Source organism: Strongylocentrotus purpuratus, unplaced genomic scaffold (assembly GCF_000002235.5).
Source record: "Strongylocentrotus purpuratus isolate Spur 01 unplaced genomic scaffold, Spur_5.0 spur5_contig_844, whole genome shotgun sequence".
NCBI classification, from domain to species: Eukaryota; Metazoa; Echinodermata; class Echinoidea; order Camarodonta; family Strongylocentrotidae; genus Strongylocentrotus; species Strongylocentrotus purpuratus.
The window spans coordinates 1,606,707-1,750,885 of NW_022145551.1; the positions used below are offsets into that span (position 1 = coordinate 1,606,707).

General features: G+C 37.7%; 3 protein-coding genes across 3 annotated transcripts; 1 reads left to right on the forward strand and 2 right to left on the reverse strand.

Annotated features, from left to right (window-relative positions):
• Positions 1 to 35,824: 35,824 nt before the first annotated feature.
• Positions 35,825 to 61,423, reverse strand: LOC763402. The gene is made up of 8 exons (XM_030990439.1): positions 61,274 to 61,423; positions 41,073 to 41,916; positions 39,812 to 40,051; positions 38,506 to 39,201; positions 37,648 to 37,884; positions 37,190 to 37,323; positions 36,385 to 36,622; positions 35,825 to 35,832 (listed from the first exon to the last, which is right to left on the reverse strand). The coding sequence occupies exons 2-8, from the start codon at positions 41,836 to 41,838 to the stop codon at positions 35,825 to 35,827; spliced, it is 2,319 nt and encodes a 772-aa protein (XP_030846299.1). The 5' UTR covers positions 41,839 to 41,916; positions 61,274 to 61,423.
• Positions 61,424 to 83,527: 22,104 nt separating this feature from the next.
• LOC105438341 lies at positions 83,528 to 101,475 on the forward strand. Its single transcript, XM_030990449.1, has 8 exons — positions 83,528 to 83,615; positions 93,925 to 94,800; positions 95,372 to 95,614; positions 97,236 to 97,931; positions 98,332 to 98,559; positions 99,118 to 99,251; positions 99,707 to 99,947; positions 101,115 to 101,475. Exons 2-8 carry the CDS (start codon positions 93,987 to 93,989, stop codon positions 101,201 to 101,203), a joined length of 2,445 nt encoding a protein of 814 aa, XP_030846309.1. The 5' UTR covers positions 83,528 to 83,615; positions 93,925 to 93,986; the 3' UTR covers positions 101,204 to 101,475.
• A 6,409-nt stretch (positions 101,476 to 107,884) lies between these two features.
• Positions 107,885 to 116,888, reverse strand: LOC115918784 (adhesion G-protein coupled receptor G6-like). The gene is made up of 10 exons (XM_030990460.1): positions 116,627 to 116,888; positions 115,677 to 115,789; positions 115,037 to 115,183; positions 114,530 to 114,712; positions 113,150 to 113,533; positions 112,565 to 112,705; positions 111,373 to 111,497; positions 109,545 to 109,828; positions 109,084 to 109,150; positions 107,885 to 108,395 (listed from the first exon to the last, which is right to left on the reverse strand). Exons 2-10 carry the CDS (start codon positions 115,716 to 115,718, stop codon positions 107,885 to 107,887), a joined length of 1,884 nt encoding a protein of 627 aa, XP_030846320.1. The 5' UTR covers positions 115,719 to 115,789; positions 116,627 to 116,888.
• Positions 116,889 to 144,179: the final 27,291 nt, after the last annotated feature.

Genomic DNA, 144,179 nt, shown 5'->3' on the forward strand with positions numbered 1-144,179 from the left:
TCTCTTTGTCAGTCATGTTCATAGTGAAAGTAAGTTATTTTTCATTTTGGGTTGAAATCAATTTTGAAAATGGACACAGAAATGACCATATGTGGGGCTTCTATACCACGCAGTGACGCCTCTGAATCAAGTTCAAGTTCAATTTCAGTTAATTTCACATCCAATAAAAAAACTTACATCAATATAACATTCAAATACAATCATATAGAAATACAATATATAAAATATGATAAGAACAAATACAACAACAACAGTAACATTAAAAATAATTAATGGGTGGAGTAGGGATGTGAATCAGAACCGCTCTGACATGTCTATTACCTGATCCTTGGAGTGAGGACACGGCCAAGGTATCCCCTTCGGAGGAGAGGATGAGAACACCGTTGGTAGAAAGGTCGATCGCATCCTCAGCCAGGGAATCAGCAGTATCTGGAGTGTAGGCTTGCATCTCGATCTCCAACTCGGCGATAATGCTAAAAGACGTGGCGACACAGTCCAGATTTCGAAGGTCCGATCCAAACTCCTGCTTTAGATGATTCTTCATCTATTAGAAGAAGAAATAACTCATAAATATAGCCTCGGCCTTTTGTAGGTGACCAAAATTATTTTGCTCTATATTATCATTATTTCGAACTTACCATTCCACAGTACAACGTCTGAAGCTCCTTAAAGCGACGAGAGGCCAAGTTCTTCAGATCATCAGTCTCGCCTGTCAGAGTCATCTTTACAGTTCTAGTAGAAAGCTCTGGGAATCGGAAACAAAATATAAAGTAATAATTTCACTCTCGCATCAAATCGGTCGATAATTTAATAAGAATAGTCAGGGAACTTAAATTATTATAACTATTAAACTACTACTACTACTACAACTACTACTACTACTACTACTAAAATTACGACCACTACGACCACTACTACTACTACTAATAATAATAGCTACACTTTTATCGCGCATGTATTCATCATATGGTCAGCTCAGGGCGCCTACGAAGTGTTATTATTACCCTTGCTTTAAGTGACTCTCACACTCTGCCGTGTAGGCCTACCGTGTGCCACCGTGCGCGAAAATGTCTGCGGACGGTGGAGAACGGCGAGGGCACACGGTGGTTCGTTATCAAAACGGGCAACACGTTAATAGCGTTGGCGCTTATTTACACCCGGTGGGACCCGGCGAAAGTTTTGGGCATGTTCAAAACTTTGGCCGGCTGGCACCGGCCGCAAGTAAGCGGCAAGAGGACGGTGTTGAACGGTATGAGGACGGTATGAATACGTTATGAAAACGGTCACACTGTATGAAGACATTCACAACACGCTCATAACCCGTTACAGAACGGTGTATGAAAAATGGAGAGCGGACTGACCGTTGCCGTTCAAATCGGGGTATTTATGGCAGTCGTGTCATGACGTCAGCAGTCCGGGGACTCGCTCACAGGACGCTCCGAGCGGTGAGGGGACGCTAAGTGACTGGTAGGTGGCTGCTTCCAACCCGGTGCACACGTTCGAGACCCGGTATGGGCCCGGTATGGAAACGGCCAAAATTCAATCTCAACAAAAGTCAATCTGGGCGGTGAAGACGGTAGAAGCACGTTCAACACCCGGTAAGCGCCCGGTGAGAACGGTCAGAAGATGGCAACGAAACGGTGAAAAGATTAATTTTATGAATTTTTTTTGCGGCCGGGGACAAGTTCGCTCAAAACCCAACGTTCTGGACTCTGTTGTTTTTTTAATAGCCCGGCAGGTGGACGGTAGGCCTACACGGCAGAGTGTGAGAGCTCCATTAAGCTCAGAAAGGCAACCGACCGATTTCTAGCCTGCTCGGTCGCCGCTGGAATTTAGGCTTCGCCCAACGATTTTTTGAGGAATCGAGCAGGCGGTAGAGCGCCAGCGATGCCTGGGCGGTGCCCGTCGGTCGGTCGTCGGTCGATTTCAGGTCAAAACGGAATCGGGGAGCTTCTCCGGGGGGCGTCCCGGCAGTGACCGACTGATGACACACCGATTCCCAAGCGGTCTCCCACCGGCCACCGGCTGATTTTAAATAATTGCCCGGCGTCCGGCCGGTGATCGGCGGGGCACCAAAATACGCTCCGTCCCCGGGCGGTCGTCGGCCGGCCACCAACCTAATCGAGCGTTCACCGTCGAGCGATTTAGGTCAAAAATCGAACCCGCTAGGTCAAAGGCTGCCGACCGATTTTGAACTCGCCGCCCATTGACAACTAATCTGCCAGCGGCGACCGGGCTGCGACTGCTCTGCAGTCTTTGACCTGAATTGCTCGAAGGCGAACGCTCGATTAGTATTTTTGGCGGCGAGTAAAAAAGTGAGCAGGCGCCGCCAAATTTTAACTGCGCGCTAAAACTTCAGCGGTGACCGAGCGATGCCCTAAAAATACAAACGGGGCCCGGGCGAAATTTGCTAAAAACTCGCTGCCCGGCCGTCGAGCAGGCTACTTTTTGGGGTTATGACCATAGCTTTAGCCAAGCTGCCACGAGGCGCTAACAACATTTAGGGAATAAATTCCTACCAGGTACCCATTTAAAAAACCTGGGTAGAGACGGGCACATGTAGATGATTTCTTGCCAAAGGACAAGTACATTTTTAATAGACAAGGGTGAAGAGTTGCAAAAACGTGGGTTAACGCATATTGCCTAACATGTCTAAGTAAGGATATAAGCACCGAGAAAGGGTCGAACCTGGGACCTCTCAAATGAAAATCAAGAGCCTTCAACAATGTTCAACAGTGCGATCCTACTGATTTAGGAAAAGAAAGCTCGAAGGCGGATAATAATAATAATAATAATAATAACAATGATATGATAATAATAACAATGATTATAATAATAACAATGATAACAATGATAATAAGAATCATATAATAATATTAGTTGAGCGATTGCTCGCTACACCTCGGTGGGATTAGCAAATGTGGATAAATATCTTGCTGGCTGAGATTCGAACCCTAAGCCCTTAAATAGACCATTTTACCTATTTCAGGCATATCTTCTGAACAACTGACTCTCTTGACAACTAACAAATAAAGGTTTGTCCGACGTAGCAACAATTGACGTACGCACAGTGAATTTCATTCATAGGGACGTAAAATGACTGGTAGCCAGTGCTTAGGGAAACTTTCATGTATACATTGAAATACATTAGTAAACCGGTCTACCGAGAGACACGTCAATAAACTAATATACCTCGACAACTCAACACCTCCAACATTATTTAGACTCACTCGTAAAGGCTGTCTCCATTGCCTCGCAGACCTCTTCCACGCCCATGTACCCGGTGTAACGATAAATGGTATAAACGCTGATTGGAATCTGAAGGTATTCCATCTCGAGTTCGATGACGTCGTCGATGAAATCATTGACCAACATGGAGCATCTGCCGTTGTTTGTATAAATCTCGAAACTGCTTTCGATGATATTCCTGGTAAAAGTCCGACGCTCTTCATTGTCATATCCTGTTTAGATACGAATATATACACATTCAAGATAAGAATATGCGTCAAAGAAAATGTATAACTATATTAAAATGTATGATGAAATGAGGAAGTATTAATACATAAACAAACGAACAACAAATAGTTGAGAGAAACACCCATACCGACGCCTTCTGCTTTCAATTCCTCACTACGATTCTACAAATAAATAAATGAATACAACATTTGTAAACTATAAATGATGCCCGCAGACAGACACAAGCTTAATTTGTGTTTTCTTTTCTTTTCATGCGGAATATTAAAAAAAAATCTAAACAAACGCTTTCAAAGCTTTTCCGATATTCAGGAAGCCATTTTTCCTTTCAACTCCAATGTATTCATATAAATTGAAGGCATAGTCCCAATGAATTTTCTTGACTCAAACCTAATTGGTCTCTGCAAGTCAGCAAAGACATCACATTGTAGTTTGAGCTCAATATAAGACATGCGTAGAGATACAACCAGACTGACAAGAAGAACAAGCCCCACAAATGCAACGTACATATTCGATTAGGCTTTTTACATTTTAGAATATTTCCCCCAAATGCGTCACCTGTTATGGCTAGAACTCTTTCGATTTCCTGGCAGAGCGCTTGTCTGCTTTCATACCCTGCAGCCTGGGATGCAATATGAAATGCATTTTGGTTAGCTTGGTTGAGCTGTTGCGAATCTTTACAGAGCATAACATCTATATTGGGTAGAAATACCGCCATCAGCTTAGCACCGAATTCCGATATGATATCAGGTATAGACCTGTCTAGGAACTGGGCGATGTTTGGACAGATGGTAGACGGATCATTGATGTCGATGTTGTAGAGCTCTCTGGTGATATTCGCAACGACTTCTCCGATACCAAATATACTTAGCATGGATAGATTAACCTGTGTGCGAATCCTTTCACCAGTTCCCCCGTCGCCCAAGTCGTTGACTATCTTGGTCAGGTCTTTACAGAATTCCGTTGCGCCAAATGCCTCCAAGTTGCTAGCTGCATCGCGGATCCTCCCGCAGACTGGCTTATAATCCCAGGAATCTTGAACAAAAGACTTAAACTCGGGTACCATCGATTCCAGCTCAGGTAAGACGTCTGTACATATAAAGGCCAGGGAGTCAATGAGTCGGTCTTGCTGCCAGATGCCACCAGCAGCATTCAAGAAGAACTCAACAGTCAGGGTGGTCTCAGGGATGAGCTGAATTGGAACAGGGTCTTGAAGGTCTATTTCATCTGAGATTAGAAATGAAACAAAGCCATTTTACTTATCAGCGAACGGATCATTCGACAAACTAAATGATCAACCAGAGGCAAGCAAGTTTCAATAAATCCAAACCCGCATTGCTCATAAAGTGTCAAATTATTTGTATCATCATTAGCCCTTATCCAAACACAGCGTCTGTTCTGCTTATTTTACTCAACCTTTTGAACAACTTCACCTTACGATGGCGCTCCCAAAACCACGCCAGTTGCTGACTCAGTAATAAACAAATCTTCATTTGTATTGCCATTCAACCATCCACGACGACTCTAGGTGTTTTTCTGATATATTAGAGGCTTACCCTCATGTTTCTTTTTTTGTAAAAAAAAAATATCTGATAAATATTGAGCAAAGAATATTAAAAATTGTACAGGACAATACAATGTGCGCTCTGTTTAATTAAAATATGAATACAAAATCTCGTAAGCTGCCTAAAAGAAGGGTATTACAGCTAAGTAATGTTAGTAGCATGTACGGCCTCACTGCGGGCAGCCGTCGATCTGATCGAAATTTCTTCTCTGAGTGTCGTTTTACTGAAATATACGTTTTCTTTTCTCTCGTTTCATCTTCTTCTTTTTCGTTTTATAATACTATATTTTTAATACTACTACAGTTTATTTGCTTACACGTGAAACCATTCTTTAATGTTCTACAAACGGCTCCTACTCCACCATCAATGCCGGTATAAGTAAGAACCACGTCGTCTGAAATCACAAAGCCAGGTTCTAGGTGGTGTATGTAAGGCTCCAAGACGTTGTCAATTACGTCATTAGCCCATGCAGAACATGTGTCAACCTCCTCCTTGATAACCAAGATGTTGGAGATGACGTTCTCGGAGAACGCTCTCCTTGCGGCGTTGTTATCTCCTGCAAAACGGAAAGAAAATATATTACGACCAACATTATCACAAAGACTTTCCAGAAATCAAGGTAAGGATAAGTTAAATACTCAATTATTTGCCTTAAAGAATCAAGTTCGGATTACGCAATATTTATATAATTGTAATGTTTGCACATTGTAAATGATGATTGACATGGCTATTGGAAAGTGTCCTTTGGTACGGAAGTCTTTGTGATCATGTTCAGATTGGATCACTGGAATAGGAAGTCTATGCACTGTACAATGTAAAAAAAGTTGGGCAGATGATACTAGGTAAATCGAAGTTGGGCAACATTATTATCCAACAATAGGGTTATGATCTTTTATTAGGAGTGTCGTGCTCGATTGGATATGTCACAGGACTATGGATTACGAACGGAGGTCCGCGGTTCGAGTCTCGCCGCGGCACTAATCTCCTTTTGCATACAATATTTTATCCAACTTATTTGCCCAACTAGTGTGGAAATTATGCTACACATTATGGTGAAATTGGGTGAATTTCTGATTGGATAAATTTTTGTTGGCTAAAAGTTGGGTATTTTCTTTTTATCCAACGCTGGGTAAATCATGCAAAATCTTTAATTTACCCAACAGTTGGTCGGACACATAATCGCCCTAATGTTGGGTAAAAATTGGGCAATCTTTTGCCCAATATTCATGGAAGCTATTAGACATCGAGGATGGCCAACGGAAATTATCTCTTGAATGGCGAACGATTCCTGGTACTGAGAACATTTTAAAAGAGACCCAGCGTTTGCTTGTTTTGTACACTTGGCTTCCATGACGGCATTATATATATATATATATATATATATATATAGCTAAACCATCAATATTATACTTTCCCTTCTGTGAAGGACTACCGTCGATTTAGATCGATATTAAAACTTCAAATTCCGGAAAAGGCGACATGTGTAAGTCACAGCGGGAAATAATTGGCAAGCACCGCATGTAATTTCAAGACTAGATAAACGTCTACGTAGGCCTTAATATTAAAAACGGTTTCTGTATGTTCTTTAGTCGTTCATCACCCAACGATTATACAGTCCCAGATCAATTTTAACTGACATATCGTTTGTATGGAGCCAGGAGGGCCATAACCCATATTCTTAGACGAAGTTTTAAAGTTAACATTGTTGATGAAAACACTGCGTAATTTGTATATGAAATGTTAATTAGTGTACTAACCCTCTAACATGCAACAAATCCTGAAGACAAAAAAATCCCTAAATTAAATTAATTATAATAATATAGTTGGAAGAATTTAGGAATCAAGCAATTCGGTTTTCCCCTATTTGTATCATTAATAATGGTCCGTTTCCTCTCAAACTTTCAAATTGTTATCTTTTATTGTACATCTAGCATTGAAGTCTCTACCATATAGAACCATTTCTCTCATCTGAAAACTATAACCAAGTCTCTTGAATATCCTTCTGGCTCTAAAGTGACAATTCTCAGTAGCCAAAACGGATAACTGAATAGACATCAGTAAGGAATGTGTGCCGTCCTTTAGGACGTTACTAGGCAAGACGAAACAACAAAAGAAGATGCCTATTTTTAAGCAGTACATTAAGTAAAAATCATTATTTTACCTTGCACCAATAGTGCTTGCTCAATATGTTGACAAAGATCCTTTATGTTGTCATATCCGACCAACTGAGATCCGATACGAGCGATTGAGTGGATAATTTTCCAGTGGGCCGACCAAGAATCAAGGAAGTTTTCACAGATTGGAGCAGCATGGGGTAGAAGGGCACTCACCAGTTCAGTGAAGAACTGAGAGATGACATGTTTAACAGATGGCTCCAGGATATTCTCCTTGACGTTGGTGCAGATGGTTTTGATTGTATTTGAATTATCGATGATCATATTGATGTCGATTTCATAGAGGTCTCTGGTGATGTTGGTCAGGATTGTAAACAGGGTATCATCCATATTTTTCGCTAGTCTACTAAATCTTCCGACAAAACGCATGATTGTGATCACATTTATTATGTCATTACAGAATCCCGTTGCGTTAAAGGCATCCTGATCTTCAGAAGCTTCGATGACTCCATCACAGATGGAACCCCAATTCATAATTTCCTGGTCCACTTCTGGTACCGCCGAACCGACTACCGGTAGGACACCTCTGCAGGCATAGGCCAACGCATCGATGACACGATCCTGCTGCCAGATACCACCAGCAGCGTTGATCAGGAATTTGATGGTCAAACCAGGAATTATCTCTCCCGGGTTCTGGAATGGCTCCTGATAGTCCGAGGGAGCCTGGCCTGAAGCCATGGCAACCAGTATTGAGATTGCGAGAAAAGCAAACGACCTCATTGTTGGATCGTTTAACAGCTGGCCTAATATAAGGTCGATCGCACCAGTCGAAAACGAGAAAGTTCAACGTCTCAAGTCCTGTAAGTACATAAATATCAAGAGACGAATTAAGAGAAAATAAATTATGCTCCAAGTTACCTCAGCAGATTAATACTACAACCCTTCACAAAACAAACAGGTCCGTGTTATATTAGGATAACAGTGAGCGTACGTATATATACATTTTTCAAAAACAAATCATGTATAACAAATGTTAAACTTTGGACGTCAGAGGGACTTCCTTTGAATGCAAAATTACAAAAGTCAGTGACAAATCTGCTGATAACCAATCAGAAGCGAGGATTTCAGTAGCTGATAACAAATTACCATCGATTTACCATCGATGACAAGTTTTGTAAAACGCCCCCTCCCCCTGAAAAACAAAAGGTATCCCGAAAGATACACAAAAATGACAAAACATGGTTGACAAGATTTGGACACAACATGTACAAAAACAAAAGAGTCGAAAGTGTACACATAAGCATATAAACGTCCCCTTTCCTCACATGCACACATGTAGTTTGAAAGGAGGGAGAAGGAACAGGGAGAAAGATAGAGAGGGGGAGAATACAAGAGTAGAGAAGATGATAAAATAGAAGAGAAGGGTAGGGAAGGAAATAAAAGAGAAGAGATGAGAAGATAAGTGAAGGAGAAGAAGAGAAGAGAATATAATAGAATAGAAGAGAAGGGAAGAGAAGAAAAGGAAAGATAAGAGAAGGAAGAGAAGAAAAGAAAAGAGGAGAGAAGGGTTTAAAAGAGAAGAGAAGATAAAACAACAGTCAAAATCAAAAAAAGGCAATGCAAAAAAGAAAGAGATGGGTACTTTTAATTTTCTGAAATCCTGTAATGGCCAATGTCTGCATTTTTTAGTTTACAGTGGTCAGTACATTTTTGTACTTGTTCTCCTTATTAACTAGATCCTGACAATGATTTGCTTAAATAACGTAATAACGAGTAAATTGTATGTGTTACACAAATAGATGTCATGATCCTCGAGATATCCATGCCACACGAAATTACTCGGTCTGTGGGAGATGGTGATTTCTTTTTGTTATATACAAAAACAGGTCTATAATGTCCATGTTCTCTATCGCATGCGCTCTTTATCCATGTGCGAGAGATCTAATAATAACCACTTTTAAATGTGTAGACCAGCCTAATATCAAATTCATTTGAACAGCTTCATGAACAATAAAGTATACTAGCTCAGTCATTTTGTTTTAATCCCTGCAGAATTGTTCATGTGAAAGCCAACTGTCCTCTGTGTATTTTGTACGGATTTGTTTCTTTTTGTTTGTTTCTTTTTTTCTTCAAATTTCTTCATCAAACCTTGATGAGGTGGTATAAATCCAAGTCCAAATAACCTATTGCAAAAAGTCCAGAAACGATAAAATTATCAATAAAACAACCTAATGCCCCCCCCCCCAAAAAAAAAAAAACAAAACAAAACAAAAATGACATTAAATTCGTCACGGAGACGATTTAGGTGATCTACATCGAGGCATAACGCGTGTAAACATTCATTAGGTTATTTGGTCTTAAACAAAAGTCCCCCGTCTACTCATCTAACACGCATATGTCCACGCTCATTTTGCTACAAATTTGCTACACTACGCTGCCGGTAATAACACAGAGTCAATGAGAAATTCGGACTTTGAAGAAAAAAATCCCAACCTCTATTGATATAACACATACAAAGACAGGCAGAAACCATAATGGCAGATTTTGCAGTGTTCACCTTAAATCAGAATCTTAAATCAGAATTTTGACCACGATCCCGTCTTCTGTAGAGTCTAATCTCAGTTACAACATAATGATATATGGAAGACTTCAGAGTAGGAAAAAGACGATCATATTCAAAACAGCAACGGCAATTATAACCTAATCGAACCAAATTAAATTGTTTTCCTTAAAGTGACACTATGTTGACGTCAACACATTCTCACAGCAGACGTGATACATGAAATTGCATCTCCAAGTCATATACTATCATAACAATGAATACAAGCTGGGGTTAATGAACCATTCTATAGAGTTATAGCAAGTTCAAAATAGGTTCTTTTAGACCATTGTTGGCAATTTTTGAAGATGCGCGCGAGAGTCAATTTCGAGGTTGGACGAACACACGGTTTATGAGCTAGATTTATGTCGAAAATGGCTAAAAGTGATTTCAATTTGCTAAGAACAGTATCAGCAAGACATGGCAAGTGAACAACTTGAATTAATGCATTCAGTACGGACTGCACAAATTGCTTACCTGTTCAAGAAGTAGTAGTATTAGTCGTAGCAGTAGAATGGTTTATAAAAACAACTGCAAAATGTTAGCCCGAGAGCTAAGTTACATTACAAGTTTTACAAGCTCAGATTTAAAAAAAAATCAACGAAACTAATGTATAGACAAGTACAAATGTTGCACAATAAAAAAGATTACAACTTATTACATATTCAATACTTGCAAAAGATTTGAATTTACAAATAGTATAAATTCGTCAATGCTATTATTTGTTTAATTATTATTGAGTGAGCAATATTCATATTTCAAATAGAAATTGAAGACGATTAATTAAGTTTATGACATGTAAAAACTGAAGATTTGTTTGATGGAAACTGTTTAAACCTTTGAAAAGAATAATTCATTTTTACTACAATACCATGTCTTGGGAGATAACATTAAGCAACAAGTTCCTCCAACAAACTCCATTCGATACTCCACTCCCACCAAGACAAGCATCCAAACCACAAGAAAACTGGAGTCTACAAAATACCATGCGAATGTGGAAAAGTCTACATTGGTGAAACTGGGAGAAATCTGGAAACAAGACTCAAGGAGCACAGAACCAGCTTCAGACTCAGCGATTGGGATAAGGCCGCCACCGTCAAACACGCCCCGCAACACGAACACACCATCGAATGGGATAAAAGTCATCTCATCTCCATAATGAAGCACTGGCATACACGCCGAATCCGTGCAGCCATCGAAATTCACCGCCACAACACCGTGCCCCAAGACTCAGGATTATACATCAACGACATCTGGAAACCTCTCATCAACAAGTACCTGGTCACTCCTTCTCCACCACCGCCTCCAGCACCACCCTCACCACCCCGACATACACCCGTACATCAACCACCGCCACCCGCCAAACCCTCAAAGCAGCCGCCAGCCTCACAGCTACAATGCACAGCAGACGACAGCAGACTACAATGCCGCCTACGTCGGGGACACACACATATCGTCTCGCCGCCAGCACACCCCACTCATCGATTCGAAACTCTACTAAGTCCGCAACCCGGAGACTCCAGCCCAGACGGACGAACCAGACGACCATCCATGTCCACTCCCCGATGACTCAAGCCCACACGGTCACCTATTTTTCCCTGACGTCCGCACCCCGGTGACTTAAGCTCACGCACGCCAGCTATTTCCCACTCCTGAAGACGGATAGTCAACCTGTTCGAAACGTCGAGCCACTCATCCTCTCCAAGCGCTATTAGAACTATATGCTAAGAAAGATAACAAACAGTCCTTTTCAAGACTACACCCCCCCCCCCCAAGAAAGATTACTGAGTCAGAGACCTTTTCAGGACTCCTCAACCCCCCCTCTCTCTCTCTCTCTCTCACACACATGGTGCACCCGCAAGCCTACTGTATAAAATTAAGCATGCTTGTTTGATTTCCGACGATAATGTACTGAAAATTATATGCCTTTCTACAATGCAACTCGATAATTTAATGCAATACAGTAACGCACAATATGTGAGGGTTTGCCATGAGAACAAAATTAATCAATACTGACAGAAAGAGAAAGTATCAAGGAGAGAACAATTTAAAGAGAGAAAGGAAGTATTATGGAGATATAAATATATATACGGTATATATATATATATATATAGAGAGAGAGAGAGAGAGAGAGAGGGTGTGAAATTAGAAAAAAAAAGAAGAAGGAAGAAATGCAGAAGGGGAGAGAGAGAGAGAGAAAAAAAAAGAGAGGGGTGGCATAAGAAGAATGGAACAGATGGAACTGGGAAAACGTCGATAAGAAGAATGATGATGGAGTAAGACGACGAAGGAAAAGCATTTGGATGTAGTAACAAAGATGGTCATTTATATTAAGGAATTGTGAGAGTAAAATGTTTTGAACGTGTAGTAAATTGGTTCAAAAATTGGTCAAACTTATCTGCTCGCTTTTCAAAAATTGAAAGAATGTAAAAAATTAGGAGTTTAAAGACAAATGAAGGCATCTAGATCTAGATGAGCTTCGGGATGTATTGCAATGTAATCTGAGCCATTTGAGGTCTAAAAATGTTGTTAGTATTCAAAAGGTATAATGAAACAAGATAATTCGTGGAAAAAAAGCCCTAGCTTGAAATTCACAAACTGTTTTAGGTTTTCGTTTGTTTTTCAGTATACCACACGGTTTCGATCATATCCTACTGATAATATATTGCAACAGGGGCGGATCCGGGTGGGAGATGGCGGAGAGGGGAGGGGGTGTAGCATAGGGCCACATGAGCGTCCCCCTCTAACTTACGGCCTTTTGTCCCCTTTTACATGTTGTTTAATAAGGTCAAGTATCGATCGTGACTATGCAATTAAAAAAAGACGCTAAAGATTATTAATTATTGTAATGGTAAGTTCGTTTCAGTAGAATCTAAATTTTAGCTGCAGATACTGTCAAAACTAAAATCAATGTATAAAGGTCGAAAAGAGGAAAATAGGCAAACAAAATAAATGCTTGATATATCATGTATATTATGATGCTTTGCATGTGATTAACCTTAGATTACAATGCAATAATCACGTAATGTGAAACTATAATTGAAGGCAATTAAAATGTTGCCAATATTCCATGCTAACTATTCCGATTTTTCCTTGAGGTTCCGTACCCATCAATGGCATTACATTACAAAATAACATCAGAAGTGAATCTTTTCCCCTTCAGAAGATGGCAATACACCTATCATGCATCGTCGTGGAAAATTGGGCTCAAAAATGTATTCCACATGCCCAACAATACCTGAATTTTGAAATTGTTCTCTAACGACATGACATCATGAATCATCACCATGATCATCATCAACAACATCAACAACAAATCTTCAGCGAAAATACCTCATTAAGGTTCATTAAATGCAAAGCCTAATATCCTACCGGTGATTTCTGGGGGAATCGCTTCGAAAAAGATGATGTTCCATAGGTTACCAGAGCCGAAATGCATTATTCTTGCCAAGATACAGACTTAAGAACCTTAAGACATGGTAAAGTCTAACTTCTCATCATTCTCACAATACTAATAACATTTCGTCAAATTGTTTATGATATTAACTAAGAATTAGGGTTTGGGCAATACATACATGGAATGTATGTTATTCTATTCCGATGAGTGTATAAAGTGGATATTGCTTGGATCAACACAATTTAGAGGTAAATAGTAAAAATTGATATATTATACTCACTGTTTGTCTAGATCCTGCTAAATGCGAAATGGATCGTGGAATGAGGTTTCGAGTTATATCCTCATAAATATTTATCAAATTTTATCCGAGCTACAAAGATTCACACATAATCGTACACAGTTCAAACAAAAGTAACTAGCAACTGGCGTTTACAATGTTTCTTTCGCACGATGAGAGGAGAGTTTGTCTCTGGGTCATGAATCCGGTTTGACAGATGTACAACATGCAGTGTGTCCAAGAAAATGATCTATAAATAACTCTAATGCAGACTGCCTTTGCACAAATGTGCTTCGTTCCATTAGATTTGCATGTAGAAGTGACGGATAACCTGTATGAAATGAAAGAGATGGGCTTCGTGAGTCGCTATTTCAACTTCTGGTGACGTGACGTTGATCAGGTACCTGATGCAAGTCAGTTGGATCACGTGGTCCAGAAACGAAACCAGAGGAAAATACATATAAGTAGATCTAATCAACCAATCAAAGAAAACATATCTCTTGCTCAGTGAGTCGGACCTGATAGGCATTATGACGCAAATAATGACATGTGATAAAGTGGCCTGGGCATACCACTCAACAAGTGAAGCCTTGGTCTGTTCCCAGACAGAAAAGAAACTACTTTAAATGACTACGGGGGGGGGGGGAGGACTTCAATATATATCAACTGGCACTGCATCTGAGTACTTTTCCCACAATTCAATCACTTAAATATACTGCACTAGCGAATCTAGAAAATTCAAAATCTTCTGTTGCAAATGTAAACATTTTGGGGTGGGGGCGAGGGGGGGGGGGGGGGGGTTTAAAGGTATGCCAGGCTTTTGGTTCCAAGCCACTATATGATTGTGTTTTTAATTTTTAAATTCAATTTTTTTTTTGAATTATAATTGTTATTCATGTATTTATTTATTGTTATCTAAATCTAAGGTTCGAATAACAAATCGTTTACAAATATGAATGGATTCTGTCTTTCACTGGAGACAGTGTGTAGAACATGGAACGTAATATTCATAAGAAATACAAACCTAAAGCATGATAACAGAAGACAATGCATGAGAAACAAGGGAAAAACGGAAATCGGTGTAGACTGACTGTGGCTCGGAGTCACCACCAGGGTGTAAAAGAAATATTAAACAAAATATCAAGAATATCATACAAGAATTACAAAGTCAATAGGAAATTCAAAGAAATATTTTTTTTTATTACAATCAATCAAAACAATCAGTATACAAAAAAGTATCGCTTTGCATAAAGTTACATTTTAACTACATGTACTAAATTATCAACCAGTCCATCAAAAAATAAAACATATGGTAAAAGAAAACAACCAAGTTAATTGGCATCATAAAGTCGCTTAATTTTTAAAGACTATAACCTTGAACTAAATACCGAATAAGTACATGATTAGCCTTTCTATGTTTACATCTTAGGATGTATTATAGTATACTGTTTTATTAACTTTAAAGTCATTATGTTAAACGAAAACAGATATGTTATATTGTATTGTAGCTTGATTTACATGACTTATATATTTGTAATCAGAATAGCATTCAATTGAAGTGCAATGACATTTGATAGATGTATATGTAAAGTAACATAATTGAATTCAATTCAAATACAACTTTAACACATTTCAATACTGCTGAAAAGCGATGAAGTTTAATAGATAAAATATAATGCAAAAATGAAAATAGGATATTTATAACGATTTATAATAATTTAATTTTTTATTTCTATGTTTTATAAACAAGATTTCATTCGACTGAAAAACTGAAAAAGCAGACCCACTGCACCTCGATATCACTGAAATGCAATCGGAAGTTTAAACTTACGATAGTTATTGATCATTTAAAGGTTTATAAGCAGAGCTGCATTCAACTGGATTTCACTCAATGACACTGAAATGCGACTTAATTGCATCTGAAGACCACCGAATTGCAACGAATTTGAATGAATACAAAATAATTAAATACATGAAATGATAGTGCATTTTTAAAGAAAATGGCTATCATCTCCGAATGCTGTCACGAAAAGGAATACATGAATGCTATGATATTTAAAATAACATGTTTTCATAGCATATTAGGACAATCGTCCCCTGGAAAATCACCCCCGGAAAATAATCAGCCCGTAAGCCCCCAGTCTCGCCCCCACCCCCACCTTGGTTGATAACCCCAAGTCCTAAAAATAACCCTATAAATGACAATGTTGATGTGTAGGAGCGATTATTTTAATATTTCTAAAAATTACAATAGCCATGACATAGTTATGTCATTATTACATCTTGTATAGAAAGGAGGCTCTCTATGTTAAGTCGAAGACAAAATTATCAATAATAATCATAATAATATATAGCTTTTATATAGCGCTTAAAGGGATCCGGTAACTTTGTCTCAGATTCTTAAACAAAATCTGGATTTAGCTCATGCTGCAATGATAATTAAAAACCTTTAGGTCAGTCAGGAACCCCATGAATTTTACGAGCCGATCGCCTGTCTAATTATCAAGATATTTATGATTGGAATTACAAATTTTAAAAATTGTCAAACGGTTTTCATAATACAACAGTCTATTGGGAAAAACGAGTATGGTTAAAACCGGTCACTCAAAGATTTTTTACTTTTTTGAGGCACTTCTTGATCGTTTGAAGCGCAATTTTTTTAGGGCTTCAATATTACACCATATCACAGACACTGATAACAAGTAGGGCCATGCATCTCAGATTTAACATTGTTAAACGATGCCTTTAATACAATGTCTCTAAGCGCTTTACAAATATACTATTACCCAGATCATTGGATTCAAAGCTTGCCCGCACACACTGTGTGTACAATCTCCACTCCCTGGGGAGCATTCCAGCCAGGCGTTACTTGACGCTCAAAAACTGTTTGACCAACAATGACAGTTGCATCCTACCTGGTACCCATTTTACGACATTTGAAGATTCTACAAGTAACATTGCTCGCAGCCTAAATAATTTTCTTCTCCAAATTAAAAACGTTGTATTAATATGGAACTGATTGCATGTGTAGTGTTTTTTGTTGTTCTTGTTCTAAGTTTAAATAATGTAAACGTTATGGCCCGAATTCACAAAGGAGGTTTGTCGACAAACCTTGGTTTTCGTACGTCATATGACGCGTTTTTACGCGTTTTTTTACAAACCTGGTTTGTAAAGAACAAAAGGAAGGTTTGGCGAAACAAAAGAAGGTTTGACGACAAACCTTGGTCTGAGCTCAAACCTTGCTTTGTGAATTCGGGCATTTGAGTTTACTCAGGGACCTCGGGTTTTTAAACATACGAATAGAGAGAGAGAGAGCGAGAGAGATAGAGAGAGAGAGAGAGAGAGAGAGAGAATATTGACTTTGCCTGGAAACCACACAAATCTATGTCTGATCCTAATAAGTAATGCCATGAAATACGGACTAGCACACCCCCTATCCTATCAAGTCACAGCATCGTAGGAAATCAATATATTTAATACGGCTGGGCTTGCATCTATTAAGGGTAAGAGAAGAAAGAAAAACACATTTGAAAGGAACATTCTGAAAGGAACCGTACCTTGATTGACATCATTTGAAATTATGTTCGCGCAGGTGGGTTTTATATATAAAACGTATTATGTTCTAAACACTGATTGTTACCTGAGGAGGACTAGCATTGGGGGCTCAGTAGCTTAAAAAACATGTTTGTCGAATAGATTATTTAGAGTAATATTACAATGGAAAACTATTTTAAGTGTAAGCGTGTCCAAATTTGGCTATTAATTTGGTTTCGTTTTAATACACACATTCCTCTCTATTATAATATACGAAATAACTAGGACGGACATGAAACTGAGGTGGAAAAAGGAAAGAATATTTTGGCTTCAGCTTATTCAGGACTGGTCCACTATGCTTCGCAATATTTCACATATGATGTTCAATAGATTGAAATATCCATATTGTCGGCCTCGTTCAAATGCAATTTACTCAAAATGTTCTGTTTGAACCTCTACCGCCAAATATCAAAGAAAATGGAATTTCACTGCGGCCAGAGTGACACCATTATCATCTGCAAACATTTAACGGGCTATTATGTAATGCATGGTAAATTCATTTTTTTGGGCAATAAGTTTGCGTTGACGTCATTATATTTGACTAAACTTGGCAGACAGTTGTCATGTCTATAGATACGTATGTCTCCTAATTTTCATCGCCGTAGGTATAAGGATTGCCATTTAAGAGCAAGTAGAAGTTATTCATCAATTTATTGCAGCTCTCGCACAGACGGTCAGTAAAAGGATATATTTTTTTGTTTGGTTGTGGGGAGGGGTGGGGGAGGGGGGCTGGAAAGAGCATATTAGTTCATAAGTTGACAACCGCAATTCTAAATTTTCTCGGTCTGCGATTTCACCACCCCCCCCCCCCCCACAATAATAGCTTGTAAATGTTACTAGAAAAACAACAACATTAATGAAAAAATATGGTACTTAGAAAGTGTGCACATTTCCTCTAAAATTATTATTTAGTAGCAGAAATCTGACCGTCCCAATAGCTTAATTCCTTACAGCACCCCCATGTAGGTATGTTGGTGAATAATGTATTTCATACGGCTAGTCTTATAACAAGGGTAACAGGAGAAAGAAAAACAGATTTGAAATGAACATTCTAAAAGCAATCGTACCTTGATTGACATCATTTGTAATTATGTTCGCGTTGTTAGGTTTTATTTCAAATCAAAATTATGTTAGGATCACTGATTGTAATGTGAGGGGTACTAGCATTGGGGAATCAGAAGCTCAAAAACATGTTTGTCGAATAGATTATTTAGAGTAATATTACAATGGAAAACTAGATTAATGCACAGCACACCTATGTACACTGTAGGTATGTTGGTGAATAATGTATTTTATACGGCTCGGCTTATAACAAGGGTAACAGGAGAAAGAAAAACACATTTGAAAGGAACTTTCTAAAAGGAACCGTACCTTGATTGACATCATTTGTAATTATGTTCGCGTTGTTAGGTTTTATTTCAAAACAAAATTATGTTAGGATCACTGATTGTAATCTGAGGGGTACTAGCAATGGGGGCTCAGAAGCTCAAAAACATGTTTGTCGAATAGATTATTTAGAGTAATATTACAATGGAAAACTAGATTAATGCACAGCACACCCATGTAGGTATGTAGGTGAATAATGTATTCCATACGGCTTGTCTTATAACAAGGGTAACAGAAGAAAGAAAAACACATTTGAAAGGAACTTTCTAAAAGGAACCGTACCTTGATTGAAATCATTCGTAATTATGTTCGCGTTGTTAGGTTTTATATACAGTGCGACCCAGAAAAAACGAAACCGAGAATTATCGATGTTTTATCATAATTTAATCACAATTATAATTAATAAATGACACACATTTGTAAAACTTAGATCCTCTTCTTTCATTTGATGCAACTCATATGATGCATATTTCACGCATGAGTGATTAAAAGCAATTTGAAGGAAGGAAACCAAAAAGTAATTTTGGAGGGCAGTATTTCGGCTCGGTTTCATTTTTTCTGGGTCGCACTGTATAAAATGAATTATGTTTCGATCACTGATTGTAACTCGAGGGGTACTAGCATTAGGGGCTCAGAAGCTCGAAAACATGTTTGTCGAATAGATTATTTAGAGTAATATTACAATGGAAAACTAGTTTAATGCACAGCACACCCATGTACACTGTAGGTATGTTGGTGAATAATGTATTTCATACGGCTCGTCTCATAACAAGGGTAACAGGAGAAAGAAACACACATTTGAAAGGAACCGTACCTTGATTGAAATCATTTGTGTTTATGTTCGCACTGGTAGGTTTCATATATAAAACGAATTATGTGTCGATCACTGATTGTAACCTGAGGAGGATTAGCATTGGAGGCTCAGAAGCTCAAAAAACATGTTTGTCGAATAGATTCTTAAAATTGATATTACAATGGAAAACTATTTGAAGTGAAGAATATCCAAATTTGGGTATTATTTCGTTCAGCTCTCATTCACACCATTAAGACGGACATGAAACTGAGGTGGAAAAACGAAAGAATATTTTAGATTTAAATGTTTATTCTAGTATTAAGGTCTACCATATTTGCAAGATTTCACATATAATTATGTATCATAATGTTAAGTAGGCCATAAGTGAAAACTCTTAAACGTAAGTACCGAACTACATTCTTGCATTTAAAATAAGAGAGAGAGAGAGAGAGAGAGAGAGAGATAAAGAGAGGGAAGTGGGGGGAGCAAAAGATAACACCGAGTTAGAAAAAAAAAGAATTACGAATATACAGGGAGGTGAAAGAAAGGAGGCGAAACTCTTGTAATTTATTCAAACGCATTTGTGGGTTCTAAATCGTAACCTTGGGATGTGTAACATTCCACTTGGCTTTGAAGTTCCGTGCTCCGAACCGCGCTTCCACTGCGGGGACTTTCGGAAGCCAGGCACCAGTTTTACATTTATTACAAAATATTAAATTACCGGCAAAATTCCAGTGTAAATCAACAACTTTATATGGGGATTGTATTGGGAATAGTGCATCAAACATTTTTTTTCAAATTTAGTACTCCGTTCTTCCTATAATTTGTGTGCCAGAGTTGGTAAAAGAAAAATTACATCCTGACAACAACTCAATATTTTAGGATAATGCGTTAATTTGTGCATGTTTTAATGTCCCGTTATTTAATCCACAATCTTCAATAACATTAGGTCTGCTAATGCGAGTTTTCGCGTGTTTTTTGTATTTTTGAAGTAAAAAAAAGCATGAAACTTATACACAAGCCTGTGTTCGCTTGTTCTACTCTTTACACATTCAACAATAGATGAGAAATCATTGAAAGGGGCAGCGAACAGTTGCTGTGATACCATTTTCTGATGTAGGAATTTTAAATCCTGAAATTTCATGCGCTCTTTTATCTCACCACCTGGTCAACAGTTGCAGATTAGCACCTACCTTTTCGGCGGCTTTAGTCATGGGGTCAAAGGAGAGCGGCTTGATTCCAGTCCTTCTCTATCACGTCCCTGGAATATGTAACCATTTGTTGAAAACCAAGCACGCGAATCGGTAGCCTTTACAATTATGAATAATGGTGAAAATGAAAGACTGCATTCGTTGATGTCATGTTTATTTTTAGATGCATTGTTTGTATCACGTCAAAGTCCTGTGAAGTAAACAAGGGACTATGCTGAAGATAATTAGACGTGTAAAAACTTGAGTTAGCGAAGATGAGAACTTTAAATGCCTTTTTTTCAGAGCATTTTACTGTATTTTACTTATGTTTCCCCAAAGTATTTTTTATTATTGTTAGCAATAGTGTAGGTGAACAGCAGCACGCCCATTCAAATACTTTTAAAAATCTTTTATAAGGCTTCAATCAGAAAGTGCTAATGTTTTTGTTTTTCCTCTGTAGGCCGTTGAGGTTTAGTAAAGTTTAATGAAGTTAATCCACTGGCGAATTAAAAATTGGCAATCAACAGAACTATTTGCCTGAGTGATAAATTTCAAAGAAAAAAAGAAGAAAATATTTGGCTTTTTGTGGTGGAGGAAATGGGAGAGTTGTCCGGCACTACGTCACAATGGCATTAGTGATTGATACATTGTGAGAGTACTGTGATTACAACTTTGAAAATCCATAAGTTTCGTTGAAACTTTCACAAGGAAGAAGGGGGTATTACACAATTTGTTATGACTGCATGCTTAATAGCTCATCATCATCATCATCATCATCATCATCATCATCACCATTACTCATCATCATTATTACTATCATTACCATCACCATTGTCATCAACATCATCATTGTCATCATAATTGTTATCATCATCATCATCGTGATCACCACCATAATCATTTTCATCATCACTACCATCACCACCATCATGCTGGGATTCGAACCCTCAACTCTTTGAAAGGCAAATGGATGAATCACTATAATACAACACTTCCGATTAGCTCTGAATATTTACAAGGTACTAGAACACCTACCCCCTGGGCAACCACAACCCGGATAACCACCCCTAGGATTACCACCCTCTATGACAACTACCCCCTAGGACAACCACCCTCTAGGACGTCTACACCCATAGGACATTACCTCATAATACCTGGCTTATCTTGTAAACTTCTTAAGTCATGATCACAACAGTTGTCCCATGTTTTCTGCAAGTTATTTCAGTGGTCTCTTGATGTTTCTCATGTACCCAATATTTGGAAATGTGCTATTATCATACCAATTCCAAAGGTTCCCAAACCTGCCATTGTAAATGATTTCAGACCAGTTGCTCTAACTCCTGTTATTATGAAATGTTTCGAAAAACTTGTGAAAGAGTCTCTAATTGAAGAGACAAAGGAACACCAAGACCCACTTCAGTTTGCCTATAGGAGTAAGAGATGTGTTGACGATGCACTTACCTACTTGTTACATACAATAATCAAGCATTTAGAGCAGACTTAGTCATATGTCAGAGTAATGTTTGTTGATTTCTCTTCAGCTTTCAACACCATTGTACCACAATTACTGATTGAGAAGCTACACTATGTCATGAAGGTTAACCCATATTTGTGTATGTGGATAGGTGATTTCATGACTAACAGGTTACAAAGAGTCCGTCTGGGGGAAGTAGTCTCTGACAGTAGAACACTGAATGTAGGAGCAGCACATGGGTGTGTGCTATCTCCCATTTTGTTTACTCTCTTAACAAGTGATAGTCCAGTCAGCCCATCTTGCAATATCGTGAAATATGCAGATGATACACGTATCGTAGGATTAATAAGTAACAATGAAGAAACAGCCTACAGGGAGGGTGTTCACAAGTTGATGGAGTGGTGTAAACAGACATCACTGTTTCTGAACACTAGCAAAACCAAAGAGATGATTTTTGATTTTCGTAAAACTGGAATAGGGGAACATGAGGAGATTTCCATTGGAGGAGATGCTATAGAACAAGTGTCAGAGTATAAATATCTTGGAACGATTGTGGATGACAAACTGAAATGGGACGAAAATACTAAGAAGATTCAGTCAAAAGGAAACCAGCGACTGTATTTCCTTAGAAAACTCAGATCATTTAACGTTAGGAGTCGAACACTTGCTCTCTTTTATCAAAGTGTTGTCCAGTCTGTCATATGTTTCTCTTCACTAGCTTGGTTCAGTGGTTTAACAGGGAAAAAAGGTCTAAACTGACAAGGTTTGTATCACAAGCCAGTAGACTTATTGGAATACCCATGCAAAAATTAGAAGACATTGTAAAATCAGGGTTGACCAGGCTTGATACCATAATGAAAGATGAATCACACCCACTCCATGATGAGGTGTTTGTAAACAGATCTAGTAGAATTAGACTGCCAAAAGTGAGGACTGAGAGATATAGACAGTCATTTTTTATTGCAGCATGCAAAGCTTTCAACAGTGAATTTAACAGATGAGCTGTGCTAACTGTTATTTCCAATGCATATCAGTGCTTAGGTTTTCTTTTCATAATGTGCAATTCTTGTGTTTCATATTTTCATTGTATTCACATAATAATAATAATAATAATAATAATAATAATAATAATAATATTCATAATAATAATATGTTTTATATACCTCACTTAAGAAATCCAGCCATCTGATTGGTTGAAATTGCATTCATAAACTTTAACTGTTCCCGAAAATTCCCAGTAACCATGGTTAAAACAGTTCAAAATCCCAATAACCATGGTTATTGGGAAAATAGGTCAGTCTCCATGGTTACCCCATAGGTTTACATGTTAAAAAATGGTCTGAGCGATCGAGGATACCGTACGTGTGCGAAGAATTGGTCGGTAATTTCAATACAATTGAATCTCGATCGATCTTACCGACAATTTTATCTTGCATTGTTGACATGAAGACGAAAATAAACTTCCAAAAACAAAAAAACAACATCTGCCGATAGATCTTGATCTAAGTTCGTGCCAATATGCATTGCAAAAGTAAAAGAAGGGCCCGTTTAATGGAGCAGCGGCGAAGCATCCACCACTCGAAGCCGTTTTCAATCCATTTTAATGTATATATTAGAGAAAACTACTGTATATGGTGACAGAGCGCGCTGGCCGAGCGGTTTAAGGCACTGATTTTAATATCCCCACCTTTTGTACGCAAGAGATCGAATCCCATCTTTTATCTTATTTTTTAGTCTATTTTTTTTCGGCATATAAAAGTATTAATGACTGCTTTAATATTCGAGAAATAGTTGTTTTATACGCTCTCGGGAAGGTTACAATCGGGCTATTGCCCTCGGCACGCCTCGGGTAATAGCACAATTCTAACCTTCCCTTGAGCGTATAAAACAACTATTTCTCTCAAAGCAGTCATTAATACTATATTATTGGCGCATCATACAATATGTCTCTATGCGCTTTACATAAACAAAGGAGCATAGCTAATGTATCTATATATATATATATATATATATACATGTACCTGGAACCATTTGTAAGGTCAAAATACAGGGTAACTTCTTCAGGAAATTTTTAACAGAAAGTCAACTATGTGTACACATGATGATTATTCATTGATAATGATACGATTTTTATCTATGTTTTAATTTATACACGTGTAATTTGCGTATGTACATGTACTTAATTTTAATGACGGCAGTGTAACGCATTTGCAGATTTCTCTTTCGTAGGAAATTTATCCTATGACAACTACTTTCTTGTTAAATTTTTGTCAGAGCCAAATATCTTGCCTTTTCAAAAATGAACACAAATATTTGAATTCTGCATTAAAAAAATTTGGTTTTGTTATCATATACTGAACATATAATATTTTTGAATAAAAATGAAACAAATCCGATAACAAATAACTCATCTGTCATCTGAAAATGCATTGCATTGCCCTCCACACCCCAGCTTAGTAATTTGTAATTTGCATGAATGTCTCTTTTTCTTCTCTCTTTCTTCCTTTCTCTTCTCTCTTCTTTCAAAGTCGCCGTTGCGTAATAGCTATTTTATACTCCGATAATTTATTGTCTCAATCATCTCCATCCAGGCATTTCTATGCCGGAGCACTTCTGATCATCAGAGTTTTTACAAAAACTGTCAATTTTCAAAATCTGGCCTAATGTCCTCTGAAAAGAATTGGCTATAGTCAAGGAATAAAGGTAGCGAAATTACTCTAATGAACTTTCAGAGGCATCTTATTATTAACTTGAAATGGTACGATACAACGTGCACTATCAATGAGGGAGTTAATTCATTAGAACACCAAGTTAGTCCCGAAAACATTTTCAAGATTTGGCAAAGAATTATGGTAAAGAGAGAATAAAGGTGACGACGTTTCTCCAATTACATTTTTATCGATCCCAAAACAAAGATATTTGCAAAATGGTTGCCACTGATTAAACCACTTAATGGACTAACAGCTACGTAGACAAGAAGGGCTTTTATTCATCTCTAAGCGAAATACTACCATTTTTATTGGAAAATAGTAGAAATCTTTATTGTTGGAATTATACTCCACACTAATATCTGTGTATTGCATATTCTACGTATAATAAGAAAAAAATAGCTCACTGATGTACATCTACGCTGAACATCAATGTTCTATTGTTTTTATATTTTTTTATATTTGATAAGTTTTTATTGATTCAATATTATTTTTACATTCAACGTTAACATAATACAAATACACAGACATATATCCATGTTACAACGATAAATCAAAGAAGAAATCAAACGGAACTATTAATCAGCATCAATGTTCTATAACAACAACAAACGCAACATCAAATTATCCAGAAAATACTCAGAAGCTTGCATTAATATAACCATGTAAATAATATTTTAACACAGCTTAAAATTAATGGTAATGGAACAAATGAAGAATTTGTTTTTTTAAGTTCCAGTTGAGCACTTTATGCCACTTCCTTAACAATATTCCAGTTTTTCCTTAAAAAATGTAATGATAAGAATTACTTCTATTTAGAGAGTGTAGCTTCTCTATGAATATACTCTACTGTGTTTAATACAAAACATCAGATTACTACCCCTGCACTAGCTAACCGCCATGATAAGGCGCCAACAAATTCAAGGAATTTATTTCTTCCGACTTACCATTCACTTCACCTGGATGGAGAGTGGCAAAATGCATAAGTGCCGCGGCGGGAATAAACCACGGACCATGCGATCCACAGTCCGGACAGCGATGATGTATCCGCTAGACCACGACACCATTAATAAACATGGAAAATGCGTTTTGTATGTGTTTTTATTAACTTTAAAACAAATGCAAATCATTACTTTTGTTAATGATGTGAATTTCATTTCAGCGAATTATAATTCCAGTTCATATCAAAGGTCTCTCAAATAAAATAAAAGCGGGGGGGGGGGGGGGAATGATAGGTGCCAAAATATTTTCGGCAATGGATCAAAGCAACCAAGAGGTAGAGGCGTGTGGCAGGTTGCACCCTCTCCCTTCCAAGTTATTAGCTTTTTCAAGTCACCCTCAATATAGATACCATTAGAGAATATGGGACCCATGTGAGTCCCACATGGGCTTGCTACCTGGGTTATTATCTTCTCAAGCATATAGGCAGGATTTTAATTTAGGGGGGCGGTAGTGAGCACCTCCTAGGGCGTGGGTGCAGGGAGGGAAAGTTTCTCCCTTCGATTCGATAACTATAACTTGGCTAATGCGTGTTTTCGCGTGTTTTCTGTATTTTTGCAGTTGGAAAAAGGATGAAATTACACAAGTTTGTGTTCGTTTGTTCTACTCATTACACATTTAACAATGATGAGAAATCATTGAAAGGGACAGCAAACAGTTGCTGTGATACCATTTCAGATGTAGGAATTTTAAATCCTGAAATTTCATACGCTCTTTTATCTCACCACCTGGTCAACAGTTGCAGATTAGCGCATACATTTTCGGCGGCTTGGAGCATAGGGTCAAAGGAGAGCGGCTTGATTCCAGTCCTTCTCTATCACGTCCCTGCTCCAAGCTTCTTATTTGTTTCTGTGTAAGCCCACCATTAAAAACTGGGGTACAGTATTCCATGACAGGACGAAAATAGCCCGTATATACCAGTTTCCAGCTAACGTCAGTCCATATCGTTTCAGAAGCCTACAAATAATCAACGTTCTGTTACATTTTTTGACGATTTCAGTGACATGGATATCCCATTTCAGATTGAATTGCACAATGAAACCAAGAATGTTGATAGATTGGAAGTTATGCCAGGGGTGAGTCATCAATATATAAAGTTGGCTCGGCAGGGGGATTTTTGGAGAATGTCAAACTAAGTGAAAAACACTTTGAAGGATTTAACATCATGTGATTTTGACAGGACCACTGATCCAAACTGTAGAGGACAGCTGGTTAGTCCGAGGGATCGATTACTTTACGACATTCCAACAAAGTAAGATCATCTACATATTTATAGCAATCGATCGGTTCAGACGTTTCACTTGAGGTGGTACAGTACTTAAGAAACATAAAAATGTATTAGATCGAAAAGGAAAATGACGTTACTGATTCGTTTACAGTACACTTGATTAAATTTCCAATCGTCTAAGTATACAATGTACTATTTGTCATTTCGATACTTTCTCGACACTTTCCATTCAACCATTTTATTTCGGAAAATTGTAAGTTGTTTTGATAACAATGCACAAATAGGCAAAAATATGTCACCTTTGTTGAAAACCAAACTTGCGAATCGATATTCTTTATAATTATGAATAATGGAGAGAATGAAAGATTGCATTCTATGATGTCATGTCTATTTATATTTGTCTCGTCATTTTCTAGTGAACTAAACAAAGGACTATGCTGAAGATAATTAGACCGTGTAAAATCATGTTTTGAATTTAGCTGAACAAAACTCGTCTTGAGTAAATTGCAAAGAAGAGAACTTAAAATGCCTTTTCTTCGTATTCAGAGCATTTCACTGTATTTTACTTCTGTTTTGTTTTTAAAGCCCGTCTGCTCTAGTTTGGCCAGGGAGGATTAGACCTCCCTGCAAGCCTCATCAGTATCAGTGCTGTTCTTACAGAGGGCCGTGTATTTATTATTACCCCTGAAATTGCCAGGTACTCATTTACACCTGTGCGGAGACTGGCAAACTTGAATGAATGTCTTGTCAAAGGGACGGTAGTGCCTACCTGGGATTCGTACTCCAATTCTTTGATTGAAAAGCAAGTGGATGAACCGTTATACTACGACACTTCCGATCAGCTCTGAACAGCTACAAGGCACTAGGACACCTACCCCCTGGACAACCACCTCCCGGATAATCACCCTCTAGGACAACTACCCCCTAGAACGACTACCCCCATAGGACAACTACCCTCGGTGGTTGTCCAGGAGGTAGGTGTCCAGATACGTATATACAATACCCAACAGGAAGGCAACATCCCAATGAGAACACGAATATTCATGAGTTTTTTCTTATATAATTATATTTTTACTTCTAGGCATGAATTTGAAGAATTCAGATATTACATTGAATAGTACTGAACACTTTAATGGAGAAAGATACACTCGTAAATGAATTTAATTCATTCGTTAAGGTTTGGCACAAAATCACAAATGTATAATTTTAAAGTAATCACGCCATTTGTTTGACAATGTTATATTTCTGAAGACCTTGAAATACATGTACATCAGAACACTCAATAATACGAAAGACGAAACAATCATCAGAGTTTGTACAAAAACTGTAAATTTTCCAAATTTGGCCTAATTTCCTCTGAAAATAATTGGCCATAGACAAGGCATAAAGGTAGCGAATTTTTTTTCTACATTTGGCAAAGAATTATGGTAAAGAAAGGTAATAAAGGTGACGACGTTACTCCAATTACATTCCAGAGCTACCTTCTATCGATCCCAAAACAAAGATATTTGCAAAATGGTTGCCACTAATTAGACCACTTAAAGGATCAACAGCTACGTAGAAAAGAAGGATATTAATTCATCTCTAAGCGAAATCTATACTACCATTTTCATTGACAAAAGTAGAAATTTGTATTGTTGGAATTATACTCCATACTAATATCTGTGTATTGCATATTCTACGTATAATAAGAAAACAACTTCATTGATGTACATCTACGCTGATCATCAATGTTCAATTTTTTGTATATCTTTTATATTTGATAAGTTTTTATTGATTTAATAACATTTTTACATTCAACATAAACATAATACAAATATACAGACACTTATATACATGTAACAACAATAAATCAAAGAAGAAATCATATGGATCTAGTAATCAACATCAATGTTCAATTACAACGACAAACACAACAAAAAATTATCCAGAAAGTACTTAGAAGCTAGCATTATCATAACCAAGAATATAATATTTTCACACAGCTTAAAATTAATGGTAATGGAACAAAGTTCCAGTTGAGCCCTTTAAGCCACTTCCTTAACGATATTCCAGTTTTTCCTTAAAAAATGTAATGATAAGAATTACTTCTATTTAGAGAGCGTAGCTTCTATATGAATATACTCTACTGTGCTCAATACAAAGCATCAGATTACTACCCCTGCACTAGCTAACCGCCATGATAAGGCGCCAACAAATTCAAGGAATTTATTTCTTCCTAACTAACCATTTACCTCACCTGGATGGAGAGTGGCAAAAGGCATAAATGCCGCGGCGGGAATAAACCACGGACCATGCGATCCACAGTCTGGACAGTGGTGATGTATCCGCTAGACCACGACACCATTAATAAACATGGAAAATGCGTTTGTATGTGTCTTTATTAACCCATTGCTTACAACAGCCTGGTGGTCCCTGTTTTAAGCTTATGGGTATAAGATAATTCAGTAGTCAACGGGTTAATTTTAAAACAAAAAAATGCAAATCAATAAATATGATAATCCATGTACATTTCATTTCAGCGAATTATAATTCCAGTTCATATCAAAGGCTTCCCAAAGAAAATAAAAGCATTATCTGAGTTCAAACACCAACGGAATAGAGGTGTGATCTGAGTAATATATATGTTTTACATTATGCAGAACGTACCATTATGCTCAGCCAACTACATGAAGAGCTTTAAATTAGCATTCAATGATGAAAGCCCTTGAGGGTGCAATTCTGCTTGTTATGATCCGTCCATGAATTTCTTTCTGGAGTGATGTGCTGCAGCCAAGATCAATCCGAGACAGTTATTTCTCTGGATACAGAAAAAGCACATGAAGTGATGATGATAAAAGAAGGAGGAAGAGAAGAAGATGATAAGGAATGACAATGATGACTATTCATGTATTAATAAGAACGAAAACACTTGCAACTAGGCATGCAATCGTGTCACAACGATGTGCGTGCAATGGCGGACTTGTTTCTACGGTTCAAATGAAAGAGCTTCTCTTGGACAATCCAGAGCAATTTGTAAGAAGTATGTAGCTTATGTGATGGTGGAGATAGGTAGGGCGAAAGAAAGGCCACCAAAACGGCCAGAAACGGACATAATGGCGCCTGGACGGTTACGCATGCGGGATTCCGAAAAACGAAGAATACAGTGACCTTGAAGGGATGCTAGAGGCTATTCCTACGAAGTTTGAAATAAAGGAAGGGACCTAGAAAGGGCTCGCAAGTACTGCGTGTAAAACCAATGGGATTTGGTGCATGATGAACATGTGGTGACGCGTGCTGTGGCACAAACAGCCGCCCATATTATACGAACACAATCATGCAAAGTATAAAATGGCGTCTTAATTGGCCCCCTCGATGATTTTCAAAATTCCGGCTTCGAGGTGCACTGCGTATTGCAACTCGGAATTTTTACTGCAAAATTTGAAGGAAATAATGGACGGGAAGTGTCGAAAAAGCAGTCTGAAAAATGACGTCATAGCCGATACGTGTTATGATTGAGCGGAATCTGACGGAAAGTGACCCTTTTTCAAATTCGATTTCCTCAAATTTTTTAGCGTGAATATATACCGTATTTGGTATCATTCGAAAGTGCACTTCATTGCACGTATTTAACGGGCTGTTACGTAATGCATATTAAATTCATCATTTTGGGCAATAATTTTGCGCTGACGTCATCAAATTTTACCAAACTTAGCAGAAAGTTTTCACGTGCCTGATTGGAGACATGTGTATGCCAAGTTTCATTGACGTAGGTATAAGGATTGTCATTTTAGAGCAAGTTGAAGTTATTTCGCAATTTTCTTGAAAACTGCATAATTGGAGGGCAATTTTCTCAAATTTGGTCAGTGTTAGGGTATATAATTTTTTATTTGGCTGGAAAGAGCATATCTTCAAGTATCTAAATCCTAAAAAAGGTACGGGTTTGGCCAGAAACGATGGAGATACGGCCACAGAAAGAACGCAAATCCTAAAAAATTTAGAGGGAGCTATTTATTGTTTGCATATTTATTGGGAGCGTTAAATTCTGCATGGCTTTGGGCAATTATGATATTAAATACTGCAAGAAATTGAGACGAAACGGAAATGGTATGAGGGAGTAATGGCAATTTTAGATTTTGAGGGGTCCATTTTTCGAATTTTTTAGAGACTGTTCACGGAGCCGGTTTCGGATTTGAGTTTGCAGAGCAAAGATGGCATTTTGAAGCTCAGGTTATGCGTCGCAGATGAAAGAACATATCTTGGACTATTTAGAGAAATTTGTACTCTGTATGATCTAGGATAGTGGAGATAGCCAGGAAGTAAGGAAGAAAGAAAGGCCTTAAAACGGACCAGAAACGTACAAAATGGCGCCTAAACGGTTATGAATGAGTGATTTAGAAAATCGCAGAATGTAGTGACCTTGATGAGAAGCTAGAGACTATGCCTATGAAATATGTAAGGAAACGGACACATATTGCTCCGATTGTCTCATTTTCGCTCGCGTGAACATTGCCAGCACAAACCACTGACCTCTACCTCCTACACGGATCATCGCACATTCCCATTCACTATACGTTACGTACTAAAAGGCTGTATTGTCTGACCGTTCATGAATATTCATGTTTTTGCTAAACTCGGCAAAATGTTTGCTTTTACTAAATGGAAAAATTACGGTGGGGTTGGATGAAATGGACAAAACGAAATAGGCAGAAGTGATCTATGATAATTCATGCTTTTTATATTTCGTGTGCTCGTTCTATAATCTTCAAATCGCTTGGTAAACTGAGTCCAAAGTTAGACTTGTTTCACATGTGTATAATAGGCAATGACGAGCTTGCAACCTATTTTGAAAAATTACGGTGGGTGAACTTTCAAAAGTCAATGAGACATGAAGGCTCCAATGAAAGAGCTAGTGATAACGTACGTCGGGGTGGATGTGCTTTTCGTTTAAACAAAAAATGAATTTGTAACGATTTTAAAAAAAAACGTCCATAGGCTAACATGTTAGGCTGCTGAATCTGACCATGCTCTGACGATAGGGGGCGTTGTGAAATGAGACTAAACGGAGCCATATGTGAGAAGAGGGCATAACTAGTGATTACAAGCACTACGTGCAAAACGAATGCAACTTTCTGACGAAAACAAGGAGAACACGAAGAAGAAGATTAATGGTGCATAATGTGGACGAAAACAAGGCAATGATATCGATATTCGTCAGTGCAATGACGATTGTAATATCGTGTGATGTCCTTGAAAATTGTATAATGACACGCCTATGCATTTAAAGAGAGCAGAACCCTTTTATGTTTGATGAGAAGGGGGAGGGGGGTGTCTGGATACTCTACAAACATGCCTATAGATTTAATTTAATTCAATTCAAGGTTTATTAACAAATATCTTCGCAGCCGTAAAAGGCTGAATTGCGATACAATTCACAGATAAAAATTGCAAAATTACAAAAATATACATATCAATTACAATGAACATAGTTTGACATGAATTAAAAATCAAATACAAAATATATAAACAGAAAACCTAAAAGTTCAAAAGTGAGTTTTAGAAATATTTACGGAAAATATTAATCAAAAAGCAGTCACCACCATGAATATTTGTCCGGCAATAGTCTTAAAAGATTTATGAAATATTGCTTCTAAACTTCTTCAAATTTCTGTTTTAAATCAACTGTCCGGATACACAATTTAAGCACAATTATAAAAATTCGTATGCTAATTATTATTCAAGTTCTCGATAGGGGAGGTTGTCTAAGTCTGCAGTATTAACCCTTTGCCTACTGGAACCTGGTGGTCCCTGTATTAAGACTATAGGGATTAGATAATTCAGTAGTCCACGCGTCGGGTTAACAGTATCCGGGATAGCATCACTTACTATATTGGTGCTCATCTTTGGAGAATCCCGGGTTCTTCAATCCAACTCCTCGCTCACTGCACATAATACAAAAACGAAACATTGAAGATAATAACCTCACAAACACCAGCAATATATATATATATACATAATTATGTTACAGTTCTAGGACACCTAACCCCTGGACATTCACCCCCTGGATAACCACCCTCAGTCAACTGCCCCCTAGGACAACTAGCCCCTAGGGCAACCACCCTCTAGGACGACTACCCCCTGGGACAACTACCCCCGGACAACTACTCCTAGTAAACTACCCCCTAGGACAATCAACCCCTAGGGCAACTACCCACCGGACAACTATCCCTTGGACAACTAACACCCGGACAACTACTACCAGATAGCTACCACCTACGACAAGGATCCTCCAGGAAAACTACCCCCCGGCAAACTGTTCTAGGGGGTAGTTGTCCGGGGCAAGTTGTCCGGGGTAGTTGACCAGGATGTAGTCGTTCTAGAGGGTGGTTTTCATGGGGTAGTTGTCCTAGGGGTAGTTGACTGGGGGTGGTAACCGGGGGTGGATTTCCAGGGGGTAGGTGTCCGGATACGATATATTACACAATTCACTCCTACATCCTAATCAAATGATAGTAAACGCAGTCACGTGTGATTCATTTACTGAGACAATCACATGGTTTTTCTTCATGAAAAAGCAAGCAATAGTATGCAAATAATGTTTTTGTTTACGAATTAATAGTACGAATTAACAAGTACAGGGAATCGAACCCTACACATTGTTATTGTTTGGTATCAAACCTGACCAGTACAGGGGCAACGAACTCTGTTCCATTAATATTATGCGTAGCTAGAAATTATGGAGTTTTATCGCACGTAGGGCGATATAAATAGTTTAAATTCATCAGTGACAGCACGCGTAAGAAGCGGCGTCTCTTTTGTGATGATCTTTTGCGGCATCTTGAGAGAAAACAATAACATGCCGACGCCCTTTGTGTCAGCGCGGTATCTTTCATGTGCGCGTAGCTATAAACGGAATTATAAAATGGCTCTATTATTTTAAGCATCGTGATTGGTCAATACGCGTCACATGACATTGACAATTCAGATGGTCAACTGTCAACTCGCCGCAAGCGGCTCGTTGCACAGAGCGGCACCAATCTAAAGAAACCTCGCGCGTACTGCATTCACCGCTATTGCACTCTGGGACGTGCGTTATTTGTATAATAGTGCGCGGTATGTTTCAAATCTACATATGGAATTGTATTAGCCGGGATGTATTGGGATACCCACGGTGTTAGCGTGAGAATCCTCATTCTACTTGCATATTTGGTAGAGGATGGAAGTAGACATTGATCGGTCGCAAATTAATTTAATTTAGCTGGGTTTTACTGAGCCTGAGGAGGATACTTCGTAGTGGAAATTTATTATACGTGGATTTCACATCGGATTTTAATAGAGGAAAAGTTTCAATTTCAATTCGACTTGGTTCTACAGAGTATACGGCGTAGGAATAGTTTATACTGAATTTGATATCTTCTCGGAATTTATAAAGGTTACCTCTGAGTGGAAAGTTAAGTATGACGATGGTTTATCCATATTCACTTCTTTACGTACGTATAACCAGTATGAATTAATTGATACATGTTTCTAGAGGCAGTCGAAGATAAACGATGCTAAATATCATTTTAATTATGAATGAATAAATGGCATGGCAGTGATCTGATTTATTACCGCGATTATTAAATTTAAACGGATCGTTTAACAATGTTAAATCTGAAATGCGCGGCCCTGCGTGTTGTAAGTGTCTGTGATATGGTGTTGTATTGAAGCCCCCCCCCCCCCCGCCCCTCCAAAAAAAGAACCAACAAAAAGTACAAAACAAAAAAGGGGTCCCTGACTGACCTAAAGATTTGTAATTGTCATTGCAGCATGAGCTAATTGTAATTATAGGGATCTTGGTCCCGTAACACTAACATAGCAATTGATCGTACGATTAATTTTCGCGATTAATTGCATTGATTCATATGTGCCATCAATCGCACCGAATCAATAAGCCGATCAAGTGCTAAGCTTTTTTGTTACGGGGTTTAGAACCCTGCACCTATAATACACCCTTTCACGGTTAAGGCCGCCATTTTAATTTAAAAGTAAACATTGCGCCATCACTGTTTTCAGATGCACATAAATGTGTATTATTGCGTCACTGACTGCGCCTCGCGCTTACATCAACATGGGCGCCACTTTGAATTACGAGTAAACAACTCATTTTCTCGTAATTTAAAATGGCGCCCATGTCGGCGCATGCGCACTCTTGTAACCGTGAAAGGGTGTATTACATCTAACAAGCACAGGGACTCGAACCCTTTACCTTGCAATGTATTGGTATTTAATACTCACGTATCCCTTGTGCCTTTTCCCTTGGAGTGCACGACGACGGCGATGATGATGACGGCGACCACCAAGAACACGACGGCCGCAGCCACAGCAATGCCTATGATGGACCCCTTAGCCAAGCCACCATCACCCCCTTGGGCAGCTGGCAGGGAAAGTATAGGAACAGAACAGTTCAAAAGATGCATTCAAAAGAGGTCTCTATGTGCAAAGTTATGTACATGTTTGGAGTCATGTTTGATATCTTGGAATCGGGTCTTTTATAATCGTATTATGAGTTGTATAGGTTTTGAAGCCTCGTCACATATGAAATGCCATAGTAGGAATCTTTCTATTTTGGAGTGGAATTCAACTTAAGAATTTTGTAGATCGTCTCCAAAAGAGAGTAATTCGATCATTTAATTTTTGGTGAATTCCTTCATATTAGGAGTTGACTCCTAATGGGATTATTAAGATCACACTTAGTGATGTCACGAGACCAATTCGAATGGCGGAGGAGGAGGAGGGGGAGGGGTCATAGTGGAAGGGGGTGAAATTAGCTGCAACTTTTTCATACTTTAGTCCCCCCACCCGTCTCCTCAAATTAGGTTTTAAAGATTTTCCAATTTGCCTTTAAAGGGATAAAATTGTTCCCGGCCGGCAACATTAAACAAACTAATAAAAAGCAAATAAAAAAAACAAAAAAACAACAGAAAGCATAGCAAAGCAAAAAAACGAAAACAACAAAGGTTTCACCAATTTAGCGATTCTTAAACTGGTGAATAAAATTCCCTACATTATCTATCTGAAAAGAAAGAAATAAGCAAAATATAAATAAAAACACAACAAAAAATGTGTAATGAATAGAGGGATTTATGGCTCCTACTCCGCAGCGACGCCTCTTAATAAGTCCGCTGTACCAGTTTGGCCAGGGTGTTAGGCCTCCCTGCAAGGTCACTAACAGGAGGTTATCTCATCAAATCAACTCTCAATTAATATAAGAAAAAGAAGATCATGGGGGACCAACATGCACCGATTAGGCATTGTTTGCTAAATAGAGGGCGGACGTAGCTATAAGTAATGCAGTGGGGCTTTAATCAAACCGCTCCCTGGACAGTCTATTACCTGATCCTGATCCTTGAAGTGAGGACACTGTCAAGGTATCCCCTTCGGATGAGAGGATCAGAGGCTGCACAATCCTGATAGACACACACACACACACATGCACACATTTCTATTACGTGATCCTGATCCTTGAAGTGAGGACACTGTCAAGGTATCCCCTTCGGATGAGAGGATCAGAGGCTGCACAATCCTGATAGAAACACACACACACACATGCACACATTTCTATTACCTGATCCTGATCCTTGAAGTGAGGACACTGTCAAGATATCCCCTTCGGATGAGAGGACGAGAGTGCGGCTGATTGACAGGTCTCCCGCATCCTCAGCGAGAGAATCAGCATCATCCTGAGTGTAGGCATGAATCTCAATCTCCAACTCAGCGATAATGCTGCCAGGGCTGAAAGACGTGGCTTCACAGTCCATACCTCGAAGCTCTGATCCTAACTCCCGCCTCAGATGATTCCCTATCTATTAGGAAGGAAAAAAAACAACATTTATTTGAATTTTGATTTGATTTATTGGTTTCTGCATCTTTTTTTCTTTTCTTCATCATATATACATTTTCATGAACATAATATGGTTTGACTTATACAATTTGGCCTTTTGTTATTGTGAATAATAGTAGTATCAGTAGTAGTAGTTGTAAAATAGTAGTAGAAGTAGTGGTATTAATTGTAACAGTATTAGTAGTTGTAATAGTAGTAGAAGTGATCAAGTGTGCGCTTTTAAAAATGACGCCTGGCTGGAATGCTCCCCAGGGAGTGGATAATGTGCATGCATTGTGTGCGGGTAAGCCTGAATCCGATGACCGGGGTAATAATATATATATCTGTAAAGCGCTTTGAGAGGGCCTTCGGTCTTGAAAAGCGCTATATAAGAACTAGCTATTATTATTATTATTATTAGTAGTAGTAGTAGTAGTAGTAGTAGTAGAAGTAGAGTTATAATCATTACTTGTGTTATTATCATTGTTGTCGTCGTCGTCGTTGTTGTTGTTGTTTCACTATCAATGTTTAATCATTGTTTCAAACTTACCACTCCACAGTACAACGTTTCAAGCTTCTTGTAGCGAGGAGACGCCTGGTTCTTCAGATCTTCAGTAAACACAAGAATCTCTCCGTTTAGACTCTCGCCCGTTAGAGTTATCGTTACAGTGCTAGTAGAAAGCTCTAGGAATCGGAAACAAAATATCAAGGATTAATGTCAGCTGGCTGAGATTATAACCCTCAACCCTTGAATAAACCTTTTTACTTATTTTATGCATACCTTTTGAACAAAAGACTCTATTGATAACTAAAACAAAAAGGAAGTTTTTTCTCCGCCTTAGCAATAATTGATGTATGCACAGTGAATTCAATCCATAAGGACTGACTGGTGACCTGTGTTGAGGGGAACTTTCATGTATAAATTGGAATACATTAGTAAACCGGTCTACCGAGAGACACGTCAATAAACTAATATAACTCGACATCTCAACAATAATTTAGACTCACTCGTGAAATCTGTCTCCATTGCCTCGCAGACCCCTTCCACGCCCATGTATCCGGTGTAACGATAAATGGTATAATCGCTGATTTTAATCTGAAGGTTTTCAATCTCAAAGATTGGTTCGATGATGTCATCGATGGCGTCATTGAAGTACATGGAACACCTGTCGTTGTTTGTATAAATCTCAAAACTGCTCTCGATGATATTCCTGGCAAAAGTCTGACGCTCTTCGTTATCATCTCCTGTATAGTATACGAATATAAAACAATTCAAGATAAGAATATGCGTTTAAGAACATGTATAACTATATTAAGATGTATGACGAAATGGATACAAATAGGTACAAATAGATACACATACAAACGAACAACTAACTGTTGAAAGAAACATCCATACCAATGCCTTCTATTACCCATTCCTCACTTCGACTTTATAATTAAATAAATGATTACAACATGTATATAAATGATGCCCGAATTAAAGACACCATTTTAATTTTTGTCAAAGCTTGTTCTTTAGTTAGAATATCAGAAAACTCTATTAGTTAACGCCTTCAAAGCTGTGTTGGTATTCAGGAAGCAATTGTTCTATTCAACCCCAATTTATTCGTATAAATAGAAGGCATACCCCAATGAATTTCTTGACTTAAACCTGATCGGTTTCCGCAAACCAGCAAAGACAAAACATAGTAGTTCGAGCTCAATATAAGAAATGCGTATATATAAAATCAGAATGACAACGTCCGAAGGGTTCTTTTTTATTTTTGAAATAATTTACCGCATTAGCTTATTAATGTAAGTTCGATTAAAGCTTTTTAACTTTGTTTTTCCTTCAGAATATTATTTGTCCCCTAAAGACGTCACCTGTTATGGCTAGTACTCTGTTGATTTCTTGGCAGAGAGCTTGTCTGCTCTCATATCCTACAGCCTGGAATACAATACGAGCACCGTTCTGGACAAGCTGGTACCACGCCGAAGTAGAATTTACTCCAAACGACTCAAGTGTCTGGTCCCAATCTTCACAGAGCATACCATCTATATTGGGTAGATAGACAACCATCAGCTTAGCACCGAATTCCGATATGATATCAGGTATGGACCTGTCCAGGAACTGGGCGATGTTTGGACAGATGGTCGACGGGTCATTGATGTCGATGTTGTAGAGTTCTTTGGTGATATTCGCAATGATGTCTAGGATATACATGTATGGGTCTTCCTGTCTGCGAACCCTTTCATCAGTTCCCGGGCCGTAGATCAAGTCGTTGACTATCTTGGTAAGGTCTTTACAGAATTCCGTCGCGTCAAATGCCTCCAAGTTACTAGCCGCTTCGCGGATCCTCCCGCAAACTGGCTCATAATCCCAGGAATCTTTAACATAAGACTTAAACTCGGGTACCATCGATTCCAGCTCAGGTAAGACGTCTGTACACACAAAGGCAAGGGAGTCGATGAGTCGGTCTTGTTGCCAGATGCCCCCAACAGCATTCAAGAAGAACTCAACGGTCAGGGTGGTCTCAGGGATGAGCTGGACTGGAACAGGGTCTGGGAGGTCTATTTCATCTGAGATTAGAAATGAAATAAAAGCCATTTTACTTATCGCCAAACGGAGCAATCGATATAAATGAGCAACCAGAGGCAAGTAAGTTTCAATAAATTATAATCCACATGGCTCATGAAGTGTCAGGTTATTTTGTATCATCATTAGCCCAGCGTCTGTTCTGTTTATTTTTCAAAAACCTTTGGAAAACTTCTCTTAACGATGGCGCCCCCCCCCCCCCACACCGCGCCAGTGACTGACTCGGCCATTAATAAATCTTCATTTGTATGGCAATTAAACTATCCATGATGACTCTAAACGCTTTTCTAATATACTACAGGCTAACCCTTGTGTTTTAATTTTTGAAAACATATCATCTGCTAAAAATTGAGCAAAGAATACCAAATAAAGTACAGTACAATACAATGTGTACTACAAGAAGGGTATTACAGGTACGTAATGTTAATGGCATTTACGGCTTTATTGCAGGCAGCCGACGATCTGATCGAAATTTGTTCTGTGAGCGTTGTTTTAATGAAACGAACACAAAACATGTTTTCTTTATTCTCTCTTCTTTTTGTTTTATAATAGTACAGTGTATACGTTTAATATTATCACAGTTTATGAACTTACACGTGACAGCGTTCTCCATTGCTGTACAAACAGCTGCCACTCCACCATCAATGCCGGTATAAGCAAGAATGTCATCGTTCGAAAGCACATAGGCGGGTATGTTCACACGTATAAGGGGCAGGATGACATTGTCAATGGCGTCATTAGCCGATGAAGTACATCTGTCAGCCTCCTCCACGGTATCGAAGATTTCGGAGATGATGTCCATGGAGAACGTTCTCCTTGCGGCGTTGTTATCTTCTGCAAAAAATGAAATACAAATAAAATAAATTATGAGGAACAAAATATCACAAAGACTTTCCAGAAATCAAAGTAAGGACAATTTTTGAATACCACATTTTCTGCCCCTAAAACCCCACTGTACTACTTGTAGCGCTTTTAGCGCTTAGAGACTTCGGTGGTAAGCGCTTTATAAGTAACGTTTTTATTATTATTATTGTACTGTAGCTACTTGCTCCCTCTATATAGAAAACAATGCCTAATCGTGACCATTGGTCCCCAATGATCCTCTTTTTAATTGAGAGCTGAGTTGATGAGATAGCCACCTGTCAGTGACCACCCTGAGTGATCTCAGGCGCGTACGCAGGGGGGGGGGGGTTGGGGTCTTCTTACCCCCCCCCTACCGCTTATTCAGCGGTCGGCTGAGTCGTTGCGATTTTTTGGGGAACAAAAAAAAAAAAAAAAAAGGGCCCTTTACCCCCCCCCCCCCCGCTTATTCAGCGGCTGGCTGAGTCGTTGCGAAATTTTCGGACCGATTTATAAATGTTAACCCCCCCCCCCCCCCCTTGAAAAAATCCTGCGTACGCGCCTGGGTGGTCTAATCCCTCCTAGCCAAACTAGTACAGAGAAAAACCAAGTTCGGATAACGTCCTATTGCTATCATGATAATGTTCGCATATTTTACATGATGGTGAACGTGGCTATTGGAGAGTATCTTGTCTTTTGGAAGTCTTTGGTATCACGTTGAGATTGGATCACTGAAAGATTAAGCTTATATACTGTACTTCGTGAAAACTATTACACATCGAGGACGGCCCTGTCTACAAACAGGGATCTATGTTTTTATCACCATTGACAGGACGACACCGGCCGATCAGTAAAACATTGTGACGTCGTGGAGGGCCTTACACATATTATTAGACACAGTTTTAATATCCTTCTGGCTTTGAAGTGACATTTCTCAGTAACCAAGACGGATGAATGAAAAGAAAAGAAGATGTCTATATTTTAGCAAGACATTAAGCACAAATCATTATCTTACCTTGCACCGATAGTGCTTGCTCAAGATGTTGACAAAGATCCTCTCTGTCGTCATATCCGACCACCTGAGATCCGATACGAGCACCATCTTGAATAATGCTGTATAAAGGCGACGTGGAATCGATGCCTGCACCTTCAAGGAAGCCTTGCCAGTTTGCACAGATCGGAGCTGCCCGAGGTAGATAGGCACTCATCAGTTCAGCCCCAAACTTAGAGAGGAGATCTTGAAGAGATGGCCTCAGGAAATTCTCCTTGACGTTGGTACAGATGGTGTTGATTGTAGATGGGTCATTGATGATCATGTTGATGTCAATTCCATAGAGGTCTCTGGTGATGTTGATCAGGATTCCAAGGATACCCAGGGAATCATCCATATATTCCGCTTGTCTGCGATATCTTCCGCCACTGTCCTGAGATATAAGGCTATTGACCTCAGTAATTATGTCATTACAGAATCCCGTTGCGTCAAAGGCATCCAGATCTTCAGAAGCTTCGATGACTTTATCACAGACGAAACCCCAAACCAGACTTGACTGGTCCACTTCAGGTACCGCCGAACCGACTACCGGTAGGACACCTCTGCAAGCATAGGCCATCGAATCAATGAAACGATCCTTCTGCAAGATACCACCAGCAGCGTTGATCATGAATTTAATGGTCAAACCAGGAAATATCTCTCCCGGGTTCTGAAATGGCTGGAATGGCTCCTCATACCCTGAAGCCATGGCAACAAGTATTGAGATTGCGAAAAAAGCAAACGACCTCATTGTTGGATCGTTTAACAGCTGGCCTAATATAAGGTCGATCGCACCAATCGAAAACTAGAATGTTCAACGTCTCAAGTCCTATATAGAAATGAATTGCGAGAAATCAAGTTATGTTCCGACTTACCACAGTATTAACTACTAGCCTTTACAAAACCTATAGGCCCGTATTCTATCCTAATTCGGATAAAAATGAGCCTAGGTCTATCTAAATCACATTTAACAAATTTAAACTTTAGACGTCTGAGGGACTTCCTTTTTTAAATCCGATTTTGTTTAAAGGCATACACACAGAATCGGGCTTGAAATTCAGCCAATGCCAGATCATGGTCATGTAATATAGATACAGAACAAGGGGGTGTTTCACAAACACTAAGATTGACTTTAAGTTTGACTTAACTATGGCAAGCCATTCATGCCACAGTTGGTCTCACTATTATGATAACAATAATAGATCAAGATACATTTATCTTGATCTAAGGAGACACAAACGAACGAACCATTATGATCTTTAGATATTCTGTAGATTTGTGACATTGATTTGTACGTCCTTTAAGAGACCGATTCCAGTTAATGGTGAGAGCAACAGTGGCACGAACGGCTTGCCATAGTCAAGTCCAACTTAATGTTGATTTTGGCCTTTGTGAAAGACCCCCATGATAGGCTTCGAGTGAGTGGAAGAAACGCAATGGGAAATGAAGAAAGACGGACGGAAAGGAGGATAGAACCATACGAGGGGAAAATTAAGAAAGAGAGATGATATAAGAGGAATATAAAAGAAGAGGTAAAGAGAGAGAGAGAGATATGAAGAGGGAGAGAGATCTAGAGTAAGAAGAGGGAGAGAGAGGTAGACAGAATGAAAGGGAGAGAGATAGAGATAGATAGGAGATAGGGGAGAGATGGCGGACATATATATATATATAGAGAGAGAGAGAGAGAGATAGATGCATTGGGAAAGATGAAAAATAGGATTTAAAAAAAATGAGTAAATGAGAATAATGCGGACAAAAACTGAAATAAGGACAAATAAAAAGAGGAGGAAGAATGGCTATTCAAGAAATACGCAACCATATTAAAAGCATAACCCCCTGACTTGTGCAGTCAACCCAACGGTAAATAGACCCATTACACACACTCAATGATGCTAAGAATTTCATGGACAGAAAGAGTTTCTAATAATGAGGTATTTGTCATGGCAGGAACAAGACGAAAGCTTCTGAATAATTATAAGAGGTCGACAGCTGAGCTTCTTGGGCCATGTTATACAGAAGAATGGATTGGAAAAGCTTGCACTGACTGGAAGAATAGAGGGGATGAGGAGTAGGGGTAGAAGGAGGATTCTGTGGATGAGTAGCTTAATGAGTGAGATTACTGAATGTGGAATTGATCTCGGGGAGAATGAATTACTTCATAGAATATGGGACAGAGAGATGTGGCACTCGATGGTCACCAACGCATCATGATACGGCACGTAGAGAGAGCGAGACAGAGATGCACACTCATCTCGAAGGCGATAGGTACAACCATTCGAAATGTCGATATAGAGCATGAGTGGGCATTTTTTTTTCAGGGATAACTAATAGTGTAACCGCAAACCTCATTAAAATATTAAAATTAAAGTTTACACAAATTTGAAAGACCAATACAAAGGAAATGTCCATACGTTTCTGACTCACCATCTATTGTTAATGGTCTCGCGACCTTCGACTCTGTATGCACAATGAGTGCAGGCATATTTCTGTTTTTGAACAAATAGCGTAACTTGTGGACTTTTCCTCCCTTTCTCGATACAAATTTGTGTACACCGCCTTGTTTGCAATAGAAACACATGCTCTGTCAACGACGTGGGAATATTTTTTCCCTTCTGTTTTTGTGATATTTAAGCAGATTCATACTACCTAAGTGCTTTCTATGTACATTTTATTTACGGCAGCTCTTGTGAATTTTAAACAAACATGATTCTCATTTGAATTAATATCATGTTTATATTTATTTCATCATTAAGAAATAAAGAATATATTCAATATAAATGCATAGTTTATCAAATTATTGCCAGAAAGTTATACAATTAAAACACATAAGTAGAAAAACGGTTGAAATACATCAAACAAACAAAAGCTACCCCGAACGATGATACTTTAGCTGATTATACTATTGTATTATATCATTTATATGATACAAGTACAAAACCACTCTTTAAAATAATCTAAGTCTGTCCAAATATTTTTCATTAATTTATGTTGTTTTAATTGTTGTGGATGTAGTACCTTTTGAAACCGAACATATTGCATACTGTATACAAGTTACAATTAATGACTTGACTGGATATAGTACTTTTTGGAACCGAACTGGTTTTTAAATGCCATTGTTGACTTATTGAGAGAAATTCAGATTTGTGGAAGTGTCCGTGCATGATGCTACTGGAAATGTGTACATAAATGCCATTTTTTTTTTCTTTCTAAATTGATACAAAATGGATGTAGTACCTTTTGGAACCGAGTACTTCAAATGACAAAACATGGTTGACAAGATTTAGATATAACATACCAGCAGAAAGTGTACACACATAGGGATATACGCCCCCTATCTACACATGGATAGGGGGCGTATATGCCTATGTCTCATGTGTTTACACATATAGTTCGAGTGGAGGGGGAAGAAAGATAGGGAAAGAGAGAGAGAGAGGGGAGAATAGAAGAGTAAATAAGGGAAAAAAAGAGAAGAGAAAGGAAGGGAAGGAAGAAAAAAGAAGAGAAGGGAAGGGAAGAGAAGATAAGAGAAAGGAAGAGAATAAAAGAGAATGGATGGGAAAGGGAGTGAAAAGAAGAGAAGAGAAAACAGGAAGAAAAAACTTAGTAGAAGCTCATACAAAATGTTTAAAAAATTGATATTATCAAATCAAACAAAATAATGTTGATTTGTTTTTAAATATCATGACATAGATTTACCACATATATTATGCACATTAGTCATTTGGGAACATTAATATGAAATGTCTAAAATGACAAGAGCTAATGTACATATTATGTAGATCTTAATAGTTTCCACTACTTATATTTTCCTACCTAAAAGAAAAAAGAACAATACAAACTAGTTCATTATTGTTTTAGATCCCAACGGATTTTGTCATATCTTGGCCATTTTCTAATTCATTTTACTGGCCCATGTTTTATTTGTTGTGTCCTTTGTATTAGGTGCGGGAGATCTGGGAATAACCACTTTTAAAGGTGTAGCCCAGCCTAACTTCGAATCAATTTGAAAAATGTAGAAAAAAACAAACGAAATAGTTACTGAAGTGGGAATATTTCGAGAGAAGACTCATGAAGAATAAAATATACTAACTCATTTATTTTATAGATCCCTACGGATTTTGTCATATCTTGGCCATTTTTTAGTTCAATGTTAATGGCCCATGTTTTAGTTGACTCCTCTGTATTATTATATAGCAAATTGCAATATTAATTCCTTTGGGGATTTCGTTTAGTATAGTGGTCAAATTAGAAAATAGTAATAAATATTTAATTTTTGTATTAGAAGCTCAAACAAAATGTTTTAAAAAAAATGATATTATTAAATCAAAAAAAATAATGTGGATTTGTTTTTCGTTATGACGTACGCTTTATTTGCAAAGCGGGCAAACTGGGTTGAAAATGTGGACATTAACATGTGTCCACCATGGTAGGTAACATTAAAGGTAAAGACCAGTTATGGTCATGCGATTGCATTGTGAAAGAAACGTTGTGGAATCGATCAGAAAAGGTTGATCATCTAGCATCTGCAAGGTTCTGGAATCATCAAGATGATAAGAAATTTGGCCCATTCTTCGTAAAGTTACAAGCACTATACACAGGAAGATGTATATGGGACTACCCTATATATCTCACAGACCATGAGAGAAACAAATTTTCCAAATATATGAATTAGTAGGCGGTTTCCCGGCAAATTGTTTATCATCATGTATTAGTCAAAACATATTCTTTCACATGATTGGTAATGAGAGCTTCCATTTCATTTTTTGAAATTGGGGCGTTTCCAATACTGGTCTTTACCTTTAACAACATAGTGTGGGGGCATTTGAATTATAACAATTGGGTACTTATAGATATATGCATTTCCTGTCATGGCCAATGTTCATTTGCATATTTTGCGAATTATGTTCACTATGTGGATCTGAAAATATCATTTCATTCACTGACATTAAGACATCACTTTAAAAACAAAGACCCTTTATTTTTGTCACCTTTATGCACATTCATTTGAGAACATTGATATAAAATGTCTAACATGACAATAGTTAATGAGCATAGTATGTAGATTGTTATACTTTCCACTAATATTTTTCTAACTAAAAAATAAACAATACAAACCAGTTCATTTATTTTATAGATCCCTATACAATTTGTTATTTCTTGGCCATCTTCCAATTAATTTATAATGGCTCATGTTTTATTTGTGTCCTTTATATTTTGTATAGCAAAAAACCAACAACAAACATGTCTACAATGTTCTCAGACGCATGCGCTCTATCCGTGTGCGGGAGATCTGGGAATAACCACTTTTAAAGGTGCAGCCCAGCCTAACATCGAATTAATTTCGACAAATGTAGAAAAAACTAACGGAATAGTAATTGAAGTAGGAGAATTTAGACAGAAGATTCATGAAGTATAAAATAAGTAGCTCATTTATTTTATAAATCCATACGAAATTTGTCATATCTTGGCCATCTTCTAAATCATTGTTAATGGCAAATTTGTTACTACATGTAAACTTGTTCATGCAGGTGATACTGCGGGGAAGGCGTGGCGCAGGTGAATGCGTGTGCGTGCCTTGTGGCTCTCTGGGAGCAGGCGTGCATGGGTTTGAATGCATGTTGGAAACTGGATTGCGTCCGAGGCTGCGGCCTATATATTATTGTATACATTACTGTATCATGAGTGTACATGTCTACTGCCTCGCTCGCGTGACCCCGTTCAATGACCTCGTTTAATGACCTCAATATTTTAAAGTGATTATCGTGTCATTTCTTTGGTAACCGTGCAAATTAATTTGTTTGCTGTATTTGCTATTTTTGCTATCTTTGCTTGTTTAACTTTGTATATCATCTTGCAAAGGCCTTCTTGCCCACCTATTCTTATTGTTTCGTACTTCACCATTACAACCACTCCAATCAAATATTGGTTTTATTTATGGGAACCTATAATCTACAAGCTGAGCTTTTTAATAGCTTCCTCACATGTCACCCTGTATAACCTTCTATTCAATACAATTAATTTCGACGTCTGTTCAAAGAATTAATTATATAATGTGACACTTTTAGTATATTTCATATTATGTTCTAATCTTGTCAATTATGTGAATTATTTTCTGTGAAATGTAAAACAAATGAACTTGAAACTTGAAGTATAATCATTCGAGTGATTTATTGATGAATGGTAAATAAATCAAAAAGTTCATCACCATCTACAGAATAGTATACAAATAATGAATGGTTATGAAATAGTGCAAATATTTTCATGAGTTGAAAGATTAACATTCAGGATTAACCTTAATCTTTTAACGAATGAAAATATTCGCACTATTGAACGAATGAAAAACATTCATTACTTGTTTTATACAACATCGAAGAAGATCTAATAGAACGTTAATCAACAAATTATGCTTTACTCCTTATAAATCAAAGTTGGAGTCAATTCTCGATTACATTCAGATCGCCTTCGCGTCAGATGCACGCAGGGATACGCGCACGGCAGAGAGGTACGCCGTCTGCATATAACCAAAAATGCACGCTCGTGCAATAGAACATATATTAAATATCATGTGACCAACAGTCCTCCAATCAAATAACAAGGATCCATGTAGGTGTTGTATAAAACGGCATGTGAGCTAAGTGGGTCATAGAAGTACAGTTAAAGCTCGATATGATATTGCATTTTCGGCTTTGGGTCTGTAGCAATAAGCAAGCAATTGGGCAATAGTACAGTCTTGCATAGAGACACCTTAACAAAAGTTTTACAAGTGAACCAGTACAGATACAAAAACACGTGAATACAAGGAACAGGAAACTGACACCATACACCGGAAAAGGGATTGAAAGAAGAACTTGACACAGTTAAAGAAAGAAAAAGTACAAGATGTAGGTACAGTACAAGCAGAGAAAGCACTACAGATAAGTATTCGTAGGCGGAGCGAACGAATGAGCCCATGAGCAATGGCAATAGTGGAGCATCTGAGCATGTTCCTGGCGAGATGCCCAATAAATATAATGGTTCATAATATCAAGGAGGAAATACACGCAATGTAATAAGGGAGTTTACAGATAGCACATGGTAAAAATGACCCCAAATATCCACACATCTGTGGAGAATAACTGCCAAAGTCCTAGATGTGCTTCATGAATACCTTTTGTTTGCCCTCTTGAAAAGAATACTTCCACCTGCGTATCTTAGAATGTACCGTTGGTGCATAAATGAATAATGTTACATAACTTTCATGAGCGCATATCCAGTATTCATCTCTGGTGGGTTTTACCTTTTTGGTGCAAATGACCTTTATCTGCCCATGCGCAGATTGTATCTGTAAACTCCCTTATTAGATGCGCTCATTGTAAATACCAACATGTGAACGTAAACAATCTAATATAATGGAAAGCATAATATTACTGATATTTTAAGACATAACAATATGAAAGACCATCAGTTAATTCACTGCTTTTAGTATCGATTCAAAATACATGGACAATTGAATACAGGTGGATAATACCAGTGTTACGATTTTCAAACGATGGAAATTCGGGAAGGCAATGAAAAAAACAGGGAGAATCGTACGACTTTCGTTCGTACGAACCTTTGTGACCGTAGCTTAAGCATGCAATGAATCAGAACAATGTGGTAAGAAATATTGACTAAAGAAATGGGGAATTTAGAAAAGTATAAACCATGCTACGCAAAATATGTTTCTCAGTTACTGTCCATACGATAATAAAGGGTTTAACTTTAATATTGAGAATTCAAATAAAAAAGAAAGAAAGATGAAAGCATACTGCCAAACAAGACAATTACATATTGAGAACTTTTGGGGGATTTAAAATGAAAGTGTGAATCAATGCATACAAGACAATTTCACATCGTTCGGCTTAATTGAAAATCATAATATAAATGGAAGAATGATGCAGGACAATTTCACATTGAGTAGCCTTAAACGAGATTTTACATATGAAATTATGAGAGCAGGGAAGAAAAAATATCACCTGGGTAGGCGAAGGGCGTTAGCTCGAATTTCAGGTCAAAAATGAAACATTTAGCAGAAGGTCGTTAGCACTAAGTCACCACAAACTTTTATAAAACTGACTTATTTCCGAGAAACAAATTGTGGCTGTGTTCTACTATAACAACTTTATAAGCCTTTTAAGTTTTAAACCAATTTTCAGGACGAAAAGCAGTTTAAATAAAAAACACATTTTTAAATGCGAATAATTTGCTCACGCTCTAACGCCCTTCTGCCAGCTGGCCGACGAAATGTCCAATTAAATAGTCTAAATTAAGAATTTACAAATGAAAAGGTGAAGGCATGCAACAACATTCCCATTGAGTACGTCTTACCTAAAGTCTACTGACTTTTATGCCGGATTTCTTTTGAAGTGGGTACCCCTTGTTAGAAAATAGCTGACGACTATCATTAATTGATAGGAGGTTGAAGAATGCTTCACACAATAAAGCTCCGAAAATAGCTGAAGACTATCATTAATTGATAGGAGATTGAAGAATGCTTCACACAATAAAGCTCCAAGAATGAAACAGATCTTTGCTTCATGTGTACACGAATGTTCTCAGGCGCATGCGCTATTTATCCATGTGCGGGAGATCTGGGAATACTGACTTTTAAAGGGGAGCCCACCCTAAACATCGAATTAATTTCAACAAATGTGAAAAAAGGGAATAGTAACTGCAGTAGGAGAATTTGATAGGGAGAAGATTCATGAAGAATAAAATATACTAACTCATTTATTTTATAGATCCCTACGAAATTTGTCCTACGTGGCCAGCTTCTGATTAATGGACCATGTTTTATTTGTGTCCTTTTCATTATTATAAGGCAAATTGCAAGATATTTTTTTTTTTTTTTTTTTTTTTTTTTTTTTTAGGGGGGGGGGGGTTGTTTAGTATATTGGTCAGTACATTTCTGTACTTGTTGTAATTATCAATAAGATCCTCACGATGATGTTATTTAATATTAAATAACTTTTGAATACATTGTATGTTTTACACAAATAGATGTTTTGATTCCTCGAGCTATGCCTGTCAAAGGAAGTTACTCAACTGGGTAAGGGGGCAAAACACAAACAAAAGATTCTTTAATAGCCATGTTTTTAGGCACACGCGCTCTTTATCCATGTGCAGAAGTCTGGGAATAACCACTTTTAAAGGTATAGCTCAGCCTCACGTCGAATTAATAAAATTATTTTAAAAAAACGGTTACTGAAGAATGGAAATTTAGAGAGAAGATTCATGAAGAATAAAGTATACTAGCTCACTTATTTTATAGATCCCTACAAAATTTGTCATATCTTGGCAAACTTTTAATTTATTGCTAATAGCCGATGTTTAAGTTGTGTCCTTTTCATTATTATATAGCAAATTTCTTTTTGGATTTTGTTCGGTATAGTGGTCAGTGATTTTATGTACGTGTTGTGCTTACTGTTAATTAAGATTTTCACGATGAGTTGATTTAATAACTTTTGAATACACTGTATGTTTTACACGAATGGATTTTTTGATTCCCCAAACTATGCATGTCATACGAAGCTATTTAGTGCGAGGAAGCGGGCAACGAATCAAAAACAAAAAATGTCTTTAATATAGGGAGTTGCAAGAGTAATTCCTTTTTTTTTTAAATTTTGTTTAGTATAGTGTTCTGTACATTTCTGAACTTGTTGTATTTATCAACAAGATCCTGACGATGATTTGATAACTTTTGAATAAATTGTATGTGTAACCCGAATAAATTGTATGATTCCCCGAGCTATCCATGTCATACAAAGTTACTCAGTCTGTGGGAAGCGGGCAAACAAACAAAATGTCTATAATATCCATTTTCTCAGGCGCATGAGCTCTTTATGCACGTGCGAGAGATTTAGAAATACCCACTTTTAAAGGCATCGTTTAACAATGTTAAATATGAGATACACGGCCATGTCTGTGATATGGTGTAATATTGAAGCCCTACACAAATTGCGCTTTAAAATGATCAAGAAGTGCCTCAAAAAGTAAAAAATCTTTGAGTGACCGTTTTTACCATACACATATCCCCCAATAGACTGTAGTATTATAAAACCGTTAGGAAAACGCAAAATTTGATTTCGATTTCCAATCATAAATATCTTGCTAAGTAGACAGGCGATCGGCTTGTAAAAGTCATGGGGCTCCTGAATGACCCAAATGTTTATAATTATCATTGCAGCATGAGCTAAATCCAGGATTTCGTTTCAGAATCTGAGACAAAGTCACCGGATCCCTTTAAAGAGATTGTTGAGGAAGAGTTCTGGGAAGAGGTGAAAAAAGTTGTGAGCGTTATCATTGCTATTGTGAAAGTGTGCAGGAAAATCAGATTAAAATTGTTCCCCGAAAAACATGGCTCTTGAAATGCCTTAATATTCTAAAATTGGCATGTAACATCATACAAATCGGGACGGATTTTTATGCCACATGTTCGTGTAGTCCCATAATTATCTTTCTGTGTACGTTGCTTGTTAAACTTTACCATGACTGGGCCAAATTTCTTATCATTTTGATGTTTCCAGAACCTTGCAGTACACACCAATACTTATATGCTAGATGATCAACCCCGAGGATTATCCCGAAGAAGACTGCAGTGAAATGGTTTAATTTGCAAATAGTTTTGGTCGACTGTTACTTTTAGTGGATCATTGCATACACGTACCTCGTTTACCTATTTTGTATAGCATTAGTTATAATTTATTTTGAAAATGTATACATTAGGTTTTATATATCTAAAATGTAGTATGGTACATTATATTATTGACTTAATGCATTATATGTCATGTTATTACGAGAAGAAAAAAAAAGTGTTTCTGCTTTATTTAATTTTCCTTTTGTTTTGCCATATACATGTACACTGCATCGTAAATTGATTTATATGATATATATGTTTACAAAAAGAATATTGACTTGTTTAATTACATTGTAAACTGATTTATATGATATATATGTTAAACAAAAAGAATATTGATTTGTTACATTGCATTGTAAATCGATTGATATGTTTATAAACAGAATATTGATGTACGTCATTGAAGTCTATTAGATACAATACAATACGATACACGTATTTTAAAGCTTATCAACACTAGTGTGGCTAGGAGGGATTAGACCACACAGCGAGGTCACTGACAGGTGGCTATCTCATCAACTCAGCTCTCAAATAACATAAGAAATAGAGGATCATGGGGGACCAACAGGCACCGATTGGGGAAGTTTTCTACATAGAGAGAGCAAGAAGCTACAAGTAGGACAGTGGGGCTTCAATCCTTACCTTCTATTAGGGTGGTATATCGATTCATTTGTGCATTTTGTGATAAAAGCACACAATTTTGCACACAATTAGATTAACACTTCCTTATCAACACTAGATGTCGAGTCACCTCAAATTTGGCCCGTGTGGCATGATGTGCCCAGGTTCCAAAATGGCATCTCCAAGTTACCTTCATGCATGTTATTGAAATATTTGAAACAAGGTTTTTACTATTATCCTTGGCCTCGAAATCTTAAATAAGGAGTAAGGTTCCCCATTTTTCTTAAAATAAAAGCCTATTTTATATTTCAATGTATGAGACAATTTTGTAATGGTAGGTATATATGGATATAAATATACATAACCTTACATGGGACATCTCTATATATAATGTGTGTGTGTAGAATTTACTCAATGGGATCGTGGGAATATTGCTTTATCAAAAGTATGAAGAAAAGGAATGACAATTACAAATATGAAGAGAAAACAAAGTGAGATTGTAATCTTAAAGATAAGGTTAAGGTCAAGCGATTGCATTGTGAAAGAAACGTTGTGGAATCAATCAGAAAAGGTTGATCATCTAGCATATAAGTATTTATGTGTATTGCAAGGTTCTGGAATCAATAAAATGCTAAGAAATTCGGCCCAGTCTTGGTAAAGTTACAACCACTGTACGAAAGATGTATATGGGACTAAAAGAGCACGTGGCAAAAAAATTCGTCCCGATTCGTATGATGTTACATGCCATATTTAGAATATTAAGGCATTTGAAGAGCCATGCTTTTCAGGGAAGATGTTTTATCTGATGTTCTTTCACACTTGCATAATACAATGATAACGCTCACAAATTGTTTTTCACCTATTCCCAGAACTCATCATTCTCTTTAAGTTATCTTCATCTTGCCTATGCATTTTGTGGTGAAAGCACAACACCTGTACGCTATACAAAGTAGCCACTATTATTAGTATTAGTATTATTTTAGGCTCAACGGGATTTGAATATTTAATACTTGAAATGGGATATTGAGCCATTTCAATTTTTCACGTGTAACCTAGTCAGGGTTCCCTAAAAATGCCTGCCATAATGTTCATTTCCTGTATCATTGGTCCTAGGTAATATTGTTAAATAACTATCAACGACCCCCCCCCCCCTCACACACACACACACACACACACACATATCTATACAAATCAAGTTTTCCATCGAATCACTGTTGGACACAAAACGCGCAGAGAGACAAAAAGAAAAAGAAAAAGAAACATGGAGGTACCATTTCAATTCAAGTTTGTGTAAATAGCATGCACACGGTGATCAATCACCTTTGGCATCCGTTTAAACGAAAGCAGGTTTAATGTTGTTTCAGTCAAGAAAAAGTAAACTCGTGCAAATATGGCACTTTGATCCTGGTGCTTCAAAGTGATCAAGACGTGCCTCAAAAAATGTAAAAAATCTTTGAGTGGCCGGTTCCATACTCGTTTTCCCCAATAGACTGTAGTGTTATGAAAACCGTTAGGAAAACGAAAAAGGTTTCGATTTCCAATCATAAATCTCTTGATAATCAGACAGGAGATCGGCTTGTAAAAGTCATGGGCTTCTTGACTGACCTAAAGGTTTATAATTATATTTGCAGCATGAGCTAAATCCAGGATTTTTTTTTCAGAATCTGAGACAAAGTTATTCAGTTTCCATATGCAAAAGGCCATTATATGCTGACACCAGAATGGAAATACCGTTGATGTGTGTGCAAGTTTACACACAGTAAACCCGTAGACCCATCAACATATACCCCCTCCCCCTGGTATCTTCGGGTGAGAGGAAAAAAGGGGATGATGACTTCATTAGAGTCGGGAATAGGGGGGGGGGGAAGTGAGCACTAATTTATTTTGTTTGGTCCTCGAAAATTTGAAGAATTGCACCCCCCCCCCCCCCCCACTTGAGGGCCAGGGGGGTGGGGGGCGGGGGGCATCTCCAAAAAAGGGTAAAATTAACGTTACAAAATGTAAAAATACACATTTCGTTTTCCAGGGGGGGGGGGGCCGGACCCCCGCCCCCCTGGATCCGCCACTTGTCTCGTCTAGCCTATTGTAATTCACTACTCACTCCATGGTATTTCGCTTAAAGATCTGAACTCCCTTCAACTCCTCAAAAATAAACCTCTCATCCCTGATCTCCACTGGCTTCGAGTTAAAGGTAATACAAAGTTTTTGGAAATTTTGAAAATTGGGTGGATAGTGATTCTTTACAATTTTGATATATTTGGATGCCCCTGTGGATGTATTATAAGCACTAGAAAATTTAGCCTCCAAAACACTTCTGCTTTCGAGAAAAATTGAATATAAAAATTTACCGGTGCTCCCGGTAAATTTTGATAAATTTCAAATAGCTCCTACGGCCGTACAATAGTAGCTGCGACCATGAAAATCTCAGAATTTGTAGTTGTGCTATATAATTTTCAAACGGTAATAGCTAATCGGTCGATTTTAGTCAAGAAAAATTGTTGTATAGCTTAATTAATTTCTTAACCTTGAGAGGGAGCTATACAACAAAAGGAGTTTATTATGTATAATTATATAACTTAAGACTCGATTCCAACCGCGACAACGATCACTGAATATTGTAGGATCGCATATGCTCCCAATATGTTCATTTGAACCGAATTCATGACCCCATACCAAAACTTTGTATTACCTTTAATATTCGTATCATATATAAGGCCCAAACTCCCATTTACAATAGTCTCAATAATCAGGCCCCAGCATACCTAGATGATCTACTCCATTCAAACACATCAATTTGAAATACACTATGAGCAAGTAGTAAAACACTTACCGTCCCTCGAACCAGTAAACAAATATATGAGTGATAGGGCGTTTCAGTTATTGCCCCTAAAGCATTGAGCTCATTACCCACTGTACTAAATAATTGCCATACGGCTCTCACAGCTGTGTCTGAAAACACATCTTGACTATTTGTTTGTAATATTCCTCTCTGTTTGTAATAATGTAAGCTTCATATCAAGTTTCATATATTAAGCTTAATATTAAGCTTCTTATTAAGATGTACTCTTTCTTTCTGTATTTGTATTTCTTGTGTATGTACTCTGTATCTAATGAAAAGTTGATTTCTATTAAAATATACCTATTTTAATGGTAAGTTCGCAGCAATAGAATAGTAGAAAAGAAATGCTGCAGACACTCTCAAAACTGAAATAAATATGTAAAGGTCGAACAAAGGGGGAAAAAGAATGCTCGGTATATCGAGTTATTATAAAACAGTGCATGTGACTGGCATGAAATTCCCATGTAATACTCACGCACTTTGAAACTATAACTGAAGTCTTAAACATTCTGCTTTTCATCATAAACATATAAAAAGCAAAAAATATTGAACAGAATACAAGGAAACATTCGTGCCAATTTCAACGAAATTCCCATGCAAGAATCACGCACTTTGAAACTATAACTGAAGTCTTAAACATTCTGTTTTTCATCATAAACATATTAAAAGCAACAAATATTGAACAGAATAAAAGGAAACATTCGTGCCAACGTTTTATCATTTGTTTGCTTGATCCTCCCCATGTTTATTCTTCGTATACTGCACACGTCTGCACTTTTACACGTAAGCACAAGACGACTATTAATAGTCATGATTTATCAAAGCATTGTGACGCACCAAACTATTGGGCAAATTTGATTTGTTGTCGTCAAAATATCCAGACAACCTTACAAATAACATAAACGCGATAATGTGAAAATTTTCCAGATCGTGTAAATGAGTCATTCTTTCCCAAGAACGGACAGGAACATTGCTTTTGTATATTACAGAAATCAGGGAACAAAATGATATGGAAATATACCTAAGGTATTGGAGGATATTTACCTTCTAGTGACGTGACATGTTTTATTTAAGATGTAATTTCATCATAGAATTTTTAAAGAACATTTTCACCATCTACGTTTTTATTTTGTATTTATTGATAACCCACCAAAATGAATTGCAATAATCATTAATAAGAATTTCCCATCTTACAAAAACGAATTTAAAATATCCAGTGAAAACAGGTTTATTACAATTCAGCATTAAAGACTTTCAGTGCCGATATTTTCAAAAGATTGGATTTAAAGTAAATTTTCGGGATTCTTCAAAGTCATCATGCAAGAATAAAATATGATATCGAAGATTCTATTTTATTCTACTCTCCTGTTATTCCAATTAATGGAAGCTTTTGATACAGTTAATCATTGCGTCTTATTGAAGAAGTTACAACTAATGGGTTTTGATAAGGCAAGTTTAAATTGGTTTAGATCCTACTTATCTAATCGGCACCAAGTAGTGGCCATTCATGATATTCGTTCCAAACTAATGCCTATAACTTGCGGTGTTCCTCAGGGAAGCATTTTAGGCCCAATTCTATTTTCAAGTTATATAAATGATATGTGTATTTGTATAAAAGACTTCAAACTATTATTGTACGCAGATGACAGCGTACTACTCTATTCAAATCCTGATCCTAAATATATTGAGGAAAAGCTCAGTGAACAGCTGTCTACGTGTGTCGATTGGATGACTGATAATAAGCTTTCTTTACACTTGGGAAAAACAGAAAGCATTTTATTTTGTTCTAAAAGTAGTTCTAAAAAGTCATTTGAATTCAAAGTGACACACAATAATCAAGCAATCAAGAGAAAAGAGTCTGTGAAGTATTTAGGCATTGAGTTGGCTAGCGCAATTTCATTTTCATCTTTAGTAGAATCAGTTGTAAAAAAAGCAAATTCTCGTCTGAAATTTTTGTACAGATATCAAAGTTGTATGGATTTAAAAGCAAGACGTACACTCTGTTTTGCTCTTATTCAATGTTTATTTGACTATGCTAACCCTGCATGGTATAGTAACATAAACAAGTCAGATCAAAAGAAGTTGAAGATTATACAGAACAAAATGGTGAGATTTATCAACTGTTCTGGTCCAAGAACTCATGTTGGCTACAGCGAACTTTCTAAAGCTGGTTTTCTTGAAGTCGACCAAAGATCAAAACAACTCGTATTGCATCATGTGCATAAAATATATCATACTAGGTCGAATCATTATATTCGATCCAACTTCGATCTTGTTACTGACGTACATGATTATAATACAAGAAATAGACGATTCAACTTTAACTTACCTGAAAGAGTAGGTAGTATTGGAAATTCGTTTTATTACAATGCCATAAAACATTGGAATTCCCTTCCCAATGGTGTAAAAGAAATAGGAAACTATGATCATTTTAAGAGGAAATTAAAGGAATACCTAATACTTGACAGTCAGAGAAGAGAAGTGAATGACATGTTATATGATTGAAATTTTTATTCTTCTGTCGGTTCATACTTTTTCATGTTGTATATACTTATGTTTTCGTACGTTATAGAAATTCTACAAATTCATCATTATTTTCCTCTTCTTCCTTCTCCTCTTTTTCTTCTTCTCCTTCTTCTTTTTCTTCTTGTACTTAATATCATTTCTATCATCAGTTTAATGTTGTTATTATTATTATCTTTAATAAGTAGTTCTTTTAATTTTCTTATCTGTCTGTAAATATTACTATTTTAACTTATTAATTTGTTACATGTCTGTAAGGGACCCCACTGGAAATAAGCTCTCGAGCTTTCGTGGGTTATCCTGTTCAAGCTGACTTTTTTTGATCTGTTATTATTGTATATTGTTGTATGTTGGAAGCTTGTCGAATAAAAATCAATCAATCAATCAATCAATCATTAATAAGGAAACTAATAACGGAACTCACTGTTCAATTTGGAAGAAATATGCAAGACGCACACAAAACATGTAAAAGAAAAGTTGGAACTGTATGACAAGTTGAAGGAGACTAGAAAGATACAGATTATTTCGTCTTTTTTGAAGCAATGGAAATTGGGATGAGAGGTCATACAGATACACATAGACTCAAGACTGTTGGTGATAAGTGTGAACGTGACGTCATATCTAGAGTGATGATCAGTGACACTAGTACGCATAATCTTCTGTAATCTTTCATTATAACATACCTTGTGAGTAAACAAAAAGTATACACTCAGAATATTGTCATTTATTTTTTAATTCAGCTATGAACGAAAGGTTATCATACATATTTTGAAAGAGTGTTATATCCCGAATCGTTTGATAGCATTTTGTGTGGTATGTGTCCACGGTTGGATGAACAGGAGGCATTGTTTGCGAGAATGCAAACAAATCGGCACTAATGTCCTTTGGCATGACATTAATCTACATTTGCCAATCTCGACCCAGGTGAAGTAAATGGGTAACTGACAGGAATAAATTCCTTGAAATGCTAGAGCGCCATAATATCAGCCATGCTAAAGCCAGGTTAATAATGTGGGGCATCAGGAGGGTCAAGTCTGACAGGCACGAGCGCTATACAAGAACCCACTATTATTATCATTATGAGAGGTGTTAATCAAATAAGACCACAAATCAAAATCGTGGGAATGTGCACCCCTCGCGCTCTCTCTCTCTCTCTCTCTTTCTATTTCTCTCTTTCTCTCTCTTTTTCTTTCTCTTTCTCTCTTTCTCACTTTCTTTCTCTCTCACTCCCCCCACCTCTCTCTCTCTCTTTCTCTCTCTCTCTTTTTTGTTTTCTTTCTCTCTCTTTCTCTTTGTCTCTTTCTCTTTTTTGTTTTCTTTCTCTCTCTTTCTCTTTCTCTCTTTCTCTCTTTATTTCTTCCTCTCTCTTTCTCTTCCTCTCTTTCTCTCTCTTTCTCTTTCACTCTCTCTCTCTTTCCCTCTCCCCCTCTCTCTCTCTCTCTTTATTTCTGTTGGATCCCCCGCAGATTAAAATCAACCGAAATTGTATGAGTCTTGAAAGAGTAAATCGTTACTTAATGATAATGATTGTACAACAGAGCTGCAATGGCCAACGATTTCTGCTAAAAATGAGCAACAATCGTCGCAAAATGGTTTTAACAATTAAAACGAGATATAAAGCTAGACAAAACTATGAACGAAAAAAATAATATCGTCTTAAAAACAGTCAGAAAACAATTTAAAAAAAACAGAATGAATAAGACATAATGCGATCATATAAACAGGTTAATTTTGTGTTTATGTTATTCCTCCCGTACCAAAACAAAAACAAGCAAAACATGAGCAAGATGCAAATAAGGGTAATCTTAAAGGCATTCATTTTTGACATATTGTATATTGTCATGATTATAGTGTCTACTTTATTCTTCTTTATATTTTACTTTATTTTGAAAATAATCTTCTATTATGTTTCTTCTTTTCTCTTGATAATATTTCAGCAGTTGATTGAGAGATTTGGTAGATGTTTGGGATGTAGTATAACAATAGATCCTGGGCACATCACGTATTGCAAAAGAAAATCATGGTAATAAGGATCATAATGAAATCACAACTACTAGACCTACTACTGTAATTGCTGATTATTGAATTGAATTAATTGATAACAATTCAGAGCCACAGCTTATAGCTGATACATATTGAATTCACAAACAAAACTGCAACATATAGAATAAAAGCAATTGGCACCTGGTCCGTGTAAAATAGGCAAAGAGAAATTAAGATTAATATGCTAATGAGGCTGATAAAAAATAGTAATATAATCGTTATTATTATTTTTATGATACTTTCCCGCACATTATAATTTATTCACTCCCTGAGGAACATTCCAGCCATGCGCCATATTACCCTTGGATCGAAAGTCATCTCCACGTATTTTTCAAGTAGTATAATGATTATGTTACTTTGCTTCAGAAATCGGGGCTATGCACGTGTTAATTTGATGCCCTGAAAAATTATTGAAATGAGTCAAATACTGTACGCAATATGTCAATTCCACAGATAAATGTATAATATTTAAAAGGCTGCATGTTCGTGTGTGTGTGTGTTTGTATTGCAAAAATCAATAAACCGTAACGCTCCATGCCAACAAGCCAAATGTACACGAATGAAAAAAAGACACACATGCCTATTGTCACACAAATCATTTTACATGTTCCAACGGTAAAGCCTATCTGACATTAATTTTGATGATCTGACTGCGATCAAATTTTGACTAAAATTGCAGTGGCATTTAATGTGATTTTTCAGGCAGATTATGGTTGAGGAGGCGCGATAGCTCAGTTGGTAGAGCAGTGGTCTCGTATTCCGGCGACCCGGGTTCGAAACCTTTGGTAAGGCACTAATCCTCATTATCAGGTCCCTCGGAGAGGACCTAAAGCAGTCGGTCCTCTGGTCGTGTACTAACAAGCATTTATGCTCTCTTAGCAGTCAGGTAAAATAACAAGCACACACTCTAAGTTACTACATGATGCATCAAATCGAAATATCGAAATACTTAAACCGTCTTTGTGGTACTCTCACTTCAAGTCGTATACACTGAAGACTGTCGTGCGACCATCTCCAATTTGAAGCAGACTTGGCCATTACTTCGGCCAGTAGGATTAAAATCCACGTATAATGTGATTATTTGGATTAGCATTGATAAGAATCTCAACCAGAATGATTATGTTTGCATAAATTCCTATTAATGCAATCTCGACTTTCTCTCAACAATCTAATGGCAGTCAGATCTGCCAATTCTCAGTGAGCTTAACACTCCAAAATCGTCCTGTAAATGGAAATCTACCGGTCAGAAATTTACTACTACTCGTGGTTCGATGCCCGACACGGCACTAATTTCCTTTGACAAGGTATTAATCTACATGTGTCACAAACTTGTCCCAGGTGATGGGTACCTGGCAGGAATTAATTTCTTGACATGCTAGAGCGCTGTAATGGCAGCTACGCTGAAACCGGGGTAATAATGACATATTGCGCCTCGGAATAGAATTTCTAGATAGACGGCACTATATGAATGCATATTATTATTATCGATATCACTATATTTCTTACCTCTTGGGAGAACGCCAAGTCAATGCAAAACCGTCTTATAGGTCGAATCCGTGATAAAATATCACCTAACCTTGAATGCTCTCACAATCCTTCCCTTTGGCGTATCGTCTGTACAGACCAGTGCTTCACCACAACTCGATATGGTTAGTACACATCAAACCCTCGATGCAAACCATATTCCGTTGGTCTGGTATAACAAAAAAATATGCGTATTGCACACGTCACTCCATCACGTGACTCTTCTAATGTTCGACAGTGCCTGGCAAAAGCGGTCATGTATATTTCATATCATCATCCATCTATGCCGAAGATGACTTAGATGTACACGTTTTGATTCCATATGAAATATGTGTACAGTGCGTTTCAAAAAAAGTGTATACAACTATGGTAGCTTCTAATCAAAGAGAGTATAACCTTTGTGACCTTGAATCATGTATCCTGATTTTGGGTAACTAAAACCCTGTCGAATGATGCATATTCATAATTGGGCTGCCACGGATGAATGAGCAGCAGGCTTATCGAAAATATTATGAATATGATATCATTGAACAGAGACTAAGTTATTCTTCATCATGAAATAGATTTTAAAGTCATATTGGTTATGAACGTTTAATTAGGAGCTATTAAAGTGGTGTAGACTTTTACTTTGATACGCATTGTATTATTATAATTAATAAACTATTAGGTAAGGGCGCTACAGAGTAATCCAGTATTGATTCTATACAATATATAGGTAATTACCGACGGTCCTATTTTCCAATTGAAGCTCTTAACAAAATTGATTATGACTTGTGTTCTCTTAATGGCTACCACTCATCGATACCTTAACAACTTGATTATATCAGTTTATATATCAGTTTATATATATATATATATATATATATATATATATACAAATTAACGCTTTTAAAATTACTTCTAATATGCTGCTTTTGATGAAATATATCTGTTATTTTTAATTTTCTACTGCACAATCTTCATCATCTTAATCTATGATAAGAAATCAAAGGTATTGTTTATAGATGTTGGACAAAGATTTAAACCAAATTTAACTTACAGAATTTTGATCCCGATCTGTGCCACCTTTCCTAGGTCTAATACAACATGAAACATAAAACATTTAATGGGTCACGTGGTCTAAATGATTTAATAATTGTATCAAGATGAACCGAACATAATGAAAGAGTAGGCGGCTCTTCACTTTTAACAAGCGCCCCCTCCACCTCTGATAATTGCCCTAATCAAATCTAAGAGGTTCCGCTTTTGCTTTGACAAGTTCTCATTTTCCTTTGTAAAAAGTGTCCCTTCCCCCTTTCCATAACTACCCCTTTTTACCCTTTATTTTTACATGTATCCCCTTTCCTTTTTGTTTACTAAGTGCCTCTTTTCATTATTATAAATGCCCCCATTTAAAAAAGAACCCCTTTCTCTTTTTATAAATGCCCCTTTTCATCTCTTGTAAATGACCCTATTCAATTATGAGAGATACTCGTTTTACTTTGATAAGTGCCCCTTCCTTTTTTCATAATTTCCCCTTTTCATCTTTGATAAGTGCCCCGTTTATTTTAACATGTGCCTCTTTTGCTTTTTAATAAGAGCCACTTCCCCCATCTCATGAAAGCCCCCTTTCACCTCCAATAAATGCCCCTATTATCTGATCAGCGCCCCTTTTCCTGTCTTGGAATCCAGGGGGGCTTAGCTTTTTGAAGCCCAGGAGTTTTAGGAATTTAATTATGATCAGATGAAAATTCAGGGGCCGTCTTATTGACCGTGGTTGGGTCAAGGGGGGCGGAGCTCCCGCGGTCTCAAGGGTTTTAGGCATTTGATTACGGTCAATGAGATAAGCATATTTTGATACCTTATTTGTGACACTGGTATGTCACTAATTGGCGTGTGGTCCAGGGGGCTGAGCCACATGTAACTCTAGGTTTTAGTCTTTTGATAACGCTCAGATGAACATCCAGGGGCCCATCTTAAGGTCATTGGTGGGGTCCAGCGACAGAGCCCCTGGAAGACCAGGGTTTTTTATTTCTTTTTAATTACGGCCAGGTGAGCATCCAGGGACCCACCTTAAGGCCCTGACATGAAGGCTTCTAATGAGCATATTTTTGCCCGACTGTAAATTTTGGAAGTTGTAGTTTTTCCAACAATCTCGTATACAATTATAATTTATAACAAATATTAGGGAAAAATCCTTGAAAATCATGTCATTTTAGCAACATTTGTAGATCACAGGAGGAATCGAATTAGAAATAATCCAGGTTCGATTTTTTTTAATTTTTTTAATTTTAATTTTTTATTTAATTTGTTATTATTTATCTATTTATTTTACTTATTTATTTTTATTTATTTATTTATTTATTTATTTATTTATTTTTTTTTTTTTGGGGGGGGGCTCATTTCTTCTCACTCATATAATACAAACACACACGATTTCCCACCTCTCACAATATTTCCACAATAGACACGTATCGCTATTACCAAATCCACCGTTGATAATTATAGGGGCATACGGCATGTTTGGGAAATTTAATAACTGTTTCTTTTATTTAAATGGAATATTAATTTTTGTTTTGATTCAATTCATGTTCATTATTTGTTTTCTTTTTAGTTGAAATATAGGATAATTTTTACTCCTTTAGAGCTGATTTTTTTTCAGAGGGGGTGGGGCTTTTTCTGGAAGGGGAGGGGGGTGACTGTGGACTTTACGTTTTACTATAACAGTGTCTGTAGCATAAAACATAAATGAAGAGTACAAAGCACATAATTATATTACTTGTGTAAACACACTTTATTTATCACCGCAATTATGTAATCAAAATTGATATCACTATCTAACTGGAATAATAATTAGTACACAGAGAGGGTTGTATATCATTTATATATTAGTATAAATTAATAACATTAATTAATAATAGTATTAACCCTAATAAGGCCGGGGGCCATTATGGCCCCCCCCCCACTCCACAATTTTTCCGATTGCTCGGGAATGCATATGGGTGGCGCCCCGCCGCTCGCTGATTTTGTTATTTCGAGTCTTGCGCAACTTTTTAAATAGTTTTTTTGAAAATCGGACCTACGGTTACAAGGTCACGTGACCTTTTGTCTTTGCATGTCAGCCCGAAAATCGCTCATTTTCGTGATTTGTGTACAAAACATATGGAAAAGTCATTTTTCCTAAAAACAGATCAAACATGGGTTATTGGGTCTTGTTTAAAGTTTAGGTGGTTGTTTTTGGAGTCAAAATAGTTGAATTGTAGTAAGAATGAAATGAAGAAAAAAAAACAAAAAAAACAATGAAATACATAAGTTAAAAAACAATGAAATACATATTATCAAAACAAGGGATAACATAAGGAATAAGCTGACTCTTCCAAAAAAAATTTGGCGTATTATTATTCAGAATGGTCTAATGAATATATGTAGTGAAAAAGAATGCTTAAATATGAATAATATATGATTTATGGGTAAAAATGTGATTTTTATGACTTTATTTGCATAAATTACCATAAATATGCAAATGAGTAAATTTAAAAAAAAATTAAAATTATCATATTATTCTATACACTTCACTTGACATGCGTGCAAATTTTCGCGGCGATCGGCCGCTTTGCGGCCGAGATCTTAAGGGGGGGGGGGGGCATAATGCCCCCCCCCCCCCCCCGCGGCCGTAGTAAGACCTCAAATAGCCCGGCCTTTTTAGGGTTAATTGATTAATTAATAATTAATTAATTTATCCAGTCCGGATCGATATGATAATTTACCAAATATATCTATTAGTAGGCAGTTTTCCCGGCAATTTTTTTAAAATAATGTCTTGCATTGTACTACCCTCATATAACTTCTATTACTGTAATATGCTTTGTATTGTATTATTCTATTATTGCAAATTATGTCCTGAAGTATGTTAAACTTTAACTTATGTGTATTTTACTTTCTTTCTTGAATTACTTGATGGTCGTATGCCCACAATACATTTTCCATACAACTGCGCCAGAAGTGTCATTTTTGACAGACATGGCGCATTATAAATGTTCACTATTATTTATTATTTATTAGTATTAGTCAAAACACATCTTTCAAATGATGGGTAATAAGAGGTTCCATTTCATTTTGTGAGAGGGTGGGGAGGGGGTAGGGAGGTTGGTGGCTGTCACAGTATTGATGAGCTTCCGTTGTCATGGATGAAATGAGAGTGACGTTGATTGTACGACGACGATGTGTTGTTTCACAAGTTCCACTAGACGTTACCAGTTACTCCGCCGATGCCTTGTAATAAAAGGGTAAAAATAACACACATGAAAACGACATATAGTTAATCAGCAGAGTATTAACTGTTGCACGAAAACATGAGGGTCTGCGCTTGAAATATAGCAATAATAATGATACAGAGTGCATGAACAAGGGAAAGATCCTAGGAGAGCTACCAACTGGTCAGCTAAAGATTCTTAATAAGGCTCAGCCTCGGGAGGGACTATAATATTCGTGATATGACGTTGAGCGCTACCGATCGTTACACATTATGATAATACATTATTATGAAAAAAATTGTACCTTTATTTTTTTCTCGTTAGACGTCATCATTTTTTTTATTATATCGTTTTTTGTTTTGTGTGGTAGCTTAACAAGCCTGCTGATATGGGTATGGTGCGGAAGATAGTCTATGCCTTTTCTTTTCTCGTCCTTTCCTCTTCTCATTTTCTCACCTTTCTGGCCTTTTCTGGATTTGTCTACATTCTGACTACTCAGTGAGATGAGTGGGGCACGTCCAACCCTACCTGTAGCTTAAGAAATGGTTACACATAATAATGTTGAGCTTAAAGTAATTCAAAATGCGAGGAATACATTATATTAAGTAATTCATGGTAAATCTTACCCTTTTCGCTGGAGCGCAATTAGGATTACCCGTTACAGTCTGGCAACTCTCTTCCTCGAGGGTAGCGGTGTCCAAATCTCCCGATTCAACTAAATATAATAACATGATGATATAAAGGTAATCATCAATACCCTGTTGGTCGAATGTAAATCGTCGAATAACATGATATGTATCTTTGAGCAAAATTCTGATATATGTAATATTTCCTAAATAATAAACAACTGTATTCTTTAATGTGTTACTCGATTGACATCTTCGGCTGGTTCGGTAATTTTTATAAATGTTGTTTAAACGTTACACTACAGACTACAAGGTTCAGGATAAACATTCAGAGATTCGAACATACATAATTCAGTACAAAACTCTAACATCAATAGGTTAAATACGCTAATTATTTGTTTCCGATTGTAATAATGTATAACTATACTGGTCATTCAAGTCTGGGTTTCAATTTTAAAAACAACCTTAAAAATAATTCTTTCTTATACAGGTTTTGAAACGTTTGAGACTTTGAATGATGAAATCTTCATCTTTCCTGTACGAAAGTTGGTTTCCATTATTGCGCATATTGCTCCGGTTGTCTCATTTTCGCCAGCACAAACGTAAGCTAGTTCGCGTATATAGCAGACGGCAATCGGCGGATCAGACGACACTTGATAGTGATTTTGTATGTGAGATTGCTTTGCTAAATATAAAATACAAGAATCTTTTCCATATCTTTAAACTATAATTGATATCTGATAATTAAACAGTTAGTAAAATAAACCTACCAAACTACATAATACAATGAAATACCTGACTGAAAGTAGGGGAGTTCGATGTTATGCACAATTGCACACTTCTGTTAATAATTGAATAGTCCATGGTGGTGATGAATATTCATGTTTTTGCTTACCTCGGCAAAATACTTGCCTATACTAAATGGACAAATTACGGCGGGGGGGGGGGGGGGGTCGGATGAAATGGACATAATGAACAAATCAGAACTGATCTATGATAATTCATGCTTCTTATCCTTCGTGTGCTTGATTTATAACCGTTCAATCGCGTAATGAATTGAATCCAAAGTTCGACTTGTTGTACATGTGCTATATAAGCAATGGCGAGCTTGCGACCTATTTTGATAAAATTACGGTGGGTGAGCTTTCAAAAGTCAATGGAACATGAGGGTTCAAATGAAAGAGCTAGTTCTAACGTACGTCGGGGTGGATGTGCTTTTCGTTTTTTTTCGTTTTTTTTTTTTTTTTTTTTTTAACGACATTTTTGGTAAAATTCCATAGGCTAACGTACATGTTAGGCCGCTGGACCCTGGCGATAGGGGACGTTCTCAAATGAGACTAAACGGATTTATATGATTGATCACTACGATTTGAAGCAGATTGGGATTTTTCTTCAAATGCTAATTGTAAATACACATTGAAAATTGAATCAATGAGGAAGAATTAAAAAGAAAATGTATAATGCAGTTTCTCCCGGAATGTTGTCGCCTGTGCGGTGGCTAAAAATATAATATCCAAAAATAATTGCTTCTAATTAGAGGCTAATGACTTTTAGAATGTGTTTTGTCGTCATCATGGTGATTATGTGCAGGTGAAGTTTAAAAGTATTTTTTTTTTGGTAACCCACTGGGGGTATTTAACAGTTAGTTTGTAAACACAGTCCTTGCCAGCTATAACGTATAATACATACGGGGGGGGGGGCCTTAACCATAGCGTTCCGCACACTGACACGATCAAAGGAGCTCCAAATAGTTCCACACACATAGTTTACAGTCTTTATTATTATGGATAGGAACTATTTGGAGCTCCATGAATTGACATTTGATCGCGTACGTATGCGTGTGTCTAACTCTATCTCCCTCTCCCTCTCTCTCTCCCTCTCTCTCCCTCCCTCCCCTCTCTCTTTCTCTCCCTCCCCTCTCGCTCTCTCTCTCTCTCCATCTTCCTCCCCTCTCTCTCTCTCTCTCTCTCTCTCAATATGCTATGGTCTAAACTAACCAAGACGTATAGGCATATTAGCTTCATAATAGATATCGCCTTAGAAAGGGCTGTTAGGTAGGCCTTATTTAATCAGTACTGTTGTAGAGGCACGTTTTTAAAAATAGCTACCAACGTAATTTAGATAAGGCAGCTAATTTTCTTTGTTATGTTTAGTACACAATACCAGGTAGGTTTAAAGCTAGGTTTAGAGTAAGGTTCGTCTGTCGTTTATTAATTTTTTCATTAAAAAAACAAACAGAAATCATGCCTCTACAACTGAATAAATAATGCATACCAGATTAAGCATCATGGTCCATGATATCAAGCTCACGTCAGGTTGCAATCGCATCCTATCAATCAACTCAGCCCTGCCCCTTGTAGCTATTTGCAAGCTGGTTTAAACCTTTATTACTGAAACAACTTAAAACACTTCAAATGGCTCAATAAAGTCTGTGCTTGAAATTATCTTACCGCTTTTAGGTTCAGACGTAGATGACGAGTCTCCGCTTGAATCAGCATGAACACGCACCACCATCATCACCACCATTGATAAGATGAATAACTTCATGACTGCTTTTGATAACGGCTAATGTATGTAAGGATCAACGAAAACAGTGTTGCAAATTTGTGTTTCACTAGCTGATGACAACTTTAAAAATGTATAATTTTGCTATCTATTTTCATAAGATATTGCTCAAATTTTAATTTTTTATTTGTCTCACCTTTCTGCTTTTATTGAAACTATTAAAAAATATCATGGTTGACTTTCTCTTTAAAGTACTATGTCCCATTTGCAGGCCAAACAATGAAAAGGTCAAATTCCAACGGCATTTGAAAGACAATACTAATTTAGAACTTCCCTCAAAACGAAAGGGCTTGAAAACGGTCGTACATCGTACGCTTTGTGCTGCACAAAGATTCAATAAGTTTAATTTCGGTTATACAATTAGTGGGTTATTGATGTAGATAAATGCTCATGTACCTGTTACAACTCATTTTATGTATGTTATTACCAAAGATACAAAGATATCAGTCACTCAATAGTGTCTGACAGTGAAGTCTATACAGTATAGAAGGTAAACGGTTTCTTTTTGCAAAAGTTAAATACTAGGACACTGCTAATGTTTAAATTTCACAGATAGGACAGACATGAAACGGGAAGATATAAAAGACCAGAAAAAACGCTCCCGAATCTACGATTCTGTGAAAACTGTAATATGAATCTTGTAGGAGATGAATTCAATATAATTATGAAATGTGAAAAGTATAAAGATTTACGAGTAGATTTTATTTAAAAAAATAGTAATCTGGAAGAACAATTTAGTAATTTGGATAGTCAAGAAAAATTCATATTTATAATGAAATTAGACAATAAAGTTATAATAGATATTTTTCCTTCGTTCACCAAAAACATAATTGCAATGAGGGGTAATCTTTTAGATACAATGTAATAACAAAGTAGAAATGTACAATCTTATGCTCTTGGTTTAATTCTGCAGTAGGTCGCAGTTATGAATAAGTACTATTACGTCATTTATTTTAGGCATTCCATGTACCTCATTTACCTATTTTGTATGGCATGAGTTATAATTTATTTTAAAAAGTGTTGTTTATGTTTTAAATATCTAAATTTTCGGATGTAAATTGGTACATTATATTACTATATGCATTATGTCATGTTATTACTAAAAGAAAAAAAAAAGGGTTTCTACTGGATATAACTTTCCTTCTGTTTTGCTATAAACACTGCATTGTAAATTGATTTATACGGTATATATGTTTACAGAATATTTATTTGTTGCATTACATTGTAAATTGACTTATATGACATATATGTTTTCTAACAGAATATTGATTTGTTTACATTGTAAAGTGATTTATATGTTTATAAGCAGAATATTGATGTACATCAATGAAGTTTAATAAATATAATACAATACCATAAATGACATATTCATAATTCCTGCAAAGTTCTACAGAATTTTATGTTGGCTACAAAAGGGACATCTTTAAAACAGTTGGTTAATATTTTACACATAGGCGGTGAACAAAAAAGGACCATACATGTTTGTTGGGTAAGACAAAGAACCAACACTAGGTAATGTTTAACCAATTTCTGGTACATTTTACCTAACTACAAACATGCAATAATAATAATCGCTCATACGCAACTTTGAGTTTGCAAACAGTCAGTATTTTGAATACCAATATAATTATATTCAAATACCAATTTATGAAGGTAGGCGTAAGACACTAGCACCCTTTAGACCTCCCGTTAACGAGATCACTGGGCCATCGTACCCCTTAAAATTGCCAAAGCATAGCTCCTGATTAATTTGTACTAAAAGCCCGTGGCAGCAAGAAGCGAACAAATGTCTAAAGAAATGCAGACCTACGCTCAACAACTGAATATACATTAATTATTCCCAAATTCTGAATCTCAACGACCGTAAAACGTTTTATAGCGGCTGCTTCGGAAGATAATTAACCTGTCTTGCCACTTTTAAAGATCCCATTAAAACATACATCTTCCCTCAGTAATACAGATTGATTCACCTATCTAACAGTTTATTGTTTCTCTTCACATTCTTTTACTTAGTAAGCGATAAGGTAATTTTTGTTTTAGCGCTCCTAAATAATCGATATCATTGTCAATACAATTACAAACTGACGGAATCAGAAAGACGTATCATGTCCAACAAGCATAACGTAAGGGATATTGGTCCTACCTGATTTCGATGCGGTGTTCGAGTAGAATTATGTGAGATGATGATATACTTTATCGTAGCTTGATGTGGCGAAGTGTCTCTATCCAGATATCTGTTGAAACAGTTGAATTACGGTCTAGATAGCTTCTAGTATTATAGAATATCGAAGCCTGAAATGACCTTCTGCTCGTAACCGACAAGTCACCGCATTCATATTAAATTGCAAAAAGTGTTCAACAACACGATGGTGGATGAAACTATCTAATATTCGAAGATATATGACCTTCAGACCATATTGTTTCATTATTTTTTATTCAATCAATCAACGTCAAGGAATAATTGATTTATCGTCGCTCTTCAATTTATTATTTCACCTTTGAATGTACTTTCATTCTTATGCATCCAGCGTTCAAAATACACGGGGGCGATGGACGATTCGCCCCCGTGAGCTCCATATTCGCCCCCGTCAGGTTTCCCACGGGGGCGATTGCAAAATAAAAAATCGCCCCCGTGGAATTATAAAAAAATATTATCTTTTCTTATATAACTTTAACACAATATTGAGTATCAATTTTCAAACCTTAAACCAATGAAATGGAACTTAGATGACGCTTTCCCTCCCATCTCTATGAGTATAACCGATACAAACAACGGAAGCTCGCAGTGCACAGCTAATGCGGCCGTCATACTGCGCCGGTAGTACCGGTGTGCACGCTGACGCCCAATATCTGCTGGAGCTGGAGACGATCGCGCAAGGACTGAAACATGGAGAAGTTTTTCGTTGTGAAAAGTGTGAATCCCATGAAATCTGGTTGTTCTAAAAAACCAGCAAATAATGTAACTCGACCAATAAATCAATATTGAGAAGAAGATCGGCAAAGATGTTGCAGGGGGCGGATCTAGGCGGTTTAGGGGGTTAAATCCCCCGACCCCCCTTGGGCTGCCAAGTGAAAATGTGATGTGCATAGAAAAATGCCATCATGTGTCCAGACCTAAACAGTAGTAGTAGATTTCAGTAGATGCCAGGAAAACATCACTAACGGGGGTTCAAAATAGCACCAAAAAATCGCCTCGCGGCTCGTGGACGATGCTCCGCATGTTAGTAGATGCCAGGAAAACATCACTTACGAGGGTTCAAAAAAGCAACAACAAAAATCGCCTCGCCGCTATACGGCTAATGGACGATGCTCCACATCGTATTTGGTTTACCCCCCCCCCCACCCTTAGCAAAAAGCTAGATCCGCCCCTCGGTTTTGGAAGGATATGGTAAAGACTAGAAAGTAAAGAAAGATTGTAAATAAGGTTGCTCCGAATAATGAGGAGGACATTATGTGCAGAACGGGAAGAAATGGGGAGAATGTCATAACTGGCAGACGCGGATCCAGGATTTCTTAGGGGGAAGGGGGGGGGGGGGCAAATTTGAAATTTTGCGAGCCAAATATTGGTACGTAATGGTGACAAGCATTGACGTAATGAGGGGGGGATGCAGGGAGGGGCTATTTTCCCACTCCCTTCTCCGCAAAGCGCCGAAGCTTTGACGTTTCATTAAGTCATTAGTGAAAGAAGGCGATTCGTTGCCCGTTCTCGAAAATAATCCTCGTCTGAATTCAGTTAACCCCTCCCCCTCCCCCTCTTGCACGAAGCGCGGAAGCTTTGACGTTTCATTAAAGTATTAGAGAAAGAAGACGATTCGTTGTACCGTTCTCGAAAATAATCCTCGTCTGAATTCAGTTTCCCCCTGCCGCGCGAAGCGCGGAAGCTTTTACGTTTCATTAAATCATTAGAGAAAGAAGGCGATTCGTTGCCCGATCTCGACTCATAAACTTCGTCTGAATTCAGTTTCCCCCTCGAGCGCGATATGTGGAAGCTTTGACGTTCCATTGAATTATTAGAGAAATAAGACGTTTCGTTGTACCGTTCTCGACTCTTAACCTTGTCTGAAGCCAGCCCCACCCCCTCTTCCACGAAGCGCGGAAGCTTTGACGTTTCATTAAAGTATTAAAGAAAGAAGTCGATTTGTTGTACCTTTCTCGACTCTTAATTATTGTCTGAATTCGGTTCCACCACCCCCCTCCTGCGCGAAGCGCGAAAGCTTTGACGTTTCATTAAAATTATTAAAGAAAGAAGACGATTCGCTGTACCGTTCTCGACTCGGCTCAAGGGTTTTAGGTACTAAATTGCGGTCAGCTGAGTATCAACGGCCCGCCTTAGGGCCCTCGGTTGGGTCCAGGGCCAGAGCCCCGCAAGCCCAGGGATTTTAGGCGTTTAATTACGGTTAATACCTTATTTTGTTGTGACAATGGCAGTTAACTATTTTTTTCTTACTTGCTCTCTTTCTTTCCATTTCTCTTTATATACTATTTCAAAAAAAAGTGGAGGGAGGGGGGGGGGGGGGAAGGACCTCAAGGCCCCCGATCCCCGCCGTTCCACGGGCCCTGACGTGTAGACCCCTAGGCATCTCAAGAAGCATATTTCTTGTCTGGCTGTAAACTTAGGAATTTGTCATTTTACAACAAACGCATAAAAAAGTATAATTTACTAAAAAATATCGGAAATTATGTCATTTCAGCATTAGAAATAAACCACGTTTGAATTTTATTTCCCCCGAGCCCCCTCCCCAATCAGTACGCCAGTGCCCCCCCACCCCTGATTTACACTTTGTTGGCAACTGATCTCTCCTACGTTTTTTCTTTCTCTCTTTTTTTCTTTCCCTTTCCTTTCCCTTCATTCTCTCTCTTTTAGGTTTTCCATCTCCCCTTCTTTTCACCCTTTTTTCTTCTTCCTCACTTTTGGTCCCTTTTAGCTCTTTCTTTTTTTCATTTACCTTCCTTCTCTCTTTTTTTTTAGCAGGGGCGGGGGGAGGCAAAGGCCTTTTGCCCCACCCCCATCCCGATCCGCAACTTGTTGGCGGGAAAATTGCAACTGATATCCCCCTTCTTTTATTTACTTCTTTCTCAATTTTCCTTCCCTTTATTTCCTCTTTAGTGACTGGTCCCTCGGAAACTAGTGCTAAGCCAGTCACAGATAATTCATGATTTCAACTGATGCCTGTCAGTGTATAGTAAACTCCTATATTCCTTGGTATTTTATCATTATCATTTATTTCAGTCGGCATTTTCCCTCTTAAAAAAATTACTTGTTACATAGCTGTATACTTTTATCCCCGTGATCAGTTGCGGATCCAGGGGGGAAAAAAAGAAGGAAACAAAAAAAAGGGGAATTTTTTTTTTTTTGCTGTTGAAAAAAAAGTGTTCCCATTCTTGTAGCTACTTGCGGCCTCTATATAACAAACAATGCCTAATCGGTGACCATTGGTCCCCCATGATCCTCTTTGTCTTATGTTAACTGAGAGCTGAGTTGATGAGATAAACACCTGTCCAGTGACCTTGTAGGGCGGTCTAATCCCTCCTGTAAACTATGGCAGATAAGCTTTAAGTCTAACGTTAACGTTAAATTTGTTATTAAAATGTAGAGTTCAGCCCTTGGCCTTAGGCCTAATTTAGGTCGTAACTGTTACTGTTTGAAAATCTTAGGTAAAATTAGAAGGTTCTCATGGTTATAGACCAAGTAATTGAGAAAAAAAGTTTACCCGTCACTGAGACCAGGTCAATCAATCTTCTAGATCCATTATTAGGGTCTAACGCTAGTAGATATAATGTAGATGCAGGCGCGGATCCAGCGGGGGTGAGCGGGCCTTGCCCCCCCCCCCCCTTCCGCAAAAGAGAGAGAGAGAGAAGGAAAAGAAGAGAAAGGAAAAGAGGAGAGAAAGGGACAGAAAGCAGATGAAGAAGAAAAGAAAAGGGGGACGAAGGAGATCGGTGGGTTTGCGAAAGGGCCTTGCCTCCCAGGCTGTTGCCTCCCCCCGCCCCCGTTAAAAAAAAAGAGAGAGAAGGAAGGAAAAGGAAAAAAGGAGAGCTAAAAGGGACCAAAAAAGAGGAAGAAGAAAAAAAAGGGTGAAAAGAATTTCGATACGGTGTTCGAGTAGAATTCTGTGAGATGATTTTTTATTTATTTATTTATTTCGCATCTTTATACAGAGTAACATGTTCAGCTAAAAATCATTACAAAACATTGTTAAAAACATTAAAATAGGCTGGTTTACAACAGGGCTCTGTTTAAAAAACAACATAAAAATGACAATGAACAATATTATATATAGAAATGACAGGGGTAACGAAAGCTAACACACACACCTGTTTACCACCTGTTTACAAACTAAAAATTACATTAAAATCAAGCATAAAATGAATTTGACCTCACTGCAACCCCCTCCTCCACCTTCATTAAAAAAAGCTATTTATTGCCAGGTTTGATACATTTTTTGAAAATGGCTAAGGACTGGGCAGATCGGCATTCATCGGACAAACAGTTCCATTCATTTACACTAACTGGTACAAATGTCCTCCGATAAAATTGAGTTTTGCATTGAGGGATACGTAATAACAGCCTGTTGGTGCTTCGTGTTACACGTGTAGAGACATTGTCATTTAGAACAAATTTACTACTTAACTGGGATGGTGCTACCCCACTTACACATTTATACACCATGCATGATATTGACTTGTTAAACAGTTCTTTTAGAGTAGGCCAGGCTAGTATTCGAAAAACTGTTTCCGATGAGGTTTCCCAAGTATATCCACTTACAATATAAGCTGCGCGCTTGTGTAGCGTGTTTAATATTTTGTAGTTAGATTCGGATGAAGATGACCAGACGGTTGAACAATATAATGCATGGGGGAGAACAAATCCCCAATATAATCTTTTGAGTTGATCAACATTAAATATATACTTGTTTCTTCTAATTAGGCCAAGTTTTTGTTTCATGACTTTTGCAATAGAAGTAACATGAGATTTGAATGTCAGAGTATCATCAATCGACACCCCCAGACACTTATATTCAGATACACATTCTAGTAAGGTACCATTAATTATAACAGATATTTTTTTATCCTGCAAGGTATTCAATCGTTGTCGAGAACCAAGAAGCATCACTTTCGTTTTTTTATCATTAAGTACCAATCTATTTTTAGATGTCCACTTGTAGACTTCATTCATTGCAGAATTTAGTTGACTTTCAACCGATTCAAGATTACTGCCACTAACATACAGAGTTGCATCGTCAGCAAACATGACAACTTTTCCTGACTTTATACTGGAAACCAAATCGTTAATATATATTGTAAACAACAGGGGCCCTAAAACAGAGCCTTGTGGTACCCCAGAGATAGTTGACCTTGTATTGGATAATTTACCCCCTATTTCTGTCAATTGATCCCTAAAGCAAAAGTAGGATTTAAACCATGCCAATGCATTCTCAGAGCATCCTATCATAGAAAGTTTGTTCAGCAATACATCGTAGTTAACAGAATCAAAGGCTTTACGCATATCAATAAACGCTACCCCACAAAATTTACTCCTATCAACTTCAGTTGCCCAGTCATCAACCATACACAATAGAGCACTTTCACATGAATGCTTTGGTATAAAGCCAAATTGACTTTCACTGAAGAAATCGCTATTTAATAAGTATGTCTGTAAATGCGTTTGTACCCATTTCTCCAAAATTTTTGAAACAATTGACAATAAGGATATTGGTCGATAATTTTCTATACATAATCGATCACCGCCCTTAAAAATAGGGCGAATTTTGGCCAAGCACCATGCTTTTGGAAAGTGCCCTTTTGACAAAGAAAGGTTGAAAATATAAATAAGACCATCTATTACATTTGTGGCATATTTCATCATTTTCAACATTTTAACAGAGATGTCATCAGGCCCTGTCGCTTTTTTTACAGAATGGCTATCAATTTCTTTTACAACAAAATCGTAGGTGATTGAAGGAATATCAAAAATTTGACGATCAACATGATCAAAGTCCTCACAATTCTCCTGTGGCAATGGACAACTGACAATTACATCTGGACTTGTGGTTTCACTAGCTCTCCAATCTGTTTTTCCCAGGAGTTCTGAAACACTATCAATAAAGTAGTCGTTCAGTTTTTCGGCAACAATTTCAGGCTGATAAATTTCAACATCATTAATATTCAATTTTATGGAAAGCTGACCAGTGCTAGAGGACAGTTGCTTTAGAATAGACCATAATGCACCGGGGTCACCAGACTTATCTTGCAATAAACCCTGTATATACTTTTGTTTAGATTTTTTAGTTAAACTTGTTACCATGTTACGTATTCTACGATATTCTTTCCATAATCCTGAGGAGTTAAACTTTAAAGCCTTGTTATGGAGATACTTTCTTTTATTTATCAATGTAATAATTTCACCTGTGATCCAAGGAGAGGGTTTTTTCCTCATTCTTTTGCGTTTATATGGCATATGTTTATTAATAACTGCCATTACTTGATTGTACCACAATTTCCAAGCTGTGTCAACGTTGCTAACACAAGCTAATTCTCTAAACATTAAGTTAAAGAGATCGTTGACAAAATTTTCCTGCTTAAATTCTTTTAAGTTTCTGAATTTGATATCGTTATGAACATTCCCAGCACTTCTAGAATGTAAACATGTGAATATCAAAAAATGATCACTAATGTGAGTTTTTATGACACCTGAAATACTGTGATCGTCCGGACATGTTGTATAAATATGGTCAATAAGTGTTTTAGAATGCTGGGTCACACGAGTAGGAATCTCAATCAACTGTGACAAAAGTGATCCCTGCATTACAGTCATAAGAGATCGTGTCGATGAATCGACATTGTCAGAAAGTAGGTCACAGTTGAGGTCCCCCAATATAATCAGTTCACAATCAAAATCTAGAGCATTACTCATCATAGCAGACATTAAATCAAAATAATCAACTGAAGAGTTCGGCGGACGGTACATAACACAAATTAAAAATGATTTCACGTTCCGTACCTTGGTTTTTATCCAAATAGTTTCTAAGTTTAACCCAAGATCTTTCACATGTTGAAAGTGGAGGGTGTTCTTCAAATAAATCATCACGCCCCCACCATGCCTACTTCTATCTTTCCTTAGTAAATCATAACCATCAATATGCAGTTCGTTGTCACTAACCGTGTTATCACAATGAGTCTCAGTAAGGCCAATGATGTCGAAGGGAGAATTTCTTAACAAATACCTTAGGTCTTCAAGTTTATTTGGTAAGGAATTAACATTCAAATGACACATACGTAATCCTCGTTTTGAAATAACTGGTATACTTCCATCATCAGCAAGTTCAAGATAGGCTTCTTGATTGCTATTACTGTCTGCATTGTCACTATTTCGAACTGAATCACTTGATCGATTGAAGTCATCAGTGTCTTCATGACTATTGTCTAATCTATGTGACTGTTGAGGAGTCTCCGGGCTGTTTGTAGACAATCTAGCCAGTCTCGTGGGAAAACACGGTCGGACGCTTTCTTGCGGAATTTTGCTTTGCTCGTCATCTGAAAAGACGGAGCATCAGGATATTGAGATTGGAGCCGAGGATATTCGTTATCCAAACTAGCCGGATCAGAAACATAAACAGTAGCTGAAGGAAACTGGTCACGATGAAACGCAGGGCGGGATCCTCGAAGATATGCGATGATATTCTGTGCCAATACACGTACTCCGTAGCCGTTTAAGTGTACGCCATCAGCGGCGAGATGTGTGTCAGGAGTGATGTTTTCATTGTCCACGACTCCCCAGCTGCGGCGATTGGCTAGAAGTTTCAACATTTCATTTACACTGCGCACTTTCTCGAAATCGCTTGCTGATTCTCCGCGACGATGGATTATTGTCGAGACACTTATTTTCTTGGCTGGTGTCAGTTTGACAATTTGTTCTGCCAGGGACTCAAGTTTTGCAACAATTTCATCTGCTTCGTGTGAAGTGACATCGTTCGAACCTAGATGAAGGATTACTTCTTTAGCATTTTGCTGAATAGCTTGCTCACAAACAATGTCACAAACATCTCCAATACGAGCGCCTCTGAATGTTTTGCACTTAACGGGTCTTCTTGATAGCCTCGAGGGGTTGATGTCCTTTACCATGGAATCACCAACAATCAAAACATCGGTTGAATGGGCATTCTGCGTGACCATTGATGCTCTCAGGAGCTGATGTTTTGCTTTGTAGTCTCGTAATTGATCATCTATTGTAAGGCTATTAGGTTCATTACAATGCTGATCTTTCTCCGTGCTTGCGTCGGAATCGATTTGAGCTTCATCTGTTGTCGTCTGATGAGCTGATTTAGAGCCTTTTGTTGACGAGATGATGCCATTGACGGTTTCATTCAATATCTGGAGTTGGTTTTGAACAGATTCCAAAGTAGTTGTGATTGTACCACAGGTCTTGCAATTGTTTTCATTCTGATTATCTTCAATCCTCCCTTCTCCTGTTTGAGTAGATTTGTTTGGGACGCCTTGGCGGGAAAATTGGGGGTTACCCGCGCCATCTTGGGCCTGTGTGTCACTTGGTACCGGGTATTCATATATGGTAACAAAATGCTCACAGATAAACTTGTCAAGATGAGGTAAAATATGACACAATAAATCTGTAACATAGTCTATACGGTTTTCTCCACCGTGTTTTCCATAGCGTTCGTATGAAATGTGAAGATGTTGTATGGCTATACGTAGACCAGCAGTAGTCATATATTTCGGAAGTTTGTAACGAAAACTCTCAGCTCCTGGATTGCCAGAGTGGGTATTCGACTTTAATTGTGTCATTGCGCCCTACAGTGTTGATATACTAGTACATATAAGTCTCTCGATAAAAGTCTTTTAAGAAAATACAGTGATCACAATGTACATGCATATATAAGCTCACCCCATCATTAAATGTCACAGGTGGGACCAAGACTCTAGTCCGGCATCAAACTGTCTATATGCACCGGGTTCACAACATCACAAATTGCACAAGAAAACACAAAATAACAGTAGCACATCTGCATCCAAGTTAATTTGGCGTTTCCACGGCGATATTTCACTTTGCGAAACAATACAACAGTATAAATAGACGGAATATAGCAGAATATAGCAGGAGTATAACAGACGTGCGTGCGTCGTTTAAGAATTCGGTCATATGATGATATACTTTTTCGTAGCTTGATGTGACGAGGTGTCTCTATCCAGATATCTGTTGATAGTATTATAGAATATAGAAGCCTGAAATGACCTTCTACTTGTAACCGACAAGTCACCGCATTAAAATTAAATTGCAAATAGTGTTCAACAACACGATGATGGATGAAACTTTCTAATATTCGAAGATATATGACCTTCAGACCATATTGTTTTATTACTTTTTTATTCAATCAATCAACGTCAAAGAATTGATTCATCATCGCTCTTCAATTCATTATTTCACCTTTTAATGTACTTGTATTCTTATGAATCACGAAATAACACTGAATTGGATTATTCAATGTTTGTTTTGATTAATTTCCTCCCCGTTCCTTCTCCCTGTTTAATACTGATAGAATTTTCGATTTTTCTTAATCAAGGCAAAATATTATTTTCATAGTTTCTTTATGCAAGACAGGAAGAGAGAGAGAGAATATGTTAAGTGAGAATTATCGAGTACAACTACGAAGTGCATCCTTTTCAATATTATTCAATCAGCTAAAATATTCAGAATCTGAATATGATAAATCCACATAATACACCAACGCTAAATGAAAATGCACTGACAGGCATCAGTTAAAATCATGAATTCTCTGTGACTGGCTTAGCACTTGTTTCTGAGGGACCAGTCACTGAAGATCGATAATTTTACATGTGCCTCGAAAAAACAGCTCAAATACAGTACATTTGATTGACATCCTTCATCAATAAATGAAAATACTAAGCATGTATTAGCTATGAAGGTGTAAAAATCAAGTATCAATTCACACCTTTATACAAAATACACACAAACACACACGCTCACACACACACGCACACACACACACATACACACACACACACACACACACACGCATACATGCAACGACATAACAAACAAAAAAGCCCAATACAAACAAACAAAGCAAAACAAAACAACACAATAAACAACAGTTTAAAGAAAACAAAAGTACCCTGAGTATAATAATTTGGTCAGGCGACATTCTGGCTCTGGGTTAGGGATAAGTCTCCCATTTGTCGAGTACAAAAATGCCACAAATTTTTTTGTTTTTTCTCTTAGGCGCTTTCTCGCTTTGGAGACTTGGGACATTACTCACAATATATTGTGGATAGCACATTACGAATCCTCTAAACAGAGAAGACACTCCCGAGTCTTTAATCTTTTAAAAAAAATTGTTGCCATTCAGAGTGTTGGAAGATGTGGGAAAGTTGTCCCACGCTTCGTCATAATAGTGCACATACATGTACCTTTTAGTGATTAAAACTATCAAAAATTCATAACTTTCTAACTTTTTGTCCGATTTCCTTTAAAACTTTCACCAGTCTGCTTCTCTGGTTTTTCTGCTCTTCCTTGAGTCTAGAATAGTTTGCTGTTAGGGTAGGATTTCTCTTTAAAAGTTCGTACTTCTTTCTGAATAGCAGTCCATGCACTTAAACTTGATGCTTCCTGATGCATATAACATGTTACGTGTTTCTATTTTTAGAATGAAATTATGCCCGCTTTGATTTTCTTTTTTCTTCCGTTTTGGCTTGACTGTTGAAATATAGCTAATGAACCAACATGAACAAAAAAATGTGATGTTTTTGTGTTTACTAAAATGAATGACCTTGCACCATTACGACGTATTGTCGGAGTCAATATGTTTATGCTATTATTTTTCTCTGGATTGTTTATCCTTCAGTAGATTGGTTGTTTGAACCAGTGAATTAAAAGGAAACGCAACAAAAAAACACTTAAAGATAAACTTGAGTACTGGTAATGCGATTGCATTGTGAAAGAAAAGGTGTGGAATGGATCAAAAAAAGTTTATCATATAGCATGTAAGTAATGGTGTGTAATGCAAATTTGGCAGAGTGTTGGTAAAGTAACAATCACTTACACAGAAAGATGTATATGGGACAACACCCATGGCGTCGGGGCTAATACTACCCTGATTTCCTTATCTTTCTACGCACATGACATTTATTTCTAATTGTTTGGCACATTCAGAGTAAGTTTTTGTTAGGTTCTGTGAGAATTTATTTTCTATAATTCCCAGAACTCATGTTTATCTTGAAACTTCCGTAGTATTTCATTCACAGTCTGTCTTATGACATATAATACTAAAGGGTGACAGGAATGATCAGTCTCTAGGCACTTCACAAAGTTGCAGGCATTAATTCATTGCAATTCGGAGGTATCTAAATGTCTAAATGAATAAGTTGGCAACATCGCTCTTACTCAACACAGTCTTCCATTGGCTTAAAAATTGTAGTAATTCATGCAAATTTTGCTCATTTACATTTTGAATTTCAGAACATTCTAAATAAACAAAACTATAAATTAAATATAACGGTGACACTAAACTGATGTGGGTTCATTCTAGATATCTTACAAAAATGGCATGGTCTGGGTATTATTTGACAATATGTCATATTATCAGTGCAGTCGTATTTTAAGAAGAACATTTATATATATTTAATGCAAGTGGTTTGTATAAATTTAGCAAAATAACAGGAGTGGGCCTAGGGTTTTTCTTAGGGAGGGTGAGGTGCTCTTTAAAAGTCAGAATTTCGCGGATAAACTTCATTTTGCATGAAATTGTAAAACCCAATTGTTATTGAATACCTGAATCTGGGCAAACGAATTGTATCGGTCTTTGTGCATGGTGTGGTAATTTACTGACGGGATTCGCTGGTATGACTAGCTGTCAGATATTATCGCTTGATAACCTGAAGTACTGTATAGTTTGAAATTGCACATTTAACAAAAAATACCACAAAGAGACTCATTTTCTTTCATCTATGCAACGACAGCCTGCATTCCATAATGCACACGCGGAAGTATTCCTTTCAGGAAGAAGAACAGACTCAATTCTTAAAGGGATCGTTTAACAATATTAAATCTGAGATGCACGGCCCTATGTGTTATTAGTGTCTGTGGTAATGATGTCGCCCGGAGAACTCTCTCTCTCTCTCTTTCAATGTTTTGAAAACCCTTCACTATCATTCTCATTTCTCTCTCTCTTTCTCTAATATACACCCACTCACACGCACACGCACACATACAACAACATAACAAACAAAAAAGCCCAATGCAAACAAACAAAGCACACAAAAGAACTTTAAAAAATGCATAACTTTCTAACGTTTGCTCCGGTTTCCTTCTGAACTTTCACCAGTCTGCTTCTCTGTTTTTCTGCTCTTCCTAGAGTCTAGAATAGTTTGCTGTTAGGGTAGGATTTCTCTTTAAAATGTCGTACTTCTTTCTGAATAGCAGTCCTGGCAGTTATACTTGATGCTTCGTGATGCATATAACAAATTACGTGTTTCTATTTTTAGGATCGAAACAACTAAACGAAAAGTCATACATTTCTCTCTCTCTCTCTCTCTCTCTCTCTCTGTACAGGGTATTTTATCTCCTTTGTTTTTAAGAAATCCATTAACAAAAATTAATCATGAACTCTCTGATTGGTCAATAATGTGTCATTCCTTCACGAGGGGCGGAGCCTAATAATATTTTCCTCTGCAATGCAATAGCATGTCAATAAAATGACAAATACGCATCCTTATAATAATGCAATGTTTCTAAACTCTTGGGAATAATCACATTGAGGTACTGAAGTAAACGGACTGCATGTGAACAAGGTGAAGCAGCATCATTCTTTTTTCCAAAAGGATTTGACAAAAGTAAATTTCCGCAGTGCCATCCAGTAAAAAGCTCAGGTAAACAAAATCGTTTTAAATATCATAGTATAAAATATACAGTTAACGATTAAATTATTCATATCCTTATTGAGTGTTTTATAATTTTCTTTTAGTATGTGTAAAATTGATTTGTCCCGATTTATGTTTCTTGATAATTTACATATAAATGTATAAGGCCCTAATTCAACCAGTCCACAGTTAAGAAAAACACACACAAATAAACATACAATTTACAATTGGTATGTGTAATTTCTGTTTACATTTTGTTTTTTGTCTCTCTATATATATATAATATAGTTTGCTGAATAGTTTGCTGTTAGGGTAGGATTTCTGTTTAAAAGTTCGTACTGCTTTCTGAATAGCAGTCCGGGCGCTTACGTGATGCTTCCTGATGCATATAACAAGTTACGTGTTTCTATTTTTAGGATCAAATTATGCCCGCATTGATTTTCTTACTTTTTCCGCTTTGGCTTGACTGTTGATATGAAGCTTATAAACCAACATGAACAAAATACTGTGATGTTTCTGTGTTTACTAAAATGAATGACCTTGCACCATTACGACGTAATGTCTGAGTCAATATGTTTATGGTAATGATGTCGCCCGAAGAACACTCTCTCTCTCTCTTTCAATGTTTGTTTTACCCTTCACTGTCATTCTCTCTCTCTCTCTTTCTCTAATAGACACTCACACGCACACACACGCGCGCACACGCACACACACACACACGCACACATACAAAAACATAACAATCTAAAAGCCCAATGTAAACAAACAAACAAAGCACACAAAAAACAATAAACAACAAAATCAAAAAGACAAAAGTACCCCGACTTTAATAATTTGGTCAGGCGACAATCTGGCTTTGGGGTTAAGGAAAGACTCCCATTTGTGGAGTACAAAACTGCCACAAATTTCTGTTTTTCTCTTAGGTGCTTTCTCGCTTGGGACATTACTAAAAAATATATTGTGGAAAGCATATTACGAATGTCCTCTAAACAGAAAAGACACTCCCTAGTCTTTCATCTTTAAAACAAAAATTGTTTCCATTATGTGTGTTGGAAGATGTGGGAAATTTGTCCGGCGCTTTGTCATATAGTGCCCATTCCTTTTAGTGATTAAAACTTTCAAAAATTCATAACTTTCTAACTTTTTGTCCGATTTCCTTAAAAAACTTTTACCAGTCTGCTTCTGTGGCTTTTTCTGCTCTTCTTTTAGTCTACAATAGTTTGCAGTTAGGGTAGGATTTCTTTTTAAAAGTTCGTACTGCTTTCTGAATAGCAGTCCTGGCGCTAATACGTGATGCTTCCTGATGCATATAACAAGCTTCGTGTTTCTATTTTTAGGATCAAATTATGCCCGCTTTGATTTTCTTCCTTCTTCCGTTTTGGCTTGACTGTTGATATGAAGCTAATAAACCAATATGAAAAAGATACTGTGATGTTTCTGTGTTTACTAAAATGAATGACCTTGCACCATTTCGACTTATTGCCTGAGTCAATATGTTTATGGTAATGATGTCGCCCGAATTCTCTCTCTCTCTCTCTCTCTCTTTCAATTTTTGTATAACCCTTCACTATCATTCTTTCTCTCTCTCTCTCTCTCTCTCTCTCTCTCTCTATCTTTCTCTCATATACACTCACACTCGCACGCACACGCTCGTGGGCACACACACAAACACGCACACATGTATACAACAACATAACAAACAAAAAAGTCCAATGCAAACAAGCTTAAACAAAGCATACAAAAAACTTTCAAAAATTCATAACTTTCTAACTTTTTGTCCGATTACCTTCTAAACTTTCACCAGTCTGCTTCTGTGGATTTTCTGCTCTTCTTTAAGTCTAGAATAGTTTGCTGTTAGAGTAGGATTTCTCTTATTTCTTAATAGCAGTCCAGGCGCTTATACTTGATGTTTCCTGATGCAAATAACAGGTTACGTGTTTCCTCGAAATAACTAAACGAAACATTATACAACTTTCATAGGAAAACAATCGTTTCCGGTTTTCTCTCTCTCTCTTTCTCTCTCTCTCTCTCTCTCTCTCTCTCTCTCTACTCAGGGTATTTTTTTTATCTCCTTTGTTTTAAGAAATCCATTAACAAAAATTAATCATGAACTCTCTGATTGGACAATGATTTGTCATTCCTTTACGAGGGGCGGGGCCTAATAATATTTTCCTCTGCAATGCAATAGTATGTCAATAAAATGACAAATACGCATCCTTATAATAATGCAATGTTTCTAAACTCTTAGAAATAATCACATTGAGGTACTGAAGTGAGCAGACTGCATGTGAACCAGGTGCAGCGGCATCATTCTTTTTTCCAAAAAGCTTTCACAGAAGTAAATTTCCGTAGTGCAGTGCCATCCAGTAAAAAGCTCAGGTAAACAACATCTTTTTATATAACATCATATAATATATACAGTTAACGACTGCATTATACATATCCTTATCGAGTGTTTTATAATTTTCTTTTAGTATGTGTAAAATTGATTTGTCCCGATTTATGTTTCTTGATAATTTACATATAAATGTATAAGGCCCTAATTTAACCTGTCCACCCTTCATTCTTAAGTTAAGTCAAACCCACACAAATAAACATTATATTTACAATGGGTATGAGTATATTGTTTCTATCTCTCTCTATATGATACATAACACTAGTTGAAAATAAATAAATGATTCCGCCATGAAGCTGAATACATGTCTTTGCGACAATTCAAACATTCAGACGTTTCACGGAATGATTTATCTTCAACTGGTTAAACTTGTTCATTTGTTGTTGTTGGGAGTATTCCCAAGCCCACTACTATTTTTTACTACAACATTGTATATGATATGGGTGTATGAATGTGTGTCTCTGTGTGGAGGTGTGTGTCTGTGTGCAATTTGAAAGGAAATTAGGGAATCGTCACATTTTCTTTCGCATTGTATTCGTTTTCGCGAGAGTTGCTAAAACTACGGTTTAATATTTTCGTACATTTATGTATTATATATATATATATATTAATTTTTTTTTTATATGGACAGCGAATGTAGTTGTTCCAAAATTATGACGTAAATTTTAAATCATTTCAACAGTATGACGCATATCATTTAAACAAAATGATGAAATCTTTGAATTTTATCGTGATTTAAAGTTTCAAGTTTGTTTAACTGAAAATATTTAAACGATATATTACGTAATAACCCCAAAAAGCGGCAGCAACTGAATTTTTTCTCCCGATGCTGGCATTAAATAGTCTTATACCACAATATATAGATGTATTTTTAATTTTAATGTTATCATGTATATGCCTATGCATTTCAGCTTATAATACGAGAAGCGCTGCCAACATTCATCTCCCTAAACATAAAACCCGAAGATTTCAATTTGACATTCGATACTCTGGGCCAAATTTTTTGAACACCTTACCATCTATTCTACAAAAATCGCTCTCCTTGCAAACCTTTTCCCGTAAGGCAAAAATGTATTTAATTGCTCGATATATTGATACCCTCTCTTGTATTTATGTGTGAAATGACCTCTTGTGGAATTCAATTCAATGAGATGTTTGTATTTTGATCACTTATGCCTGGATTACATTTGGCCTGCGATTAGTCTACGCGGGAGCCCGTATCCTGCCCGTATCCCCTTTTCCGTGCGGCCTCTGTGCGGAGGCAGGAGGCGGCCGTGAGATTTTCGTACGGATTCATGGGCTCCGCAGCCTTTACGATTTTGTGTCGCGAAAAGTTAAACAAATTTGAAAAAATCGTAAGCCCGTAGCCCATATACATGTCGTAGGTGGCATTGCACACTCCCCGCACGGGCATCGCCCGGAGGCCTCGCACTGATTGTGCAGCAAACATACGATATTTCGGTGAACATGGGGGCACGGCGACTGTACGGTCACCGCGCCTTCTCCGCGCAACCGTACGATTTCCGTGCGGAGGCTGCGGAGACTGCACGGCTACTGCATTCAAATTGCACGATTTCCGTACAATCTACGAGCAGCCTCTGTACGGATTTTCCCCGGCCTGCCCCCGAGGGCCAATACAATAAATGGCACGATGCTCGTAGATAATGTAAACACAAACATCGTAGCCCGTAGCCTCCTACGATGTCTACGAAAAATCGTAGACTTATTTATCGTACGGCGCCCGGGGCAAAAGTAATCCAGTCATTACGTACATGCCTCAGCTGTTGCTAGTACCATATGTATATTCCCAGGACAATGCTGTCGGATAAAGCTGCTGTTTGTTTGATGATTTTGCTTGTTTGTAATGATATGTACCCGCTGTCTATTTTAAAATTGTAGTACTTCGTTATTTTCATTATGTAATCACAGACACATGCACAGCCCAATTGAGGTAACTTTCTCTTTATAAGTGAACATGCCTTCCTATATTTAATTCTCTCCTCATGTTTTTTTTTTCTTCTCTCTGTTCCATTTACTATTTTTGTTCTTTCCTATCAACTTTTGGTTATATAAAATGTAATGTTCATAATAATATCTATAACGTTCTTTCGGTAACTGTGTTAATTTATTATGGGCGTTCCCAACTCAAGCTATGCTTTCCGGGTTTTCGCCTCCTTCCGTATCTGAATTATTTACTGTATACTCTATGTTGAAATAATTGTTACATCATGTATATGTACATTGTGCTTCATAGTGTACTGTTGAGAAAGAAATAAAAGTTAATAAATACAAATACAAATTGCTGCAAACCATGCTGACATGCTGAAAGTTGTAATCACTCTACGTTCAATTGTTAAAATAACACAGTTTTTATAACAACATCCCCAAATAGGTGTAAAAAGAATGCCGTTATCATTATGGAAGGATACTGTATTATGCCAACCTTTTTAATTGTGCTTTTTACATTATTTCATTATGCTTGATCTGACAAATAATAATCATACAATTTTGTCGATTTCTTTTGGATGATATACCGTTATTCATTATCTTGCACTGTGACGGCTTACATTATAATCATGGGGGCAAAGGTAAATACATAGATGTTTATTGATAATTTACTTCTGTCTGTGTACGTGCAGTTTTCATGCCCATTGCTTCCGAGGTCGTATTTAGTGAACCAAGGGCAAAACCACCAAATTAATTTTCTTTTCGTGTTTGTGATCATGATGGACGTGACCGGCAACTTCTACACCCTGTTACAGTTTGCTCCGGACCGACATAGCCTTGGTCTAATTGTGTTTTTGTGTATTCATTGCAACCAAAAGGTTGGATTTCAAATGCGAATGAAAGATAAAAAGCATTATATTCCGCTTACACTGTCGCTCATAAAGGTGGACTATTTTTTTAAAATCCCAATTAATGGAATTATTTTAAAAATAATTTAAAAATAATAGATCTAGATAATAGTATACATTTTCAGATTTTATTGAATAATAATTTGCCAATGTGTGATTTGTGTGACTGCTAAAGCATGTGTATGTTACTATGCTCATCAACTAGGGGACCTATGCCCTTAAGTCATAAATGACAGTAATGAGGATTAATGCCCCACAAAAGGGCACTAATATAGCACATCGACACGGTTTTGATCCTGGGGCCTCACAGTTACGAGGCCATTGCTTTGTCACTGAACCATGACTGTACGTAGCAGGGGCCTGGGTAGGGGGCAGTTTCCATAAACAAAAATAAATAACAGAAAATGCAATAATTTTTCAATAATTTATTGCATTTTACCCCGGTTCCCAACATAAACAAATCTTCTGTGTGCCCATGCCTTGAGCCATAATGCATGGCCGTCCAGAGGAAATCAAAGCGGGCATAATATTCCACCTTTATGAGCGACAGTGTACTAAGAATCTTGCTCTACGATTGGTCAAAAGTAAATCACGTGATGAAAGATAGTTTGCTCATCATTGATGGGAGAAGAAAAGTTTGTTGCACTGTGTAGATAGTAGTAATATCTACACAGTGCAACGCACTTTCACTGAAGATAGAAGTACTATCTACACAGTGCAACGCACTTTCTCGTAATACGCTGCGTATTGCTCTTCACTTTATTAAGCGCTTTAGTGTAATAGTACGCGAACTTTGGTCACGCCTCCATACTGCATGCACTGTACGTATCGTATCCCGTTTGCTAGCTGTTAATTGATGACTTGTTGCTCTAAAAATGACGGAAGAAGTGAAATGTTTCCGATGTGGAATATAAAGCAAATAATCACCTTTTGGTTTTAGGCGATGGCAAACTATCATTTCGGCGATCTGAACGAATACGCTATCTTTTCTCAGCTTCGCCTCGGAAAGATAGCTACTTTCAGATCGTCTCAGAAGTGATAGTTTGACCCATCACCTTCACCAACGGTAATTATTTGCTTAATACATAGCAATGGTAGATATAATTTAGGGTGATATATACTGAATTTATAAAGAGTAAACAAACTATGTGGTATATGAATAAATTAATTAACGTGGTTAGCTCACTGCAAATGAATGAGTTCAGGTAAAGATGAAAAATGTAAGGTTTCTCAGTGCTTGCATTTAATAACCACTGATGGTAGAAATACCGGAACCGGAACCGGAACAAATGGCCTCATATTCTAAATCTGAATATTTTCATTATGATCACTTCAAAATCTTCAGGTACATGTATACATCAGGTCTTAAGTTCTTTACATGTATATGATCAGTCTTTTCTAAATGGCTCTAGGCAATTCCTTTTTTCACAGGTCGACTTTATCGTAGGCTTATTCAAACCTCCCAAATAATTCATGTATAGGTCTACTGTCCTCGAAATATATTAGACCAGATCCCTGTTATGTACATCATTTGTCGAATTGGTAAAGTCCAACTGATTAACTATAAAAAGCCAATATGTCTTACAAGAAACAACCGTCACCATCATCATCCTCATCATCCTCCTCCTCATCATAATAACCTTCATCGTAATCATAATCATAATCATCTTCATCTTCATCATCATCTTTATCACCATCATCATCACCATCATCAACATCATGCATCATCATCATCATCATCATAATAATCAAGTCCAACCAATTTACTATAAAAAGGCCGACATGTCTTGCAAGAAACCCCCGTCACCATTATAATCATTATCATCATCCTCATCAAAATCCTCATCATCATAATCATCATCACCGTCATCATAATCTTCCTCCTCCTCCTCACCATCATCATTACCATCATCATCATCTTCATCACCATCATCATTACATCATCATCATCTTCATCACTATCATCATTACCATCATCATCATCTTCATCACCATCATCATTACCATCATCATTACCATCATCATCATCATGCATCAACATCATCATCATAATCATCATCTAAAATTCACCGTCTCTACATGTAGACCTTTATAATTTTGTGAAATATATCCTGTTCCGGATGTTTCACTGTATGAACACGAAACAGAATTAAAATTAATCTTGGTAGAACCAAGTGCTACGAAGATATATGAACATAATTGTCTTTCATAGCGAATCGATTAACTAAATATAGTTGTGACATGCTAAAACGAGAACAGCTGTAGGTTAAATCATGGAGCTCTTAGGAGGTTCTCTCTCTCTCTTCCATATTCTATGTGGGAGGTTTTATGAAATGATTGAACTATCAGGGGGGCATTTCACAAAACTTGTCATCAGTGAAAAATGACAGTTTTTGTTATAAGCTACTAAAATCCTTGCTTTTGTTTGGCTATCAGCAGATTTGACACTGATTTTTTTTTTTTTTTTGTCATTGAAAAAAGGCTTTGTAACACGCCCCCATCCCCCCCCCCCCCTGGAGCTCGCTGACGTAATGATCTATCTGAAACTACCTTTATATAATTATATATACATATATTTTGTATACGTTTTTATCATATGGTTACTTACGCATTGGTAGATATGTCAACAAAAACTGCGGTATATAAATGCGTCATTAGAATATTTTGTTTTGTGAATATATGTTTCGATTCTGGTAACTTGTTAATTATGGATGGATAACCTATTATACTAACCTTTTTGCAATTGAGCTTTTGAAACTATTTATTTATGCTCGATCTGACAAATGATCATGCAATGTGTTCTACTTATTGTGGGAGGTATCTTGCACTGTGACGGCTTACATTAGAACCATGGGGGCAAGGTAAATACATAGATGTTTATTGATATTAATTTCTGTCTGTGCGTGTATGTGCACGTGTCATGCGCATTGCTTTCGAGGTCGTATGAAGCGAGCCAAGGGTATTTTATTGGAATAAAAAATATTAGTTTTCCGAATTCATGAGTGAAGCACGTTTTAATGAGTAGTGATCATAATGCACGTCCGGGTTCACGCAAAAGCGGTCTATTTTTATAGGTATATTAAAATTTGCCCGTGTACGGTTTATATCTCCAAATGCATAGTATACATGCTAAAGCTGTGGAATTGTCTTCAAACAGTTCGGGGGGAAGGGAAAAACCCCCAAATGAATTTTCTTTTCGTTTCTGTAGTTATGATGGACGTGACCGGCAACTTCTATATCCTGTTACAGTTTGCTCCGGACCGACATAGCCTTGGTCTAATTATGTTTTTGCCTATTCATTGCAACCAAAAGGTTGGAAATCAAATGCAAATAAAAGATAAAAAGCGATAAATAACAATGGTAGAAATAATTTAGGGGTGATATATACTGAATTTATATAGAGTAAACAAACTATGTGGCATATGAATAAATGAATTAATAACAACGTGGTTAGAGATGAAAATTTTGAGGTTTCTCAGTGCATTTAATAACCGGAACAAATGACCTCATATTCTAAATATGAATATTTTTATGCTATATTTCCATTATAATCATTTCAAAATCTTCAGGTACATGTTTACATCAGGTCTTAAGTACTATACATGTACATGATCAGTCTTTCCTAAATGGCTCTAGGCACTTTTTTCACAGGTTGACTTTATCAAACCTCCTTAATAATTCAAACATTGTGAGTCCAAAAAAAATTACACTTAGAAAATTGCTAATTATATAAAAAATCATCTATGAACAGTAAATTATTATTTGAATTATTTGAAATGAAACTAGAGTTAGGGTAAGGGTAATATACCGGTTTTTTATATGTCCTGTTAATGTATACATTTAGGGTTACATATAATATTTGATATGATTTTTTTAAATTTTATTTCTGCATTTTTCCAATTTATATAATAACAAAATAACAAAGAACATATAAACGTAAAGTATAATACAAAATATACATACAATGATAACTTTTCATGTACATTTTTTTTTTTTTTTTTTTTTTTTTTTTTTTTTACATATGTACATATAATAACGAAACTTAACATATTATTATGAATTTAAAGTATTATCCAAACTATCAGTTGAAAAAAGTGCAGGACACCGCAATCATAAGCGAAGCTTGACTAGGATGGCGGCCTCAAAAAGAAAAAAAAAATCTTAAGGTAAAACTTAAAATTAAAAATTGTTTAAACGTTCTTTGTGTATTATTTTTAAATTATTTTAAAATAATTCCATAAATTGGGGTAAAACAAAAATATTCACCCTATATGAGCAACAGTGTATGAAAAGGTCGGAGGCTATCTTATTGATTGTTTGTATCGTCACTATGGTCAATCAAGATGGAATGAAGCATTATCTTTAGACACCAGCATTGGAGTTTGTACATTGCATGGATACCATTTAGTTCAGTCGACAGGGTACACACATTCGGTATCATTTGACTATCATGCCATTGAACTGAAGGTAAAATAGAATAATAAGAGAGAAATAAAGAGGGAGAGAGAGAGAGGAAGAGAGAGGGAGAGAAGGGAAGCGAGAGAGAGAGAGAGAGAGAGAGAGAGAGAGAGAGGGGAAGAGAGAGAGAGAAGGGAAGAGAGAGAGAGAGAGAGAGATAGAGATAGTCCTCTTATGTTAATACTGAGAGAGCTTTCTCGTGTGGAGAGTGACAGTAAATGACAAATAAGTGCAATAATGTTTTGAAGTTACTAATCACTTTTCTGTCTTCTATGCGCTTTTTTTTAATTTCTTTTTTACAGAAATTAAGAATTCCGTTTTCGTACAAGAATTTTATGAAGTTATGAATCACTTTTATGTCCTGTACGCTATTTATTCTAATACAAACATTAATAAGTTCATTTTTGTATACGAAGTTAATAATTACTTTTCTGTCCTCTACGCCCTTTTTCTACAGAAACTAAGGATTTTATTTTCGTACAAGAATCACTTTTATGTCCTCTTCACTATTTATTTTAATGCATAAACTAAGGAGTTCATTTCCGTACAAGAATTGTATAAAGTTACTAATCACTTTTCTGTCCTCCGTGCCATTTTTTGTTTTATACAGATACTAAGGAGTTAATTTTCGTCAGAGAACATCACAGCGTTAGATCCAAGAGCTTGTCTACCATGAAGGCGTTTCTAACCGTCCTTGCGACCACTTTGCTGGTTGCCATAGTATCGGGTCAGAATACTACGCTACCTGCAACGGAAGATGAGCCATTCGTCAACCCAGGAGAGATCGTTCCTGGGCTCACAATCCCATATCTGATCAACGCTGCTGGCGGCATCTGGCAGCAGGATCGTGTCATTGATTCCATGGCCTATGCTTGCAGAGAGGTCCTACCTTATATAGGTTCGGTAATACCAGAGGTAGACCAGAGAAGTCTGTATTGGGGTCCGGTCTGTGATGACGTCATCGAAGCTTCTGATGATCTAGATGCCTTTGACGCAACGGGGTGGTGTGATGATGACATAATCCCTATGATAATGATCACCAACTTGACGTCCCAGGGCAGTGATGGAAGATATCGCAGACAAGCAGGACCAACCACGGAATACCCTGAATCCATGAATAATCCCCTGGATATCATTGAAATCCTGACCAACATCACCAGAGACCTCTATGGAATCGACATCAACATGATCATCAATGACCCATCTACAATCAACACCATCTGCACCAACGTCAAGGAGAATTTCTTGAGGCCATCTCTTCAAGATTTGACCTCTCAGTTCGCGGCTGAGTTGCTGAGTGCGTTGCTTCCCCGGGCAGCTCCACTGTGCCAAGACTGGGATGGTTTCCTCCAGGACTTCGGGATAAACTCTACCTCTCCAGAGTATCCTTTGATCCAGGATTTTGCTCGTATAGGATCTCAAGCTGTGGGGTACGACAACAGGGAGGAACTCTGTCAAGCTATCACTCAAACACTCTCCGTCCAAGGTAAGAGTTTCATTTAATGATAAATTTGGGTACTAGTCATGATATTATATTGCTTTAGAAGGAAGAGTTGATTTACTGACACGTTTTTTGGAATAATGAAAATGAAAGAAAAATGGCATAGAATTTCTACCCCCGCATCTCATGGGTACTCTTTACACCCAACCTGTGGCATTAGAATTTGGGGCCTAACTTTTTAACTCGTGTCATAATAGTGAATGTATATGAGAAGATAAACATCAGTCCATTTCAGGAGGGATTTCTACTTGATAAACTGCCAAACTGCTATCCAAATAACGATGAGGATTAGAAAGTATTTTATATGGTCAATATCAGAAATCCAACCTTCGCTTTATTAGTTTGATCACAATTATGCAATATACAAGAGAAGCTAGTATAACGTGTGTTTGTGCTGTTAAGATTACTCCAAAAATTATTGATCTTATTTCCTGATGAGTTTTAAATGTCCTTTGCAACGATTAAAATCTTCTAAGGTCATATTTAACCACACCCAAATTATTGTTTAGTTTGTTTGTATATTTATTTTTGTTTTATTTATTTCGTCACAATACAGGTGACAATGGTGAAGCGAGACGGTCATTCTCAACGGATTTAATTCTCAGCCTTTTAGAAATCCCGACAAACTCCGCCAGGTGTTCAATGCTGGCCAATGGAATAGTCTATGACGTCATCGAACCAGTCATCAACATCGGCGACGAATTAATGATTACCGATGAACAGCTTTACCAGTACACGGGATTCCAAAGACCGAACCCCCTTGATTCGCTCTGCATCTTCGTAGAGAATGCTTTCACAAGTGAGCTTACCATCATGATTATCTATTTATTCACTTATTTATCAGGAGAGTGCATTTATCGTATCATTCAAAGAAAAAGAAAGGGCTACACATGCAGAGTTAAAGGGTCACTCTAACCAAAATGTGCTAAAAAATGGAGAGAAAAAGACTTGTAGAATAAATTTTGACGGAGATTCCGAATATGACATTGATTTTCCTTAGAAATCATCAATAATTCTGGAATCCATTAAAAAAAATGACGACTCAAAACGCGCAGAAAAACAACCCAGTTTCAGTAATGACGCATTTGACGTCACTACAGGCGTCTTTCCGGTGAAAATGTCTTTAAAAAGCTAACTATGATGTTAATTGAAAACAAGACATTTATCCGAAACATAATATGCACTTGATAATCCCAGTACGTTTCTGGCAATTTCGTCATTCCTAATTATGAAATTATGACATTATCAAATCGGACATGCCCGCAATGATGTCAAATGTGTCATCAAACCACGTGACCGTATTACCTTTTTCAGTGGGGCGTAGCCCAGCAAGCATGAAAACTGTGAAAATGGATGGCTGTCATCATTTTTTAGCCCTCTCTATGTCTGTCTTAAGGACCTCTAGTGGGTCTACGTAGCATGCACAGTGCAGGTTTGCGAATCCAGCTGCAAGGCCACCCAGCGAGAATTGCCTGGAGGAGCCAGAGCAGTGAGCATAAACAGTACACCGTGGAACTGCGATAACGATGAGTGTTTACGATGAGCGTTTCAAATCGCTCATTCTGCCTTCAAGATTGAGCTTAAACGCACCCTAAATCGTAGATCTGCCTCTTCCTAAATTAATAGACCGGTTTACTAACATATTCAAATCGAATGAATACTTTTTAAACAAATGTTGTTCTTGACAACTTGACAGCTTGCCCGAGGCTTGCCATACAAAGCAGCATCTAACGTATCCTGACTGGATTCCAAGTATTGTAGTTCATTCATAGATAAAAGGTTAATAAACAATTCGTCACTATTATATGTCCCCTAGGAAAGAAACATCCATAAATTTGAATATGTTAGTAAACCGATATATTGAGTTAGATTTATTTTCATGTGATAATTATTATTGTAATCTTTGCCAATGATCTATAGCCTGTGAATGTGGTACATTTTAAGTTAAGTATTATCACGATTACAAATATTTTCGAAAAACAAATGTAGGCTCAAATTGAAATGCGCCAATTATAGTGACTAATTACGCAAACCAAACATGTTTCTAACGGCTCGTCCAGACAAGGCGCGGCAAAACTTTGGCTTAAAAAAAAGATTATGTTTACATAAGGTGCAATACGTTTCACATGTCTATATGTTATGACACAGAGCTCAGTTGCCCTTCATATACACGTAACCCCCCCCCCCCCCCAAAAAAAAAAACACACAAAAAAAAAAAACAAAAAACAACAACAACAACAACAACAAAACAAAAAAAAAAAAAACAACAACAACGTTAACAACAACAAAGCCCCATATCCGAATAAAAAGCCCTAAGGGATAAACAATAGGGTCTAGAACTTGCCATTGAGCTGATTTCTTGAAAATCCGAGCGATCGTTTTTGTTAATATTTATTGTTTCTCCTCCTTTCAAACCCCAGCTGTGGTGGATCTACCAGACCCAGTTCCATTCCGGTTCATCCCAGACACTAATCTGACTGTCGAGTTCTTTATCAACGCCGCAGGGGGAGTATGGATCCAGGAACGTACCATTGATTCTCTAGCCTTTGGATGCACTGAGTTCCTGCCAGATCTTGAGTCCATGATACCCGATTTCCGCACGTTCTCTGCTTTTTATGAGCCAGTCTGCAGAGAGGTACTTGTAGCAGCCAACGACCTGGCAGTCTTCGACGCAGAGAGTTCCTGTACTGATTTAACAGCTGTTTTTACTGATTTGATATCCACGGACGACGGCAACAGGAAGCGGAGGCAAGCAGATATGGCGGAGGAAGATATGTTTGATTTCATCGGAATCCTAAGTAATACTACCAAAGACCTCTACGGCTTGAACATCTCCGACCAATCCACCGTATGTCCCAATATCAAGCAGTTTCTAGAACCATCGTTACCCGAAGTGGCCACCAGATTTCTCACTGAGCTGACCAGCGCAGTGCTTCCTCAAGCAGCCCCCTACTTTTGTGAAGATTGGGAACAGTTCCTTTCAAGTGTCGGGATCTCCAAGACATCGCCCCACTATCCAATCATCTACGATTTGGCAGATATAGGATCTCAAATGCTTGGACATGACAGCAGGGATGCTATCTGCGAGGCCATTCAACAGGCTCTATCATATGGACGTAAGGCATTTAGGATCAATACGGACTTTACACTATCACCCCAATAGCATATTGATGATATTGGACCAGCCCCTTCCGACAGGGATCTTACACTCATTATAGGGGTGGTTTTGTCTGTCCCGAAGCTTATCAAATATAAAGCCGTAACTTTTGCCTTTGGATTTACAAAAATTATGCTTCACATAGGACTAACAATATGTCTTTCATATTATTATATAACATAATTCTTAAAATAATTCTGAAATACTGCATTTAAGTTTTTACATATTCATCTTGTAGAGTCAAAGACATATTGTTGCATTTGCGTGGCATGGAATTTCGTTTGGTATCTCTCTATATTAGTTGTCCGATTGTTCCATTCTTTAACATATTTTGTATTCTATTTCGTGTGTACACATAGGGGCAGACCGGAAGGCCTTAGGGAGGGATGCTCTTGAGAGTTTTCTCGATATCTTCACCGACGTAGAGAGATGTATGATGATTGGGAATGACGCAATTGATGACATCATCGAACCTTTCTTCGGGATCGATGTTCCTGGGTTTGAAGTCACGAGCTACCTGATCTCTCGATACACCGGTTACAATGGAGTTAAAGATATCTGCAATGCACTGGAGACGGCATTTACCGGTGAGTTTAAACGATTTCGTACCTAGGGTGGCCACACCTGCCCAAGAATGGGAGATCCCTTGACTAGCAAAGGTCTCATGGTGTATTAGTAGGCCTATAGTGGTTGAATCTCAATCAAAAGGTCGAGGGTTCGAATCCTAGCCTAGGATTAATACGACTAACGTTCTCTGGCAAGCCATTAATCCAATTGTCTGCCACTCTCAACCGGGCATTAAATAGGTACCCGGTATGATGCGAAAGTCATTGTGGTTTACTCAACATCTTTGGGGCGTCTATTTAATAGGGACTTCTAGATGTGCGTGGACTGCTACGTGTAACATCCTTTTAAGGTACTGTCAGTCACATGTGACGTCCTTTAAAAGAACGTCACACGCAGCAGTCCACTTTGTCAACGTGCAAATCTAAGAATCCATAATGAGGCATGGCCAAGGGGTGCACTCGGGTGAGAATGTGCATATTACATGGTGTGCAGGTAAGCCTGCCAGTGCATAAGAACTCAGCATAAAAGTGGATTTCCTTATGATTGTATTATTTTGTCTTCACCGTTATTGTATACAGTGTTATCTGGGAGTACTCTGACACTGACCATAACCGGTGAAACCCTTAATGGCGAAGAACTGATGTACACAACTGACCTGACCAACATGGCCTCCCCTGCTTTCAAGAAACTTGAAACAATCTACTGCGGAGTGGTACGTAAACATTGTTACATGTCATTTTTCCGAAGTCCATTATTCTGAAGGTTCGTTTTTTCCGAAGGTTCGTACATATTGAGAGAGGATTCACGATTCCGAAAAAAATTAAAGGGTTCAATACAAAAGGTTCATACTTCTGAAAATGAGTTCCTGATATACTATCGAAATTTCACGAGATTTGTATCTGAAAAGATGGCCGAAAAAACCCGAAGTTTTTATATTGCTATGCACTTCCTAATTCCGCAATAATGTACCTTCATTCGGAGATTGCAGAATCTTTTCTTATTTGTAATAGATGAAAAGCTCAGTCTATTAAAGTAAAGTTTCTATGCCTCCCTCTAATTTTCTATCACCCTTTTCTCTCTCAATATGTTTCGTATCACACATAAAGTGAACGAGGTCCATAAAACCCATTTAAACAAGAGACTGTGTCGATATCGTTTTCTTGACAGGCCACGAATCATCTCGAGCGGGAGCTAGGATCAGATCTTCGTAGACTGGACTGTGTAGCCAATTCGTTCAATCCTGGCAGCATTGTCGCTGAATTAGAGATTCAAGTCTTTGCTACCACCCAAGATGTGGCTGATTCTCTCGCTGAAGACGTGGCTGAGCTGTCTACCGGTGAAGGTCTCGTTCTCTCCTCCGATGGGGACTCCCTGTCCGTATCATCGTTCTCGGCTACTCCTAATTCCGGTAGGCTAGTCCATCTTTAAAATAGTTATAGTCATATCGATGTGTGGTGCAGTGGTCAAATGGTCTAGTGGTTACGCCCCGGACTGTATATAATGATAACAATACTAATATTTCGCGTATATAGCGCTTAATACAATGTCTCTAAGCACTTTAAAGATATACTATAACCCCGGTCATTGGATTCAGTGCTTACCCACACACACTGTGTGCGCAATCTCCACTCCCTGGGGAGCATTCTAGCCAGGTGTTACTCGACGCTCAAAAACTATTCGACCAATATCACATGGTTCATGGTTCGCGGTACAAGTCCCGGCTGGAAATATTTTTCCTTTTGCGAGACATTAATCTACATATGCCACTCTCCATCCAGGTGTTAAATTGGTACCCGGTTGGAAGCGAGCGTTAGTGTTGTTGGATTGGCATGTGTGCGCTTGTAAAGTGGCGCATGGCCGAACTACTCCTCAGGGAGTGCAGCGTGTGCACCGTCATGTGCGGATCTGGAATTGAATCCAATGACAGGGGAAATAATGATAATAACAATTTAAATGGCTCAGAAACGTAGTAAATAGCGCTTTACAATATGACTATTATTCACTATGAATATGACGGACAAAGAAAGAGGTCAAAATATACAGTTCCTAAGGTACACAAAGGAACATCCCTTCACTGCTTTTATGTAAAAATGAGTAAAATAGGTGAATATGCATGTGACACCTGTTCAACACATTTTTACATAATAGAAGTGAAGGGCTGTTCCTTTGTCTACCTGAGGAACTGTATATTTTGTCCTCTTTCTTTGTCCGTCATCTTCATAGTGATTATTCCTTCGATCAAGGAGTTAATTTATTATATAAATTTATTATGGGGTACGAATTACACTGATATAAAAAAGTTCACCAAACTTCGGTCGAACATGATAAACTGACCTTTTTTCAAGAATTTAGATCGATAAATGATATTCAATACAAGCAATTAAGAGTTTTATTTTGGTATATTGGTTAATACATGAACACAACATCGAAGGGCCTCCACCGGTCACCGGACTCTAAACTCTAATTTTAAACGCAAAATGTAATACTCAAATTATTATTAAAGTTTTATTCAAGACAGGTCTTGAGAGTATTCTTTTAATTATGTTTCACTTTCTTCATCTCTCTTGAATTCCAGCTACTACCAATGGTGGGCGGGGCTTGTTAACTGGAGCTATTATAGGCATTGCAGTGGGCGTGGTCATAGTAGATGTCGTGGTTCTATAACTCATTGGATACTTCGTCGTTCGCCGCCCAGGTCAAAAACGTTCGACGATTGCCTGAGAGTACTGCATTATTTGGTTGGTTTGTTTGAATGTGTGTTTGCTTGTCTGTTTCTAGTTTGTGCTGAACTCAATGTTTTTTGGCTTCAAGCACATCACGCCATGTTCAGACTGAAGCCCTTGTGTATCATCACCCCTTAATGCACTATTATGTTAATGCTACGTTGGTATGTAAAGGTAATATATTGTTTAATGTTTTGTTTGTTTGCTTCTACTTTGTGCTGAACTCAGTGTTCCTTGGCTTCAAGCACATGATGTAATGTTTAAATCAGACAATATTGTCCATACGGTTTGTAAATGCATTGTCAATCATTGTTTTTTTTATGTAAGATGAAACAGTAGCAAATAAATAATTCAAAATCAGTTACAGATGTAGATGAAGAATAATTTTGAAATCATATCATGATTTTTAATCGAAAAATTTATTAAGAATGTAATTGCTAATAGCACTTGTAAATGCATTGATTTACATTGGTATGTAGAGGGTGTATATAGTTTAAAGTCCATACGTTTTGTAAATGCATTGGCAATCATTGTTGTTTATGTAAGATGAAACAGTAGCAAATAAATAATTTGAAATTAGTTACAGATGTAGATGAAGAATAATATTGAAAATCATATCATGATCTCGAATCAAAAAAATGTATTAAGAATGTTATTTCTAATAGCACTTGTAGGGGCACTGAGGTTTATAATCACATGATGTGCCATATAAATACACCATATTATTGTTAAGTTTGGATACCATCATACTTCATCTCTGTAATTAAGTTTTGGAAATGTAAGACATAAAGGCGTTAATTCAATTTAAAATACGATAACATTAGAATCATTAGATCCCTTCGAATGTTAAAAATTGATATAACTCTTATAATTAAGAGCAAAGTAGGAATTTTGAATTCCTTAAATTGTCCAGATATTTCAGCCATTTTATTGAGAAATACTCCCTTTTCAGACTTATATACAGTCCAATCCATTATGGTATGAAATTCATCCCCAACCCTTCCTAAGTTACATTCATTACAAGTACTTAATGTGAAGGTATTTTTTCCAGTCGTCTATGTCTTCCAGTTTCTATCGCCTAGATGAACTAATTCTCAGTCTGCAGATATTTGTTCGTAATTGTACGGTTTTTAACGGTTAATACATATGATTCTGTTAGTATAATCTGCTTAAATAGTATATAATTATATTCTCAATTGATCGTGTTCTTGCCATGTACACACTCATTACATAAATCAATTTAGAACTGGCATTGCCAAAATCTTCAATTTTGGTTTATATTTCTAATAATTGTGTTGCTTTTTTAATATAAGGGAACTTGTACCCGAATTATTGGAATAATTTAAATAAAACTGTCTTTGATATATTTGCTAGATTAACCCTCGTGTCCTTGAATGTTCCATTATTATTAAAGACAAGACCTAAATATGTTGCCTGTTTAACAATTTCAATCTTTTAACCATTCACCTTGAAATTTTGATCTTTCAACATCTTTCCGTTCTTGTTACAAATAGTCATGTTCATTTTGTCAATATTAACATTCGACAGCCATTTATTACAGTACACATCAAGTCTTTATATTATGTTTGCATTTCAATTCTTGACTTTGATATCAATACAATATCACCTGCATGCATTAAACATTTCACTAAACTTTCCATTCAATTACACGGGATGAGTATCAATAGTTCCCAACTCATGTGGCAGGTCATTTAGGTATAGCTTAAACAGGGTGGGACTTAAAGTACAGCCTTGTTTTACGCGACAATTGGTTTCAAAATACTAGGTTATCCTTTCATTCAGCTTTACACTCAGTTTAAGGTTGTTATACATGTCAGTAATAATTTCGTAAACTGGCCTCCAATTCCACAGGTCAACATTAGATAAAACAGTCCTTTCCTCCAAACACTATCGAAGGCTAAAATAGTACCGAAGCTGTGACATCATACAAATCTATTTTTTTGATTTCTCAATGTTTTCTTCATTTTCCAAAAGAGCATCACACATTTTGAATATGTTAAGTATTTGCTGAGATATGACTATCTGAATAAAAATATTCCCTATAGAAACTCAGTGTTATATCGCTCTTATTTTTGATGACGTTACACTTCACCACTCTTTTTCAGCAGATCAACAAAGCAAAAAATAGACATGACTCTTTTCACCAGCCTTGTTTGTTCAATTGTGGTTTTAAGTGTTAATATATGGTCTGACGTTCTCAAAATTGCATCATATCCAGGTGTTTCATTTACTTTAAGTTTGTTGATACATGTAAAAACCTAAGTAGACTAAATGGAAAAATACAATAAGCTAAAGGTCTTTGTCAGATTCTCTTCATTTAATAGTTGACTCTCAATAACTGGATGGTATGTTATGGTAAGTTTAACAACAAATCTAACCCTTAGGGTTCGACTTAAAATGTCAATTGGTATTGAGAGACAACATAGAGTCTTTTAAAGAAGTGTATTAATCTTTCTCAGATCACCTGGTCGGTCAGATTTTACCATCTACCAATCTACCTTTCAAATGAATTTCAAATACAGAGAACTCTCTTGAATACATTGGATGGTATTCTCGAAAGCGGAATAACTTTAGTCCATGGTTTAATCCACCTAATAAGTATGGAATGCCAAGTGTCCATATTAATATATTTTTGAATAATTTGATATGTCCCTAAATTACCATGATAACATAATTATATCATAGTTATATTGTTGTTTATTTATTGTGTTATTAATTTTGTTTTAATTAGTGACAGATTAAATTATTCAAAAATATATTCATATGAACACTTGGCATTCCATACTTAGTCGGTGGATTAAGTCATGGACTAAAGTTAGTCTGCTTTTGAAGATACCACCCATTCCCTCTGATGTGTAAATTATGCAAAAAATGGTATTAGGTAACATGCTGTTGTAAAAAAAGGCTTGCATCCAATAAAAAAACCATTGCATGCTCGATCTTGTTATTGGAAGCAAGTCAGATTTTAACCTACGATATATTGCTTGCAAGGCAGCGTCTTCATCATCAGGCCACCACTGGTCCATTACACGGTCATGATTATGAAAAATACCTCATATCTCCTGTAACATTGTGACATATTTATTTTGATCAGTCTTCCTTTAGAGCAAAAGCTTTGAATGTAAGATTTCCTGGGAGAAATTTCAATTGTTCTTAAAACAAACCTTGTCAAGTTAGAGCACGCGATGGTGGCTTCAAGAGGAATCGTGAGAGATATCAATTGTTGTAATACAACTGAAACTTAATAATAGATACGAAAGTAAAATTGCACTGTAAAATATTTTCCAAAATAAATCATGGCAACAATATTAGTTTAGATAAAAAGCCTATTCCTTTAAAAAAACATTTTGCATGCGATTCGATTTTAAAGTTTCAAGTTTTATTTCAATTCGAATCCATAAAAAAACACATAAGATACTGATTATATACAATATAGAATGCAGAGAACACACACAAAGTGGAACAATGTTTACAATGACTATACGTTTACAAGAACTTTGGATAGTACTACCCCGATTGCGAGAAAGAGAGAGAGAGAGATAGAGAGAGAGAGAGAGAGAGATAGAGAGAGACGATAGAGAGAGAGAGAGACAGAGAGATAGATTGAGAGAGAGAGAGACAGAGAGATAGATACAGAGAGAGACAGAGAGATAGATACAGAGAGAGATAGAGAGAGAGAGAGAGACGGCAGAGATAGAGTACACAAGAAACAAGAGAACAACGATCATAGAATAATTATAGGGGCGATGGATCCCTGTGGATACCAGGCTTTGTCGTCAGGGTGTTCAACCCCATGTGAGGAGAAGAACAATTATGACTGAAATAAATATTTAGCAGCGAAAAAGAAAAATTGACATGAAAATTGAATGAAAATGGAGGAAGAAAGAAAGATGGAAAAAGCGACAGAAAAGGGAAAGGTGAAGATGGAATAAGAGTGAAATAGATAGTGTGTGTGTGTGTGCGCGTGTGTGTGTGCGTGTAATTGTGAGTGTATAGTAGAGAAAGAGAAAGAGAGAGAATGACAGTTAAGGGTTATAAAAACAGTAAAAGAGAGATAGAGAGAGAGAGAGAGAGTGTGTGTGTGTGTGTGGGCGACATCATTACCATAAACATATTGACTCAAGACAATCCGTCGTAATGTTGCAAGGTCATTCATTTTAGTAAACACAAAAACATCACAGTATTGTTACCATGTTGGTTTATTAGCTTCATACCAACAGTCAAGCCAAAACGGAAGAAGGAAGAAATTCAAAGCATTCTCTGTTTGATCATTGTTGACGGCTGAACGTCAAATGTGCTCCTGTGAAGATTTCCCTGCAATAAATTTCCTACCGAAATTGAATTCATAACGCAAATTATGGAGGACTGTATCCTAACCGCAATCATGCTAATCTCAAGAAAATTGAATCTTTCACCATTTCATTAAACGGCGATTTGATCAAAAGAGTTCAGTTCACCAAATGCTTAGGACATTTGATAGATGAAGAATTTAAATGGTCTAAACAAATCGAAAACTTAAGTTAACTTACCCAGAAAAACATTAGCATGATAAAGAGAGCAAAGAGTTTTTTGCGTCAAAAATCCTTAAAGTTACTTTATAACAGTCTAGTGTTGCCACGATTAGATTACTGCTCTGTTGTATGGTCGAACAGATTTTATTCTCATACAACTAAGCTGCAAAAAAATTCAAAAGAGGACCGCAAGAATAATATTGAACAAGACATATGACACACCGTCGGCTGATTTGTTCACAAGTCTTAAATGGGTGACACTAGACAAGCGGTTTGAGTTAAGTCGCGTTATGATGATATATAAATACGTTCATAACTTAGCACCTTCTTACCTTCAGGTAGGCTTAATCAATCCTAATGATGTACATGAGCATGTACGTGCATGTTCTGTAATAGTCACATCATTGCTACGGTCCCATACTTTCACTTTCACATGGTGATCTCGCTGTTTCCTAACCTATGGGAAGCAGGAAGTTACGCAGGAGATAACAAAAATGATTAAGTGGGTCCTTAATTTCTAACTTATTCTCTGCTTAATCATTGTTGACGGTTGTACGTCACATATGCTCCTGTGAAGATTTCGCTACAATCAATTTCCGACCCAAATCGAATTCATAACGCAAATTCTGGAGAACTGTACCCTAACCGCAACTATGTTGGTTACTCAATGAAGACAATGATGTCGGATCACCAATGCAATGTAAAAACATGCACAATTTGACAATAAGGACTATTCTTATTTGTTTGTTTTACCTGACTCCTTAGAAAGCATATGTAGTAGTTTGAAGTTTGAATTTTATTTATTCCACATTTACATCGAAAAGCAATTCAATTTTTTTACAAGCTTATATTAAGTCAGAATAGATTAAACACACAAAACAAGTTAAAGATAATATAAGTATAAGTAAGTAAAATAAGTATATACGAAGTTTCGAAATATATAGATTTGACAGGCAAGGTAAAACAATGTAACATGTGAGGAGCCTAAATAAAAAGCATAGCTTGTATGTAAAAAAAGGTATTATAGGAGACGAAAACGGAGTAGTGTAGTATAAGATTGTAATGACATACACGAAGAGTGAATGTGAGAAGGAAAGAAAAATAGATTAAAGAGAATAGGAAATAATGAAGGAAGAAGAAAAAGAAAACAAAGAATAAGTGGAAGAAGAAGAGGCAGAAGAAGAAGAAGAAGAAGAAGAAGAAGAAGAAGAGAAAGCAAATTGATGAAATCAATGGCATTGTAAAAAGAAAAGAAAAGACAGCTTTAAGTAATCTCCGAAAGCCCTGGTAATGAGGATTAATGCCTTACCAAAGGGCACTGGCGCCTCGACTTGGTTTTAAACCCAGGACCTCCCGGATAAGAGACAAATGCTCTACCACGAAGCCATAGCGCCTCCGTATTCTCTTTTGCAGAAGAAACGATAATTCGATCAAGGATGGAAGGGGAAAGGGAATACCTGGTAGAAAATATGGACCACATCGGTAGCAGCATCATGAATATTGTTTCACAAGGGGTTATAATTTCACCTCCCATACTTTAATATATAAATCTTACATTCTCAAATTACTATTTATGTTTCATTCATAATATTTGTTAAATTAATTGGTGAAATTCTCAATTGAATCTGTATATAATAAAATAATGCTTTCGTTTTGCACGTGAAACATAAAACTATCTGTTCTATTTGCAGCATACGTATAGGTTACCTTCATTCCAATTATACCATGCGAAATAATCATAATGTATATCATAAACATATTTACAAAATGCATCTTCTTCACTCATTCGTTAAAAGGGGAATAATCCTATTACACAAAACCCTCCAGTTAGAAGTCCACCGCCAACAGTTCGAATAATGCCAATCAACGGAAATTCAATCAACTACAAGAAGATCTGTAATAGAAGAAATAAGTGATGTATTCATAGAGCGGTCGGAATAAACTGCTATATATTTATCGAAAACATACTTGAATGTTTGAATTTTTTACAACCCTTTGGTCCTATCCAAAATCTATCAGTTCTACATGGTATCTTCACCACTCTGTACCAGCATTATCATACGAAGCTCTAAAAAGTCTCTCCGGCGGAGCTAGCCTCCTGTCTCTGGGCGGATTTCCGCTGGAGTCCGAGTTGGGAACGGGCCGTCCTTCAGGTCTGATGAGCTGTTCTTGAGCGTTGAGCTGGGTTGTCCAGAACCGGAACTGGCCGCAGAGGGCGTCGTGAAATATTTAGGTAAGCAGCATTTGAACTGGGAACGCCATGTCAAGCGCACCTGAGGCTGTCTAACGCAATACAGCATGAAGATGAACAACCCCTGAAGAGAGTTCAGTACAGTAAAGATTCCTTGCACAACCGCACTGGCTGGTTGTATGATGCTCAGGTAACCAACAGACCACGTGAGACCCATTAGAGTCAGGATGCAAACTGCGTTCTGGAAACGTCGAATCCGCTGGCGCTTCTCCGTCTTGTCCAGGTGTTGTCCTTTCATAGTTTTGTTCAGTCGCATGAGGACCCGAACATAGATGACAAAGTTGAAGATCATAACGACACCAATAGGTATCAAGAGACCACCGATTACAGGCCAGAATGCAAGGAAGCAACTATAACAAAAAATTGAAATAAAATAAAACATCATCTTTAATAACAGATTTATATTTCGGAATTGAGTGTCAAAGACTATCACCAAGACTAGAGATAAATGTGCGTCACCTTTAGAAATGTGCAAACATTACACTGACATAAATATTACTAATATTAATACAAATATTAACGATACCAATGTTACATTGAGGAAGCGCCTTTTCATTATATAATATAGGCGGTAAAATAGGCTCTTGAAATGGCCTTTGACTTAATTTTGAAGTTCTTTAAGATCGTGTTAAGTCATGATGCCAATATAATGGGATAATATCTCTCACAGAGCGTCTAAGAACACGAAATTCAGTCTGTCACAACCAGGTGACATTAGATTAAAAAATCCTATCATAAAATCATGACAACACAACAGTAACAACAGTACAAACAAAAAAAAAGGCAAATACGTGGTCAGAAGGTTATAGTTTTTTGAAAAGAAATCGATAACTTCATGGTCCAGTACTTAACGCATGCATATAATTAACATTCACCTACATGAATATGTATAAGTTCAAAAACAAATCGAATAATTATGAGATACATAACACCATTGTTTTCATAATGCAGAAGTAATTCTTCCTGCACTACCTTCGACGGCTGATGAATACAAAAACCTGTTGTGTTAAAAAAGATATTCTGCATGATGAAACTTACAAATCTGTCTGTGCGTAGTACTGTCTTGAAGCACCTGCAGTAATCCCGACTATTAACAAAGGGCAACCTACACAAAGAACAAACAATTTGAGAGTGGTCAAGTTTCTATTCGTCCTTTTCTTCCTATCCCTGTCCTTTCCCTCTTCTTTCTTCTTTCTTCTTTATTTTTGTCTTTCTAATTCCTTTCTATTTTTGGTTCTTTCTTTCTATATTTCTTTCCTTTTCGTCTCTCAGCAAGTGACCTACAAAATATAAAACGAACATTTACATGTCCTCATTCTTTCCGGCTTCGTTATTGATTTTTGCTATTTATTATGTTTTTAGTCTTGAAATTGTTATTGAATTAGTTTAAAAGGTGTAATGATAACGTTATGTGTTTATGCTACTTGATTGTATTGTATCTTGTTTTAATGCATATAGTTTACCTACGGAACCAGGGAGGGGAATGGGGGCAATCTTACCCCATGCGATCAACGAAGCTTTCTTCATAAACCGTGGCAAATAGTAATTTCGGACCAGTACGAGGAGGTTATGCATGTTGTAGCCCTCAACGGCCATCCAGAAAATTGCTGCCAAGATGAAATATTGGAGGAATGCAGCCAGGATCGAGCAAGGAAGAGGGGAGAGCTCAGTCACATCTTGTTCAGTGTCCACTGATATCGTCACTAAAAAGACCACATAGAGTCCTAGTAAGGCACAGCAGAGGGATAGGAGAATCTGGATGGGTTTCTGGTCTCGGAGCTTCCTGAGAGACGAAAAAGAAAACCAGAAAATACTCTGTGAATGTTGCATTATCATAATGGAATAACCAAATTCATAAACAAATTTACTTTTCCCTTGAATCCTCTAAAATGACCTTCAATTGAACATGTGGAAGTCTCAAACTGACTTGGAATATCTTTTTGCAGGAGAGGATTATTTGATTTCTTTCAGTTAGGGTTCAGGTTAGGATTAGGATAATCACATTTCTTTTCTCATTACGTTTAATACCGTCGACAGCTTTACTCCGAAACAGTCTACATTTAAGGCGATCAAAAATATTGTCATCGTATTAACGTGTGGTGGTTGTTATTTTACCTGACTGCTAAGGAAGCATAAATGCTTGTAAGTGAGCAACCAGACGTCCGACGGCTTTAGGTCCTCTCCGAGGGACCTGGTAATGAGGATTAACCCTAATAAGGCCGGGGGGCATTATGGCCCCCCCCCCCCCTCCACGATTTTTCCGATTGCTCGGGAACGCATATGGATGGCGCCCCGCCGCTCGCAGATTTATTTCTTTCGAGTCTTGCGCAACTTTTAAAATATTTTTTTTGAAAATTGGACCTATGGTTACAAGGTCACGTGACCTTTTGTATTCGCATGCCAGCCCGAAAATCGCCCATTTTCGTGATTTGTGTTCCACATATGGAAAAGTCATTTTTCCTAAAAACAGATCAAACATGGGTTATAAGTTCTTGTTTAAAGTTTCGGTTTTTGTTTTGGGAGTCAAAATAGTTGAATTGTAGTAAGAAATGAAATCAAAATTGTTTTGTCGTATTATTATTCAAAATGGTCTAATGAATATATGTAGTGAAAAAGAATGCTTAAATATGAATAACATATGATTTATGGGTAAAAATGTGATTTGTATGACTTTATTTGCATAAATTACCATAAATATGCAAATGAGTGAATTTTTCAAAAAAATGAAATTATCATATTATTCTATACACTTCACTTGACATGCGTGCAAATTTTCGCGGTGATCGGCCGAGATCTTAAGGGGGGCATAATGCCCCCCCCCCCCGGCCGTACTAAGACCTCAAATAGCCTGGCCTTTTTAGGGTTAATGCCTTACCAAAGGGCACTAGCACATCGCCTTGGTTTCAAACCCGAGTCACCGGATTACGAGACCACTGCTCTACCGACTGAGCTATCGCGCCTCCTCAATTTAGACATGTATTTTTTGTATTAAATGTTGATGTCTATATTAAATGAAACAAAGACGAACATGAACTTAAAGACCGTCAATACTAATGGGCCAGAAGGGATTAGACCACACAGCGAGGTCACTGACGTGGCTATCTCATTAACTCAGCTCTCAAGTAACATAAGAAAAAGAGGATCATGGGGGGACCAACAGGCACCGATTGGGGAAGTTTTCTATATAGAGGGAGCAAGTAGCTACAAGTATTACAGTGGGGCTTTAAGCGGATTCAAATTCTTCTCCATGTGCTGAACAACAATGCTTTTTTATTATTTATAAAGACAATGTCGCATAATAATTTGGCATTTAATAATGTTACTCACTTGTTTGTAGCAAATGTAACGATTGTCAGAACAAGGCCCAATATTGACATGAGGCAACCAACATAGCTAACGATCTCGAGGATAAAATCTGCCTCAATTGATAATTTTTCTCCTCCATATATATCCTATAACGGAAATAAAAATGAAGGCTCGAACTTAACTGAGAAAACATGACATTGTTATCTATTCTGAAATCGTCCACTTAAACACGAGGTACCCCTATTTTAGGATTCGAATTTCAAATCTCACGTTGACCTTATATGAGTAATAAAGAAAAATGATAAAACAATAATTGGGTCTTATTTACTCCGAGTAGCTTCATTGGTATTGCACGCTGATTCTTTATACGATGGAGTGAAGAATTAAACATAGAAAAAGCAGTATTTAACTAGATCAAAGAAATAGAATCAAATACATGATTTTTTTTATTTTATGGAAAAAGAACCTCGTATGTTTAATAAATATTATTATTACCCCACTGCTTCCAGGTATCCATTAAAAAATGCCTTGGTCTAAAGGGACAAATGTGAACAAAACACCTTCTCTAAAGATGGAAGCACAGGAATGGGTCGGGTTTTTTCATTTCAGTTATTAAGTTTGTCCCCATTATGCATGCAACTACTAACTAAAAACATGCAACTACCAATTATGTACATTATGAACACACAAAGAATACATACTTTAAAAAAGCAAGTGTGTGGACAAAGTGTGTGAACAAAGGCAAAGTTTCTTGGGAGGGTTAATCCCCTAAATAATCATACCAAATTGTAAACAGAGTGAAACAAAATGGGGGCGGTCAATTCAATGACCATTGCAGAGCTACGGAGATAATTACATATTTAACAATAAGTCTTGTTATAATAAATTTGTTTTAAAGCTTTTGAGTGATACAGGGTTGTTAATGTTATTGGTTTATCCATTACAGAGTACTTGGCCTCTGTACCTCACTCTTGTTTGTTTGTCGGTAGTTTTAAAGAATATAGAATATAGTTTATGTAAGGTTCTGATATGGGTTGTAGTTATGGATATAATCATTTTATATATACTAGTCCCTATACCTTTGAGGCAAAGACCTGTTAACATATTTTAGCATAAACTACTGACTGGCAGATTTAGCCTGTTCAATTCAGTAAAAAGATTAAGAATAAATCAGTTACATGAAGATATTTCAGACGAAGAGTTTAACACGTACCAAGAGAATTCCGAAGTTAGTCAGATGATTACATTCGCATTCAATCCTGTCACTGGTGTCATTACTCGTCTTGTTACATCCACGTTGGGACCAGGCTTTGTTGTCAAAGTCCCAGGATACACACTGAGCATTGGTCCCATTCTGAAAATAAAGATAAAGTAGAAATTAAACTAATTTTTTTATGTTTTTCTCTAAAATGAAGTAAAATATAGTTCATTGTTATTGTAAATTTGTTTTGTTTTTTTGATGGATCTATGAAGTTCTTTGTTGCATTTGCAAATTATTGTTTAATCCAATCACCCTATGATATCACAGTCGAAGGTTTACACCAGATTCTCTTGATTTGTCTTACATATCCTCTTCATCTCTATTTCCTTACCTCATTCTCTCTCTCTCTTTACTATAGGTCTTTACTATTTGTGTATCCTCATGAACCTATTAATTCCTCAATCCATTTCTGCCAACTTTTAGTATTCTCTGCTTATCATTTCGTGTCATTTTACAACGTAAATATATCCATTGAGTGACGCGATACAATTCTGTATTCGCTATACGTTCAATAAATTAATTGTCATATCTTCTTACTGGATTTAGAGGAGTGAACGATATCCTGACTGGTTCGCTCAAATCCTCCACCTTTTCGTTATTGAAAGACGCCGATATGATCCTAGAATTCAAGGGTCCATTGTTCTCTTCTACATCTTGGTTGAACTGTGCAATCCCCGTATCCTGGAACAGAGATGGCAAGCGATACGTCGTGATGACGAGACGCCCTCTGCGTCCAGAGAACCTGTCCGCTAAACCCGATGGAATGAAGAGTGTAGTATGTGCCTGGGTGGCTTCTGGCTCTTGCGTAAGGTCACCTCTTTCCACCTTGAAGTCTTCGTCCGAGATGCTCTCACCGTTATCAGTTACAGTCATGAAGACAGTATAACCCTGGCTGATGTCCTCTGGAGTCACATCAAGTACCTGAAACGGAGAGACCGAATAAGGATGTTTAAAAAATATATATATTGTGGAATTGCGAACAATAGCAAGTTCAGGTATGAACAGATAGTTATCGACAGCTGGTCACAGAAACAATCCCTGCAATCGGGGAGCTCCAAACATGCCATTAAAATTGGTTCGCTACTGTTCAGATGAAGTTATGTATGGCTAATCTGTAGAAAACAAATTTAATCAAATATTTCTAACATACATCACATAAGAAATGTGTGGCACACAAATTATGGAAATATGAAAGTGTGCAATTATATCGGATAAAAGTGATATTGAATGACAGATCTAGAAGCTAGCCTGACTTTACAAGAATCATTCCAAAATCAAAGAAGTTGTGTCAGTGTAATACTTGAAGAAATTTGTAATGGAGCTAGTTATTCTTCAATTCGTGTTATTGGTAGTGAAGGGAAAGGATACAATGACAAGCAAACATAGTACGTATTGCATCACGATCCAATTCAATATGACATTTTTCTTCAGTACCCGTTAGCACTTCGGTCAAGCCTGGGTCAATGTCCATGTACGGTTGGCTGTGTGATGTGTATAACTCAGTTATTTTTATTTTAATCGAGGTTATATGATCGGATAAAATCGATGAGATTAATAATAATAATAATAATAAAAACGTTACTTATAAAGCGCTTACCACCGAAGTCTCTAAGCGCTATACACACAAAATAGACTGATATACAATTACATCTTATACAAAACTAAAAATGCAAATAAACCTACAAATTACAATACATATGGAATACACATCAAAGTTCACAAAACTCTTATCAGGCATGGCGGACAGGAAGGTTCATTGAGCTGATAATCATTTTGTACAAACACCTAATCCCTCAATCGCTCATTTGAGTATTATGACAGCCGAAGTGGAATGTCAAATATATTGGATATTTTCAAAACTTCCATGGCATGTGTCCTTCTCTTAAACAATTGAAAATTACAGATTGTCTGCCCTACCTCAGCAGCAACATTGGTTTCCACAAACCGACTACTTCCATTTCCCACTTCTATGACAGCAAGCTGTGCTTCGAGAGCCAAGACTACACGGCTTGGCGAGCTATTCTCTTCCTCGGCCATACCAAGCAGTTCGTCAGGTAAAGCTGCGATGTTATTTACAATTCCTACCATAGATTCAGCCACCTGTCGTTCAAGAAAATGAAATATAGTACGAGTACCAGTTAAAAGTTGTGATTGCATCGTGACAGAATAATGCTGAGATCTTCCTTTGTAATTGACTTATGTAAGTATCGCCTTGAAAAACCTAGTTATCACTAGACAACACTTGAATCGAGACTATTATCATGTCAGGAATATACTAAACATTTTGAGACAATGAAAAGGGGACCGTAAACTTGTTTATTAGCACTTCTAGATATGAAATACCGGCTAGAGTAGTTCAAGCATTCAGCTGATAGAAACAGGTATTTTTCTAATAAATAGATCCAAATAAACTCGAATACCCACCTTTGTTTCTGTAGAATTTATTTCATTTATATCCTCAAGAAGTTCTGCAACTACGTTGAGACCCTCTAGGAAGATGTTCTGGCCCATACGTGTGACGTTTTCCAACTCTTCAGCGACATTTGCTGCGTTATCTAAAGTAATTTCTACCTGTGAAATCAAATGCAGAATTCATCAAACAGAGAAACAGACAGAGAGGAAGATTAACTGAGAGAGAGAGAGAGATAAACAGAGAGAGAGAGATGAGAGAGATAGACAGGAAGAGAGAGAGACAGGAAGAGACCGAAAAATAGAGAGAGGAAGAGAGAAAGAAAGAGAGAGGGAATATGAGAGAGAGAGAGAGAGAAAGAGAGAGAAAGAATAAGAAAGAGAGAAAGAAAGAGAGAGAAGGCTAGCCAAATATGACTTACTTTTATTATAAACTGTGAAAGTTTTTTTTATACCATAGATCTTGGGTTTTCCTCAATAACTAAATATAAAGTTTTTTTTATATTTCAATTTAATTTCAGTTTCATTTATATTTCAATTCCCTTTTCATTGCAATTCCATTAATTTTTCAATATTATTCCATTTCCAATTTCATGTTTATTTGCTAACAACGTCGTTTCAAAATGACGGTCCTGAAATTCAAGAATATACTGACGTTTCTTAAGATCTCAAGAATCTCTTCAGCAGTCAAGTTCATTCCGCAGCTCAACTCTGGTATAAACCTCCTACAAGAACAACCTACACATGCACCAACTGTAGCCTGATCCTCTGAAAAAACAAGAGTTATATATATATATATATATATATATATATATATATATATTAAATATTGATACAAATTTTGTTTTCGACCGCGTCATACCAAAAGACGTTAAAATACGGGATTTGCTGCTACCTTGTTTGGCATTCAACAATAAAAGATAGAGAAACGTCGATCTGGCGCTGCTCAGTGGCTGCCGAACTCACGAACAATTGGGCAAAAAGAATTTCCATTTTCGGTTTAACTTAATAACATTTGGAGTGGACTTTAAAAGATTATTATTAGTAGTAGTAGCAGTAGTAATTCTCGCTACTAATACATTAACAAAGTTAAGAAGTCTTAGACTGTTCGTGGGGAAAGGCCTCAATCCTTACACAATGCTCTACAATATCTGCTCATTAGTGGATTTATCAATGTCCTTTAAAATTCGCTTTGATTACTTGTAGTCATTTGATAATGTATAATTACAAATTAGTTTCATTTTCTATATTATAAAATTGATATCAAATGACGTTAACTTTGCAATTGCAAACGTTAATTATTATCAATAATGTAAGCATATTCGTCATGGTTTGATTGAGTTATGGAAATACAATTATTTGAAATAGATAATATCTTTTTCATGGATTAGATAAAAGCACTCCGCGTGATAAGAAATATTTCTAATAGACACCAGCTAGAGGACAGAAAATATGAAGAATATGAAAAATATCAATAATCTGAAAAAAAATTAATAGCTAATTGATTGGATAAATATAAATATATAAATAAATAATGTATTCATTGATTATTCTAAATTGTAAAAAGGAAAGAAAAACAATACAATGGATGAATTTTTGACAAACCTTGGCATGTGTAGGCTACCTCAAGGTACTTATATGTTCCAATGCACGGATCATCACCAGCGAGGTCATTCGTTGCATTAATGCTGCATTGCGATCGGCCGTTACAATATGGACCGAGAACAGCCAATACGTCTAATGCACAAGAAGTGTCAAATATTTGTCTGCCAGGACAGGTTGTTCTGTCCCTTCGTCCGTAGACAGCGGTAGAAATGTCGATTAGGCCCTCTTCGCAATTGATTTCGATCAACGTCCTCTCACAGATAATTATCTTAGTTTCTGGAGAAAAGAGAAGACCATGTTGTTTATTCATCTTTATTCAAGAAAGTATACATATAACATAATAATAAAGATGTGACATAAAACCCAGGACAGAGATTTGTATTACATTAAATGTATCTCATGCAGGGTTAAACAATTACAATACACAGTAACAAAACGAAAAAGAGAACACCATAACGTCAGTGTTTTAAATGAAAACATTAATAATTCCTAACAAAATAACAAAAACAAAAATAATTATTATTTTCTTAGTTAGCAATGCCTCATAATACATTTACATACCGTGGTCATATCTATCAATATCTTCTTAATGAGTAATCAACCACGGGAACCTATCTCCATAGAGAGAGAGAGAGAGAGAGTTGAAGAGGGGGAGAGAGCGAAAGAAAGAGAGAGAGAGAGAAGGAGAGAGAGAGAGGGAGAGAGATAGAGAGGGAGGTCCCGTTATAACAAGTTATAAACGTATCCTAATTTAAAGTAATTACACCTCCAAGTGTTGTAGTGACTCCAAGTGAGTTCAGATAGGCTGTAAAAAACAAAATAAACCCACATAATATACTTTTGAAATATTACTTTTCCCAATTACATAATTATGCCACACCTTACATTTAGGTACCGTCATCATATCTGTCAATATAGTAGCATGCGTAATCACACCACGAGAACCTATCCCCATAGAGAGAGGGGGAGATAGAGAGAGAGAGGGTGGAAGAGAGAGAAAGAAAGAAAGAGGGAAAGAAAGAGAGAGAGAAAGAGGGAGAGGGAGAGAAAGAGGTCTCGCTATTGCAAGTCATACAAAGTAGTTAAACCACTTACACTCCCAAGTAATGTTGTGATTGCCAGGTGCGTTCCGACCGGCTGCAAAAAATAACATACGACCCAAACAGTACGGTTTTCAAGATTTCATTTCTCAGTTGTGGATACCTTACTTTGCATTTACATATTTTCAACATATCTATAAGTCTTTTCTTGTTGTCAGGAGTTATCAAACCTCGGGAACCTATCTCTATACACAGTAATTTGGGAGTCCAGCCGGCTTCTGAGATATCATGTATAAGTCCGGCGTACCTGTCAAGCTTTCTTTGGTGGGCCTGTTGAATGTTGGTTTCAAATGGAATTGTCAACTCAAATACTAGTATTTCCTTTTTTCTAAAATTAATGAAACATATATCAGGTCTTTGTCCCTCCACTGATTGTCTCCCCTTCCACGTCAGCATATACTTGGTGATCACTATCAAGGCCGTTCTGTTTAATGCTCTTTAGCAGATTATGTACAATGTTATTATGACGCCACGTGTATCTATTTAACATTTCCTGAAAATTATTCAATACGTGATGCAAAGTACATTTGGCTTGACATAAACTACACAAGTCATTTATTCGCTTACCCCATCTATACAAGTTTTTATTACTCGGCAGACTATCAATCGCTGCATTTATTGCAAACTTCATAACTCCTTGTGGTAGATTGAAGATGGACTTCCAGGACAAGTCACAGTTTTCTATTTCTAGTACCTTCATGAATTCACCTTGGACTGGGAGAGGTTCTATTTCATTTTTCCACTTTTTCCTGCTTTCCTCTTTCAGGTTCATTTTGACTGATTTTTTAGTTTCTTTCCAATTCGTTTGTAAACTGGTTTGATGAATTTGGTGTGCAACCTGGATTGTAGATGACTTTCTGGTCCAGTTTTCCTCTCTGGCCAGTTGTTGATTTAGGGCATGAACTACCATTTCGTCGCCTTTAACTTTCAATCTACTGTAGGCAAGGCAATGACATGTTTGGTATAGTTCAGAGATAGTGGGAATATTAAACCCCGCTGGGGCATGACACCGGGGGATGCCCATCCACTTTTTAATGTATTTGTCTAGAAGTGTATCTAGTTGTAAAAGGTGAGTTGCATGAAGGTCATGTACAGTTAACATATATCTCATAGAGGAGAGAGCATAATCATTAAGAATTCTTAGCTTATACTCGTTTTTTATGTTTACACTATCTATATTCGTGAGGGTACTATCAACCTTAACTCTGATGAAATCATATGTTTCTGAAGTCTTCATCTTGAAAGTAATTTGAGATCCTAGAAATGTAATAGGATTATTTTGTACAGATGTAATTTGTTCCCTAGCTAAGGAAAAATCAATAACTGTTGGTTTACCGCCTGAAATTGATAAGGAACGACATTTCTTAGCTTTGACTGTTAAGCCCATACTACTGAGAAGTTTATCTACTTCTTGAACAAGTTTTTGATGATACCTTTTATTTCCAGTTATCAGGTTGAAGTCGTCGGCATACGGGGTAGTTATTAAATTCTGGCCGGCGAAATCGTAACCATATTGCTGCTTCTGGGTTTCAAGATATTCAATGATTGGGTTGAAGCACATGAGAAATACAATCGGGGATAGAGGGTCTCCATGAAAAACCCCTTTCCTGAAAGCAAAGCGTTCCGATTGCCACCCCGGACCGCATACTCTGCCATTCAGTCTTGAGTAGAGAACATCAATGTAGCGGGCTACTGGTTGAGGTATTGCGTAACGGCTTAATGACGTAGAGATCAGCTGATGACTCACGCTGCCAAACGCGTCAGCCAGGTCGAAGAATGTGATGTGCAATGTTTTTTTGTTTACATCGAGCATGTTTCATAATTTCATGTACGACTTGGTTGTGTTCTATACAGCCGTTCACTCCGTTAATGAATGCCTTCTGGACCCATTTATCTATGAATTCATTGGCTGTGAGATAGGTTGACATTCTCTCCGATAAGATCTGATTAAATATTTTACCAAAGCAACACGTCAAAGATATCATCCGGAAATTGTATGGTTTTGTTGTTTCACCAGATTTGAAAATTAAGGCAACTTTTTATTCGGACCACATTTCGGGGGGATCACCACTTTCCAAAATAGTATTATATAATGTTGCCAGGAAGTGGTGGGTACAGTACAAGTGTTTTAGCATACCATATATCAGACCATCATCACCGGGTGCTGATCTTGCTTTTTTCCGTTTCAGAACATTCTTAACATCCTTGGGTTTGAACGAGTTCATATCGAAGCTTTGGTAGTTTTCCGAATTCACGTTGACGTACGGGAACCAGGACAACGACGTAATGCTAGGAGTCCACTGGGCCGGCGCCAGTTGGTGCCAGTTCGCGCCAAAGATTATGTGATTGGCGCGTAGTGGCTCGCTGTGGCGCCGAATTAATGTCCGCTCGGCATGTGTCGCCAAGTGGGATAAACTGGGTGCCATATGGCGTGCGCCAAATGCCACCCGGCTTGCTCCAAAATGTTGCGCCAGTTCGCGCCAGTTTGCGCCATTACACGGCCATTTGATTCCAAAATTCACCCTGTTGGCGCCATTCGCGCCAATAGACGGCTACTTTGCGCCAATTGGTGATTAGTTTGTGCCAAAGGTCGCCAAATTGGCTTGAACTTGCCGCCGCTTGGCGCTACTTGCCGACTAAATAAATACCGGCCATTGGCTACCTGGTTCAGACCCTCCTCAGCTGCTGTATGAACAACATCTCTACTAAATATTTACAATTTTGATATGTCTGAGGCTTTTGATAATGTTGGAGTGATGATGCTGCTCCATCAGAAGATGATGAGAGATGCTGAGGTGGCCACTGCCTATCAACTTATGCTGGCCAATCCTGAAGAAGAAGAGCCTCCTAAGAAGAAAAGGAAGCACAACTGGTAGTTTAGACCCATGCTCCACCCACAGTTGAGGGCCGAACGTGGACAGTACCACACTTTGATGGAAGAGCTGAGTGAGAATGACAGGAGGAAGTTCAAGAACTACACCAGGGTGTCCCCAGAGATGTTTGATGACCTGTTGGTCAGGCTTACAACCCACTTGCAGAAGAAGGTCACCCACATCAGGTAGGCCATTCCCCTGGTCTCAAGTTGTCCGTCTTCCTGCGCCATCTCGCCACTGGGGCCACCTATGCCGAGCTGTCTTACAACTTCCGAGTGGGCAAGGAAACCATCCAGAAGTTTGTCCCTGATGTAGCCAGAGCGGTAGTCGATGAGTATGCTGCAGAAGTCATCTCCCTCCCCACAACCAATGAAGGCTGCCTTAAGGTTGCAGGTTATTTTGAAGCCAGATGGAATCTTCCTCACTGTCTGGGAGCCAATGATGGAAAGCACATCCGTCTCCAGAAGCCCAACAAATTAGGCAGCCTTTACTTCAACTACAAGCAGTTCTTCTCGGTTGTCCTGATGGCTCTGGTAGATTCAAAGTACCAGTTCCTGTGGATCGATGTGGGTGGGGTTGGCCATCAGTCTGATGCCCAGATCTACAACAACAGAGAACTGAAGGAGTGCATTGAAGCTGGCACTTTAGGCATCCCAAATCCAGCTCCTCTTCCCCAAGATGATGAAGAGCACCCTATGCCGTACTTCTTCGTGGGAGACGATGCCTTCGCCATGAGGACGTACATGATGAAGCCCTATGGCCTTTGTAACATGGACAAACAGCAGAAGATCTTCAACTACAGGCTGTCCAGGGCAAGGCGTGTGGTTGGAAATGCCTTTGGTATTCTGGCTCTGCGGTTCCAGTGCTTCCTTGGCCAGATGAGACAGGAACCAGACACAGTCCGCCTGCTCATTGAAGCTGCCGTCATGCAGCACAACCTCATCAGGAAGCACTATCATGCACTGGACGTCCGCATGTTGGACCAGGAGGATGCCCAGCACAACCTCATCCCTAGAGCTTGGAGAACTGCCGCCATCACTGTGAGAAAGTCCTGCGATGCCACCCTGCTGTTATAGGCGGCAAGTGGCGCCGAATGGCGGGCAATCAGGTGGCATTTGGCGCGAAGTAGTCACCAATCGGGTGCCCCTTGGCGCCAAGTGGCGCCATGTGGCGCGAAATCTCATTGGCGCAACTTGGCGCGCGCCATTACATTCCAGTGGATTCCAATAGGCGGATTGTTTGCGCCAAAGGGCGATATGTTCGCGCCATTTGGTGCCACTTGGCGGACACTTGGCGCTGATTGCTCGATGCAAGTGGCGCGACGAAAATTTCAAACATTTTGAAATTTTCTTGCCGCCACATTCCAATTTGGTGCCGTTACGGGCCACCACGAGCCAGTTGGGAGGCAGTTTGAGCCAGTACACGCCACTAGGCACCTTATTGGCGACACTAGGCGCCACAGTAAATTGCATTGGCGCAAACTGGCGCCAACTGGCGCCGGCCCAGTGGACTCCTAGCATCAGATAAATAACATTGGGGACGCTGTACTTTGTACAAAAATATTCGTCCGCTTCCATCTGAGAAAACGTTGGCCGAGGTGACTTTTTATGTAACGAGCCATTACAAACTTTCTTCGATAAATCATAGAAGTTATCCCGAAATCTTTTCTCCAAGTGGGCTCTAGACGTTTTGTCCCTGTGTTCCTTTGTTTTATTCTTTAAGTACGATATTGTTTTTATTGCAAGTTTAAATGCTTCCCGGTCCTCCTTGGTTGCATTTTTGCAGAATGCTTTGTTTCGTAGTAGGTTTTTCCGTTTCCTAGCCTGAGTAAGTGTTTTTGGTTCGTGTTCAATATATATCTGGTTGGTTTGATTTTCCAGAAATTCATTTTGTCACGATATCGACAAAAGAGTTTGCTGCCTCTTTAGGGCTAACAATGTTGGAGCCAAGATCATAATGAAGGGGGGCGATGCGATCTTTCACAGCTAGGTTGTGAACGTTCCATTCAGAATCACTCAAGTATGGGATAGTGAATCTTCTACCTTCTGTTCTTTTAATGGCAGCAATGCAGAGAATGACTATTGAGAGTACGTACCTGAACTCCATGGTTAGGCCTTTATATCAAGCGGAGTCTTAACAAAGAAGCACGCCTGACGTAGCGGCGCAATGGAAGGTAATCTTCCGATAGGTGTAAATGATTCACAGTGAGATTTTTGTCCTCGTAAAATATCAAAATATCCACAATTTCGCACACTAATTGGTCTGCAATATACCGGTATACGAAGAGCACAATACAAACTCACAAGAAGTATCACATAAAACAGGATGAGGGGCAGCCTGCTGACAAAATTTGCAAATTTGCAGTGGAAGACCACTGGCTTAAAGTAGCATGATCAGTATGAGTATGTAAATCCTCGCCCTTAGTTCGCAGTTGTTAGATAGTTGTGTTTGTATTCAGACCCTATGGAAATACGAAGGCAAGGGACGAATAACGTGAGATATCATAACCGTTATTATAAGTCATGATATGCATACACTAGTTGCAAATATTTAAATACCTAGACATTTAATTCGTCATGGAGATGGTTTAGGTGATTTGCCGCTTTGATCAAGACATAGCACATGTAGAACCTCAACGGGATATTCGGCACAGCCCTGTTACCATTAAATTGATGACAGGAGTAGGTGGTCGTAGGAGTATTGGGTCGTACAGAGCAACAAGAAAAGCAATGTTGACGGTCGAGAATTGAGAGGAGAAATTGTGCAGATGAGAATTGTAAGAGAGATAAAGTATTGATGGAGAATAAATAAAGAACCTAGAGCATTCACCGAATCTGACCATGGTGAGGCTAAAAGGCTAGACAGGCACAGAATAATGACGGAGGAGGGGAATATAAATATTATTTAACGTACTTTCATAATCAATATACATAAGATATGAAATGTACAAATGTCCTATTTTCCCCGATATGAGGCGAATGGTAGCCCGAATACAAAATACAACTATATTGTGATATAAACATTTACATGTTATCGAGGTTTCAGCCCCCCCCCCCAACACTTAATATTTAATATCGGACCTCGTAGGCCTATGTAGTGAATGTAAGGTGTTAGACTCTTTTAATTTCAAATAATCCGATGCTATTGTCCTTCCCATATTCCCATTCTTGTCTACTAATAGAACAAAACAAATCTTCTCATCTTGAACAATAATGAAGGGCAGACTTAATCATGGACGTGTAGAATCAGGATTTGCAGTGTTCAGTTATTTTACTTTTCAACTTATTTCCACTGCAATAGAGAGTTTAAACCACATATATTTTAAACATCAGGAATCGCTTCATGTATAGCAAATAGACATGCTGTAGCATCACCAGGAAGACAAAGGCAATGATGATGTATTGTATGTATGGAAGCATGCATTTATATTATGAACGTGTGTTAAGCTGGGGAAAATTACATACCATTGTCTATTCTAGGATATTAGTTTAGTCTGACATGTCTGGCATAGCAACTTGTATGTTGCTATTGTTTGTGGTATTGTAACAGGTGGTCAACTTTGGCAAAGTTACATGCTACTTTCTCAAGTTAGCTCATCGATGACTGACAGATGATGTCACAAAGGAAATGAGATCTGAAGGTTTTGGGGGTGAAAAAGTTGAAAAGTTTGAAGAAAAAAATATTTCAAAAATATTCTAAAATCTATAAAACAAATTCAGAAGTTTACATATCAAAATATGAGATGTATGCAGGACTTCACACCAACAGTAATACAATTGTATTTCGATGTCATGGGCCCTATTACTAACCTTGTCCACTAACGCTGTACATTGTGAGAGCGACAAGAAGTAATGTCGAAATTAACACCTTCCATCCACACAGTCCCGACATGATGTATCCTGACACAATTGTCAAAACTATGGCGTCAGATTGCGGACTTCGTTAGATCAACGGTGTGCTATATCCTGCAAAAAATCAAAGTAAAGTAAAGATGCTTTACGTACAATCTGTATTTACATACATACAGACATACATACTAAAATGATGAAGAGTGGAGGATTCGTTGTTTAAATCCAACAGTTTTATTATGTCACATATTGTCGACTTACTTTACGTCTAATAATCAAGCGAAGTACTATACGTCGAAAATGTGTTACCTGATAAAACTTGTTGGATTAAAAGCAATTATCTCCTTTACTCCGTTTATTGCGACATCTTATGGCAACACGTGGACAATTGTCAGATATCGTATCCGGACACCTACCCCCTGGACATCCCCCGGATAACTACCCCCATGCAACTACCCCCTATGGCAACCACCCTCTAGGACAACTACCCTCCAGACAACTACCCCCTAGGAAAACTACTCCCGGACAACCATCCCCTAGGATAGTCGTCCGAGGGTAGTTGTCATAGAGGATCGTTGGTGTAGGGGGTATTTGGTAATTGTCCGGGGGTAGTTGTCCAGGGTATAGTTGCCCTATAGGGGGTAGTTGTCCTAGGAGGTAGTTGTCCGGGGGGGGGGGGTAGTTGACCCGGAATGTAGTCGTACAAGAGGGTGGTTGCCCTAGGGGGTCGTTGTCCTAGGGGGCAGTTGACTGGGTTTTTTTATCCGGCGGTGGATGTCCTAGGAGGTAGGTTTCATCAGTGGCGGATCGACGGGGGGATCCCCCTGGGAAAAAAACGTGTAAAAACACGTTAATTTTTTTTTTGTGGAGATTGTCACCCCGAGGGCCAAACAAAAATGTGTTAACTACCACCCCCACCCCCCTCCCCCTCCACTGAGCGCATTTTTCGGCCGGCGCGATTTTCAAATTTTCGGGAGAAAAAAAAAATTGTGATCACTCCCACTCACATCCCCTTCCCCCCCCCCCCCCCCCCCCCACAATTACTCGATAAGAATTGGAAGTACTATTATTTGAAAATGTATCACTTTACTTTCTTAGGCATTCTTATTTATGAGTCACTTGACTGGAATTATCAAATTTTATATATCTTCTGTTTTATCCAAGCTCAGATATTTTATACCCACCAATGTATAATGATAAACTATATACTTTACAAAAACGTGAAATACAAGTAATAAAAAAGAGCGACTTTCGTAGTCCCAGTCTAAAGTTATATTAATAATTTAGAGGAATACGACCAATATTAATTTGTTTTGATTGTAAAGACTTGGTCAGAGGCAATATGTCATTACACTTTCCCTCTGGCTCTCTCTCTCTCTGACCCTCTCTCTGATCCTCTCTCTATCTCCCCATCTCTCTCTCTTTCTCCCTCACCCCTCCTCCCCCTTCTCCCCTCTCTCTCTCTCTCTCTTTCTCTCTTCCCCACCATCTCCCCTCCTCTCTAAATCTCTCCCTCTCCGTTTCATATAATTTATACCTTTTTAATAGATCACTGGGATTTTCGAAGACTATGTTTACCCGCAGTTAATCACTATGACCACTGTTTCCGGATGAGTATAGAAACATCATGAGACTTCAAAATTACAGGAAATGACACCCGACTCGTATTCGGCATAGGTCTACATTGTGAAAATAGGGCGAAAGTCCCCAAACATGATCTGACAAACAAAGTATACTATCTTTGCTGCAGGCCTACTTGTACTAGGCAGATGTTCTGATCGTTTGCAGACACAAAGCCTTGACAGTCGCTGTGCGTAACAGTGTCTGCGCAGTAAGACAAGGCTGAGGGCATACTGCAAAGGCTCTACTGAGCTGGTTTGATGCAGCAAGAGACTGGCAGAGCTAGGGTCTTTTTAATGCTTTAGGATTTGTGGTAAAGTGTCAAATAGGAGTCTGTGGCTGGTTTCCTTGAGTGGATTCCTTGACCACGACGAAAGTAAGAGGGGCATTAATACTCCGTTTATTAAAAGTAGGCCCGCATATTAGGTCAAAATCCCTCCGGTTCAAGTTTTGTTTATAAAGACTATCACACTTTTCAGACCATCACACTCAACTGCAAAGTTATAATTTTAGTTTTTATTTGAGTTTATCAACAACAACAGTTAGAGCAAGTAAAACATAATGTTTCAATCATGATAACATAATATATAACAACATATCACAAGATAGATAACATTAGACATGATTAAGATAAACATTGTATTCCAAGAAAATTGACCTAGTGTGATTTTGCATTTAGGCAGGTGTCCATGTTCTTTGCCCCTTGTGCCATATATGTGCCCTATTGCCTGACAGTATTCAATTAAGTAGTGAGGAAGATTGCCATTTAAAGTCATAGATGAAGGTTCAGACAGATGGGAAATGAAGATTGTAAACATTTACAATTTTTATCTTTTGGAACAGGGGTTCCAAATGGTTACCCCTTGGGCTAAAGGTTATCGCTCTCATCGCCATTTTCTGGGTAAGAAAAATACAATATAAGTATGCATGTGGTTCCCCGTACTTCAATTCCATGCAATTTTAGGCTAGATCAGGAAGCTGTAATTCCTGGTTAGACCATCATCCATTAGCGTACATGTACGTGTAGGCAGGGGCGTCGCTAGACCTTTTTCAGTGGGGGGGGGGGGGGGTGTAGAGGCCAACGATTACCGACAAAACTAGCCACCAATTACCGACACAATTAAATGTCCAATATCTAAAAATTCAACCCTATAAACCTGGGGCCGAAGGCTTAATTGTTTTTCCTATGGACTATCTATAGTACTTGCATATGCGCAAAATGGTCATTTTCCTCGACGACATAAATATACGAATTATTTCTTCAATTTAGTCAGTATCATAGCTATATATTTTAATGCAGGCGCGGAGCTAGGATCTTATTTTAGGGAGGGGCGGTAGTGAGCAAGAGAATCACTTAAAAGCGCGCTCATAAGGGGGTGTGGGTGATGAGCCTCCCGCGCGAAGCGCGGAAACTTAGACGTTTCCTTAAATTATTAGGAAAAGAAGACGATTAATTGTACCGTTTTCGACTGGTAATCCTTGGCTGAATGAAGTTCCCCCCCCCCCTCCCGCGCGGAAGCTTTGACGTCTCATTAAATTATGAGAAAAAGCAGACGACTCGGCCTGTACTGTTCTTGACTCTTAATCCTTGTCTGAATTCAGTTTCTCCCCCTCCCGCGCAAAGCGCGGAAGCTTTGACGTTTCATTAAATTATGAGAAAAAGCAGACGATTCGGTGTACTGTTCTCGACTCTTAATCCTTATCTGAATGAAGCTTCCCCCTACCGCGCGAAGCGCGGAAGTTTGGACGTTTCATTAAATTATCAGAGGAAGAAGACGATTCGTCGTACCGTTTTCGACTCTTAATAAGCCCTATTCATCTGAATTCAGTTTCCCCCTCTCGCGCGAAAGCTTTGACGTTTCCTCATATTATTAGAGAAAGAACAAGATTCGTTGTACCGTTTTCGACTCTAAATAAGCCCTATTAATTATGTCTGAATTCAGTTTCCCCCTCTCGCGAAGCCCGGAAGCTTTGACGTTTCCTTAAATTATTAGAGAAAGAACACAATTCGTTGTACCGTTTTCGAATCTTATTATTAAGCCCCATTCATCTGAATTCAGTTTTCCCCCTCTCGCGCGAAGCGCGAAAGCTTTGACGTTTCCTTAAATTATTAGAGAAAGAAGACGATTCGTTGTACCGTTCTCGACTCGTCTAAATGAAGTTTCCCCTTCCACGCGAAGCGCGGAATTTTTAGCGTTTCATCATAAAGAAAGGAATACGATTCGTCGTACCGTTGTTGACTCTTAAACCTTGTTTGAATTTAGTTTCCCCAAAAATTCTAAACCACTGTTTTCTTTAGCTGATATTATAGGAAAGTCAAACTTCTAGAAAATACAAGTATTATAGTTGTAGTCTCTCTCGATGTCGTCACAGCGGATAAAAGTCACAGTTAGTAGGGGTAAAAAAGTATGTCGGCAAACCGACATTATACATCTCACCGACTTCAAATTCCTGCATTTATATAGTACCCGAGGATCGAGCAAGAATACCGACACAGCTGACCCGACACAGCAATATATTTATGCGTGTCTTTCTTGCTCCCTCGACGAGACGACTCCACCCAACAACCCCCCACTCTTTTACTCCCACCCACCCTCTCTCCGGCTCTTAGCTCCCCTTGTTTCCTTTTCTCTTTTTTCCTTCCTTTTCTCCTTTTCTTTCTTTTCTCTTTTCTTTTCTTTCCTCTCCTCCCTCTTTTTTTCTCTTCTCTTTCCTTTCCTCTCCTTTTTTCCTTTCTTTTCCTTTCTTTCCTTTCTTTTCCTTTCTTTCCTTTCTTTTCTTTCTTTCTTTTCCTTTTTTTTTTCTTTTTTTTCTTTTCTTTCCCTTTCCCTCTCTTTTTTCCCCTCCCCCTTTTCTCTTTTTTCCCGACGGCAGCGCAATTTTACCGACAATATCCTGACAGGTAGGGGGGTGTCGCACCCCCACCCCCCCCCCCCCCTTTGGCGACGCCCCTGCGTGTAGGCACCCTACCTTTCAGCCGGGGCAAGCCACGGAATTCCCAGTGTTTATTTTCTTTTCCGATTCTTTCTATTTCCTTTGCCGAATGTTTTTTCCCATTTTGACAGATTTTTCACTTTTCTTTTCAAATCTCCTTTCATCTTCCTGATTTTTGCCAACTTTGCTTGACATGGAAACTCCTTCTCCCCCCCCCCTCCCCCCCCCCCCCCGATCCCATGTACGCCACTGTCATCATAAATAGCTAAGCGTTGCTGTACCGGCAGTTTTGCACAAGTGAAAGTTCGTTCATACAGGCATTGCGGTGCGGCATGACTGCAGTGCTGTACCGCATTAAAGTTTAAAAAAAATACATTTTTAATTGAAATGTCATGACTTTGCGTTAAGTTGTGGCAGAAAATAATCGATATATCGGCAAGCATAAATGTACTGCTCATAAACCGTTGCGTTTCGAGTATAAATTCAGATGAAGTCTAATGGACCGGTAAAATGACACATAGCATTTTGAAAACTCCAAATCCAGCCACGATTCAGTCCTAGTTTTCTGATATGGTCAGGGATTTAGGAAAGTCGGTATAATTTTCACACTTTTTCTCTTCAACTGTAGAAAAATAATAAAGCCAATATAATAAAGATGTGGACAAAAGTATACACCAAATCGCGTGAATTGAGTTTGAATTTTAAATTTTCTCGAGCTAGCGCGGACTGTTTCCCAGACAATCTACATCAGAAAGAGGATATCTTTAGTAAAATTAAGGAAGTTGTTTGAAAATTTTGTGAGGGACAATAAAAATATATAACATAATATATGTATACAAATTTTAACATATCAAGATCTATGATAAGATTATTGTACTGTATGGCGCTATATTTCATTTATTATACTTTGTTAATATTTTGATAGTAATCTATCGCCACAGTGAACAACTTGTTCTAATTTGTTATGTTCATATAGACATTCAAAACTTATAATAAACCTTTGAATTCATTATATATTATAAAAGTGGACCATTCAGAATCATTTATTTGACTGTGTGTCTTAATTAAATTACAATAAAAGAGGGGGGTGGGGTTCTGCGACAATCAAATCAACTCTACTAGCAATAAGTTTTATGTATATAATTGTTTGTAGCTTACCCGTGTAGCCTCTTAGATAGATAATCCTCTGTTGAAGCTTCGGGACTTCTAAAGACTTCAATTCGACAGATTTGAGAAATCAAACAACGATCACTTCAAGTGAATTCAGTAAACCGTTAGTAGGGGATACGTGTCATCATAAATCGAACATACCAATACCAAGTTGTTGTTTTTCTACACAATTATAATAATTCCGATATTTCTTAAGGTCATAAATGTCCGCAAGTGGTTATGTTTTAGTTCACATGTGATATATATCCATAAACGCATTATATTTATGTTCGTTCAATCAGATGTCAACGGAAATATGACTACACACATTCAACGTGAACTTAATTACTACGACTATCGCTACGGTCTCATTGTTTCACTTTCACATGATAATCTTGCTGTTAATTAAACTATTAGGGTGTGCGTATGTTTTTGCGTGCGTGCGTGTGTGTGTGTATGAGAAAGAGATATATATATATATATATATCTCTCTCATATACACACACAGAGAGTGCGAGCTATTAGGGTGAAATATAGAAAAAGAGGGATAGAACGAGTATGAGAGTGAGGGGTTATAACAACATTGAACGGAATAATGATAATCAACGGAAACTATATCTACTACAAGTAGGTCTGTGGCAGGAGAAAGTAGTGATGAAGCCATTTAACGGTCCGAATAAACTGCTTTAAATGCATAAAAAACCTATTTGTGTGTATTTCTTCAACCAAATTGTTCAAGTCAAAATCTATCGGGGAAGAATGCATTAATAACTGTCTGGAATGTAGGCTAGCCAAGCGCGCGTATCGACGCTCGCTGAACAACAAAAACAAACATATTTTTCCATCCATCATCCATCCATATCCAGGCAGGCCAGAGATCGAGACAGAGCTCAAACTAAAGCATTGTGTTTGGGTAAGAACAAGATGTGACAATTGTTTTTAAATTCTGAAATTGGTATCATACAACCAATATTTTCATGTTTCTTTAAACAGAAATGCACTCTTTACACGTATTCACAAGAAAACTTGCATAACATTCAGTGGCGGATCCAGGGGGGGGGGCACAGAAAAAAACGGCCAAAAAAATATGTTAAAATCAGCCCTAAATTCGCTGAAAAACAGGGGCGTGCCCCCCGACCAAACATTTTTTTTTTTTTTTTTTTTTTTTTTTTTTTATAAAATGTCCTCTTACCCCCCCCCCCCCGCTTATTCAGCGGCTGGCTGAGTCGTTGCGATTTTTTGGGGACTAAATTCTTTTTTTAAAGTGTCCGCTTACCCCCCCCCCCCCCCCCCCCCCCGCTTATTCAGCGGCTGGCTGAGTCGTTGCGATTTTTTGGGGGACTAAATTTTTTTTTTTAAAGTGTCCGCTTACCCCCCCCCCCCCCCCCCCCCCGCTTATTCAGCGGCTGGCTGAGTCGTTGCGATTTTTTTGGGACTAAAAAAAATATATATATGTTCTCTTTCCCACACGGTGCCCCCCCCCCCCCCCCGTGTGCCCCCCCGGCAAGAAACTCCTGGATCCGCGCCTGACATTACGCATTTTGTTAGGTCTAGATCTATAGTCCCATGCAGGCGCGTACGCAGGATTTTTTCAAAGGGGGGGGGGGGGGTTTAACATTTTTAAATCGGGCCGAAAATTTCGCAACGACTCAGCCAGCGGCTGAATAAGCGGGGGGGGGGGGGGGGGGGGGGGGGGGTCTCGAAATTTGAAAATTTGACATTTTGCTCCGTTTGGGGGGGGGTAAGGTCACCTTTTTTAGGTCAGCCATGGGAATAATTTTTTTTTTCTTTATTATTAAAAAAAAGAAAAAGGGGAGGGGGGTTTTAGGGGGGCTTATACACATAAAAATACCAAAGGGGGTCTAACCCCCCCCCCCCATGCGTACGTGCCTGAGCGCTATACATGAACCCACTATTACTATTATTATTATCAATGGATCGATAAAAAAACAATACGAGTAAAAACAACAGGCACAAAAGCAACGAGGATATCTATAAGACGCAAAATAAAGCGCTAAATTGACTATTTCTTACCTCTCAATCCAAGTTTAGATACAATCAGTAGAGATACATAACGCACCAACTTGTAAACTCCTGCCATCGTCCTTCAAATGATCCAATACCGTTAAAAGAAGGGTTTTCAATCACATATCCTACTCCATTCGTAAACTCATTGATCAAATGCAGTCTGCTGTTATAGGAAAGCTATGAGACTAAAGAATCCCTTTAGTGCAGAATAGCAATATTCAAATATGTCTAACTCTAGTGCACTACCAATAGCCAACACCCTAAAAGGATACACCTTTTTTACACGTAATTTAGGAACTATGTGGCCTTCTACTCTGAGCTAAAAACATTGAATGTACTCATGCACTTCACGTGTATATGGGATCACCAAACCTTGTCCTGTAAACGAGACAATACATTTTCCACCGATAGAATATTTATTTGTGATGTCACAACTGAATAGCGGGTTTTTTTTCGTTTCTTTAGGACTAGGGCAAATAACTAGCTCAGTTTGGGGCAAATATTTGGTATTGTCGGTTGAATAGCGACTGCCGCCTTCGCTTATCTATTGTTGAACTAGACTAATGAATACTTCATAGGGTTCATGACTTGTGTTAAAAATGATAAACAACAGAAATATATAATGGAAAATCTTAAAAGTAATACTATGATTATTATCCTGAAAGTATGAAAACACATTCTTCTGTTCCATTCTCTAGCATTCAGCGTCCCCCCCCCCCCCTCTCTCTCTCTCTCTTTCTATCTATCTCTCTCTCCCTCTCTCTTTTTTATCTATCTCTCTATCTATTTATATATCTCATCTCTCTCTTATTCTCTCTATCTCTCTTTCTATCTCTCTTTCTATCTTTCTCTCTCTCTCTCTTTCTCTCTCTCTTTCTCTCTCTCCCTCTCTCTTTCTCTCTGTCTCTCTCTCTCTCTCTATCTTTCTCTCCCTCTCTTTCTCTCTCTGTCTCTCTCTCTCTCTCTCTTTCTCTCTCTCTCTCTCTCTCTCTCTTTCATCGTTTCTCCTTTTTCTCTCTTCTGAAGCTCCGATATATTGAATTTTCATATTGGTATTAGTTCGCCCAAAATATGATGACGCTATTAAAATGTGTCATTTTGAAAGTTATACCGCCACCTAGAGTTAGACGAAACGTATTTTGGGCAGTTAGTATTGTTTAGTTATTTCGGAAAATGTCACACTATTGGCAGGTCCGATGTATTTTTAGGGAATGAAACGCTTGTCCATTCTCTCTTTTTTTGCTTTCTTTTTTTCCAACTCATACATGCAGGCTCGTACGCAGGATTTTTTCAAGGGGGGGGGGGGGGGTTAACATTTAAAAATCGGGCCGAAAATGTCGCAACGACTCAGCCAGCCGCTGAATAAGGGGGGGGGGGGGGGTAAGAGAACACTTTTGTTTTGTTTTTTGGTCTCGAAATTTGAAAATTTGACATTTGGCTCATAATAAAAAAAAATTAAAAAAAATCAAAAGGGGGGGGGGGGGGTTTTAGGGGGTGATGGGGGGGGGGGGGTTACACACATAAAAATACCAAAGGGGGGGTTTAACCCCCCCCCCCCCCCTGTGTACGCGCCTGACGCTGACTCAACTCAAAGTTTTGAATGTAAAAAAATGATTGGAATCCGATGGATGAAAAGGGTAAATGAACCGTAAATAGCCCTACAAATAGCAGATGAAGGGCGGAACATTACAGTCATACTGACTGACACATTGTAGATATTCTTATACAAGCGAGCAGTAGAGGAACATGTAACAATTTTTAACACATGACACTCCGCTTGTTTGATACAACAGTAAAACATATTGATAACATGTGAAAATGTATATGACAACAATAACAATATATATGCCATAACAAGTACTATCCGAACTGTTTTCGATAAAATAAATTAAGGGCAATTCCCCTCCCTTTTGTATTTCCCATAGAAATTATATTCGAATAACGTAATACTTCATGGTAACAGTTTCAAACGCAAAGGGACGCATAAGGCTATTGCAATCGCCTCAGGGCGATTGCTCGAAAAAAGCTGCTATTCCATATAAATTTCTTCAGGTAAAAACACGAGACATACATACAAGAAAGAAAAAACATTTAAGTCAAATGTTTAACCATGAAGAAATATTAAAGATGAAGTTGAGTTCTGGTCATGCGATTGCATTGTGAAAGGAAAGGTGTGGAATCGACCAGAAAAGGTTGATTATCTAGCATATAAGAATTTGTGTGTATTGCAAGGTTCTGGAATCATCAAAATGATAAGAAATTTGGCCAAGTCTTGGTAAAGTTACAAACACTGTACACAGAAATATGTATATGGGACTACATGAACACGTGGCATAAAAATCCTACCCCCGGTTTTTACGATGTTACATGACATATTTAGAATATGAAGACATTTGAAGAGCCGTGCTTTTCAGGGAACATGTCTTATCTGATGTTCTTCCACACTTGCATAATAAGAATGATAACGCTCACAAATTATTTTTCACCTCTTCCCAGAACTCAATCTTCTCTTTAAGGGGTAGAATAAAATGAATTATTGTACCCCAGTCCAACATATACAAGCACTTATACAAGGACACTTCCCACACACTACCAGTTACACTGAAGGGAGAGACGAGAGAGAGAGAGAGAAGAGTGAAGCATTTCCTTTTTGCTATCAATGTGATCTTTGGTACGTGACGATCTTGCTGCATTATGGTATTTAGTTGCAACCTTTGCCACTCGTTATTTCAATTTCAATTTCAATTTATTCATGTTTCCAACAAAACATTACAAATCAATTATAAGCATTTAAAACAAATGTAAGAAATACATGTTGGAAACAGAGGAGTCCACTAAAAAGCAATGCTTGTACAAGTGTGAACACCTCAAATGATACTTATATTAGGAATATTGAGTAATTAGATTAACTAATCCGTAACTACAAAATTGGGGAAAGAAAAGGGGGATGCCAACAGTGACGAGAAAGGGACAAGACGATGCTTTACACGACAAAGATAGAAAAACACGGGCATAATACAAAGAGTAGACAATGACAAAAAGAAGTGGGAGATACGGATGCGACATTTCATTTGTAATTTTGGTGACCTGTTACCTGTATTACATGTTGGAACTTGTATAGCTAAAATATGTTGTTAATGTCCAGTATAATATACTGTACATTATACTGTGCGTAACTTTTCATAATTCTTACGGTTAAAAGTAGTTTACTTGAACTTGATATATAATATGTGGGAGGATAGTGGTTTTTTTTTTTCTTTGCTTGTTTGTTTGTGTGTCTTTTCACTTTATTTGTTTGTGGTTGCTGTTATTATTTTTGTCTACAGCTTTGACCGCGCAGTGGAGAAGTAAATTCCTCAAAGGCCTGCATTCCAATTCATTTCAAGAAATCAGTAAAAATACAAACAAAAAAAACCCACACGACCTTCTGAAATATGACTTTTCCAAAGCTGACAGATAATAAATCTTCACCAGGTTTTTCGGACTGGATTAAAGTTACTGACCTGTAAACATTATATATTGGATACGACACAGACAACCAATACATTCAATACCAGAAAACCTTTTGTATAGTGAGTATAGTGACAATAATATTAACAATATTAACGGGATTCCACAGGCTTGGGTAATAATTGTACTGACGCTTTGGTGGGTGAATTGATAAACGGTGTATTAAAGGCGCTTGATAAGCACAGTTATATTCATCATCGCTAGATGTTATTAATAGTATTATTATTAATATTGTTATTATTATTATTATTATTATTATTGTTGTTATTATTATTATTATTATTATTATTGTTGTTATTATTATTAGTAGTAGTATTATTGATATCAATACATTGATCATGATAATATCAGTACTAGTATTCGCTCTATGCAGAGCGAATTTATTTCATTTTCCACATAATTTAAACAATAACAAGATAACCACAAAAATAAACGTAATGATATTACAGAAAATTTGCATAGAAATATATTTGACGTTATTTATTTAAGTCTTGTAATGCGAAATTGTTCAGTTACAAGACATGAACAACGAACCTACTTGGAAGCAATGCTTGTTAGGTTAAGGTTCGCACGAGAATAATTTAAACTTTATACATTCATAGCAGAATTTCGAAATATTACGAAGTCAAATAAACATGACGGACACACAAAAAACGAAACAAAACAAATAAGAACAGTGTCAGGATGACCAGATGAGGAGAGTGAGAAACAGGGAAAGAGGAAATATAATTATTATTAATATTAGTATCATTATTATTGTTATTATTATGATTATTGTTATTACTGCAGCTGTTCGCAACAGTCTGTAAAATAATAGTCAGCCCGGTTTGTAGTGTACTTACATAGTATGTATATTTATATAATTATAAAGTTCTGAGACGGACGATATTGTTTGAATAGACTGAAAACAGAATAAAGAACTCCGTTGGCACGTTTGAACAATATTTCGCCCATAGCGTTTGTATGCAATAGGGGGCGTCACTGTAGCCTCCGCTACCCCTAATTGTACACCCATCTGTATGTAAGACCAAGGGGGAGGGAGACCTCCCCTAACGAAAATAGGTGAGTCAAGATAATTACGATGTATTACAATGGCAGGAATTAATTCCTTTAAAATGCTAGATCGCCATAATGGCAGCCATGATAATGCCAGGGTAATTGTAAAGCGCCATGAGTGTCAAGTCTGACAGACATATGAGCGCTATACATGAACCCACTATTACTAGTATTATTATAAATGGATCGATACAAAACAAGACGAGTAAAAACAACAGGCACAAAAGCAACGAGGATATCTATACGGTGCAAAATAAAGCGCTAAATTCGGTATTTCTTACCTCTCAATCCAAGTTCAGATACAATCAGTAGAGATACATAATGCACCAATTTGTAAACTCCTGCCATTGTCCTATCCGACGATCCCAAATCGTAAAAAGAAGAGTTTTTATTCACATATCCTACTCCATTCTTAAACTCATTGATCAAATGCAGTCTGCTGTTATAGAAAAGCTATGTAGACTAGAGAATCCCTTTAGTGCAGAATAGCAATATTCAAATATGTCAATCTCTAGTGCACTACCAATAGCCTACACCCTAAAAGGATACACCTTTTTTACACGTAATTTAAGAACTATGTGGCCTTCTACTCTGAGCTAAAAAATGAATGTACTCATGCACTTCACGTGTAATATATGGGATCGCCAAACTGTATCCTGCAACGAGACAATACATTTTCCACCGATAGAATATTTATTTGTGATGTCACAACTGAATAGCAGTTTTCTTTTTCTTTTCTTTAGGGTTAGGGCAAATAACTAGCTCAGTTTGGGGCAAATATTTGGTATTGTCGGTTGAATAGCGACTGCCGCCTTCGCTTATCTATTGTTGAACTAGACTAATGAATACTCCATAGGGTACATGACTTGTGTTGAAAATGAGAAATTTATAATGAAAAATCTTAAAAGTAATAATATGATTATTTTTATATATCCTGAAAGTATGAAAACACATTATTGTGGTCCATTCTCTATCATTCAGCATTCTCGCTCTCTCTCACTCACTCTCTATTTCTCTCTTTCTCTCTATTTCTTTCTATATATCGCTTTATCTATCTCTCTCTCTCTCTCTCTATCTCTCTTTCTATCTTTCTCTCTATATATTTATATATCTCTCTATATATCTCTCTCTCTCTCTCTAAATCTCTCTCTCTCTCTCTTATTATCTCTATCTCTCTTTCTATCTTTCTCTCTCTCTTTCTATCTTTCTCTCTCTCTCTCTCTCTATCTCTCTCTTTGAGGCTGTTCACACCGGCAGAGATAGCGCGCGCTAGACCGCGCTATCTCTGCGGTTTGGAAGGTACAACGTCGTTTCGGTCCGCCCAACAGCGAGCCACGGCGAGCCAAAACGGCGTGCCACTGGAGCACCTCTTGGGGGTGGTCCACGAGAGATAGCACGGTCTAGCGCGCGCTAGAAAAAAGGGGGTGCTACGATAGACCGCGCTATCTCATTGCGGTGTGAACAGCCTCTATCTCTCTCTATCTTTCTCTCTCTCTCTCTCAGCGTTTCTCCTTGTTCTCTCTTCCGAATCTCCGATATATTAAATGTTCATATTGGTACTAGTTCGCCCAAAATATGATGACGCTATTAAAATGTGTCATGTTGACACTATGGAGTTTCAGTATGATATTCAGCAGTTCAACCATTTTGGCATGCACATTACAGAAAGTCCTAAATTCGCCTTAGTTTGCAAAATGTGGAGCAAACGCTAATATTTTATGAATCAAATTTCAATACTGTTAGCACACAAAGATAGCTGAAAAGAAATGTTTAGTTTTAGTTTTGAGCTAAGATTAAAATACTGATCCTAGGCATAGTTTCATGAAATCACCCAAAGTACAAGCTCACCGACATCTCTTTGACATGTATGATAATCTTATAACACACGTACAATGGGATATCCACAAAATTTGACTTTTGAATAGGACTTTTTCGTACTGAATTTCTACAGATTCAAGTTCAAGCGCCTCCAACTTTTCTCTTTGAATATAATCATTATACCGCCACCCAAGGACGTACGCAGGATTTGTTCAAGGGGGGGGGGGGGGGTTAAAATATTTTGCTCCCGAAAATTTGAAAATCGCGCCGGCCGAAAAGTCGCTCAGTGGGGGGGGGGGGGGGGGGGGGGGGGGGTAAGCGGACACTTTTTCTTTTTTTTTGGTCTCGAAATTTCAAAATTTGACATTTTTGTCTAATTATGTCTAATTTTTGTCCAGTTCGTAGAATTACGGGTGTGTGTGCAGGTGTTTGGGTTGTGAATAAAGATTAATGCATCAAGCTCTTTAAGCATCAAGGTAGACTTTATGTTGTGTTGTGGGTTGGAAAGTAATAACTATTAAGCTAAATAAATGTAAGTAGGTCTATAGAGACAAAAATAAATGGAGCCTGCAGAAACACGTGTGGTTGCTTTGGTAGTTTAATCCAGACCCCGCCCCCCCCCCCCCCCCCCCCACTCAGAGGTCGGAATGACCGCATGCGTGTTGCCAAAATGTCCGGTAAAGGGGTACTTTTCGTGCGACAAAGTCCGGCCCGAGAATTGTAATAAAAGGGGTGTATTTGACTTTTCACCCGGAGATTTCTTAAAAAAGGGGGTGTTTTTCTTTTTTTCTCTCATCTGTTTGGACTCCTGAGAAATTATTCCGAATTTAGGGGGGTACATTGAGCATTTTTCCTGATTAAGGGGGGTCTCCAAGGCAGGAAAAGCCCGCGAAAAGCCCGCGAAAGGGGGGTTCGGAAATGTTGGCAGTCCTCAGATAGGGGGTGCTTTCAAAAAGAGGGTACGAGCATATGCGTACCCTAAATAACACTGAGTGGGGGGGGGGCGGGATCCAGACTCAATATCCATCTGCTTTAAAATGTGTATCAATCTATGTAGGGAACAGAAGACCCATGCATGCACTTGCTTGTGTGTATGCATCTAATATGAATAACAATGAACCGTGCCCAGCTGCACTTCAAAGTGGCATGTTAATATCAATTGCATGTTAGTTTCACCGAACCTGTTTCTAAACATAACATTCTCTCCCTTGTTGAAATTGATTTGATCGAACAAATGTTTTTAATAGTAAAACTGTTATACCTGAAATTTTGCAACTTTAACAACTTCAAACGTGAGCATTCATATCATAGATCTAATATTCATGCCTGTACCCTTTACAATAAACTCATGAGTTGTTAATTAAAATACAACTGTACAAGTATCATGGTTTACTTCTAAAACTTTAATTTCTTATTTCAATAAGTTTCACAACTTCAAAAACCTTTTGCTATTAACTGCTTTAACTTGCAATGAACTGTTTACTTTTAAAATGAAACAATCTATTTCTATATTGTTCACTCTGTACCCCCGAAAGGTTTCAAAACTGTTTCACATTACCTATACTCTGACGTATATAAACATATGCAATGTAATGACCAACTTCAGAGTGAATACATTTTGTTTGACTAAGCACAGCCCCTAGCCCAGAATCAGATGCATCAGTGGTGACTACTGTAGGAAGATCAGGATTGAACAATCCAAGGACAACCTTCTGTGCTATGGTGGTTTTAATTTGATCAAAAGCATCTTGTTGCTTATCCCCTCAAACAAAGGATACATCCTTGCGAAGCAAACATCTTAACGGTTCTACAGCAGTAGCATTATTAGGTAAAAACTTAGCATAGTAGTTAATCATACCCAACACTGACCTGAGCATCCCTATGTCTGTGGGTGCTGGTGCTTCTAGAATTGCCTTAACATGACTATCATCTCCCATAGGAAAGAAATGAGCCTGCCGCATACTCCTGCGGCAGACTTGCCGCAGATCTGCAGCAGACCTGCCGCAGACAGTCATCTTTTTCACATGCAAATTAGTTTTGCCGCAGACTTGCTGCAGACCTGCCGCATACTCTTTCAGTATGATGAAGAGTCTGCGGCAGGTCTGCCGCAGACTTGGCGCATACTCTTTCAGTATGATGAAGAGTCTGCGGCAGGTCTGCCGCAGACTTGCCGCATACTCTTTCAGTATGATGAAGAGTCTGCGGCAGGTCTGCCGCAGACTTGCTGCAGACCTGCCGCAGACTCTTCATCATACTGAAAGAGTATGATGAAGAGTCTGCAGCAAGTCTGCGGCAGGTCTGCCGCAGACTCTTCATCATACTGAAAGAGTATGCGGCAGGTCTGCAGCAAGTCTGCGGCAGACCTGCCGCAGACTCTTCATCATACTGAAAGAGTATGCGGCAAGTCTGCGGCAAGTCTGCGGCAAAACTAATTTGCATGTGAAAAAGATGACTGTCTGCGGCAGGTCTGCTGCAGATCTGCGGCAAGTCTGCCGCAGGAGTATGCGGCAGGCATATAGACCTGCTGCAGACCTGCCGCATACTCTTTCATATCCAGTACGTGGCAATAAAGTGTGCATGTAGAAGAACCAGTGATAAACTGATTGATACTTCATAATCGATATTGGCAATATCGATATTACCAATTAGGTAATACCAATATATATCGATATTACCAATTAGGTATATTCTATTCTCAATTGTATTAACTTCATCACATTGATCATTTGAAGTGAATTCAAGAGTAACATTTAAAGTGACACAGGCTCGTACACATATATATACTAAATATGTATATTGTTTCTTGGTTAGTAATCATAGTTTCTTGGTTAGTAATCAATATATCTATTGCTTAAACGTGAATGTAATTGTAACATGATCAGACAAAATAATCTATTGGTTAATAATGGCAAAAGGAAAATAGAAATCACAAAAATGATGTGCATTGTCTTAATTTGCTTAACAAATCATGATAAATGTATTTTTCTGTCACACGTGTAAAGTAATAATGAATATGCATGAGATGATTGGTTTCAATTGGCCCTATTAGACTTTAATGGGATTTCCTGTGGCAGACCTGCCGCAGACTGTTCCTGTGGCGTACTGGTATGCGGCAAGTCTGGAGCAAAGTTTCGCCCTGCCGCAGATCTGCCGCAGACTGTTCCTGTGGCATACTAGTATGCGGCAAGTCTGGAGCAAAGTTTCATCCTGCCGCAGATCTGCCGCAGACTGTTCCTGTGGCATACTAGTATGCAGCAAGTCTGCAGCAAAATTTCATCCTGCCGCAGATCTGCCGCAGACTGTTCCTGTGGCATACTAGTATGCGGCAAGTCTGGAGCAAAGATTCACCCTGCCGCAGATCTGCCGCAGACTGTTCCTGTGGCATACTAGTATGCGGCAAGTCTGCAGCAAAATTTCATCCTGCCGCAGATCTGCCGCAGACTGTTCCTGTGGCATACTAGTATGCGGCAAGTCTGGAGCAAAGTTTCATCCTGCAGCAGATCTGCCGCAGACTGTTCCTGTGGCATACTAGTATGCGGCAAGTCTGCAGCAAAATTTCATCCTGCCGCAGATCTGCCGCAGACTGTTCCTGTGGCATACTGGTATGCGGCAAGTCTGCAGCAAAATTTCTTTCTGCCGCATACTTCGGCATACTCTTTGTCGCAGACTAAAAGTCTGCGGCAGGTCTGCGGCAGATCTGCGGCAGGTCTGCGGCAGGTCTGCGGCATACTTTTCACTTTCCTATGGGCTGGTGACAAACCATCACAACTGATACAATTAATGTCCAAGGTAACTGAGTTCTGACAAATGAAACTGACACTTCTTAGGGTTCAAACGTAAGCCTGCTGCTTGCAGCTTTGCTAGTATCTCATGTATGTGCTTGTCATGTTCACCTTTGTCCTTTCCATACACGATGACATCATCTAGGTATTTATCTATATATTAATAACATTATGCATACGTTTTGCACATGAAACATAGAACTATCTGTTCTATTTGCAGCAGGCGCGGATCCAGGATTTCTTAGGGGAGGGGTTTGAGTTGGGGTAATGAGAGTATCATGAAAGGGTCTACATTGGTGCCTATCTTTAATCTCATCTTCGTAATACATATTTTAAATATATGTCCTTAAATCAAACAAATTCAAGTAAGAATTAAAGCGAGATCAGAATATTCACCACGTGCTTAACAAGAATGGTCTATTGTCATATGCAATGACAGTGTCGCAGAATAATTTTGCAATTGATAATGATACTCACTTGTTTGTGGCATATGTTAGGATTGTCAGAATAAGGCCCAATATTGAAATCAGGCAACCAACATAGCTAATGATCTCAAGGATGAAATCTGCATCATCTGGTAAATGTTCTCCTCCATATATATCCTATAACGAATAGAAAAAAATGAACGATCAAAATTAACGGAGGAAGAAGTTATCTATTCTGGAATGGTTCTCTGAACGAAGAATAATTAGCCCCTTTTTTGCGATTTGAATATCAAATCTGACGTTGACATAATAGACCTAATAATAATGATATAAAAATAGTTGGGTCTTATTCACTCAAGGCAGCCACATCAGTAACAATATTCCACACTCACTTTACATCGGTGGAGTGACGTAATATAAAGAGGAAAAGCAATATACTAACAATATTGAACTCGATCAAAGGAAGAGAATCTAAAACATGATGTTATTCTCTGGGAAAAGAGGCTCGTATGTCATAATTATTAATATAACCATTTTATTTTCAGGTACCCATTTAATACCCCCTGGGCCGACAAGGAAAAATATGAGCATAACAAATCGTCTAAGGATGTAAGCAGAGGCAAGGATCGAATCTCGGATACGACCTCTCGTATGTGAGTCAATAGTCCAGAATCTGGCCCATTAATTTTCATAATCTCCAGCACCGCTATCTTCCCCTACTTTCTGCAAGTCGAAGATGACGTGATCCCCGAATTTCTACGCCTTGCAAAAAAAATCTTCGGCCGGGCGTATACGTTCGTTGATAAGGTCATCTTCGGTGGCTTGCAGCAAGAGAAGGCAATAGAGATGATTCTGGACTAGTAAATCAAAGGCCTTTTGTAATACATCACATTGCTTTCAGACTAATGGAGGATAAATGCTAATGAACATGAAACGAATATTGACAAATACATTACCCACTCGTACACTTTCGATAAGAACACAAAACTTTGGGTCAAGACATTTTTGTTTTGAAATATGGTTGATAAATCGGTAGATACTTACACCTTAAAACTTCTGCAAAGGTTCGTTACGATGGAATCAAATGATTTTTACATGGAACGAATTCAGTTCATGGCTACAAATGCGATTAGAGTATTCGACAACCATGTCTTGACCAATGATTTAGCACGCGCAATTCAGTTAAAATTATAGAATCGTTCAGCTTATCTCAGCTTATCATAAATAATTCAGACGAAGAGTTTAACACGTACCAAAAGAATTCCGAAGTTAGTCAGATGATTACACTCGCATTCAATCCTGTCACTGTTGTCCTTACTCGTCGTGTTACATCCACGTTGAGACCAGGCTTTGTCGTCAAAGTCCCAGAATACACACTGAGCATCGGTCCCATTCTGAAAATAAAGATAA

What these genes read in the sequence shown, in the direction of transcription:
- LOC763402 (XM_030990439.1), bottom strand. Translation starts at nt 41,838, where the DNA reads ATGAGGTCGTTTGCTTTTTTCGCAATCTCAATACTTGTTGCCATGGCT. An exon ending in GCAAGCACTATCGGTGCAAG is followed by an intron (nt 40,052 to 41,072) that starts GTAAGATAATGA and finishes CATTTTTTGCAG; the next exon opens with AAGATAACAACGCCGCAAGG. An exon ending in AATGGAGAACGCTGTCACGT is followed by an intron (nt 39,202 to 39,811) that starts GTAAGTTCATAA and finishes TTCTAATCTCAG; the next exon opens with ATGAAATAGACCTCCCAGAC.
- LOC105438341 (XM_030990449.1), top strand. Translation starts at nt 93,987, where the DNA reads ATGAAGGCGTTTCTAACCGTCCTTGCGACCACTTTGCTGGTTGCCATA. An exon ending in CGTAGAGAATGCTTTCACAA is followed by an intron (nt 95,615 to 97,235) that starts GTGAGCTTACCA and finishes TTCAAACCCCAG; the next exon opens with CTGTGGTGGATCTACCAGAC. An exon ending in ACAGGCTCTATCATATGGAC is followed by an intron (nt 97,932 to 98,331) that starts GTAAGGCATTTA and finishes GTGTACACATAG; the next exon opens with GGGCAGACCGGAAGGCCTTA.
- LOC115918784 (XM_030990460.1), bottom strand. Translation starts at nt 115,718, where the DNA reads ATGAACTTGACTGCTGAAGAGATTCTTGAGATCTTAAGAAAC. An exon ending in TTCTTGAGATCTTAAGAAAC is followed by an intron (nt 115,184 to 115,676) that starts GTCAGTATATTC and finishes TTGATTTCACAG; the next exon opens with GTAGAAATTACTTTAGATAA. An exon ending in GTTACATTTGCTACAAACAA is followed by an intron (nt 109,829 to 111,372) that starts GTGAGTAACATT and finishes TTCGTCTCTCAG; the next exon opens with GAAGCTCCGAGACCAGAAAC.